Source organism: Solanum lycopersicum, chromosome 5 (genome assembly GCF_036512215.1).
Source record: "Solanum lycopersicum chromosome 5, SLM_r2.1".
In the NCBI taxonomy this organism is placed as follows: domain Eukaryota; kingdom Viridiplantae; phylum Streptophyta; class Magnoliopsida; order Solanales; family Solanaceae; genus Solanum; species Solanum lycopersicum.
Window position 1 is genome coordinate 3,406,048 of NC_090804.1, and position 138,989 is coordinate 3,545,036.

A 138,989-nucleotide genomic window follows, 5' to 3' on the forward strand; every position below is an offset into this window, starting at 1 on the left:
TTATAATCACCAACCAAAAAGACAAAAAAAAAAATTACTTTTAATACCTCTTGTTGTTGTGACATGTTGACACTTCTTGTATTTTTCTAAAGTTGAGGTCCAAGCCTTTCTATTGCCACACATATTATGTTTGACCAATTATTATTAAAATAATCAAGAATACCAACAAAATTACTCACATGTAAAAGAAAAAAAAAACTAAAAAGAAATGATGAAAAGATTTAGTGATGTCTTAGCTCAATTGAATAAAATTGTATAATCAAGAATATATATCGACTATTTGGTCGTTATTAGTTAGCGATGATCAGTAGTTGAGTGTGATAGAATGATCAAGTATATTGAAATCGAGGAACAACATGAACTTATGTTGGAGACAACAATGAAGTTTTTTTTTTAACGATAAATTTTTTATCTAAATAATACTATACAGAATTAAAGAACTTATATATTTTGAAGAAAATATAATAATCGTATGAAAAATAAGCATCAACTAATTTTATATAGGGTGCTAAGATAATGTTTTTAGCTATTTGATTCATAAAATAATTACAAGTGATTTGGGTGTTGATAGAAAATTTTGGACTAAGACATCCATTAAGTTTTGGTGAACCTAAACATTTAACGTTGTTAAAAAGATTTGTATTAGCACCAAATCTTTTTAATTAAAAAAATATAATTATAAGTTGTGTTATTTGACTTTTAAAATTTAAACTATACATTAGCCAAGTATATTTTATATATATATCTTTGTTGAACAAAAAATAAAAAATATTTTTTGGTATAAGTTCATAAATGCTTTGGAACTTTCAACATCTCCAATACGTTACGTTACAAAATTGATTTTCCAATTTCCCTATTAGTGTTTTTTTATATTTATAAAGACAATTATTTGATTTAAACACTAAAAGACGTATTAAAATAAAAGTTGTGAAGAGACTAAATGTAATCTTTCATTCTTAATTAGAGATTTTATATTCACGTTTTAAATATAAAATAAATCTTGATAGAGATCACTTAATTATCTCTTTAATTAGTGTTATACAATACGAATCTGAATTAATTATATTTTCGGTACAAAAAGAAATCCAACAATATTTTAATTTATTTATTCATTGCTACTTGTTTTGAAATTTTCTAAATTTATTTTTGCTTTTATCTTTTCTCAAACGTGTGTTGTCATAATAACATCAAAACATATGAAGCAATATCACTTCTTTATAAATCACCTTAGTTTTAGTTAAAATAAAAAAAGGTATAATTTAGTAATATAAATTATATCATTGAAATTTTCCTTAAATAAAAAACAAATCTCAAATCGAACAAATTAAATGAGACAAATAAAATACTTATAAAAGTAATATCAAATATCAGGAAAACCTAAGGAAAACAAGCTAATAGTTATCTTGCTAACACGTACAATAGTAATCGAATTAATTTATTTTGATCTCAATTATTTTATCAAATATTATTTAATCTTTCACTAATATTAATATATATATATAAAAAAAAAATAGGAGCTAATAATTTATTTTTTTTCAATTGTACCCCACACGAGGGGGTTGTTGGTAGTTGGAATTTATTTTATGTGGACAATATAAGAAGTTGAGAAAATTAATAAATTTATAAATCTTTATTTATTTATTTAATTCAATTATTTTCATTAATTTAATCAAATTATGGGGGTCACATCCTCTGATTCGACGCGGCGAAAGAGGACGGAAACGATGCGATTTCCTTGGCGACACGCAATACGAGGCGATTAAATATCGACAACCTTTTAAATTTGTCATGAATTTTGATATTTTTGATAATTAAGTCATTCGTAAGATTAGTTAAAACATCTCAACTCTCATACGTATTGATAACAATCGTAATAAAGTAATAAATACTAATTTATAAGATTTGATTAAATTTAAGTTCACGTATTGTAATGCTCATTCCTGGAGACAACACTTTTAACATAATGTTTCCATTCCAAAGAAATAACCTTTGAAATATATGATCGAAAAATAGAGAAATTTTAATCATCTTGCAAGAATCATGCTAGTCTTGCTAGTAACTTTAATTTAAATTGATATTTTTAAAATAAAAATAGAACAGACAATATTGGAGATTTTTTATTTATACACTTGTTGATAAATTGATTGTAAGCAGTGGGATAGTCGCATACTATTAATTGGACACCCTTCGTCGAAAAAAATTAATATAGGTACAAGTAAAATGATTACAAAACCTATTTTGAATACCCTTGACATAATAAGTTGTTAAATCTAGACACTCTTTAAGAAATTTCTGACTCCGCCACTAATCGTAAGAATATAACATGTGCCTGTTGTGTATTAATTTGTTACCACATATTTTAAAGTGCATTTTGTGATCCAAAGTTTTTATAAAATAATTGTCACATTCAAGTATGATTGTTATAGATAGGAATTATTTTAGCTCTTATCATAGCTTCAAACAGTACTTCAATACTATTTACCTGTCTTTGATATTTATTTCATTTATTAACTTTTAAATTTGTCAGAAAATATTATTCACTAATCAATAAACAGAGACTTTTCTCCCTTTAAAAATTTACTTATTTTCAAATTTGAAAAATAACTTTTGCTAAAGAATGCCCCATTTTAAAATACAATACACTAGTGAAATATGAAGTCAAAAAGTTTAGTCAACAATATGCAAACAAACTAATTAAAATGATACAATGTTAATTTTAGTTAACAAGGAGTTAATTGATTTGTTTTCTTTATAGAGAAAAATCAATTCAAATCGAAACGCATACGAAGAACGAAGAAGATGAGAGAACCAAATATTGGGCCAAAGCACTAATTGGGCTTTCTCTAAAATGTTGCTAAACTCAGCTCAATGTGGGCTTGCAGCCCAAATTACCAATTATTACTCTTAAGAAGGAACAAAATCCTAACATTTTAAACCTAATTCTAAACATTATTGGGCCAAAATATAAACTTACCTAGCAAAAATAATTGGCAACTTTCACATATAGTAAACATAAAATTTATATTTGTATGCTATAACAAAGTTTGTATAATTGCACTCCATAACAAACAAACATATATATATATATATATATATATATATATATGTATGCATGTATAATTCTCTCTATATATATACAATTGAAGCGAATTGTATAAAACGAGAAAGAGAAAGAGACTTGGGCAGAGAATTGTATAATTACAAGTGTATAGAACGACTATATACAATTTGAATTTGTATAAAACGAGAAAGAGAGAAAGGCAAAAGAGACTTGGGTAGAGAATATACAATTGAATCGAATTGTATAAAACGAGAAAGAGAGAAATTATATACAATTTGAATTTGTATAAAACGAGAAAGAGAGAAAGGCAACAGGAACTTGGCAGGGGAATATTTTTATTGTATAATTATAAGTGTATAGGACGAAAATATATGTATTTGCATGTGTATATACAATTTTCTCTCGCTTTATACAAACAGAAACACAATTTATACATTTCGTTTCTGTTTGTATAAGCTAGAGAGGCGAGGGTGGTGAGCAAGATCTGGGAGAGGGGAACAAAAATATATGCATTTATACAATTTCCTCTCACTTTATACAAATAGAAACGATTTTATACACATGTGTTTGTATAAAAGTCAGAGGAAGCGAGCGAGAGTTTGAGGGAGAGAGGTGACTGACAAACAGTTTGCTACGGGGCACAATTAAATTAAAGGGTGATTATAGCAATTAATTTGATTTATTAGTTTGCCATTATATACAAATTTTCCTAAAATAATTTATAATTTATCTTTTTATTTTGCTTTCTTAGCAAACATTAGAAAAATTGAGGGGAAAAAAATAATTAAGTGGAAATTCAACGTATTCTAATAAGTTGATTTAGATCAAAATCGTTTTGAAAATATATTTTTTTTCATTTAGTTAAAGGGTTTACATTATTAAAAATTATAAATGAAATTTAAATTACCGATTTAAAAGAAAATTATAACGCTTATTTATATCAGGTGTTTAATTAATTATACAAAATTAACGAGGTCAAATTAAATAACTAAAAGTTAAAATAAAATACATATCACTTACTCATAGTTATAAAATAAAACAAAATATATTATCTTTATTTATTTGATGTGAATAAATATTTATCAAAATAAAACAATTAATTTATTTGCGAAATGTCTCTAAATAAAACTATAGTGTATGTGGATATTTTTGAACCACTTCTCTAAAAAAGTGGAATTATGAAACTTTGACAATAGAATCCAATTGAGTGGCCATAAATGAAAGATCCAATATGTTCTATCAAGATATAAAAGGTGATGTTGCCACTTATTAGGGTTAATTGTCAATATAAATATATTTAAATTTTTGAGTTTTATTAAATTCGTAATTTTAGATATAGTTTTTGATTAATAGAATGAGTGTAATTTTTAAGATCATTATTCTGACTTCAATAAAAAAAATTAATTAACAATTTGCTTCTCATTGATGCAGAAATATCAAATACTTGAACTGATGTACAAAAGCGGATGAAAAGGTAATAGCTTGGCAATATGAATATATTTATTAGTTTTAACCCAAACTTTGTATTTATATTTTAAAATATTTTTTCATATTGTATGATTTATTTATTTAGAATACGATAATTCAGTTAAAGTAAAATTATAGGATCTATATAATTCAAATTTTGAATTAGTTTCTATTGATAAAAAATAACATGTACAGAATAAAACGATCGAAGTAAGCTCATGTTAATTCGACCATAAAATGACAAAATTGATTTTGACACACATATATACAGTATATCTCTCAATTCGTTTTTTTCTTAAGAAATATTTTATTTTAAATACTCGTTATACCGACCTCAGATGTTAAAAAAAACTTTGATTCAACATTAGTTGAAATTTTGGCATTTAAGTCTTGTCTTAATCCTTCATAATCACAATACATCCCCTTTGGCTCATTAATATCAAGTCTTTTCTATTTTGCATCACTAACTAATATTGCTTCATTATTTAGATACACATTAATTATGTGTGAAAAATCAACTTTTTTTTTTCATTTTATAAAAGTCAATTTCTAACACTTGTACTTTAACTTAATAGAAAATGACCTTTTTAATCAAACCAATACTTAATATAATTTCATTATCTTTTTGTATATAAGTACTCCTCCTATGAAATAAAGAAAAAGGTACTAAAACCAATTGAAATTCAAAAATTGAATTGTGACTCACCAAATATTATATAATAAATAAATATCACTCCTTTTAGGTTCACAAATCCTATTGGAGGGAGACAATTAAAAAAGGTGATTCGATGTAGCAATTTAGGTTCGTTTGCATTGTGCGTCGCTATTAAATTGGACATATGTTAGTTGTAGAATATATAATTCAATGGTCATTTTGATTCGCTCATTTAATATTTGCAAGGAATAAAAGAATCATATAACTTGTATTTTAATATTCGAGAGATTGATGAAAGAATATTTATTTTAGGAAAAAAGGACTTTCAAATATTAGGCAATTGCTTTAAATTTATTAAATTAAAAAAATTGTAATGATAATCATGTATCAAACACGTAATCGTCACAAATAATTTAAAAATAAAAAAATCAAATAAGGGAATATATTCTATTTTTGTTTTAAAAACTTAAAAGGATGTAACAATTTAATATGTTACATCATAGGAATATTAATGTGTACATCCCAAGCTTAAACTTCAATACATACAAAAATATGAAAGGTCAACAACAAGGAGGAGAAAAGTCAATATTTTAATCATGAATATTACTTACAAAAGAATCTAAGATCTTTGTTTAGGAGATTATTTATATAAAATAATTGACATATACTTCAATAAAAAAATAAATGAATATTATTCTTGAAAGAAAATGAAAAAAATTACGATTTAACTTTTGATTATAGTTGAAATTACCTTAGAATTGGAGCTTCTCAAGAAGTCAAATATAAAAAAAAATAAAAAAATATCTTTCGCAAATTAAATAATGCTAGATAAAAAATTCAAAAAGTTAATAGATTAAGCTTTCGTTTGGATATAAATTTTGACAATCAAACTTGAAAATTGAAAATTTGAGTTTCTGGTTCTTAAATTTTTATTTAAACATGTATTTTGCCATATTCTTTTTCTTTATAGTTTATGAGTTATGAATTTTCTTAAAAATTTTTATGAGTGGCGTAGGAGTAGGAGGGATAGCGAAGATCATATTTTTTAAACTCGAATTAAATTTTTATAGTAAAACCAATATTTAAACGTAAACTTTTAAGATTTGACTTAAAAAATTTATAATCAAATATTAGCTCAAATTTTACGACCAACTAATCATATAAGAAAATAAATTTTCAAAATTTAATCCAAAATTTATGGCGGCGAGCTAAAAATCCAATCTTTTTGCTATAGGAGTAGAGCTGCAAATTGCAGCAGACATATGAGCAAGAAACTCGTGTCCCTCTTTAATTGTACTATAATAATCCTCTGTGAATATGACTAATGACACTAAAAGCAGCCATTTTTATTGCAATTTGAAGCTTAATAATCATCAGTCAAAAAGTTTATTGGTCAATAAATGCAACTTTTTTTATTTTTTGGTTAAAAAATTATCTTGAAAATTCAATCTTTGTGTGATTGGAGGTAGATACATAGTCAACCCTTTTGTCAGAACCAGTTGTAGAGAATTTGTAAAGCAAAAAAATCCATATTTTTGCTTAAAAGTTCAATCTTTCTTCTAAAGGAAAAAACCCAAGAAACCCCTTTTCTCTTTTTAGTGTATTTTTCATTATCTACTTGTTTAGTTTGTATATTTTCAGGTGTTCTCAAGATTACAGATGAACCAAGAAAAAAGGTATTTCTTGATAGTATCATCAAACCTTTGTGTTTTATGCTTCATTTTGCAAATAGATAAATGTTCTGCTGTTGATCCACAGTTTGTAGTGTGTAATAAATCAGTAAATTGTAGATATGGTCCAAGAATAAGCTTTCCATTTTATATTGAAGATGTTCAAGAATCTTACTGTGGGTACCCTGGATTTGGGCTAAATTGTAGTGAACAAGGGTTTCCTGTTGTACATATTGCTGGAAATGAGTATGTAGTTGAAGATATTAGATATCAAGATCATACTTTTCAGCTTAAAAATTCAGTCTTTAACAGTAGTGTAAGGAATGCATGTGTTTCTGATATCAAGAATGTGTCACTCGATAATCGCCCTTTTAAGTTTATTAAGGAACCAGAATTTTACTTGTTGTCGAAGTGTAATGGTTCGATATACCAGAATCTTTCGAAGCACAGGATTGGTTTTGGTTGTGGTGGAGAAAATGTGAATGATTGGGGTCTTGCAATGTTTGCTAATGATGAGAGCTTTGACTCTGCATTACAAGTGTGTGAAAAACATGTAATGGTACCAGTAGAAATGCTTGGTGATGAGGGAAGTAATCGAGATGTTGACTATCGGGGGCTTTTGAGAAGGGGGTTTAGATTGAAATGGACTGCTAGTAACTGCAGTGAATGTGCAGCAAGTAGAGGACATTGCGGATTTGATGTTATCAACTATCAATTCAAATGTTACTGCACAGATAGACCTCATGCATTGAGTTGCAAACCTTCCGGTAAGCCCCTATAACCTTATTTACCAGTTAAGCTTTAAGATATTTTCGTGTTATAGCTTGATGATTTAGGCATTAAGATACAGCTGAATTAATCGAATGGATATAGCTGTGGATGATTAATAATGTGTTTACAACAAAGTGTAGCCAAGGAAATATCCTTATAGCTTCTAAGGATAAGTTAAATTTCCAGTATAAATTTGCAGCACCTTATCCTATGATTATGCTCCGTGCTTTAGGTTCTTTACGTGTGATTACAAGCACCCAAAAAATGTAACTTGATGATTTAGGCGACATGATAAGCTGATTAAATCCTTATTAGTAGTATAATTTAGTATCACGTATTTTCTTATTCTTTAATGAGAATCACTATCTAATGTTTCAATCGCTTTATATCTTGTTATTTTGCTGTCATATTTTTCTTGGAATCCTGCTATGAAAACGTTTCTTTGAGCTGAGGGTCTATTTGAAACAACCTCTTACCTCAAAAAGGTATGTTAAGGTCTGCGTACATCCCACCCACCCGTCCACTCGTGGGATTACACTGGGTATGTTGTTGTTGATTCAACTGAATTCATCGTATGGATGATTATAATGTGTTTATGACAAAATGTGTTTAGCCAAGAAAATATCGTTATAGCTGCTGAATGGTGTCTATTTTGATTAATCCAAGCATTTTGTGGCTTGATCTTTTGTCCTGTTAATGTTTTGGTTACACCGGTATTATTTTGTTAAGTATATGAGGTGCCAATTAAAGAGTTCTTTAATTCTATTCTCAATCTAATAGGCCACTTAATCTCCTTTTTTCTTAACCCATTCAACTTTACATTTTGAATACAAAATTATAGTCTCAAATGGCCTTTAAAGGAATACCGCTTGGGATCACCTCTGATTTGAGCTTTATCTATGATAATTCATGTCTAAGAAGCGATCTCTATGATACTTATGAAGGACTAGGTAAATAGTTTGACATGATCAAATAAAGTAGGCTAATATGAACTCAGCAACGGGGTCGTTAACAAACCACAGCTGTAATTAGTATGTTTACATTGGCTGCTCATATTGAGCAGTTGCTTGTTTGACGGAATCAGAACTTACATTATTGACTTTAATATAGGTAGGAAACTGCGACATGTAAAACCTAGTCAAACTTAAAATAAGAACAAGTAGAACATTTCAGAAGTATGTAATCAAGAGCTGATTTTTATCTTACTTTACTAACTTCAAATATAGGTATAAAATTGCAACAACAACTATGTTTTATACTTGGAATATGTTAAATATAATTTTACTTGAGCGGGAACAACCTCTCTACCTTCTCAAGGTAGGGGTAGGGTCTGCGTACACACCACCATCCCTAGACCCCACTTGTGGGATTACACTGGGTATGTTTTGGTTATTTACGCCATTGTACTAATCTTCCAGCAGTCACTACATTACCAAAATTATCTCCTATGGTACCCAATCATTTCGGTTTGTGAATGCTGACATAGTGAATTCTTCTTGCATAGCTCCTCGGAGGCTTATTGCTTTTGATCAATCTCCCTTCACATTTAGTTCAACTATATTATAGTAAATCTATAATTGTTTAATTAATCCTTTCCCAAAAAGTATGCTAAAAATCCAATTGCTTGTACTTCAAATGATGTGAATCATCCCTATCCTGTTTTAGACAAGGGGAAAAACCAAGTCGATTGTAGTGCAATGCCTTTAGAGTCATATGTTGCTGCACCTGTTGAAATAGGAAAAAGAAAAACAATATGAAATGCCGATACATAGGCCATTTAAGGTTGTCGGAAAATAATTAATACTACAATTGTCTGGAATAAGTTAGTGACTTTGAAAGGACAGCAACCATTGTGGGTCTGAAAATGGTGAACCTGTTTTGTTATCGCTCTGATCGGTCTTGCCAGAATCATTGTTGTGATGGTAACTACTATTACCATCTGCAACTTTTAGATTCTAGGCATAAGATACTGATTATTTGCAGAGTCATAAAAGCTAACAACTATCGGCGAGGCTTTCATGTGTATCACAAGCATCCAAAATTCTTCTCTTATGTATAACTCCCTGCGTCCCAATTTAAGAGTCTTAGTTTGATTAGACACAGAGTTCAATAAATAAAGATGTGTGTAGTCCTTTAAATCTTGTGGTCTTAATGTTGGAATTGGAAAGTTAACTAAATATAGAAAGAGACACTCTTTTTGGGATAGACCAAAAAGGAAAGTAATACATTTAAATTGAAACGGAGGACGTACTATAAACTGCATAATATGATTTGGAGAGGATTATATTCTTTTCCGTTCTTTTACTACCAGTTTGCATTGAGTATAGTTTGGTGATAGTGAGATTATAGGCTACCGTTCACTTATTCCACTGCCTTAATTCATGTCCATAGAGTGGTAACATGTCTGAGATTGACCTATGCATTTTTCTCATATGGTGATTTTCGATGCTGTTCTAAATGTGGCGTTAAAGAAAACCAATGTCTTACCGACAATCTCTGGACATTTTTAAAGTCGTATAGCACATCCAGAAGCAGTTGCCTACTGGTCCAAACCAATAACTATAAATGCATGTCCTGTATGTCCATTTTCATCCACTGAAACATTTTATAAGTTCTATTTTCTTCCTTGTCTGACGTTACTTCATTTTCAGGGAAAAATAATTTGCGGTTGATTCTTGGCTCAGGTAAACCAGTACTATATTATTATTATCCCTCAATTTGACATTTCAACATAGTTCCACATCTTGTTAACTTCATTTTGGTCCTTTTAGTTTTAGGTGGAGCTGTGTTAATAATCCTTGTGGTCACTTCCATTGTTTGTTGTTACAAGAAAGAACACAGAAGTTGTTTGTACTTCACCTCGAGAAAAAAATCTTGTGATCGTTCCTTAACACATGATTTTGATGGAAGTACTAGTTACCATGGAGTCTCGGTCTTCTCCTATGTCGAACTGGAAGAAGCTACAAGTAACTTCGATTCCTCCAATGAACTAGGAGATGGAGGTTTCGGTGCTGTTTACTATGGTAAGAATCTTGAAAGAAACTCAGATGTTCAAATGACACGAATAGATAGCTAAATTTGTACCACCTTTCTTACTAGGTAAACTTAAGGATGGGAGAGAAGTTGCAGTGAAGCGACTTTACGAGCACAATTGCAAGAGAATGGAACAGTTTAAAAATGAAATTGAAATTCTCTCTCGCCTACGGCATCGAAATCTTGTTACCCTTTATGGTTGCACATCAAAGCATAGCCGTGAACTCCTCCTTGTTTATGAATACATTCCCAATGGAACAGTGGCAGATCACCTGAATGGGGATAGAGCAAAGGACGGATTCCTCCCATGGCCTATCCGCATGAATATTGCTGTAGAAACTGCTTGTGCATTGGCTTACCTCCATGCTTCTGGCACAATACATCGCGATGTAAAGACTAGCAACATACTCCTCGACAGCAATTGTTGTGTCAAAGTTGCAGATTTTGGGCTTTCGAGACTTTTTCCAAATGATGCTACTCATGTCTCAACTGCTCCTCAAGGGACTGCTGGATATGTTGATCCAGAGTATCATGAATGTTACCAGCTCACTGATAAAAGTGATGTTTACAGTTTCGGTGTTGTCCTTGTTGAACTTATCTCATCAATGCCTGCTGTTGATATTACCAGGAGTCGACATGAAATCAATTTGGCCAACTTAGCAATAAACAGGATTCAGAGATGTGCATTTGATGAGCTGATTGATCCATCTCTGGGATTTAAATCAGATGCACAGGTTATGAGAATGACTACTTCAGTAGCAGAGCTAGCATTTCAATGCTTGCAGCTTGAAACAGACTTGAGACCAAAAATGGATGAAGTATTAGAGACACTTAAACATATACAAGGCACCTATACTGATCACATCAAAGATGAGAAGACGAATGACTCAATTGTCGATAACACAGAATGCAATGGTGAAAAAGTCCCTATTTCTCCTACATCAGATAAAGTAGTTCTGTTAAAGAAAATACATTTGCCACCTTCACCTATTTCTGTAACTGAGAGCTGGGTTAGTAGCTCTGGCAGTAGTAATATTAGCGGGTGAAAGTCTTACACTCTTTGCTTTCATTTCAATGTAAATGTTACAAATATGTACTCATTGATAAGCTGTAAAGGAATAAGATGGTGAAACCTTTATTTTTATCTTTATTAGTTTTTAGTTTTGTTCTTTGTTCGCCATTTTCTGAACACAGTGGAGTATAACTACTGAATATGGACATGCTTTCTGCACTAATGAACATGCATATTTTTCATGGTATCCTGGATTTGAGGTTACTGAAATGAATATTAGCCACTTTACTTGGATTTTGACCAGGTACTATGTGCAGTTCTTATGACCAAATAGTGCTGTGTGCATAATATTTCCTTTACAGAACATGGTGATGGCGGTTTTGGAACAGTTTGACATGGTGAGAAGCATATCGACTGGAGCTACACAATGCATCAGTTACAAAATTCAGGAAATCAGCAGGTATTTGGCAGATTTTTCTTTAAGATAATAGTACTGTTGTTGTTTAGTAACTCAATATATATACAGCTGCTAACAGTGCACATTCTTAGGTGAACTCAGCAATAGAAGAGACGTAGCAGTGAAACGCGCCTCTTTGGAGCTTCTCACACGGCCAGGACATCATATCTTGTTACTCTCTATCGTTGCACATAGAGACACAACACTGAAGTTTATGAATACATTCAGTGTAAAAGTTAGTTGCGCATCACTTTCAGGGTGAGAGAACGAAGAATTACCAAATTTGGTAACTGTAGACAAAATTTTTATGGGATTACGTCCATACACAATTTGGACTAAGTTTTCCAATGCCTCAGCTCTGGGAACAGGAAAGGAACTGAGTGCCCGAAAATGCTTATCCATTTCTTCACTATATTCCACGGATGATAGGTGGTTTAGTGGCTCTACCACAACCAACATTATCCGTCCAGCTTTACATATTCCCCCTTTACATTTTGATGTTTTACAAGTTTGTATATTTTATGCTCCATTTCTTCTCATTGTTTTGGTCTCTGATTGTATGTTGAGTAGTACATTGCCTAACCTATCAGGATGTACACTGTAAATGGATCTGCCTTCCATCTACCAGTGTGAGATACTCTGTGATTGTTCTCTTTTACGAAAGAAAAGAAATGCAGAATGGACCAGAGCCCATGTTATATCAAGAAAGCTTCACTATCTTTGATCATTTAGCTAATGGACAAAGCTCTTCAAACAGTTTCTGATATGGAGACTGGAATTTTATTGGTTAAGATCATCGAGTTGATTTCTTCAATGATCTGATCATTCAACTATTGGAAATAATGTGAACAAAGTTACTTTTCTGATACAAGAAAGTTACCTTTCTTTCTTTTGTATCAGAAAAGTCGTTAATCTGTTGCTATTTCACTCAAAAGGTCATTTTTCTTTCTCTCGTATCAGAAAAGTCTCTTATCTTTTGCTGTTTCACTCGAGAAGTCAGTCAAGCCGGAGTGTGATATATCAAGCTACTTTTTAAAGCACTTGGTTCACCTATTCCATCAAAAGTGACCCATAACCAAAATACTTACTGTTCTTACCAACTTCCCTTTATCTTAAGTAATTATGATGTGATCCAAAATACTTGCCTTCTGCTTAGGAAAGAAGGCACATACTTATTAAGACTATGCATGAGATTTTCTTAGAAACAGAAAAAAAAAAGCAGAAAACTCTTATCTTAAGAGTCAATGATTCAAGTCTTTACATAGTACTTAGTCAATGAGAATGGAGAGTGGAAAAGTCTTTAATTTTGACCCTCACTTGAAGTTTGTTTCATTTTTCCAAAGTCTTGGTAACAAAATTCCAAGTTCACATATAGAAAAATAAACCAGATAACAAGGTTAAATTCCAATTTCTTGCTGTGTGAGACCATATAGAGTAAACAATATGGCTTCTGTTTTCTTTTTTTTGTGTTGTGTAGTGATCTTTAGCCTACATCAAGTACTAGGTAATTCCAAATCCAACTGCACCGATGAGTTCGAGTGTGGAGGCCTTGGAGCTATGAAGTTTCCTTTCACAAATACCACCAACCCTGAGTGTGGATTATGCAGGTTTGATTGTCATACTAAACCATATCCTACAATTAAACTTGGTGGACACAAATATGATGCTGTAGTGAAGAGGGGTGATTTATTCCTTATTTCAGATCCTAAACTTCAAGAGTACTTAGAGCACAAAAGTTGCAAGTCTTTTGACAGAAACTTCTCATTTCCAAATTCCCCTTTGATTTCTTTCCAAATTGTTCCTAACTTAACCTTGTACAAATGCAAACATAGCCATAAAAACAACATCCAGAAGACAAATGATTCTTTTTTCAAAGATTTTGATCAATATACTGAGTGTGAAGGTTTTAATGTTTACTATCACCATCCCAAGAAAACAATATTGGGAAATACTAGTGCTAAGATAAGTGGCAAACTTCCAAAGCACTGTTCATTTGTACAATTGCCAATTCCATTGCCTACACCAGCAAAACCATATGCAGGTGGCTTGTTTGAATTGTTGACTTCTAATGCACTTCTAAACTGGGAGTTATCCAAAGATTGTCATCTGTGTCTTGACAAAGGAGGGAAATGCCAGCTGATCGATGAACACGAGTTTCATTGTTCCACTAAAGGTAGATATAGTATTTTCAAGAAATAAATCTTGTTCTAGTTGTTTCGTATTGTGGTTTATCTAAAAAGATTTATCTTTTTTCCTTTACTGCAGGACAAAATGAACAAAGTAATTCGAGAATGATTGTTATGGCCTCAGGTAATTATCTAGCCAATGACCACATTTTTATATTAGTAGGGGTTTTGGAGCGACGGTAAAGTTGTCTCGTGTTTTGAGCAGTGGAATCAACCACTGAAGCCTGCATCAGGGTAGGCTGTCTACATGACACCCCTTGCAGTGTGCCCCTTCCCCCAGCCAGGCTCCCTTTTTTTTTGTAGTACACTTTCAAAAGATTAGATTTTGATTATTGTATCTTATGTTTTCTAGTTTTAGGTGGAGTTGGTTTGATCCTACTATCTTCCACCGTTGCCTATTCTATCTGGTTTCGCAAGAGAAGGAAGCCTGGTTCGACTCAATTTCATCGGGATCTTGAGGTAGAGAGCAAATATTTTGGATTTCAGGTTCCAGTTTTCACCTATGCTGAACTTAAGGAAGCCACCAACAATTTTGATCCCTTGAATGAACTAGGAGATGGAGGTTTTGGAACTGTATATTATGGTAAGTTTTTCGTAAACCTAAGAAATATGTTAAAAATACAGCAATTTCCAAAAGTTGAAAAGTAGCTAGTGGTGGCGAAACCAAGAATTTCGTTGAGGGTGTATAAACACTTTAATTTGGCCTAAACTGGCAACTAAACACTCCAACTTTGAGTATGAACATCCAGGCACCTCAACCGTCTCCCTTGTGTGAGTTGAATACTCCAACTTACAAAATGATCATCTAACCACCTCCAAAATTTATGTGTCACGCCAACGTTGGCTGTCTACGAGACACAGTGGGGACGAGTTGGAATGTTTAGTTGCCAATCGACTCTAAGTTGAGGTATCTAGATGTGCACTCTCACAATTGGAGTGCTTACTTGCCGTCGGAGTCCAAGTTTGAGTGTCTGTTTATGTCTTATGCCTTTAATAAATATGTATAAAATGTAACTTTTGACCTTTATACTTGCTATATACACGGTATAATTTTGACGAAGGGTGTTCAACTGATCACTTTTCACCATGTGTTGGAAAACTTAGTATCTCATTGTTCTTGCACGTTATGAATTAGGGAAACTGTATGATGGAAGAGAAGTTGCAGTAAAATGCCTCTATGAGCACAACTGCAAGAGAATGCAGCAGTTCACAACTGAAATCGAGATTCTTACTCGTTTGAGGCACCAAAATCTTGTGTCTCTTTATGGCTGCACTTCAAGACGCAGCCGTGAACTTCTCCTTGTTTACGAATACATTCCACATGGAACAGTTGCTGATCATCTCCATGGCGAAAGAGCAGCAGAGGGATCTCTCACATGGCCCATCCGTATGAACATTGCAGTTGAAACAGCCAGTGCATTGGCTTACCTCCATGCTTCTGATGTGATACATCGCGATGTCAAGACTAACAACATCCTTCTCGACAACAACTTTCGTGTCAAAGTAGCAGATTTTGGACTCTCGAGACTTTTCCCCAACAACGTTACTCACATATCAACAGCTCCTCAAGGAACACTCGGGTACGTTGATCCTGAGTATCACGAGTGTTATCAGCTTACCGACAAAAGTGATGTTTACAGTTTCGGGGTTGTCCTAATCGAGCTTGTATCATCAATGCCAGCTGTTGACTTGAACAGGCAAAAGAACGAGGTCAATTTGGCTAACTTGGCGATAAACAGGATACAAAGATGTGCATTTGATGAACTGATCGATCCATCACTCGGGCTAAACTCAGATACGCTTGCTAAGAAAATGACAATCTCTGTCGCGGAGCTAGCTTTTCGATGCTTGCAACTTGATAAGGATATCAGGCCAACAATGGATGAAGTATTGGACATTTTAAGAAAGATCCAAGGTGGAGAGTTTCATCAAAATGAGAAGACATTTGACAATTTATTCAAGTCTAAGAGTGTTGATATCCCTCCATTTTCCTCTGAATCAGATGAAGTTGCACTGTTAAAGAAAGTTAAGTTCATAAGTTCGTCAGATACTAATAGTGAGGTATGGATTAGTGGCTCTACCACAACAAGCACTAGTGAGTGAGTGAGTGACTATCTATGTTGCTCGGAAACTCAAAAAATATTGCTGCACTCGTGACAAATCCTTGTAAAATGTGTGGCTTTTGAAGGATCTGACGATATTTTTGAAGAGTTCGAGAGGTGAATATCTTAGCTAATGTAGTTTTCAGACTTCAGAATCTACTAACTCTTAGCTAAAGCATTTGAGCTTATAGGAATTTTACATATAATAAATTATGTTCATGATGTTATGCTTCTTTTGCTTTTTTAATTGTCAATTTTCATTAAATGACTTCTTTTTATGATTTTTTTCTGGTCTTAATCTATGTTGCTCGGACTTTCTATTACAATGTTGCTATGCACCCGTATCAGATCCTTAAAAAGTGCATATTTTGAGGATTTAACACACATCGAATGATATTTCTTAAGAGTAAGCACCACAAGTCCCGAGTACAATGATGGTAAGCAACATGTTATATTCAGGATTGAACATTTGAAACATGAATCATATCATATATTATTATAAACATGAAACTCTAAAGTGTAAAGTTGAATTACTATTTTGCCCCTATACTAAATTAAAAAATAATAAAATATCTAATTAATTAAATATTAAATATGCTTAAATTGCTAATTAACTTAATTCACTTGTTGTTAAAATAAAGTAGGAGAATGAATAGTTGTAACAATAATTAATTATAAAGTTATTACAAAAAGGTATTAGAGAAACTTTTCATTTCTCTATCTAATCAGTTTTAGGTGTAATTTTGTCATAATGTGTATTAATACCACACCTCCACTATCTCATCATTAATATTCACACCTTCATAATCTTTCCACACTCAAGAAGTTGATGTCATAATTATGAGACCTTTTGATTTTACTCAATGATATCCTATAAATTGTGGTATTTGACACAATAATCTATACACTTTGAAGATATTTAGGTACAGTTTGGAAGAAATTAAAAAAAAAATGTCTATATTTGTATTGTTTTTATCCTTTAGTATATAGTTAAATCACTTTTAGCTTCCGTTCATAACACTGATTACTAATTCTTCTTATCTTCATTTGTTGTTTACAGAAAGGAAATATGTACAAATTGTTAGATCCTCTAACGGAGTTTACAACGAGAGAAGGAATATTTAAGTCTTCCCGGAGGTTCAAATCAATTTTATTTTCCATATTATATTCATGCTTTAGATAAGTTGTTTTTTTTTTTAATGTATAATTAACTTATTTAAAAAAATTCATTGTTATCATATTAAATTTTTTTTTTCCTGTTGTTTTTAACATGTCATGAGATCAAAAGAGAATTATTAAGAAATTGCAATCAAAGTTTTTAATTGAAGATGTTTTGATCTAATATATATATAGGCAACAGTTAACACAATATACAGCTAGGAGTGTAAATCACATCTAACTAACCGTTTGATGCAATGTTAATTAATTTGTTTAGCTTTGGTTGCATGTTATATTATTTTGTTTAAAAATTTTCATTTTAAAGAAAATTATAGCTTGTAGATTGTATAATGTGTTTTAGTTTCTATTTGAGAAATCAATTATTAAATAGGCTATGAGAAATCGTCTTTCGTGATTTAAATAGTAAGCTCGTATTCATGATTTAGAAAGAATTTTTTCAAGTGCAATTTGAAATTTTCTATTATTCTTAAATCTCATTATAAAGAATTTTTTAGTTATTTTATTTGATTAAATATAGTTCTTACAAAATCTAACACGATAATCATGTTTCAATTTTAACATCTATTAGTAGTTCAATACAAACTTTATAAAATAGAAATATAATTAAAAATTAAATTAGTTTAACAATTTCTTAAAATTCATCCTTTAACTATGATTCTCCAAATTAACAAATCTGCAACCTGAGATGAGAGTTTTAAATAACTTTTACCGCTTTCAAGTGTTGGATCATTATGACATCATAAAATATTGAATGAGTGTCACTCATTAACGATTTAATTTTGTGAAGTGAAGAAGGGGATTACAATTTAAAATGAGGAATTATCTTATATTTGAGTATACGAGAAATCACATTTCAGATATCGAACCACTTATAAATTTGCTATAGATAAGAAGAGTTTATTCTTATATGCACATGTATTTATATCATTCTTTAATATCAAATTTATAGCAATCCATCATCATATTGAGGGCCTTCAAAAGCAATAATCATTTTATTACATACTAATATTATAATTTTGTGAAAGACAAATTAAATATAATCATAATCGTAATAAATATTATATCAACTATATATTATAATATTTGTTGCATCTATACCACATATTTATTCTTTAAAATACAAACAGTAGACTCTCTAAATATTGTGCAAGCCTAACTTAACTTGTTAAATTTTTTTAGGTTTATATATATATATATATATATATATGTATATATATATATATATATATATATATATATATTCAAATGAGTCAACATGGACTAACACGAGACACACGTGTACAGGACTAGTATTATTATAAGCATGAGGCTCTAAAGTGTAAAGTTGAATTACTACTTTACCCCTATACTAAATTAAAAAGTAATAAAATACTTTACCCAAATATAAATTAAATATCTAATTAAATAGTAATATTGAATTACATAATAGAGGAGCAAAATGAAAAGTTCAACAGTCTATTCAATTATTATGTATGGAACAACCAAATAGGATGAACACTAATAAAGTTTCAATTAATATATAAGTTGAAACGTATTTTGCTAATTATGAGAAGTTGAAAGAGATCAAATTAAGTAATTGAGGAATATCAAAGAGTTTTTATCAACAAATCTTCAAGACTACACTATATAAACATACTCAATATTAGTCATTCAACACAAGCTTCCATTGTTAAGTGGGTACAAAAATGTCTTCTAATTTTCAGGTACAATCTTATTAAGTCTAGATTTTTTCCGTTTGATTTGCTAACTTCATTTGAATGATAACTTTCTAATTTTTTTAATAGGTAAAATAAATAGTTTGAAAGGTATAATCACACATATCAAAAATTAAATATTGTTGTACACATGTGGTTTGATGCTGAATGATGATCAACTCTCTTTGAGACTCTCTACGCATAGCTTCCCACAGAAAAGAAACCATGTTTAAACTTTTAAACTATTAAGAATAAATTGAAATTGCAGTTGTTTGCTAGCAAAATATATCACATTTTCTTCAACAAATGTAGTAACTCCAAGTCTTCTGATGGATATTAGTTGTAAGCCTGTAAATGTAAGTCTGGGTACATCTGAAAGTTTTTAAGGAAGTAGTTACATTTGTAACGACACACATTAAGGATACAAGATGACTTTAAGTAACGACGCATTTTCCCTTTTTAATTCTTTAGCTTGATGTGTCTTTCTTGGAAATTTTACTTGTTGATGACTGTCTGTATATTTAGTTGCTTATAAATGGGTAAGTTTTGGAGACTTATCTAATGTGCAGTAGATCGAAAATATCGAGAGAACACTCGAAAAAAACATCATAATTCTCCTAATAGTTTATTATATACTTTTTCATTTATTTTTTTTATTGATTTTTATTTGGAATACACGTGCAACGTACGTGCCCGGAGACTAGTTCTATAATATATAGGTCAACTTTACATAGGATAAATCAACAACAAAGATCGAGCTAATACCTTGTTGAATAAAATGGGCGTTAGAGCTAACTTAGTCCCAAAAATTAATTGTCGAGATGAGGACTATCCAAGATCATAACACAACAATCCATTCCGCCAATCAATATGTGACACTTAACACAATTTCATTTGTGTATTGTCCATAAGTTGTGGACAGAAAAACTGATGGGACAAGTTTTATCTAGCATTCAAGTTCACTAGGAACTTGAAAGTGATGAGACATTTTGAGGTATATTATGCTTCACACAAATATTTTTGTTTCAATTTTGTGATGTAATTTGACTCAAAACATAATTTAAGAAAGAAAAAAAAATATTTTTGACACTTGTGATCTTGAATATATCATAACAGTTATCTGGACTCTAATTATAAGACTTTAAAACTTATGATCTTAAACATATCAAGACATTTATGTGACTATAAAAGCTTTTTACTGAGAGCAAAATACAATGTTTAAAGTTTAATCGTTTCAATATAAAAACAATTCATTCTCTTTGAAAAGAACTAATAAGAAAATAATGCCATATAAATTGAAATAGAAAGAGTAATAAATAATCTCCGTATCCACAAATTCTATAGAAAAAATTATTAACAAGCCACATAAAAATGAATGGTTATCAATTGAATATCCTTTATCAAAAAATTATTCTGTGTGCATATATAAAAGATATACTGAATATATAAATAAAAAAAAATTACTTTTTATTACATACATATTAAATCTTGAACATTTTTCACCAAATTCCTGACAACCAATATTGTATCACAACATATAATTTCAAAATAAAAACATAGAATGAGCTAAATGGAAACCTCAATTCAAAGATAAAAATAGACATGTGTTGTTTTCACATGAAGAAAAACAATGAGAAATTACTATATACTTTATACTATATTCTATAAGACCAAGTCAATTATATAATATGTGACAAATTTGTCCAATTTCTTAGTCTTGATGGTCCCTTTTTCTTTTTTGTCTGTTTATTAAAGACTTGCTAACATGTCCCAAAGTCTAGTTGTTTGATAGATCAATTATTTTCTTCGAATACAAGTTGGGTCGAAGCTAAAATTTTAATCAGAAAAGTCGAAATATATATAAAATAATACAAAAAAAGCTAAGAAGATTCAATATAAGAAGCGTTTTTCTCTTAAACAAGACTTATAAAAGCGTGAATCTAACTTAGTCGGTCCAGTGAATCATAAATTATATATAATTATAAAAAAAATAGAAAAATCACTAACCTTATGATTTAAGCTAAATTATTATAGGCAGAGTATTCACATATTTAAGTTTAACAAACTCATAATTGACCATTTGCTTACTATTCACAATTTTCATATCCTTCGCTAAATTTCTAGCTGTGTCACTAATCGTTAGAAACTTTCTTTTTACATCATCATACTATCTTTTAAGGTGTGAGTTGTGACTATAACTATTTCGTTTTTCGTTTTCATGTGTCCGATGTATCTGCATACCATTTAAATTTTAGAAAACTGAAATGAGTGAAGTTGTTGTTAGTATACAGAGTCATGAAGTCAAGTCTATCTACTTGTTTCAATGTGAAAGCTTCAATTTTTTTTTTCTTTTTCCTAATAAGTGTAGCCGTTCTTATACGTTTGGTTCCACATGGTGTTTCTTTTTGACAAGTTTTTCAGTTAAACTAAAGACTATTTAATATATCTAGGTAGAGTTAATACTGTATAACGAAACAAACTTCAGCTAGTTTTCCTCTTTCTTGTAGTATGGCTTTTGCTTCTTCTTTGTTTTGCTTACTTCTATCTTTTTTTCTGATGTTAGTTCAGGCAATGGGCAGAAATGATTCAACTTGTCCAAAGTCATTTTCATGTGGAAATCTTACTGATCTGAGCTTTCCTTTCTCTCTTTCCACACAACCTGACTGTGGAATAATGTTATTATCTGGTTGTAATGCTAAACCATATCCGAGAATCCAACTGCTTCCTCGAGGAGATTCGTACTATGCTTTAAGAAATCCGTATCATTATACAGTTTGGCTCGAGAACCCCATGTTTCATGCCAAGTTGAGGCAACACAAGTGCCAGGCTTTTAACGAAAAGTTTTCCTTACCAGGCTCTCCTTCTATTTCTTTTGAAATCGTCTCAGCTTTTCTCGACTTTATCAAATGCAACAGCACTAGTAGTAGCACCCCAAACATTACCAATAAGATGAAAGATCATTTTGCTGGTTATAGAATGTACAATGGCTGTAAAGGCTTTAGCATATACTACAAGCTTCCTGGAGGTGATGGTAAACACGTTCGAGCAGGCAATCTTCCTGCCAACTGTTCACTTATCACATTGCCGATACGCCCGCCATCAGATGATGGTGGTTTGTTCAATATGTTAATTGCTGGTTTTCTAGTAGAATGGAAACTGTCTGAGGACTGTTACAAATGTCACTATCGCGGAGGTCAATGCCAGACTAATATAACCAACAGATTTCATTGTGCATATCCAAATAAGCCACATGATCAAGGTCATCAAGAGAATAATCAACATGAACAAGGTTCAGTCACTTAGTGCATATTTCTTAGTGTCCTTTCTTGTCTTCATATAACATATCAATCATATTTTTCCTATTTTTTTCTTTAGATGTAAAAACGGCTAGAAGAAAGTTCAGACTGACTCTGGGAGCAGGTAGTTAAATATACATTAACTGCAGTTTCCTTTTGTTCTATTCTATGCATATCGTTTGAATCTCTTCTTAATTGTTTTAAAATCTCAAAACATTTTCTTAATGATAAAACGATGATAAGCGAGGTAATTACTTTAGCTTACACAAAATGAATAGTGGAGTTGAGAGGACACTTTTTTTTTCCTTGTGATGTTTTCTTTTGTCTGAAAACCTTTGATTACTGATATTTTTTTCCCCCAGTTTTTGGTGTATTAGGATTGGTGATAATTTGTATAGCTGTCTATTTTATCTGGTGTTGCAAGTGGAGGAAATTTAATCCACCCCACTTCCTCTCAACAAGGAAATTGTCATATATATCTAAAAATGATGTTGAGGGAGGCAGTATATACTTTGGCATCCCAGTGTTCTCTTATTCGGAACTTGAAGACGCCACAAATGATTTCAATTCCTCTCGAGTCCTTGGAGATGGAGGTTTCGGAACTGTTTACTATGGTGAGAGACTTCCTAATCCAACTGAGCTATGCTTCAATTCTTTCTTCATGTGTGTGCCTAATACTTGTTCATTAATGACTAGGAAAACTTAAGGATGGACGAGAGGTTGCTGTGAAGCGCCTGTACGAGCACAACTGCAAACGAATGCAGCAGTTTGTAAATAAAATTGAGATCCTTACTAGGCTAAGGCACAACAATCTTGTTACCCTCTATGGTTGCACTTCAAGGCGTAGCCGTGAACTACTCCTTGTCTATGAATACATTCCTAATGGAACTCTAGCTGATCACCTCCACGGTGATAGAGCGAAGAACAGATCACTCACCTGGCCCGTCCGCTTGGAAATTGCCATAGAAACTGCTGGTGCATTGGCTTACCTTCATGCTTCTGACATAATACACTGTGATGTCAAGACTAATAACATACTCCTTGATCAGAATTTCAGTGTCAAAGTTGCAGATTTCGGGATATCACGTCTCTTCCCAAATGATGTCTCTTATATCTCAACTGCACCCCGGGGTACCCCTGGCTATATCGATCCAAAGTATCACGAATGTTACCAGCTGACCATAAAAAGTGATGTTTATAGCTTCGGGGTAGTCCTTGTCGAGCTCATTTCATCAATGCCAGCTGTAGATTTGACTAGGCATAGCCAAGAGATTAATTTGGCTAACTTTGCAATAAACAAGATTGTAAAACGTGCATTTAACGAGTTGATTGATCCATCCCTGGGGTTCGACTCAGATACCGAGATTTTGGAAACGACCACTTCAGTGGCAGAGTTGGCTTTTCTATGCTTACAGACAGATAGGGACATGAGACCTACTATGGTTGAAGTTTTGGATACTCTAAAGGAGATTCAGATTAGTGAATTTGACAATGAGAAGAGAGCTGACTCTAATCTCAATGGAGATGAAGCTAAAATTGTTACAGCATCCCCTTTCGCTGAATCAGAAGATAAGTTTATGCTGAAACAAGTTAAATCATTACCTTATCCAAATTCTGCTACTAATAAATGGGTTACTTGCTCTGATATAACTACTACAAAGTAGTTGAAAGTTCTATACTCCCTTTCTTTGTTATTGATGTGAATTTTGAGAGATTACGAATGTATAACTGTAAGAAAGAAGTTTCTTGAGCTATGTACCTATGAGTCAAAGTGATTCAATATTTGATTTCATTACATAAGAGCTGTGACATATACTGGCAGGTCCTTCAGAGCAGTGGCTCCGTCCAAAGACCCTCTCTTATTGTTGCATATACTAGTGAGCCATGCAAGGTTGTAAATTTGTTTTTTCATACTATCTTTACGTGCCTTTTAGGGTGTGACTAGAACCATTTCCATTGTTGTTTTCACCTTTGGATCCATCACTGAAATGAATATTGCTTCTATTTCGACAGTTCAAGTCATCCATTTCCAAAGACTTAGAAGTTGCTGTCCTTTTTTTATTTTTGCAGACTTAAGAAGTCAAGTCTTACCCCTGGTGTCAATGGCTAAAGGCCAATGTAAGAATTTCCTTTTCTCTTCAGCTTTTTTTCCCCCAAAAAGTCTGACCCATCGTATACGTTTGGTTCCACATAGTGTTTATTTTTGACAAATTTTACCAGTGAGAAAGACTTGTAATAGTTACGGTGTTGAAAGTTACGAAACTTGATCTTTTAAGAGAGTTCAGGTGAGCTAGCTAGAATTACGATTCACAAACCGTCTAGTCTTTCCTCTTCTTGCAGTGTAGATTCAATATGGCTTTGGCTTATTCTTTTATTTGCTTATGTGGGGATCTTACTGACTTGAGCTTTCCTTTCTCTCTTTCCTCACGATCTGATTGCGGACTAATGATCATGTCTGGTTGTGGTACTAAAACAAATCCAAGAACCCAACTGTTTCCTGGAGGGGATTGCTACAATCTTACGGAAAAAACCACATAATTTTACAGTTTGGCTCTTGGACCCGAAGCTTCATACCATGTTGAGGCAGCACGAGTGCTAGACTTTTAGCAAAAGTTTCTCCCTTCAAAACTCTCCTTTTATTTCTTTCACTACCCCTACGCTTCTGTTGTGCGAAATTTGAGATAATACGAGAAAATATATAAACGCGAAAAACAAGACAACAGATTTACGTGGTTCACCAATAAATTGGCTACGTCCACGGGAAGAGAGGGAGCAGTTTTATTATGGAGAGGCAAAAACAGAATTACAAAATAGGGTTTGCCATAGCGTCTATATATATATAGTGCTAAGCTACGCCCTAACCTTTCTGTTTGTAACGGGTCCGATTCAAGGCATTCAACAAATCTCCACCTTGACTTGAATTCTCCGAACAGATTCTTCAGACGCACTATGATAGTGCCAGGCCACCCCCTCTTCCTCAGAGTTGCCTCGCAGGGCAATTAACAGCTTCTGATGTTGAGCAAGTCCAAACAGTGTTGAAACTTGCTCTGTGGAACCGGCTTTGTGAACATATCAGCAGGATTATCAGCAGTTCCTACTTTCTTCACCTTGATTCTCTTCTCACTTCTCAGAAAATGATACCTTACGTCAATATGCTTGGTTCTCTCATGATGGACTTGATCCTTGGCTAGACAAATTGCGCTCAAACTGTCACAATACACCGTAGCCTGATCATGATGTAGACCAAGATCACTAACCAGCCCTTTCAACCAAATCCCTTCTTTTGCAGCCTCTGTCAAGGCCATGTACTCCGCTTCCGTAGTAGACAAAGTCACTGTAGGTTGCAAAGTTGCCTTCCAACTGATGACAGATCCTCCAAGGGTAAACACATAGCCAGTCATCGATCTTCTTGTGTCAACATCTCCAGCATAGTCTGAATCAGAATAGCCAGTAACCAAGCACTGAGTATCACCTCCATAAATGAGACCAACGTCAGATGTACCTCTAAGGTACCGGAAAATTCTCTTCACAGCCTGCCAATGTTCTCTCCCTGGTTGTCCCATGAATCTGCTCACTACACTGACTGCATGTGCTAAATCTGGCCTTGTACAGACCATAGCATACATCAAACATACAATTAACATATCACATAATCATATTCACGCTTATCTTATCAAGATTTGGGATTCAATATTTTCATCATGCTTATCTTATCACAATCACATAATCATATTCACGCAAACATACAATTAAGCATATAGTAGGGTTTACAATACTACCAATACATATCATTCTCTATTAAGAGTTTACTATGAAAGCATGAAAACCATAACCTACCTCCACCGAAGAATTGGAATCAACAAGCAATCTCCCAGGCTTTGATATTCTTCTTCCTCGTTCGACTCTTTCTCTCTCAATCGATCAATCTATCTCTCACTTTTCTTTTCTCTTTTCTTATTCAAAACCCTCTTTCTTTTACCCCAAATTAACATATAATTAAGAATAAAAGATGGCAATAATACCCCACTAATTAACTTAGGGTTACCTCTTTTAACCCCCAAGAATTTGAGTTATTAATATAAACCCACGAAATCTATAATTAAGGAAAGAATAGTCCCAAACGTCCCTTAAAACGTGTAAGGAAATCCGATTCTGCCTGGGATTTGCGCAACCTGTGACGGGCCGTCGTGCCTGCGACGGTCCGTCCTGCAGGTCGTCGCAGAGTTCAGAGACCCAAATTTCCACCAAGGGTCTGTGACGGTCCGTCACACCTGTGACGGTCCGTCCTGCCATTCCGTCACAAAGTTCAGAGAGTCGATTTTTAGTACCCAATTTCAGATTTTCTAAGTGTTTTGAAACGAGACCCTGCGACGGTCCGTCGTGGGGTCCGTCGCTTCTGCCAGTTTTTCCAGAAATAAAGTCTGCTGCTCAAAACGACTAAACGGGTCGTTACAAAAAATGTTCAAATTAAATTAATATTTATACATTTCAAGAAGATAAAATATTTGACTTTAATTAGTAAAAGATGAAATTCTCCTTCTCATTAAGTAGAATGCAATTAAGTAATTAAAATTTATAAGTAAAAAACTTATTTGAAGGAAATAACTAAGATTTAAAGTGCAATGATTGGTATTTAAATTATGTAATTATACAAATAAAATATTAATATTTAATTAAATAAATCAGATTTTAATTTAATGGAGAGTCAAAATGACAATATTGGTATTCTTACAATTAAAAGTTTGTTAAAATATATTTTACATTTTTTTGTTAAAAAATTAATAGGAGCAATATTTGGTCAAAGGATAAAAGATTTTCTAACTTCTTAAGCATTTTGGTGTATCATTTTTTTGACTTTGGGATTTGGATCTCATAATTTTAATGAAAATTGTCGAAAAACTATAGATTTTATCCACAAGCACATGTAAGAATGATTCTTTACAAATATTTAAAATTTAAAATGCAAAAATATAATTATTAATAATTTGAAATTAGAATATCTTGTAAGCATTAATTGTTCTGCATGTCTTATACACTATTTTTGTGATTGTATTTGTCTCATTTTCTAAAGCAAAAAATATACCCTTCAATCAAATATATTCTTAAAACAACATTACAAATACAAAGAAAAAGTATCATATATAGGAGCAAGTTTAGCATAACGCAACCAACGAAAAATAGAAAAATGCTAAGACAATGTTTTTTCTGTTTTTTCTTGATAATGCAAATAGAAACAAAGTTATAGTAATAAACATTCAACTTTTGACCATAAAAAATTAAAATATTTGGAAGACAAGTTAATGGAAGTGATATTCTACTACATAAATGGAGTGGTCTTACCATAATTCTGATCTCGACAAATAAGTAAAAAAAATACATCAAGCTTCGATATTTTAGTAATTAACATTCATTCCTATAATCACATTATGCCTTGTAATCTTGACACAAATCCTCTTGCCTTGAAATTTTCTTCACTTAATTAAAACTTCTCTAGTCTTTCACACACAAAAATTGTATCACATGTAAATCTTTCTATAAAAATAATATTAAAAGATTGTATTTATAGGGGAAAAAAATAGCTTTGGAATATGAAGATTCACTTACAAAGTTGAAAGGTCAAGTCTTACAAAAGTTAAAGACAAATATTTATTAAGAACATAAATTAATTTAGAAGATAAACCATATACATGTATCTATTTAAAGGGTAAATATTTCAAGAAAATAAAATAAATTAGATATTTTAATTAAGAATTAATTTAAAGAAGTGCAAAAGTCATTAACATTTCTATTAAAATAAATAACTTAATATTTAAATTAAATAATTAAATATTTTTATAACATTTTAATTTATAATAAGGGTAAAATTGTAATTCAACTTTTAGCTTTTTTGGTTCCCTCTTATAATAATACTAGTTTCTGAGGACGTGCTTCGCACGTGTGATTCATGTGAATTTTTATAGATACGTTAGAATGACTAAAATCTCATGGAAATATATATGTAAATTGTAATGAATAATAAAATGTATCAATTACAAAATTCAAAGACTTACGGCAATAAAACATTCATAGAAAACTAAATTAAGAAATCTAAAAGAGTGAAAAAAAGACAAAGAAACAAAATATTTAAGAAAAAATACAATATAGACATTATTCTCATAAGATTGATGTATATATAGATGAAAATATAAGTACAAAATTAGTACATAACTCTCTGAGTTTTTATCGACTCCTTTCATATCCTATCAAAATTCAAGAGTTTCATCATCTGTTTTTACTATAGAATAAAAATAATAGCCTAATAATCTTGATAAGGGTTTCATGAGATAAAGAAGTTGAATTTATATAAATAGAATAGGAGGAATATCAAAAGATATCTTAAAATTTTAGTTTTAAATATTTGGAGGTTATGAATATGAAAAGATGAGAGTTATGAATATTAAGAGTATAAAAGTTAAATAAGTAATTAGAAAATAATAATAAATAAATAAAGAATATGGAAAAAAATTAAAGTTAGCAAACCATGTAAAAAGAAAAACTAAAATTCTTTTCATGTAATTAAGCATTAATGAATTTAAATTTTTTGAAGCTAGAGTCATTCTTTAATAATAATCAAGAGAACATTATCAATGTGCGTATCCATTTTGTAGATTTGCACCCTTTAAATTATTAAATTTCGTTATTTATGATAAAGGATAATACTTTATCCACATCAATTATATTATTCATGCGAGGGGTTAAGGAAAAAGTTATAAGAAGAGGAAAAAGAAAAAAAAATTTAGGTAAAGATTTTTGTAAAAAAAATTATAACTATTATATACATATAGATTATAGATGATAATTATTAATAAATTAGATATTTATACAATCAAATATTTAAATATTTTATAATAATTTAATTTATAGAAAGGGTAAAACCGTAATTCAACTTTCAACTTTTTTGTTCATGCTAACTTTTTTGTTCATGCTAAATCATGAGTCGTTTTAGCCGTCAGGGCCAACTGACGTTCACGAAAATTTTTGTCCAAAATAACATCGGAATTCTGAATCACCAAAAAAAGATGGTGAACAATAGCACACGAAATTCAGCAAAATAGGGTACAAACTCTCAATGCCAATGCAGCTAAAAATAATATCAGCTTCTCCTTTCCCTGAATCAGCAGTTATGTTATTGTTGAAACAAGTTAAATCACTGCCTTCTCCAAATTCTGCCGCCGATAAATGGATTACTTGCTTCTGATATAACTAGAACAAAGAAGTTAAAAGTCCTATACCCCATTTCTTTGTTATTGATGTACATTTTGTGACTACAAATGTACTGAGTTTCTTGAGCTGGAAGTCATTCAGTTTGCAGTTTCATTATGTAAGAGTTATCGTTATATACCTTGCAGTGTAAAAGTTTTTATTCTATTTGTGTAATGTTGCAGTATCAGCTTTGTAATTCTCTAGTCGTTGTAGCAGGTTTTGCTACTTTATTTTCAAGCATATCATACATATCTGTTTCAAACAGTTACATTGCAGTTAACTTAACGCAATGGCACAAGAATATTATACACTTTCAGAACACAGAAGAGGTTGTTGAATCCTCGCAGGTCGGAGAATGTAAAGGGGATCACCATAGTGACAATGGCTCCTCCGTAGAAAGGCCCCCGCGTTGTTTCAGGTTCAAAACTGGTGATACAGAAAATGAATGGGAGAAGGTTAATAGTATAGCTTCAATTTCTACAGGTCAAGTCATCAATATTTGGTGGACCTGAAAATGATGAAAAGTTGCTGTTATATTACTGAGTCAAGAAGTCAAGTCTTTCTACTGGAGTCAATTGCTAGAAAAGCTAATGTGAACATTTCCTTTTTTTTTCTTCACCTTTGTTTACTTAATACACATCTGAACCTTCTTATACGTTTGTGTTACACATTTTTCTTTTTTAACAAACATTATCGATAAACTTAAGGCTAGTAATCGAGAAACTGTTCAGGTCTTATAAGATATAGACTTCTAGAGTCACAATTCACAAAGCTTCAGTTAGCGCGTTTTCTTCTTAATTGCAGTTAGATTCAATATGGATCTTGCTTCTTCTTTATTTTGCTTCCTTCTATCTGTTTTTATGATGTTAGTTCAGGCAAATGGAAGAAATGATTCGACTTGTCCAAAGTCGTTTTCATGTGGAAATTTTACTGACCTGAGATTTCCTCTCTCTCTTTCCACACAACCTGAATGTGGAATAATGTTCTTATCTGGTTGTGATGCTAAACCGTATCCGAGAATCCGACTTCTTCCTGAGGGAGATTGGTACTATGCTTTAGAGATGCATAATTCATCAGTTTGGCTTGGGGACACGAAGCTTCAAACAACGTTGACGAAACACAAGTGCCAGGCTTTTAACAAAAATTTCTCCCTTCCATACTCTCCTTTTATGTCTTTCCATATGATTAATATAATAAGCTTCTACAAATGCATCAGTACCAGTAATAATACCCGTAACATTACGCAGAAGGAGAACGATCATTTTTCTGGTTATAATATGTACAATGGCTGTGAAGGCTTTAGCATATACTACAACCTTTCCCGACATGATGATGAATACATAGGAGCAGACAATCTTCCTACCAACTGTTCACTTATCAGATTGCCAATTCAGGCAACTCATGGTGATTTGTTCGACGTGTTGGGTCCTGAAATTCTAGTAGAATGGAAGTTATCCGAGGAATGTAACAAATGTCATTATGGTGGAGGTGAATGCCAGGCTAATAAAACCAACAAATTTTCTTGTCACAAAGGTAGACATCTCCAAAATAATCTATATTTTCTAGGTCAAGTTCATGCTTCTGTTTCAAGCCGTGTAAATGATATATTTCGAATTATTGCCTCCTCCTGTAGATGCAAAAACACCTACAGGTAGTATCGATCAAAGAAAAGAAACAACCGAAAGAAATGGAAGAAATATGGTGGGGCCGATTCTGGGAACAGGTAGTAAAATATGTTTAATTGCTGTAATGTATTCTTATTACAGAATATTCATGCATATCATTTAAAATTTCGTCATTTTGGATAAACTGAAATCCTTTCTCTAGCAATAAAGAAACACAAAATGTACGAATGTGGAGTTAAGGGAGAATTCCTCGTATGTAGGAGGAGCTACTGCCTTCCTTCTAATCGGTTCGAAGAGAAAAGGAAACGATGCTATTTCTTTTTGCTTTTCCAAAGACATTGACTTACTAGCTTCTCTTCCAGTCTTTGGCGGAGTAGGATCGGTGATGATAACTTCTTCAGCTGTATACTTTATCTGGCGTTACAAGAAGAGGAGATTTAGTTCATCCCGCTTCTTCTCAACAAGGAAATTATCAGATATCTTTAACCATGATGTTGAGGGAGGCAGTATATACTTTGGTATCCCAGTTTTCTCTTATTCAGAACTTGAAGAGGCCACCGATGATTTCAATTCCTCTAGAGTACTTGGAGATGGAGGTTTTGGAACTGTTTACTATGGTGAGAAACTTCTGAATATGGATATGCATCAACTGTTTCTTCTTGTGGCTAATACTTTTTCATTGATGAACAGGAAAACTTAAAGATGAACGGGAGATTGCTGTAAAGCGCCTCTACGAGCACAACTGCAAGCGAATGGAGCAGTTTGTAAACGAAGTTGATATCCTTACTAGACTAAGGCACAACAATCTTGTCACCCTCTATGGATGCACTTCAAGGCGAAGCCGTGAACTACTCCTTGTCTATGAATATATTCCTAATGGCACTCTTGCTGATCACCTTCATGGTAACAGAGCGAAGGGCGGATTACTTACCTGGCCAATCCGCATGAACATTGCCATAGAAACTGCTGGTGCATTGGCTTACCTGCATGCTTCTGATGTAATACACTGTGATGTCAAGACTAATAACATACTCCTTGACCACAACTTTAGTGTTAAAGTTGCAGATTTTGGGATTTCAAGGCTCTTCCCAAACGACGTCTCTCATATTTCAACCACACCCCGGGGTACCCCTGGCTATATTGATCCAAAGTATCATGAATGTTACCAGCTGACTAGTAAAAGCGATGTCTATAGCTTCGGGGTGGTCCTTGTTGAACTCATTTCATCAATGCCGGCTGTGGATATGAACAGACATAGCCAAGAGATCAATTTGGCTAACTATGCAATAAACAAGATTGTAAAATCTGCTGTTAACAAGCTGATTGATCCATCCCTGGGGTACGATTCAGATACCAAAACTCGGGAAATGACTACTTCAGTAGCAGAGCTGGCTTTTCTGTGCTTGCAGACAGATAGGAACGTGAGGCCTACTATGGTTGAAGTTTTGGATACTCTAAAGGAGATTCAGACTAATCTCAATGCCAATGAAGCTAAAATAGTAGTTGCTCCTCCTTTCCCTGAATCAAAAGATATTGTTTTGTTGAAGAAAGTTAAATCACTGCCTTCTTCAAATTCTGTGACTGATGAATGGAATACTTGCTCTGATAGAACTTGTACACAGTAGTTAAGATTTCTGTAATCCGTTTCTTTGTCACTTTTATGTATATTTTGGGAGACTGCAAAATGTACTACTGTGAGAAGTTTCTTGAGCTATGTACTATGAGTGTAAGTGATGCAATTTTTAATTTCTATAAAAGTTTAAGTTGTATACACTGCCAGTTTTAAGAAATTTTTAATCGAGAACTTATGGAGTTATTAATGAGGACCGTATTAGAAATCTGTGTAAGTACAAGTGCACTATTCACCATACATTTGATGTATCTGCAAACCATTTAACTTTCAGACAACTGTGCTTTTTATTCTACAGTTGAAGTCTTCATTTCCGGAGATGTTGGTCCTGATAAATGACGAGAAATCTCCGTTAGTACTCAGAGTCAACAAGTTAAAGTCTTTCTACTGGTGTTGATGGCTAGAAAAGGTAATGTGAAGATTTCCTATTCTTCTTCACTTATCTTTTTCCCAATAAGTCTGACCCCTCTTATACGTTAGGTTGTTTACGAGAAGGTACTATGGAAATTTCCTTTTTACTTTGCCTTTCTTTTTCTCAATAAGTCTGACACTTCGTATACGTTTGGTTGTACATAGAGTTTCTTTTTTACAAATATATATGAATAAGATAACGACTAGTAATGGAACTTGATCCTATAAGATAGTCTGTTTAGCTAGAGTTGCAATTCACAAATCTTCAGCTCTTTACCTCTTCTTGCAGTATCGATTCAATATGTCTTTAGCTTCTTCTTTTGTTTGCTTTATTCTATCTCTTCTCCTGATTTTAGTTCAGGCAAAGGGGAGAAATGATTCAACTTGTCCAAAGTTCTTTTCATGTGGAAATCTTACTAACTTGAGTGTTATTTGTAGTTTTGATGATTTGACAAACCTGGAGACCTTGTAAAGGTACTAGTTTCTTAATTGTCTGTTGCAGGGTTCTTGCTTGAGTATTGTAGATGAAACAAACTCAGGGACCTAGTAGAGGTACCGGACTCTCATGATGAGGAGCCAGTTGATTGCCAGCTGGAGACGGTACAGAAAGTAGGTGCACACTTCCCGATGGCGTCAGAAAGTGTGACTTTTCCAGCCAATGGCAAAGAAGTTTAGGAAAGTGACTTGCTCATATAAAACACACTTTCCTAAACATTTTTGTTTAGTTTTTGCAACTTGATAAAAACTTTTCAAGAACTCTTGCAAAGGCTACTACAAAGCAAAGGCAGAATTATTCCAAGAACAACAGCAATATCTGGAGCTTTTCGTCTAGTTGTTTGGGAATATATTCTCTTGTTCTTAAACTGTAAACCATTCCTGAATCTATAAAGGAATTGGTGTGTTGTGTTAAAAGTCTAGGTTGTCCAGGTGGGATAGCTTAGTGGGTAGATTGTTTTCTACTTAGGCTTGTTAAGCAATAGAGGACTATTGCTTAACTGTAAGATTGATAACTCTTTCTTACGTTTGGTGTAATCGTGTTTTACTTTTGCTTTTGAAGATTAGTGAAAACGATTGAAAATCCTGTGAGACAGGTCGTGGTTTTACTCTCTTAAGCAAGGAGATTTCCACGTAAAATCATTGTGTTGATTTTACTGCATTTAACTTTCTGGTATTTTTCTGGAGTGTAGTAAGGGACCTGGTCCATTACTTGTTAAGTGAAGGCATATATTCTATCATTGAGCTTTCCTTTCACTCTTCTAACACGACCTGACTGTGGAATAATGTCCATTTCTGGTTGTGATGTTAAACAATATCCAAGAATCCAGTTGCTTCCTGGAGGAGATTGGTATGATGCTATAAGCGTGCCGTTTAATTATACAGTTTTGATCGTGGACCTGAAGCTTCAAACTATATTGAGGAAAAACAAGTGCCAGGCTTTTAACGAAAATATCTTCCTTCCAGATTCTCTTTCTATATCTTTCAATATTCTCCAAATCTTTATGAGTCATTTTTACAGATGCAACAGTGCTAGTAGTACCCGGAAGAACAACGAGCATTTTTCTGGTTATAAAATGTACAATGGTTGTAAAGGCTTTAACATGTACTACAATCTTCCGGGAGATGATGATGAAGTCCTTCCAGCAGGCAATCTTACTATCAACTGTTCACTTCTCCAATTGCCAATACACCCAACAGAAGATGACAGCTTTTTTACTTCCGGAATTCTAGTAGAATGGAAACTCTCTGATGACTGTAACAAATGTCACTATGATAACTTGTTTAGCTGTCTCCTTTATCTGGTGTTACAAGGAGAGGAAATATAGTCCATTCCGCTACCTCTCAGCAAAGAAATTCTCGGGTTATATTTAAACATGATGTTGAAGGAGGGAGCATATACTCTGGTGTCCTAGTCTTCTCTTATTCAGAGCTTGAAAAAGCCACAAATGATTTCAGTTCCTCTAGAGTACTTGGACATGGAGGTTTTGGAACTGTTTACTATGGTGAGGAACTTCCTAATACTACTGAGCTATGCTTCAACTGCTTCTTCACGTACCTAATTCTTGTTCATCAATGATCAGGAAAGCTTAAGGATGGAGGAGAGGTTGCTGTGAAGCGTCTTTACGAGCACAACTGCAAACGAATGCAACAGTTTGTAAATGAAATTGATATCCTTACTAGGCTAAGGCACAACAATCTTGTCACCCTCTATGGTTTCACTTCAAGGCGAAGCCGTGAACTACTCCTTGTCTATGAATACATTCCTAATGGAACTCTTGCTGATCACCTTCATGGTGACAGAGTGAAGGACGGATCACTTACCTGGCCGGTCCGCTTGAAAATTGCCATAGAAACTGCTGGTGCATTGGCTTACCTTCATGCTTCTGACATAATACACTGTGATGTCAAGACTAATAACATACTCCTTGATCAGAATTTCAGTGTTAAAGTTGCAGATTTTGGGATATCACAGCTCTTCTCAAATGATGTTTCTCATATTTCAACTGCAGCTCGGGGGACCCCTGGTTATATCGATCCAAAGTATCAAGAATGTTACCAGCTGACTAGTAAAAGTGATGTCTATAGCTTCGGGGTGGTCCTTGTTGAGCTCATTTCATCAATGCCATCTGTGGATATGAACAGGCATAGCCAAGAAATTAATTTGGCTAACTTTGCTATAAACAAGATCGCAACATGTGCATTTCACGAGTTGATCGATCCATCCCTGGGGTTCAATTCAGATACCAAGATTAGGGAAATGACAACCTCAGTAGCAGAGCTGGCTTTCCTGTGCTTGCAGACTGATAGGGACATAAGGCCTACTATGGTTAAAGTTTTGGATACTCTAAAGGAGATTCAGACAATTTGACAATGAGACGAAACTATCTCCTTTCCTAAAAACAGAAGATCAGTTATTTCTGAAACAAGTCAAATCACTACCTTCACCAAATTCTGCGACTGGTAAATGGATTACTTGCTCTAGTATTACTAGTACAAAGTAGTTTCACCCCCTTCCTTTGTTATTGATGTAGATATTGAGAGAATGTGAATGTACTACTCTGAGATGTTTCTTGAGCAATGTATCTACGAGTGAAAGTGATTCAATTTTTAGTTTCATTATATAAGAGCTGTTATATACACTGGAAGGTTGGAAAATATAAAGCAGTGGCTCCGTCCAAAGACACATTTTCTTTTCTTTTTGGGATCAAAAGCTGGTGTAACAGAAAATGATGGGAGAAGTTTGACAAAAAAGAATAAGGATTGAGGGGACAGCGTTAGAAATTTATGCAAGTACGAGTGTCAATTTGAGTATTTAGTCATAGTGATATGCACTATCGTTTCAATGTTAGTCATGGAATAGAGGGGCCAGTGTTCCATATTCTAGGATATCGATTTCTGATTTGTTTCTTTTTCAAAATTATGAAGATGATGGCTTGGAGCATCGCAAGTATATCTATCTTACACCATATATACTCTGCTATACTTGAAAAAATTTCTTGGTAATTGCTAGTGAGAAAATGAGCAAATGGAAGACTGGATTTGTAAACCATAACGAGGAGATGTAAAAAGCTATCTGATAAGTATGCGGTGTTCTTTTTACATTATCAAACTATCTATAGTTGTGTTTTGGGGTGTGACTAGAATCTTTTCCTTTTCATATTTCTACAGGTTAGGTCAACCATTTTTGAAGACTTCAGTCCTGAAACTGATAAGAAGTTGCCTGGTATATTGCAGAGTCAAGAAGTCAAGTCTTTACTGATGTGAAAGTTTTCATTTTTTCTAAGCCTTGTCTTTATTTCCTCAATAAGTCTGATTATGTTTGGTTCCACCTAGTATGTATTTTTGACAAGTTTTACCCGTAAGATGAAGACTTAATATAGAGAGAGTGTTAAGAAGTTATGGCACTTCATCTTATAAGATACAAAGTCTGGTGAGCTAGAGAGTTGCAATTCTCAGAACTTTCAGATAGCTTTGATCTTTCTTGTAGTAGGATACGCAGTATGTCTTTGGCTTCTTCGTCTATTGGCGTTATTCTATCTCTTCTTCTGATGTTAGTTCAGGCAAAGGGGAGAAATGATTCAACTTGTCCAAAGTCCTTTTCATGTGGAGAGCTTACTGACCTGAGCTTTCCTTTCTCTCTATCCACACAACCCGACTGCGGAATAGTTCCCATCTCTCATTGTGATGCTAAACCATATCCAAGAATCCAACTGGTTCCTGGAGGACAATGGTACTATGCTATGGGAAAGGAGTATACTTATACTATTTTACTTGTGGACCTGAGGCTTCGAACCACATTGACGCAACACAAGTGCCAGGCTTTTAATGAAAATATCTCCCTTTCAGGCTCTCCTTCTATTTCTTACACTGCAGTTGACCTTCAGAACTTCTACAAATGCAACAGGCCTAGTAGTAACAACAAAGATCATTTTGATGGTTATCACTCGTACAATGGCTGTGATGGATTCACCATATACTACAAGTTCGATGGAGTTGATGCCGAAGACATTCTAGCAGGCAATCATACTGCCAACTGTTCACTTATCAGATTGCCATATTACCAAATAGAACCTGGTGATGATAATTTGGTCAACTTCTTAAGTTCTGTATTTCTAGTAGAATGGAAATTGTCTGATGACTGTAACGAATGTTACTATGGTGGAGGTCGATGCCAGACTGATAAGAAGAACAATTTTCTTTGTTACAAAGGTAGACATCTCAAAATGATCTACATGTTCAAGGTTAAATCCTTTTTTATTTCATGTCACATCTGATAATTTTCCCTCTTGTTTATTGATGCAAAAGCTAACAGAAGCAAGTTGGGACTGATTCTTGGAACAGGTAGTTAAATACTTAAATATCCACAATGTCAAACTAGTATTGAGAGATTGCGATGTTTAGCTGTTTTCTTTCATTTGATAACCTTCGATTTTTTATTTCTCTCCAGTTTTTGGTGGAGTATTGGTGATGATAACTTGTTTAGCTGTCTACTTAATCTGGTGTTACAAGAGGAGGAAATCTAATCCACCCCACTTCCTCTCAACAAGAAAATTGTCCTATGTATTTAAAAATGATGTTGAGGGAGGCAGTATATACTTTGGCATCCCAGTCTTTTCTTATTCCGAACTTGAAGAAGCCACGAATGATTTCAAATCCTCTCGAGTCCTTGGAGATGGAGGTTTCGGAACTGTTTACTATGGTGAGAGACTTCCTAATCCAACTGAGCTATCTTTAAATCTTTCTTCATGTGCCTAATTCTTGTTCATTAATGACTAGGAAAACTTAAGGATGGACGAGAGGTTGCTGTGAAGCGCCTTTACGAGCACAACTGCAAACAAATGCAGCAGTTTGTAAATGAAATTGAGATCCTTACTAGGCTAAGGCACAACAATCTTGTTACCCTCTATGGTTGCACTTCAAGGCGTAGCTGTGAACTACTCCTTGTCTATGAATACATTCCTAATGGAACTCTAGCTGATCACCTTCACGGTGATAGAGCGAAGAACAGATCACTCACCTGGCCAGTCCGCTTGAACATTGCCATAGAAACTGCTGGCGCATTGGCTTACCTTCATGCTTCTGACATAATACACTGTGATGTCAAGACTAATAACATACTCCTTGATCAGAATTTCAATGTCAAAGTTGCAGATTTCGGGATATCACGTCTCTTCCCAAATGATGTCTCTTATATCTCAACTGCACCCCGGGGTACCCCTGGCTATATCGATCCAAAGTATCACGAATGTTACCAGCTGACCATAAAAAGTGATGTTTATAGCTTCGGGGTAGTCCTTGTTGAACTCATTTCATCAATGCCAGCTGTGGACATGAAGAGGCATAGTCAAGAGATTAATTTAGCTAACTTTGCTATAAACAAGATTGTGGAATGTTCATTCAACGAGTTGATCGATCCATCCCTGGGGTTCGATTCAGATACCAATATTTGGGAAATGACTAGTTCAGTAGCAGAGTTGGCTTTTCTATGCTTACAGACAGATAGGGACATGAGGCCTACTATGGTTGAAGTTTTGGATACTCTAAAAGAGATTCAGACTAGTGAATTTGATAATGAGAAGAGAGCTAAGTTATTGCTGAATCAAGTTAAATCACAACCTTCACCAAATTCTGATAAATGGATTACTTGCTCTAGTACTACAGCTAATACCAAGTAGTAGCAATGTTGTTGCTACTGTGACAAGTTTCTTGCTATATTGTAGCTCCGACTCTTCGAAAATATTCTCTCGTGTATTGGATACTCCAAAAGTACTGAATTTTGAAGAATCCAACATAGATGCGACAACAGTTTTGAAGAGTCCGAGCGTGATAAGTTTCATGAACTATGTATCTTAGTAAATCTACAGTTACTCTTTTACCCCCTCTCCCCCCCCCCCCCCACCCCCACACACACACCTTTTTTAAAAAAAATTATGATGGTTTTTATATCTATGAGTGGAAGTGATTCAATTACACTTTCGGTCCATTCATTTTTTATCGTTAGCAAATCGTCTCATGTTTGTCCTTCCACCGTAAAATAAGTGGACTTCACGTGTTTAAATTCTTTGAGAAAAAGCTCAAGTTATAGCTCCATTAGGATTAAGGGTAAAATTGACTTTTCCTTAACTCCAACTTTAAATGGATGGACCTCTATATTCCATGTTCTAGTTCTAGCCAATAGTTGACCTGCCAAATAAAAAAGGCAAAAACAAAAAAAAGAAAAAGAATATTCCATTTCAATATTAATTTATTTTATCAAAATTAAACAAATATATCTTGCCTTTGCTTTTATTTAAGGGAAAAGGATCTAATATACCCATCAACTTTGTCATTTGGTGCTGATATACCCCTCGTTATAAAAGTGGCTCATATATGCCCTTACCGTTATACAAACGGCTCACATATACCTCTGCCGTTACAAAATGACTCACATATACCCTTCATTTAACGTATTTTAAAAAATTAATTTTAAATTTATATTTATTACTTCTAATTTTTCTAAAAAAATTATTTAGGGGTATATATGATTCTTCTATCAAAGTTCAAGGTATATTTTAATTTTTTTGATACATAAATTATTTTTTGACTTCTTTTATTATAATTAGAATAAAAAATTAAACTATTTTTTTGTGTGTGTATTGTAATTTAATTTCGTATTCGAAGAAAAATTTTGATCATCTACAATAAGTTTTACAAGAATATTAGTGAAACATAAATAAATTTGATTATCAAAATAATAATTATAAATTAGTCATTGAAACAAAAAAAAGTCAAAAAAAATATGTTTGACGAGGATTAAATTTACTCATATGGGATTATATTTTTTAGAAAAAAATAATAAAAATTTAGATTAAAATTATTTTTTTTTTCATTTCCGTTGAGAAAAAAGGTATATGTGAACCATTTGTTTACAAGTAGGGGTATATATGAACCACTTTCATAACAAGGGATATATCAGCTCTAAATGACAAAGTTGAGAAGTATCAGACCCTTTTCCCTTTATTTAATTGTTTAGTCTTGAGAGATCACATTCAAAGAAGTTTGCTCTCAATTTACGTTATATATTTTTTCTATTAATCTATCTAAAAAATATCGTCTTAGTATAATCGTACATAACTCAAATTTAAAATTACCTTTCCACCCTTAATAAAATGAGTATAAAGCTTGTTTTAAGCCACAAATTATAAAACTTCACTTTTTTGATTTTCCTCAAGTTTTACGTTGAGTCAAACTACGTCAAATAAATTAGTCCGACTTAATATTTTTAAGCAAAATGCATTTTAATATAATTAGCTGTCACCACTTGTTGTCAGAAAAGTACAATGGAGTAGAAACCCAGGCATAGACTAATTCAAATGCATTTTTTTTCTAAATTAATTATTAAATATATGATTGTTGTTTTAATAGTCAAATTATATTGTAAGTCTTTTAATTCGGCTAAAGTCACAGTCAATGAAAAGTTGGTAAGCAAAATTACTAAAAAAAAATTCATTTCATATTTCCACTTGCAAATTTAATGGTCCCTAATTTTTGCTTTTTTATAATCTTTAGTGCTTGTTAATTGAATTATTCGTAAAAGATAAGATAACAAAGTCTTGAAAATAACAATAATAGTCCCTTATGTTTAAAAGTAGGTTCAAAATAGTCCCTTAATTTTTGTCTTTTTAAATCTTCCTAAAAACAAGCACCTTTTAGTTTCGTTCAAATGTTTAACAAACTCTATATGTTCGGTTGTATAAGAGTTGTTAAACAAGAACTCAGATTATCAGTGCAACAGTTTTTGAGATTCGATGGGATTTTTCCGATATTTCCGGTTAAATCTTTCTTTTTTCTCATGGTTTTCGTTACATCTAACTAGTAGAGTTTGCTAAATATTTAGTGGAGTACTAAACACGTATAGCTAAATGTCTGGCGGAGGACTAAAAGTGTCTAATTTGACAAACTTAAAGGACTAAAAGTTTCTTAGAAGATACTTAAGGGACCAAATTGAAGATACCCCTAAACATAAGGGACCATTTTTGTAATTTTTTAAAGAAAGTCCAAACTATAGTATAAAATGGGATTGAGGGTGAACTAGTGTACAATTTTTTTTTGGTAATACTAATAATTTGTCTTATAATAACTTTTTCTACTTATGTATTGTTATATACTTAGTTGAAGTTTTTTTTAGAGTTAAGACTTATGGCTTTAGCCCTTTTTTTTGCTATGTTCTTTATGTTTCATGTTGTTATAGTTGAAGTTGAGAGTAAATCATCATGTCCAAAAGAGTTCAATTGTGGAAGACTTGGTATCATGAGTTATCCTTTTTCAGAATTCAATAAACCATATTGTGGATTATCAAAGATTGATTGTAACAACACATTTCAATATCCAAAAGTTGAGATTGAAAGTGTGACATACAATGCTTACAAGAAGTGGCTATGGGTGAATGGTATCGATCTTTCGGACTCGATTCTTGAAGGTTATTTAGCTAATAGAAGTTGTAAATCCTTTGAAAGGAACTTATCTTTTCCTAATACACCTTCTGTTTCATTTGGTGTATTCAACAATATCACTTTGTTCAAATGTATGAATGGTAGTAGTAGTAGTAATGAGGAGGTAGATGGCTATTTTCGACGTTATGAAAAGTACTTGAACTGTGATGGATTTAACTTGTACTATCATAAACCAAGAACAGATCATAGAAACTATAGTATGGAAGTTGATGAAGATGATCTTCCTGTAAACTGCTCGATTATTCGATTACCTTTGAAGTATATTTCACCTTCAGTACCTGTTCCTTCTGATTTGTTTGAGTTGTTGAGTTCTAATTTCACATTGGATTGGGAAGTGTCTAAAGATTGTTCCAAGTGTTCTTATAGAGAAGGACAATGCCAAAATGACAGCAAAAATAACTTCTTTTGCTCTAAAGGTATTTGTTGCTATCTTTACTATTGTTAATGTGGATGAATGTGCATTTATTTCAGTCTTATTGTGACTGATTTGAACTGTCATTTGTGTGTATTGCAGCAGCTAAAAAGAATTTGGGATTGATACTAGGCTCAGGTACTTTACTATAGTATACAATCAATAACTTTTGGCATAATACATAAATAATCAACCGACAAGTAAACATTCCAACTTTGAGTATATATATGCACATCTAGACATCTAAACTTGTCTTGGTTGTGTTAGTTGAACACTCCAACTCACAAAATGATCATCAGAACACCTCCAAAATGTATTCACATTGGCTGTCCATGAGACATAGTAAGGATGAGTTTGGAGTGTTTTAGTTGTAAGTTAAGCCCACGCTGAGGTGTCTAGATGTGCACTAATACTATGCCATAACTTTTATTTGTAACTCTGTGTTGCTCGAACTCTTCAAAAATGTTATCAGGTTCATGGTGACACGTGTACGAGAGCATTTTGGGTGAGTCTGAACTAACCTGTTTAATGTCTTATCTGATCTGCAGTGCTTGGTGGATTGTTTATAATAGCAATCATCATAGTGATCAATATAATCTGCTGTTGCAAGAAGAGTCATAGAAGTTTTACTAATGTTCTTCCAAGAAGCACCCCTTCAGACCCCTCAACACAAAGCTATGAATTAGACAGCGGGTTCTCTGGGGTTCCCGTCTTCTCTTATGCTGAACTTCAACAAGCTACCATGAATTTCGATTCATCCAGAGAACTCGGGGATGGAGGATATGGAACAGTTTACTATGGTAAGAAACTTTTGACAATGCAGATGTGTCTAGCCATCACTCTCTTCATTTTCGTTGATTCTAGTTCTTGTATGCTACAAACTAGGGAAACTTCAGGATGGAAGAGAAGTTGCAGTAAAACGCCTCTACGACCACAATGCTAGGAGAAAGGAACAGTTTGCAACTGAGATTGAAATTCTAACAAGGTTAAGACACAAAAATCTTGTCACTCTTTATGGTTGCACGTCTAAACTCAGCGATCAACTCTTACTTGTATATGAGTACGTCCCAAATGGAACGATTGCTGATCACTTGCACGGTCATAAGATGAAGGACGGCTCACTCACGTGGCCTATACGCATGAAAATTGCTGTTGAAGCTGCCACTGCTCTGGCATATCTCCATGCTTCTGATATAATCCACCGCGATGTGAAGAGTAACAACATACTACTTGATCAAAACTTCTGTGTCAAAGTTGGAGATTTTGGACTTTCAAGACTTCATCCAACGGATATTTCTCACATATCAACTGCACCTCAAGGTACCCCTGGTTACGTCGATCCAAAGTACCACGAATGTTACCAGCTTACTGATAAAAGTGATGTTTATAGCTTTGGGGTTGTCCTTGTTGAGCTGTTATCATCCATGCCTGCAGTAGACTTCAGTAGACATAACGAAGAGATCAACTTATCTAACTATGCAATAAACAGGATTTTAAGGTGTGCATTTGATGAGTTGATAGACCCATCCCTCGGTTTTCAGTCTGATGGAGAAGTTAGGAGGATGACTATTTCAGTAGCCGAGATATCGTTTAGATGCTTGCAACATGACAAGGACATGAGACCTAGTATGGTTGAAGTACTAGAAACATTGCAAGAAATTCAGCATGGTGAGTATATACATGATAAGAAAATCGATTGTGACGGAAACACGAAAGAGAGTGTACAAGTCCCTCTTTCACCTGAATCAGAAGTAGATGTATTATTGAAGAAACTCAACAACAAGTTTCCAACTTCACCAATTTCAGTAACTCAAGTGTGGATTAGTGACTCTAGCACAAGTATCACAAGTACATAATATTCATCTTTTTTTGGTTTCACAGTTCATGTAGATAAACAAAAATACACAGAAAACTGAGCCAAGTCATAACATTAACTGAATATTATTGGGTACTTGTTTCATGCTCGATTCGTTCTAGAAGTCGCCTCCAAGTCTCCTGCTCTTATTAAGACCGCCCGCAGTAGAAGCTACTAGTGGCACTGAGTGTACAGTCTATCCGCTCTCAAGTGGTATTACTAACCATTCTAGAGGAGCAGTCGATTTAGCTATTTCAATTCTAGTCTTCATCAAGCCAGTGTTTCCATCCATTTTAGGTTGGGCCGGGAAATTCAGAAGTTTTACTGAATCTGTAAGTCGAACTGTAGCTCCGCCTCTGTCTAGAATAACTATGCATAGATCACCTCTATTTATATGGTCCATTCTAAAGACAGCATTCGACATATGTCAAAACATTTCCTGTTCTGAAGTAGCTCATTCAAAAAGCACCATAGAGTCCATTTCTTTATGAATAGCAATAGATAGGTCTTATACAGTTTTTGAAAATGAGGCACACCAAACACAATTTTAGAGTATGGAGTTTGCACTAAATTAAGTAGCGGAATCAAGATACGCGGGGTATAAAGAAGTAAACACATGAAGAAGTCAAGGAAATTCAACATCTACTATAACCTATCCGTAAAAGGATAGTATTAACCTCGTAAATATTGTGTCATTTCCAAAGGCGATGGAGGATTAGTATTAACCTCGTAAATATTGTGTCATTTCCAAAGGTGATGGAGGATTCAGATGAACCCCTTGCGTCCCTAGCTCCGTCGCGATACAAAGTATGGAGGCTACATTTTCTCCTTAATTGACTGCAATACAAAAATTATACTGACCAAAGACCAACAACAGAAATAATAATGAGAGTTAGAAAGATAACTATATAATTATGATGTTTAAGAATTCCACAATTCTACATTTAGACTGGTCTTAAGAATTCCATCTCATTAATTGACTCAATTAATTACCACATTATAGAAGTAATTTGAATAGACAAAAATAATTTTAAAAAATTCAAACTAAAAAAGCAAGTTTAATATAACTGAAGTAGCAGTAAACCACATTAAACAGAATCTTTTAGTTAGAAAAAAAAAATTCTGAAAAAAAACTACAAGAACTTGTGGTCATATAAGGGAATATTGAGTATATTATTTGATTTTCTTAAATTTTGTCCAATAAGGCAGGCTTTCATCCAAAGAGACTGACAAAAGACAACTAAAAAAATTATTTTTTTTATACCAAGAAGAGTCAAAAGTGAAGACTTATTATGCAGTGTCCTTTTCAACTTTTAATAGAGGGTACTCATTTTTCCTAACTACTTTTTGGGGTCATCTTATATGTGGAGGGAATGATTTGACATGTCCCATTAATAAGAAAGAGTCATATTTTAAAACTAGGATGGTTTATAACCGTCTATCTTTAATCAGATTTTCGAGTTTGAGTCTTGAAAAAAGAAAAACTTCTTGAATAGTAATGGTTTTGCCTTTTTTACCGGACTTAGACATGAATTTGGACATTATATGACTCGTTGAACCATTCATAAGTCCAAACCAGATATCTCATGTTCGAGTCTTGAGAAAAGAAACTCGTGACAAGGCAGATGACGTGAATCTAAATTAGTCTCTTTGAACCACTAATACATGGAAGGAAGGTAATAGAAAATTACTCACTTTGTAAAAAAGAGTGGGGTATGATAGTTGAGGACTGTATATTCTTAATTGGAGGTCTGAAGCTCGAATCTTGAAAAAAGAGAACTTCTTGATAAGGAACAGTTTACCTTACTTAACGAGCTTACTTGACATGAATCTGAATTAGTCGGATCAATAAGTTTCGTATGATCGAAGAAAAGTTGTCTTTGAACCATAAATGAAGGGAAGGAAGGTGAATTGAAAATTCCTCATGTTGTTAAAGTCACAAAGGTCCCATACCCCATTTGGCCAATCTTCCATCAAATTGTCTTTCTTCAAAGTCTTGTTTCCACATGTTTGAGTCAACTTAACGTGTCTAAAAGATAAACAACATTAATGCAATCCTATTGCTAAGCAAATCCAATATTACAATAAAACAAACTCTGCAGAATTCAGTTTTTTTTTCTTAACCAACATTCTTTTGCTTATTCTTGTTGTTTTTTTAAATCCAAAAGGGTTCATCATGGATATGTTTTCTTGTTTTTTCGTCTTCGTATTGTTTCAGTTTTGGTACTTTGATTCAGCTCAAGGACAGAACACATCATACTCAAACTGCACTAATGAATTCCAGTGTGGAAACTTAAGAAATTTGAGTTTTCCTTTCTACAAATCCACTGAACTTGATTGTGGATTGTCGAAAGTTTATTGTGATGATACTGAAAATCCCATGATTGAATTGGATGGGGTGAAATATCAAGCTATCGAAAAAAGTGATGTTTTTATCAAACTTAAGGACTCTAGTCTTGGAGAACTTTTGAAGAAGAACAGTTGTCAGACTTTTGATAAAAATTTCTCAATCGTTATTTCTCCTTCAATAACATATAGATTTGATCCATTACTCACTTTGTTCAAATGCAACAAAAGCCAAAAGAGTAGAAATGAAGAATTTTTCAGCTCCAGCAGTTATCAAAGTTACAATGTCTGTGATAGTTTCGTATTATACTATAACATCTCCATCCATTATTATGAAGTACCTATTCCTAGTAGCTGTTCATTTATTCAGTTGCCTTTGACATCAAATACAGAAGCAAAAGAAAATGGAAGTGGCTTATTTCATCTGTTAACTGATGAAGTTATACTAGGATGGACTGTGTCTGATGAGTGTAATCAGTGTTATTATACAGGAGGAAAGTGTCAAACAGATAACACTACTAACAACTTTTTTTGTTCTAAAACCAACAAAGGTAAAGAGATTTTATCATGTTTCACATTAATGATTTTGGTTCTTTTCTTTTCTTGGTTCATCTTACATTTTCATTTTTACTGTACTTTGCAGATCGTCATCTTAGATATGCGAAAGTGATTGTTGCAGGTACCTATCTTTTGACATTTTGTCTGCAATTTTGTTGTTGTACATTACAAGATTTTAGACTTTAAAGGTTTATTTCTACAATGACAATTATATAGCTAGAGCCTAGAAGTAGTTATTTCCACCGCTTGAGCCTGTGATCTCTTGGTCACATCATGGTGGAAACTCTTATTCTTGAATCAAGGCTCCCCTTATCAATAACAAAGATACGAAGAATCTAAAATATTTCACTTTAGTCCATGTTTTATGTTCGTTGATCGGTTGTTTTTGTTTTTTGTTTCAGTTTCAGCATTAATCGGTTCTCTCGTTGGACTCTGTGCAATTGCCTGTGGTCTATGGTTTTACATGAGGAGGAGAAATGATTTTTCACTATTTATTTCAAGAAATACATCTGGTGTTTCAATGATTCATCACGAGCTCGAGGAACGTTGTGAGTACCTAGGGATTCCTGTATTCTCCTATGAAGAACTTGAAGAAGCCACCAACAAATTCAGTTCTTCTAGAGAACTTGGTGATGGAGGTTATGGAACTGTGTACTATGGTAAGAAAGATCTTTTTGCATAGAAGTTATTCCCTCCGTTTCAATTTGTTTATCTAGTTTTGACTAGGCACGGAGTTTAGAAAGTAAAAAAAGACTTTCGAATCTCGTGGTGTTAGAATGTACCAAATGTTCTTTGATCTTGTGGTCTTAAACATATCATGTGAAACGGACTAAAAAGGGAAAGATGCATTCTTTCTGAAACGGACTAAAAAGGGAAGTAAGTCGAACAAATTGAAACGAGGGAGTAATAATCTAAAGACAATCCACAAAAGTCTGTTCTGTTTGTTTTGATTTTCGAGGGGAAATTTACGTAGTAAGCATCTTGATCTAACAGCTATTTCTGTATGTTCTAAAATCAGGAAAACTTAAAGATGGAAAAGAAGTTGCAGTTAAGAGTCTTTATGAGAACAATCACAGGCAAATGCAGCAGTTTATCAACGAAATTGAAATTCTCACTCGCCTTAGGCATCCGAATCTTGTAACCCTTTATGGATGTACATCAAGACGTAGCCGTGAACTCTTCCTTGTTTATGAGTACATTCCTAATGGAACAATTGCTGATCACCTGTACGGACATAGAGCGAAGGATAAGTTACTAACATGGTCTATAAGGCTCAAAATCGCCATTGAAACTGCTAGCGCTTTGGCTTACCTTCATGCTTCTGACATCATACACCGTGATGTCAAAACAAATAACATTCTCCTGGACAATAAGTTTTGTGTCAAAGTAGCAGATTTCGGGCTGTCAAAATCCTTCCCTAACGATGTCACTCATATCTCAACCGCACCTCAGGGGACCCCGGGATATGTTGATCCTCAGTATCACGAATGTTACCAGCTTACTGATAAGAGTGATGTTTATAGCTTTGGGGTTGTCCTTGTTGAGCTCCTATCATCAAAGCGAGCTGTAGATATGAACAGACATATGCACGAGATTAATTTGGCAAACTACGCGATGAACAGGATACTAAAATCTGCATTTGATGAGGTGATTGATCCATCACTTGGATTCGAGACAGATGCTGAAGTCAGGAGGATGACAATATCAGTAGCAGAACTAGCTTTCCAGTGCTTGCAAGTTGTCAAGGACATGAGACCTACAATGGAAGAAGTACACGAAACGTTGAAGCTTATCAAATACAGTGAATGGAAAAATTATCAGAAAAAGGATATCAATAGCTGCAATACCAAGACAACAACTGTAAAAGTTCATCGTTATCCTTCTGAAACGGATGATGCTGTGTTATTGAAGAAAAACACTCCAGCTTCACCTGATACTGTGATTGATACATGGGCTAGCAGTTCCACTACAACTAGTACTGGAGGGTGATGTTTCATAAACTCATTTTCCCCCTTCATTTTAAATACATATCATGATGTCATTTTTATAGAGTTTTTTCAGCTTGTTTCAGCCTGTTCAGGAATATAGTAAATGAAGCTTTCTTAAAGTGTTAGTTATAGTCACATATGTATATGATTCCCCTTTAGACTATGTTGCTCGGATTCCCCTAAAGTGTTGCTGCACGTGTGTCTGATCCTCCAAAAATGCACTACTTTTGGAGGATCCGTACACACCTGTGAGCATTTTTGAAAATTTTCTCTATGGGTTATCCTGGCTTCAAGAATGCCTTTGCTACTTCTGGTGAATAATATACAAGCAATTTTGCACCATTTCTCTCTCTTTGAAGTCAAAACCAATACATGTAGCTAGCATCAAACGATGTAGCCTAATGGTTAATGAAGTGAAAATCACGAAAATCCACATTTAAATAAATTTCAGTAGAGACAAAAAACGCTAGGTGATTTCTTCCATAATTGTTGATTAACATAGTTACTAGATACCTATACTGGTAGGAGGTAGCGTGTATTGCGGAGAACTTTTCGAGTTCATTATCTCATTAATGAGTTGGAATATTATGGCTGTCAAGAAAGTTCATAAGATGGGATTTGGAACTATGACTAATTCTTGTTCCACCAAGCCTGTAATTAATTGTCTACAGACAAATCATTTATTTAGAAATTGCAATTCAAGAATGGGTCAATAATCAAGAATTAGCCAATCATTTTCCAAGGTGAAAAAAAGGAAGAAGAACAACATATCCAACGTAATCCCACTCAGTAGAACAAATAATCAAAGATGATGAAGAATTCAGACTCAGAGGGAAACTATCCGCGCCCTTCTTTATTAGATCGAAATATAAAACTTTCTTCACCCAAAATAGTAAGATACAAAATAAAAAAAATTGTGCAACAGCAAACACTTGTTGCAAATTGCTTCCACGACAAAAAAAAAAAAAAAGAAAAAGAGAAACATCTCTAATCAATGTCTAGCAGTTAGATTATCAGAGTTACTCAATGGAATTAAAGGAGTTCTCTTATTTGATGTGCTTTCTGATTGTTGTAATTTTTCATCATTGTCTCCATGTTCTTCGGCTACCTTATGGGATTTACGTCTAGGATTTGGTTCTGAATCCTTTTCTGGAAGTATAGCTCGTTGAAGTATTTTGTGGATCATTTCATAACTGGTAAATGTAATAACAGCAGAGGGTGTGGTCCTTAGAAGATTGGTTCCACAACCCCGGTAGAATGCAGTCAGACGTTCCTGTTTGAACATCTTTTTTACACAATCGACAACCCCATTATATGCTTTCTCTGAGTTTCTTACTTGCCCTTGTTCTTGAAGTTTAGAACGAACGACCTGGTCAAGAACGATAGATAAATAAGTAGGACTGTGTTTCCAGGAAAGAACAAAGATGGTCTTGGTCCATTTCCTGCTTACCTCATGTGGATAAGTCATTACAGAGGCAAGTATTTTTGCCATCGAAGAGGCAATTGCTACTTCACCAGAGTTTAGTTCATTGGTATGCTTATTGGCTGGCAGTTCAAGAAAGACATCACGTGATCAATCAGATAAGAGATAAATGAGAAACAAACTTCCGCAACTGATAAAAGAGAAAAGCTTCTCACCCCTTTTTGCCAAGTACGATTTCAGCTTTTCATATGCTGGAAATTGGATAGCAACATGACTAATCCCAGCCAATGACGGCAAGAGGCCACTGCAACCCAAAGCAAACGGAGATATCAAACCCAAAATAACTAACTAGAGTCAACATCAGGTGATGAAAATGGATATTGTTTTTTCTTTTTTTTGGACGAGTAATTGCTTATTATCCTATGAAGATGTTTTCCATCTTCGCATAGTTGGTTAAGAGGGTATGGAACTGAAGCGTCTCTACAAAGGATGAAACACACATACGTAAAAAGTTTGTATATAACTATCTTCGCTATATAACTAACCTGTACAATCCGCGGATCCCTTCTTCATGTGTTATTCGTATTAAAGCAGACAATATACCTTTATAAGGAACTACACCCTCCCTCATTCCCTGTGTCTAAAGAATGAGGAAAAGAAAATATCAGGAACACGCTACGTAAGCAAATGCAAGTTATTATTCCAATAGTAATTAAGGACACCCTAACAATAAACTCTAATGGTATTAGAAACTTGTGCTTTCGCCTATGTTACGTGAACTTAACACGCTTATGTTGCACTAGGACGACAACTGTATTGGCACCATCTGCAGATGCTTACAACAATGGGTACTACAATTATGCCTCAATTCCGAACAAATTGGGATCAGCTATGAGAATCCTTACAAAATAGATTCTCTGGCAGCAAATTATCAACATATTTTCCCGGAATATAAATCTCTTAGAAGACAAAGACTCTTAGCAAATATTGAATCTAAAGAAAACGTGAACATGACTAAATTGATACACGTAAGTTTAGATTCTGATTCATTTTAGTGAAGAAGCATCTCCAATTATACTAATTAGAACTATTTACTGTTGTTACACCAATTTCAGTTGCTGGAAATACGGCAAGCTGCAGTTGCACCAGACACCAATTATCCAACAAGAACATTTTTTTGATAAGTTGAAGCGTTTCATTGATAATTCACCTACATGTTGTAGCTATCCAGGTATGGATCTATATCAAATGTTCACAAACTCAAATCAACTATCCACAAGATGTGTATATCCTTTTCTGAAAGAAGGTAACTATTATATATATAGCACGAAATGTGCTAGAAATAATTAAAAAAGGAATACAACAAGATGATATATCCTTTACTACAACAAAGGTATATCTGAAACACAAGGGAACTCTTGCCCCAATGTTTTGATTCAACAACAAAAGAACCACAACACAGGATGCGTAATTGGGTAACAAGATTGAACCTGCGAAGAACTAAAGCCTAACATATAAGTGAGAGGAGGAGGAGGGTAGAGGGGGGCAGGCCCATGCTTCCTCGAGTTTCAGACCAGGGCCTCAACTGGACTGGATCAACTAACTCACAAGAGACTTCTCCCTTTAGAAGAGAAAAAAAAAAGCATGGGAATTCTGAAAATGTCCATGACATGTTTACCTACCCTCATAAAATTTTAGAATTTCTCTCCCCTATGCTTGCTTATTGCATGTGATTCCAGTCAAATGCCCCAAGTCAACTTTTCTACTATCCATGCTTCGGTTGGAGGGGTTAATGCATATCTCAGGATTTCTAAACTGTGTGGAATCTGCATTCTTCTCTCTATTAAGAAATCATGATAGAAAAGTGAACATGCTGAATATGCACATGAGAAACTCCTTTTTGATAAGGGGGAGGACAGAAAAATCAGAGGAATTTTTCTTTCACTAGCTATAGAGCAGCATAATCCTAACTATATCAACAGGCTTACATACAGACAGCTAGTCTTGGTTTCAATTTTCCAGATGTATCACTCTAATACTCCAATACCAACAGAGGAAAGAAAGACTAGGTGATCTCTTTTCATCTGTCTAGGTGACTAGGCCTACTGGCCTAGTTGGCAGAGCTACATGATACCTGTGCTGGTGGGAGATAGCATGTACCCGGTAAAACAGTCGAGTTACACACAAGCTAACTCGGATGCCACCAACATAAAAGAAACTTTTGATACTCCACATTTAAGCCCTCACGAGGTAAAGGATTGCATTTCACCTATTCCCATTCTTCTCTCGGATCATAGTTGATGAAGGAAAGCATACATGGATACGTAATAGAACAGTGATAAAGACTGCAGAAACTAGAGCAGGGCAAGGAAATATATAGAAAAATGGAAGTGCATGGATCATGGCTCCCTACCAACAACACCAATTACCCAAATTGAAGGAAGCCAACTTAATCAAATTGGTATTCTATTAAATTTCTGAGCATTTATGCATTTTAAGGTACAATAAAGTGCGCACAGAAGAATAAATCTACGCTAACTATATGAGAGAGACCTACCATGAGCCGGGTCTTAACAACCCACAATGGATTTGTTGTAATGGATGTTGCAGCCCCCGCCCCCGCAGCTGCAAGCATGTTTGCACCAATCGTAAGCTGCCCACTGCTATCCACTGCATTTAACGCGCAAGAAAATTCTTTTGGTAAAGCTAAGTGCTAAGTTTCCTATTGTCTTCATCACAACTTCCAATAGTAAAGGATTAAAAAATATGATGGCATTCAAACAAACATTTAAAAAAGAAGTGATGGAAGCTATTAGTCCAGAAAACTAATAGAGTAAAAGTTTACCATGTGAATGCAACGAATCCTTGAGATGTTCATAAACTGTGAAGTACACCTGCAGAAGATGTGAATGTTTTTTTCTCAAAACAGTTACTTATGTGGAAATTCAGAAGAAAAAAGGGTGGGTGGATTCAGCATTCAGCATGCACAGAAAATATATGCCAACATGGAGTCAGTTGTAAACAAAGCCGATAAGATTACAGCTAACACTGGTAAATCAACTTTTAATTTCCATTAAATGATTAAAAAGCTATCCAGGAGTTCAATACAGCAACACCTGCCCCCGCCCAAAAGGAAAGCCTTATTCATTTTTATTCTTCATCAGCAATAAGAACATGTTTGTGGTGGTGTGCAAGGTAACCCTAATCATTGCATTATTCAATAAGAAAGGATGCAGTTCCATAAGAGACCATATCTGAATATTTATCTCATTCAATTTTGATGATTCATTTCATGAAGGAAGTTCAACTAATTGCAATCCACAGAAATAGAAATTGAACAAGACAATGCTTACCGCCCAGTTCGGAAGAAGAGCTGTCAATGTTGGTGAAAGGCCTCGATAAAGTCCCCTGAAACCTTCTGTTCTTAGTATATTCTGTAAGCTTGTGACAATGACACTACCTGTTGCCCAAATAATTCAAGGAAAAATAAGTGTGGCAGTAATATGGATTCGGACTTCTTTTTTGTCTTTGCCTCTTTTTCTATGGTTACCATCTAAATAGGTTCAACAGAAGACCAAAAAAAAGTATATTCATCCAAAGAAGGAACAAGATGAAAGCCCAATTATCAGCTCCTCAAATTAACACTTGTTCAAATAAGAAGAAAATATAACTAGCCCTAGAGACCTTCATGAAAAAGTCGACAGCAACTCTGCTCTAAATCACCAAATTATACTCACTGCCAAAGGAAATTTCCCACAAAGATGCGATGAGCTTAGAGTGCACAATGTACAGAATGTGGAAGTCCATTTAGAAAATGACTACATCAAATATGGAAAGCAGAAATACAAGGAAAAGCACCAAAAGCAACATGTTGGACATCCTACACTGGAGAAAATGGAAATTGGAGGAAACAGAAGCCCTATGGGCAGCCTATCTGAGTGAAAGCTGAAGGAACATGAAGACAGAAAAAATACAACAAAATAGCTCTTCATGCACTAAGGTACAGCTTTGTGTGAAATAATTAAGCATCCAAGACAAGAAAATTCCTAAATCCAGAATGCATATTCTTTTGTTGCTATGTTGGAGCTCAAAAAAGATCCAACCTGGGTATATTGGTTGGATATATGTTTTCGTAGTCACATATTTGTTTGGATAAGGTAATGTATAATGCAACTGTACAGCACCCCTATTTTTATGCTAACAAATACCTTACTTAAGAATCTAGAAGAACACAAAGATAAGTAAAAATTATAAGGGGCAGTCAATAAAAGCTAATACTTCTACTTTGCCTGAGAAGATTGGTAAGAATTCAAAGCAACAGCCGGACTTCTTTTACCAGAGATATGCTATAACTGGAAAAACATAGAATCCATTGTTCTGTTGTAAAATCAGGGTAAAAGTTATCGCTAGATTTTGACAATCTGTCTTAAATCCAAGTCAACTAGTAGTGAGGAGCAGGACCTGAAATGAATTATCGTTGAAAATGAGGAAAACTCAGGTCTGTCATTTATGCTTCGTTTGATCGGATAAGCATTAATGATTCGCAGTCCATTTTTTAGATATGTTGATCTGAGTGGTGTTTTGTTCACACAAAAGGCAAATAGAAATTCTCATGGTTGTTAAGTTGTGAACAAGAAGTGTTCTTATCTGTTATATATAGGACACCATCGACGTGTTATAAGGGATCTACAGATCATTACTAGAGCTATGAAATAATTCAATTAGAAGATCACATTAATCTTAATATATCATTTTTGCATTTGTTCAATCGGAAGGAAGCAATTCGACTTAAGGTAGCAGTTCTTATCATTTCTAATATAAGAGACAACGACGAGCACAAACCTTGACGAGCAGATTGAGAAACCTGAGGCAGACCATGTACTTGCAGTCTTGTCTTAATAACATCCAATGGACACATAAATGTAGCAGCAATGGCACCTTAAGAACATCAAAAGATACAAAAGCTTAGATTTTTACAACCCCCAATCAACTCAATTCACATTCAAATAGCTCAAAAACCTCAAAGATCCAATTTACACACAAATACAGCAGCAATAGCACCTAAAAAATCTCCGATTAACTCAAATTCACATTCAAACAGCTCAAAGAAAACTAAAAGATCCAATGTATACATAAATGTAGCAGCAGTAGCACCTAAAAAAACGCACCCCCCAATTAACTCAAATTCACATTCAAACAGCTGAAAAAAACTAAAAGATCCAATGTATACATAAATGTAGCAGCAGTAGCACCTAAAAAAACTACCCAAATATACAAAAGCAATGATTTTTACAACCCCCAATTAACTAAAAATCACATTCAAATAGCTCAAAAAACTCAAAGATCAAAAAACAAAACCATTTACCTTCTCTAACATTAAAACCCCAGATAACAACAATTGACAAATTAAATTCAAAAGGAAAAAAAAGGAGTCCAGTACATACCTGCAGAAGCACCAGCACCAACTTCACATATGATACCTCTAACACTCTTAAGGTCGCCGGCGCCGGCGGTGGTCATTCTTGCCGGAAAACTTTACCTCAACAACCCAAACAACAGCAAAAATATTGAAAAAAAACTGAAAAAATCACTCTTTTTTCAAGAATTTAAAGAACCCTTTGAAGATTTAGCAAAAACCCAGGTGGGGTTTCATCATATACAAATACCCTTTTGGGTTTTCAAGAAGAATGACCGGTCCACTGACGTCTTGGACGAGTTAGGGGTTTGTGACACAGATGATGATTCCTTATTGCTTTTTGAATTGAATTTGAAGAAGAAAAAAAAGTTTAAAGAATTTTGATATGGTCAAAAATATTTTCTTAGTTATTTATTCTAAATTCAAAATATTCCGAATGTATTAGTAATGGTGAGATTAGAAACTCTACTTCTAACATGATACTTCAATAACGAGAATTAGTAAATCTTAATATGATAACGAGTCATTATCATACGATAAATTGTTGATTCGTAATAATGAAATGATGAGAATTAGTGAATTATAATAAAATGACAAGTCATTATCATACGTCATACGGTAAAACTATTGAGTCAGCAATGATAAACTTTTACGTCACACTTTTTGGTTAAAAAAATAATTTTTTTTGCTAAAATGAAAATATTTTATTTTAGTAATGTTATTTTCTTTTATCAGAATTTCAACTTAATTTTGTATATGATCAAACGTGTTTTTTAACAATCGCTCTAATTTAGAAACGTAAGGATACGTTAATATTGACGAGATTGAAAATTCAGATATAATAGACAAAAGGTGTTTAAATTATATGTCAAGTTATTATATCAACTTTCGATTTAGAAAAAATTAAGAAAAAAAAGAATTGAATAGAATTTAATTTATGTTTAATTTAGTAGAAGAGCAAATTTAGTAAGTTAAAATCGACTTTTATTTTGATTTGGACAATTCTACTTATTATTAAGAAAGAGTCAAAACAATCTAATGAAGCCAACAAAATAGTTCATCTATTATAATCTTATTTCCTACAGGATAAAATATAAATTTCAATTAATTGAGTATGAAAATGTACAAATTAAATATATGAACACTAATATGTATATTTCTTTTTTTAATAAATCATATACTTTGAACCAAAAGTACTTTAAGATGTTTAATTATCTGTCACTATCAAGCAAAAAAAAATAGAAGTATTTATATGAGTTTTATATAGTTATGATTGAGATTATACTATGTATAATGCACATATATATACTCCTTTTTTTTTTTTCGAATTATGGAAGGAATCAATTCTCCATGGTCTTTTCACCTATCAATAAGGGCAAAATTCCCTCCTAGCTCTTTTTTTTAGTTTCTTTTTAAGTTTCTCATTGTTCGATATCAATATTGAGATGATAAATACAGATGTCTATCGCATATGACATATTAAAAGAAAAAGTATTTCATAATAAAAATTTTATATGTTCAAAATTTGAATTCAAAGTTTCTGATTAAAAGTGAAATAATATTATTTATCTCATCACAACATTGGTGATTCTCCTCGTCATCAAAACAAAATAATACTTATTATATCTTTTATATGCACCTTTATTATTAATCATGATTAATTAATAGGAGTGTATACATCATCTTAATATTCACTTAACTATAATATGATTAAATTAATGTGTCAACTTGGGATAAAATATAAAATCTCAAAGATACTGAACTTATATGTTTGGTTGAGATGTAAAGAGAGGAATGAAAAGGACTTAGAATAAAATCCTTGCTCGGACTCTTCAAAAAATATAATCGCACTCAATGAAGTTACAGAAATGATCATTATAGGAAATGTGGTCAAAGATAGAGACAATGTAGCAACCACAACAACATCTGGTTACAATTGTTCCATTCCAGTTTTCCCAAGGTGCAAAAATGCTTATTTTCATTGCTTTTTCCATGTTACAACAAAATAAAAAGGACAGCCCGATGCACAGAGCATTTCGTGTTCACATAGGGTCTAAGGAGAAGTAGAGTAGACAGTCTATCCTAATGCAAGCAACACCAGTTGATTCCATAACTTGAACTCGTTAAAACAACTTTACTGTTGCTCCAAGGTTCACTTCATGTTACAACAGGATAATGTCTCAAAAACATCAGAGAAAAGAATCGAGACGTTTAGGCTACGATACAACACTCAGCAATTTTGAATCCTTCAAACAGTTGCATAAATGGCAAATTATATACTGACTGCAAATGCATCTGCCAAAATGATCATTTGTTGAGGTCTCAATGAAGCCTCCTCTTAAGAAAATTAAACAGCAGCAGGAGTTTTGCTGTCGATAGACTTGAGCACTTCTTCACCCATTTCCTTGCATCCGACCAATTTCTGAAAGCAAGCAATTGAGCAGTTGTATATGATAATGGTAGCTTCTAAATAATTTCAGCATTCAAATTGATCCAAACTATGCATAGGGGTCTAGAATAATCTAATTTTTCTCGTTTGTAGGCCGCATGGCCAAATGTCATTCAAGTGCAAGAGAATTAGAGATCAGCTATATACCAAGGAGAAGCATATTGGCAATTTAGTAATAGAGTTGTCTACTATAAGATAAAACTCACATGTCCTGCTGAGTGAATGTCACCAGTACGGAATCCTCGATTTAAGGTGTCTAAAACAGCTGCTTCAATTCTCTGAGCAGCCTTCTCCTCACCTAGGCCATACTTCAGAAGCATAGCAGCACTGAGCATTGTTGCCAAAGGGTTTGCTTTATCCTGTATGTTCAAAAGTTAGTGCTTAAGCATGTGAACATATGCGAATTTCCGGATGGGAGGTTGGAGGTTGGCGGGCTGTCCGTACTTAAAGGAGAAGGGGGAAAAGAAAAAGAGAGAGAATGAAATACTAGAGCCAACCTGCCCAGCAATATCAGGAGCAGAACCATGTATAGGTTCAAATAATCCAGGTCCCTAGAGGCAACATGTGTCCAAAAGTAAAAGGAGATTAAAGAATTTGTAGTGAGTTAGAAAAAGAACCAATATTTCCAAGGAAAAGAGATAATCCAGAAATACCGCTGCACCAAGACTGGCAGATGGAAGCATCCCGATACTTCCTGTAATCATTGATGCTTCATCGGACAGGATGTCACCAAATATGTTGTTTGTCACAATTGTATCAAACTGCATTATGATTGTTTCGAGGATCAACTCCATAGACGAGTGTGTCATCATGTGCTAAGACCAAACTTGAGAAACAAAAAATTGTAAAACCAAAGGTAAATGAAACCTGTTTTGGGTTGCGAACAAGTTGCATGGCTGCATTATCAACATACATGTGAGAGAGCTCTACATCAGGATACTCTGAGGCTAACGCTGTAACTATCTTCCTCCAAAGCATAGAGGCCTGGCAAATATCTCAAAATCACGAACTATAGAACAAGAAATTACCCTTAATGAACTCAATCTCAATGCTATCTTTATGGTCTCCCAGTTGCAGTTTTAAGTAGCGGCAAATTAGAGTGAACAAAGAAAAATTTAGTCTTTAGTACAACTCTTTTAAAACGTCAACTGCTGAAGGGATAAACAAGAAACTTGCTTAAAGTAGAGCAGATTTTGTTAATTAATTGATCTTACACTTGCACACGAGTTACGACTCGTGGATTTTTGTTTTTCCCTTATTTGTGTTGTATTTCTCATTAACAATTCAGCAGCAAACACCCTTGGCTAGCATGAGATTGGTGAAGATTCATGATTGAAGAAGAGTAGCGTGAGAATGACTCAACTATGGCTTTTGCTGGATGATTTGCAAAGAAAGATTACATAAACCAATTGAAGGATATTCTTGGAGAATAACGAGCTCCTTTCTAATTCTAGTCTACTTCTGGTATATAGAATAGATAATTTTTTGGCTAGATAGTTGGGTAGTTGACTAGATTCTTTTTTTCCCCAGAAGGTTAAAGAGAAATCATATGTGTGGTGAAGACTATCGAGGCACCACGTTGATGCAACTATTAATAGATTTACTTGTTTTATAAAAGAAACAGAATTAGACAAGAAAGTTGAAGGCAGATACTGAGGAGAAGAAAAGAAGGGTTGAGGAACAGGGAGAGAAAAATTAGCTTTTACCTCCAATACATTTGCTTTATCCACGCTACATAGTTTTCCTCTTCGCTTCCTTGCAGTTTCAAATGCAATACGAGCAATTCTTTCGATCTGAAAAGAAATTAAGCTGAGTACTACTAATGTAAAGGTTGAACAAATTTCAGGTAAAAAGTTTGATCTCAATCTGTCCTACTTTTCCTAATAATTGTAAGACATTACTCCTTGTTTCAACAGTGATTGAATGACAACAAAAGAATTAAGTTAGATAAGCAAAGCTAATACAAAATGACACTTGACTATAGTTCTAAGATAATAAATTCCTAAATGGATGTCTGCCCAGAGAAAGTTTTCAGAAACTGCACATGTTATAGCTAGCAGTTAATCATACTAAATATATAAAAGAAAACAGTACCAAACTCTCGAATGGAACAAAATCAATTACATATCAGCTTCAAGCCAAGCAAACAGAAATGACACAACTGAAATACTCTTCCAATCAAAACAAGAAATAAACAGAAAACTACATCGAATTTTCCAATGTGATCTCGAGACATTCACTTGCAGCTTCATGCAAAAGATTTAAAAAAAAAGAAAAAGGAGGAGGGGGGGGGGGTACCTTTTACTGGATAACATAATTGAAAGTTTGTCATGTTTAGCAAGCACAGCAGGAAGCAATTTTTTTAAGCAGATTACCTCATATGCTGCATACACTTCAGTGTTGAAACCTATTTCCTGACCATTTTTATCAGTGCTGAATCCTCTTGGTTTGCCAAAATAAATACCTAATTAACATGAGGAGGAAAACAGTTAGCCATCTTGAAAAAGGAGAAGTCAAGAAACAACTTCAAGATGATGGAAGTTGATTTGAATATTATTGACCGTAACAATTCCAAACTAACCTCCAGTAAGTTCCCTAACAACCATTAGGTCTACACCTTCAGCAACTTCTTTCTTCAAAGTTGAAGCATCTACTAACTGCATTAGGTGAGGAATATGAATATGTTGGAACCGGCAGAAACTCAGAGTGTAACTTATGCGTGCAATGATTTGAAAGACAAGTCATGAAGAGTATGTATCCTGTTTGGTAATAAATGATAGTGAATGATGGCTTTGTAGAAGAAAGACTAAATTTTAAAAAAACTGCAGAGGTAAAAGATGCTTGCAGGTTGTAGCAGTAACAAAAAAGGCTCATGTCTTCAAGAGCACATGCAGATCAAAGAAAAGACAAATAATAGTGAAGGATGAAAAAAAGTTGAACTCATGAACAGGCAGCTTACAAGTATCCAATACATGTTAATAGACAATCCACTTCTAGCATATTTTGCCATGTTTAACTCATAATGGTCTCAACTAAGACATTTTATCCGACTTTTAAAGCCAACTAACCAAAAGAAAAAGTCTTGAGTTGAAGAAGGAATGAGGGAGGAAGCTGGACAAAGATAGAGAGACGGACAGTCGTACAGGACAAGACTTCTGGATGCCATCATGAAATCCTCACAGATGATACTCTCCTCCTCTCTGGTTGATCATATTACAAAGGATATATCCACCATTGACAAGTCACCAGCTTTTAAATGGGTATACACTGTATTTCTGCTGATTATGCGACAAAGCACCTTACAACGGTTGGAAACATACCACTGATCTTTCTCATATTCCTAAAAAAAAAATCTTTGAACAAGGAACATTACTGATCCTTGTAACACAAATTAAAAATAGGTGTAAAAAGAGAGAGGTAGAGGCAGTTTAATATTGGACCAACTTTAACGTATTAAGAGAAGTGCACTGGGACAATAGACAACATACCTAGGAAAACACCCACTTGGCCCTTTTTATCAGTCCCATTCTAAGTACTTATGAACGTCCACTCCCCCAAAAAGCAAAAAGAAAAAAAGCTCTCTACTGCATTGCGCTCTCTCTCTCTCTGTACCACTCAATGACAAACCAATCCTATCAGCTCTATTATGCTCCAAACCCTATCCACACTAACAACCAATGTTGTAAGGAAAGTTGAAACTCATCAGGACTCACCTTGAGACGAGACAACCTCTAAACGCCTGAGGCAACCATTGAGTTCTTAAGTCATGTAGGATACGCTTGGATAAGAGGGGCATTCACATGCACAGTTTACTTTAACCTTGTGTTGTTAACTTGATATGCTCCATGGATGCCTAGTAAAATACTTCCATGTCTTGAATCGTCCACTCAATACACGTCAAATACTTCAGTTTTAATCTTTGTTTTAAGTATTTGATCATAACTAATATGTTATTCTATAATTAGCATTTAGGTAACTTACAATTCTATAAACAAACAAAAAAGAACTTTAAATTCTTCAAATTATTATGCGCACACAACAAATTAACGTTGTGCATTTCTTTCTGAAGAATTTTACGAAATTTTAAAAATATATTCTACAGATTTTTATCTTTTAATCATTTTTTTAATGTCCAAACATCTGTTGGGCTCACTCCCCTGGAAGAATTATTGGGCTTATGCCTCTTCCTTAGCTCTCACCCACTTACTCCATTCCACATTATACATTACACGCTTATCTTGTGCCTCCGCATTTTAAAACACATCTTCCAACACCAAAATTCATTAACTTGCTTCCACACCCACAAGACTGCTCATACCCATTACCACTAGAACCCTCTACTCACACAAATCCTGCAATGCTTTAACTTTTTAATTAACATATATAAAAAAGTGGTGGTACGAGTCTTGTTTCAGAGATCATGTTAGCTTGCTGAAGGAGTACCAGCGGTTAATTTGTGCTGTAGGAGGTTACTCGTGCCAAAAGGTGTAGGGAGATGTATATGCCCTCAATGTGAACCTCATTTTTGTTTACATGAGTCCATATCTCTCATTACTCATTAAGCTCATGCAAAAACTTTATTTTAAAACCCAAATAGGTGTGTCAAAAGAATTTTAAAACCAGAATTAAATTAGACAATTTCCCTTCTTATGCTATCTTTGAGATCATTAGTTGCAATTTTCATATGACAAAACTTGTAACCTGTAAGTCAAAAACATACCGCGTTTGCAGTTGAAAAATACTCTCAAAATGATATGACAGATTTTATTTTTTGTGATTAGCAGTCTTAAGCATCTGAAAACAAAAATTACCTGTGGTAAAACAGTGGCTGGTCTCAAGTTAGCAAAGACCTGCAAACCTTCTCGAAGTTGAAGCAATCCAGTCTCGGGCTTCAAATGTTTTTCATTTTTGTCCCATTTATATCTTTAAATTTAGATGCAAGAAAAATCCAGCACGAGAAACAAGAAATATCAGATTCAGTAAGAAAAATCCATGAAATATAACAAAATGTCAGAAGAAGATCCCATCATGTAATTACCCTCCAATTGCTCCAAGAAGAGTAGCATCAGATTTCTTTGCAGAATTAAGAGTCTCATCAGGCAATGGTACCCCTACAGCATCCAATGCAGCCCCTCCCATTGGCATCTCCTCGAATGCAACTTCAAATCCTGTTACGTTTCTAAGAGTTATATCCTTAACCATTGGACATACTTTTGCTTTAATTTGCAAATATTTTTGTTGTACCTTCCCGGTGCTTTTTATTAATATAACTACCAATACTCAAATGGAATACTTAACCCAAAAACTTCAAATGAAGAGTGAAAATCACCACATAATAATTACTCCTTTGCCCCAAAAGAAATAAAATGGAACCATAAACCAGGGTCAACAAATCTAACTTCCAGTATGAACGACACCAACAGTGTCTGGGCCACCTTGGGTGCTAAAAGGTGGCAGAGCCATACCCAAGGAAGGCTATTCCATTTTTTCTCCCTCTTTGGGAAATCATACTGCGCAAATAGGACAAAAACAATTCCTACCCATATATATTAACTCTGAATCCCAGGAAGTTCTCATTGTAATGCTAAGGTAGTTCACAAATTGCTTCCCGTCACAATTTCAAATCTTTTGAATTCCCTAGTTAAAATTCTTGGCTATGCCATTAAACTAAACAGTATGAACTTGGACATCAAGTTGAACGTTTTATACTCGTTAAAAGATTATTCTTAAAATCAATAAAATATATAACTCCAAAAGAATAATAGTGCCACAACAAATTCAAATCAAGATGACAGTAACCACATATGAGTCACTCCCATCCCAAAAACATTTTGAAACATCCATTTCTTAACATTTTCCAAAACAATTTAAGTTATACACTGACAGATTTACTTACCACTGCTTCAATTTCACTTTAGAGTTCATTAAAAAAAAGTCTGTATCCTTTCCTCTTAACTCTTTACTTCTAACTTCCAGTATGACATATTTACGACCACAAGATTAAAGAATATTTTAGTACATTCTACATAACTTTAATGTAAGACCACAATATCCGAAAACCGTCTTTTACTTTCATTAACTTAGTGCAAAGTCAAAATGATACAAACAAATTGAACCAGAGGGAGTAACCGATAATAGCAAGTTACTTCTTAATTTTTACCAAATTACTAATTAATTATTATCAATACATTTACCATAACTCATGATTGTGTAAACATTGTTACACCATCAGCAGAAAAATTAAACCCGTTTCAAGCTGATTTATCATATGGTCAATCAATCAATAGTTATTATCTCAAAAAGTCGCTTTCTTTGTCAAGTGATTTACCATAACTCATGATTGTGTAAACATTGTTACACCATCAGCAGAAAAATTAAACCCGTTTCAAGCTGATTTATCATATGGTTAATCAACTAATAGTTATTATAGCAGAAAATCACATTCTTTGTGAAGCGATTTACCATAAATCATGATCGTGTAAACATTGTTTATGCTAGTCACCATAAAAATTAAACTCGCTTCAAGATAAAATGGAGTTGACGTCTCATATGATCACACAACCAATAGTTATTATCTCAAAAGGTCACTTTTTTTGTCAAGTGATTTACCATAACTCCTGGATCGTGTAAACATTGTTGATGCTAGTCACCATAAAAATTAAACTCGCTTCAATATAAAATGGAGTTGACTTCTCATATGGTCGCTCAACCAATAGTTATTATCTCAAAAAGTCGCTTTCTTTGTCAAGCGATTTACCATAACTCCTGATCGGTTTAACATTGTTGATGCAAGTCACTATAAAAATTAAACTCGTTTCAAGATAAAATGGAGTTGACTTCTCATATAATCACGCAACTAACAGTTATTATCTCAGAAAGTCACTTTCTTTGTCAAGCGATTAACCATAACTCCTAATAGGTTTAACATTGTTGATGCAAGTCACTACAAAAATTAAACTTGTTTCAAGATAAAACGGAGTTGACTTTTCATGTGGTCACTCAACCAATAGTTATTATCTCAAAAAGTCGCTTTCTTTGTTGAAAAACAATGGAATCAATACCAGGATTGACTTTATGATATAATAATTATTTGACAAATCAACCCCATAAAATGCACATATTTCAACAACACATATAAAATCAAAGTAACAAACTTTTAAACAAATATTTACCTTCAATGGAGGAGACAAGTTGGAGGGCATTTTTGGCAACAGAAATTACTTCAGGTCCAATACCATCGCCGGGAAGAAGAGTAATGTTGTAGCTTTTGCTGGGTGAAGAAGCGGAACAGCGAATAGTACCCCATTTAGTGGCGTGTTTGGGTACTTTTTTGGAATGAAATTGGTTAAAAGGAGTTGCAGTGAATTGTAAAGAAGAAGAAGAAGCCGCCATTGATGAAGAATGTGAGCTGAAGCAAACTGAATTTGGGGAATTATCGAATCTAATCGATTTATTATACGGGTTTAGGCCCAATGGGTCCAATCTTTAATTAGACTATTTAAGTTGTATACACAAAGTTAGGCAATATTGTAATTTGTACGGCTCGGCATAAATATCAGAAAATCGAATCGAATAGAAAATTTTTAATTTTTTGGTGTTGGTTCTTCGGTGTTTGATTAAATGTTGTTTTTTTTCGAAACTTCGATTCTTCAGTGTAAGGGTTCCGAAATTACGGTGCGCAGAAGAATCGTATTAAATAAATTTTAAAATATCTATTATATTACTTAATTTTAAACTTTACTTGGCTCATTTCAATTTTTATAATTTAAGCCTAAACTTAAGTAACAAAATAGTAAACCCTAACGACATAAAGTCTAAACTAAACAAAATTCAATTTAATTCACGTTTGACAACTCGGTGTTTCTACTTTCTACTTTGTGATTTTATTATTTTATGTTATTACTTTGAAGTGTGAACAACAAATTGATGTTCTTACCTTTTATTGTTAGACCGTTAGTTGTTATTTTAAAGTTTGAAGTGTGAGTGAACAACAATTGTTACTTTATCATATTTTCTCTTTATTTTTATTCACACCGAAGATCGATTTAAAAACGCCGAACTAAACTGCACCGAAGCGAATCGATCTAGTTTGATTTGAAATATGGTGCACACTTTTTTAAAATCGAATACCGAAGAACCAAATTGAAATTTGATCGAACCGAACGCTCACCCCTACAATATTGAGTAAATTTATTTATTTTTCTTCTTTTTTTTTGACAAAAAATCTATCATACTAATTCTTTCTACGGTTTAAAATAATTAGATATTTTTTGGTAATTAATACGTTCAATTCATACTAGATTTGAAGTTAGATACATTGTTTCTTCAGATTTTAAGGCAAATACATGTATTAAAGATATTAGATATATACATGTATCTTTGATATCGATACGTTCTGAAATGCAAATTCATAAGGAGAGAGGCGAGTAAGAGAGACAATGTATATCATATACATGTGAATCACACTTGAATATAACGTATCTCGAATAAAATTACGCCTAATCTGACCTCGCATGTATCTTAGTGTGCCATATATAAATGTGATTTCAAAAACTAACGAAAAGATACGTAATTAGACTATAAACTAGTACGATTTATATTGAATTTTTTATCAAGATTAATTATTCTTTTTATCTCAATTTTGCGATAGTCAAACTTTTAAATTTGTTTGTGCATTTCAACACGAAAGTTTGCATATCTTTTTTAAAGTAAAATTACATTTTTGAAAATTATGTAAAAAAAAAAAAACTTATAAATCATAATAATTAACATAAAATTAGTTATAAGGCATATAAAAAAGTGGTCGCTTAAAAATTCGTTTGACTTTAAAATTAAATAAAAAAGTAGATATTGCATAAATTTGATATGAAATTAATGATCGCGATATATTTAGATTAACAAAACTTGTATTATCTCCATTCTCTGTATGACTTGTTACATTCTTCACAAGTTTTGCATGTATGTTGTTCTAATTTAATTTATTTTCTTTTAGAATAATGTATCCACATAAAAATAAAAGTGTAACACAAACCAATAAGTTCATCATATTCATGCCAAGTGAAAATGTATTTCATAAAAATGTTACATATACATATGATCACCAACATACATTGGTTATAAAAATTTATATGACATGAAATCAAAAATAAAAATAAAAATGTGCCTCCATATAATCGCGATCAAAATATAACCTCTTTTTAACTCCTCAAAAATAGCTCGAATAACATTTGATTGAGCGAGCGTAGCTTAGGTTATTCTCGATACGTTGAAATTGAAATTAAACTTATAGTTGAGGAGGAGGAGGACTAAAAGTTGGGAATGCAAATTTACCATGGTTATGGCACATATCATAGCATTCTTGTTCAGCATATAATGGACTTCCTTCACCACCAAATATACCTTTATAACAATTTTCATAACATTGTTCATGTCCTTGTTCCATTTTAAATTTTCTTCCTGAAAATTCAAATACTGGCCCCTCAGGACCTTGGGGGTGGGGGTGGGGGTGGGGGTCGGGGTGAGGCGAGCAAGGTTGGGGGTGGGGGTGGGGGTGGGGTATTTCCTCATGTGCATATGCAAGTTTGCTTGAAATAAAGATAGTAACAATGGCAATTAAAAAGATACTAGTAATATTTTTGTTAATAGCCATTATTTCTTTTAATTCCCTCTATACTTTCCTATTTTTTTCTATGAGAAAAGTTAAAAAGAGGGAATAAAAAAGATAATATGAGAGTGATAGAGGGAAAAGGTGTTTTTTATAGGTGAAAAAATGATAATATTTTTGCTAAAAATTAGGTTTTGGTATAGAGTATTTAGTGGATTGTCCATTAAAAATTCTAAATGTAAGAGAAGGGATGTCCACCCAAAAGTCTATTGTGGTAAAGAGAGAAATAAGGAAGGAAAAAGAAAAAGGGAAATTATGAATTTTTTTACGAGTTTAAGTTACAAGTTCACATGGTACTTGCGCTTTTGCACTCAATGATGAAGTAGCCCAAGAGACAAATTGTGTGAAGTCTGTTGAGCAATGTTATTGGCTTGGACCATGTCAAAGGTTGCGACATGCGGAATACAAACCTAATGTGCTTCAACTTTTTTCTGACTATAGCAGAAACTTAGTACATCGAACTATCCCGTATATCTTGGCCCCCTTTTTTTGTTTTTTGACATAAAATGAAATGATATGTGGATGCAATTGAAGTTTGAAACTGCATTTTCTTCAGTAACAACTTATATTCGTAACACATTTTCCTTTACTATCTTAATTGATAATTAAGTCTATTATTGTGCACATTTGATGTCACTTAAAATATCAAAAACAACAACTATTTAGCTGAAATTTCATAACAAAGTGAGGCTATACAATAATACAAATGATAGCTTACATATCAGCAAATAAAGGCTAGGCCAGTTCTACTACTAATGAATTTACCTCTGATCTTGAGGGAGAAAATAGATAAGGCTTGGGAGGCATTTGCAAAGAGTCTAGTTTCCCTTCTAACATTTCAACAACCTTGCTCATCGATGGCCGATTTGAGGGATCAGTCTGTATGCACCATAAACTCGCTATCACCATCTTTCTTGCACATTCGTTCTCCTCTTCATTCATTATCCCGATTAGTTGAAGCTCTTCTTCTAGTTCAAGTCGTTGATAAAGCCAATGTGGAAAGTAGATTTCACTAGTGCGATCAACTCCTACATCAACATTTTTTCTTCCTCCAACCATCTCTAGGACCATCATTCCATAGCTATAGACGTCAGACTTGTGAGAGACACCTCCCAAGTTTCTGCAAACAATTTCCGGAGCAATATAGCCTATAGTACCTCGTGGACCTAACATTGACACGACACTCTCCTTTTTTATGCATAGTTTGGCAAGGCCAAAGTCAGAGATCTTTGGACAAAAATCCTCATCAAGTAAGATATTATGAGGCTTTATATCAAAATGCAAAATCCGAGTGTTACAACCACGGTGCAAGTACTCCAATCCTCGAGCAATGCCTAGTGCGATTTTGTATAATATTGGCCAACTTAATTGGCGAACATTGTCGGATCTTTTTTCATAGATAAACTTTTCAAGAGATCCATTAGGCATGAACTCATATACAAGAGCTCTTTTCTGTCCCTCAAAACAGAATCCCACAAGGCTCACAATGTTAACATGTGATGTTCTGCTAATACTTGCCACTTCGTTAACGAAATCTTCACCACTGCCTTTTAGTTCATTCAGGACCTTCACTGCCACTTCACTCCCATCACGCAAACTTCCTCTGTATACATTACCAAATCCTCCATGGCCTAGTTTGTTTCTGAAGCGACCGGTGATTCTTTTGATGTCTGTATAATTGTATCTGTTTGGAGCATATGATCCATAGTTCTTTAAGAATTCTTCAACTTTTTGATGATCCTCAGCATTAGATTCCCAACACCTGAGGTATTTGTACCACAAAATCTTTTTTCTGAAGCAGAAGAGTAAAATCAACAGTCCAACAGTAAACAAACTTGCACCTGTGTGAAAAAGATGAAGTCATGCCCCATCAGAGACTACAACAACAACAACATAATAGCCAATGTAATCCCACAAAGTAGGGTCTGGGTAGGGTAGGTGTAAGTAGACCTTACTCTACACCATGGACCTTCGGCACGAGAAAAAAAAAACAGTTGGGAAAAGGAAATAACAGAAAATGAAGAGACCATGGCAAAACACTACAGAAAGCATGATCAAACATTCTAAACAATAGCTACAACATAAAATATGACAATCGAAGCACAACAGTAACAGAAATCTAGCAACTAGATACAGGATTATTGCTATGCTACTAATAGGAAAGGATAATCGAGAACATCTGCAAACCAATACCTGTGGCCACCATGAACCAGATTATCCGAAGGTAACCCCTTTTTGATGTTCCAGCTGTTACAGTGCTAACATTTGCAATACCAATACTTTTAATAACATCTGCAACACCAAAGCTTGTGTGAGTTTCAGATTATAAAACTTTTCTCCGATTAAGCGAAAAAGTCTGATAATGATAGAAGGAGAAAAAGATTTTAATTTGGAACGGAGGCAAGTTTTCCCCCACATGGCTCCGCCCCTGGCCCTAACCCCAGTTTTGCTCCCACATGGCTCTTCCCCTGCCTTACCCCAAGTTCTAAAACAGTGGATAAGTACATATATGGAGATGTCTACCTTTGTGACAAGAAAATTTGTTGGTTTTATTAGTCTGGCATTGACCTCCACCATAATGACATTTGTTACATTCCTCAGATAATTTCCATTCTACTAGAATTGCAGGACCTAACATGTCGAACAAATCACCATGAGTTGCCTGAATTGGCAATCTGATAAGTGAACAGTTGGTAGGAAGATTGTCTGCTGCTATGTATTCATCATCATGTCGGGAAAGGTTGTAGTATATGCTAAAGCCTTCACAGCCGGTGTACATATTATAACCAGCAAAATGATCGTTCTTCTTCTGCGTAATGTTACGGGTATTATTACTGGTACTGATGCATTTGTAGAAGCTTATTATATTAATCATATGGAAAGACATAAAAGAAGAGTATGGAAGGGAGAAATTTTTGTTAAAAGCCTGGCACTTGTGTTGCGTCAACGTTGTTTGAAGCTTCGTGTCCCCAAGCCAAACTGATAAATTATGCATCTCTAAAGCATAGTACTAATATCCCTCAGGAAGCAGTCGGATTCTCGGATATGGTTTAGCATCACAACCAGATAAGAACATTATTCCACATTCAGGTTGTGTAGAAAGAGAGAAAGGAAAGCTTAGGTCAGTAAAATTTCCACATGAAAATGACTTTGGACAAGTTGAATCATTTCTGCCCTTTGCCTGAACTAAGATCAGGAGAAGTGATAGGAGATAGCTTACATATGAAGTGATAGCCATATTAAATATCTCGAGAAGAGGAAGACTAGATTATGAACTCATTTGTTCACTACAACTTAACATTTAAAAGCATAGTTGATTTGGAAAATTTGTGAGAAACGTGTATCATGGTGTAAAGACTTGAAGTCTTGCATCATTATTTAGACTTAGTCGTCAAGCCTAGTGAAGAGACAACTATCACTTTTTTTTACTGAGTTTTATAGCCATTGTTCCTTTTACCTACCTAAACTATATATATCACTCTCTTTGTATTAAAACACACCATGATGCAGAGTTCGCAAAACAGGCCAATTCAACATCGAAGGTATGTTTTAGTACAGATGGAGTGATAGTTTAGATAGGTAAAAGTGAACAATGGATAGTTGAGATATGAAACTCGCGAAAAGGTGATAAGAGTTAATGGGAAAAAACACACCTATATCAAAGTCTATTCTAACATTACTGGGAGTGGAAAAGTCTCAGAATTATCAATAGATACTTCCAACATCTAAAGGACTTTTCTCCTCTACTTATGCATCCTATCCTTTTCTCTTTTTTCTTCGTTTAGTCACAATCATTTTCCAAGTAGGACAGTACATACAATTCTATTCTAACATTTTTAGACATAAAATGCTAGAGAGACAAGAATTGAACTTAGAGACTTAATTTTCTTCACTATACACTGAAATTCCAAGAACATTTTGCTTCATAGTCTTTATATACAAAATAAGTTATCTGAGGAACAAATTTTATTTGACAGAACCTACATAGTGTGCTTCTGATGCCAATGTTCAATAGAACATTTAACTAAGAAATGAACCTACATAAGTGTTGACATTCTTGGGAATGATGTACTAGTTAATCGTTTTCGTTCCATCGCATACTCGATTAAAGGAGTTTTTTTTTCAAGAAGAGAGATCTCAAACTTAAAGGACTGAGAACTCTTCTTCCTCAAGAAATTTTGAAGAATAGGGAATTCAAGTCTTTTTAATATTTAACTTCCATGTAGTAATATACATCCTTGACAACTAATGAAAATCACAAAATGAAATTGAAAGCTATGGTTGAACACTTGAACTAAACCTTTCTTCTCTTTGCTAGTTAAGTACCAACAAGTACTTAGTTAACTAAACTGTCTTGCATTTCTTTCAAACCATTTTCTGCAAAACGATTTTCTTGAGCTTAGGGTCTATCAGGAACAACCTCTCTACTCCACAAAGGTGATGCAAGTTTTGCATACACCCTACTCTTCTCACACCCCACTTGCGGGACTATACTGGATATGTTGTTGTTGTTGTTGTTGTTGCCAGTTCTATTGTTGATGAATCTACCTCTGATCTTGAGGGAGAATATAGGTAAGGCTTGGGAGGCATTTGCAAAGAGTCTAGTTTCCCTTCTAACATTTCCACAACCTTGCTCATCGATGGTCGATTTGCCGGATCAGTCTGTATACACCATAAACTTGCTATCACCATCTTTCTTGCACATTCGTTCTCCTCTTCATTCATTATCCCCATTAGTTGAAACTCTTCGTCTAGTTCAATTCGTCGATAGATCCAATGTGGAAAGTAGACTTCACTCGTGCGATCAACTCCAACATCAACATTTTTTCTTCCTCCAACCATCTCTAGGACCATCATTCCATAGCTATAGACATCAGACTTGTGAGAGACACCTCCCAAGTTTCTGCAAACAATTTCTGGAGCAATATAACCTATAGTACCTCGTGGACCTAACATTGACACAATACTCTCCTTTTTTATGCATAGTTTGGCAAGACCAAAGTCGGAGATCTTTGGACAAAAGTCCAGGATATTGTGAGGCTTTATATCAAAATGCAGAATCCGAGTATTACAGCCACGGTGCAAGTATTCCAATCCTCGAGCAATGCCTAGTGAGATTTCATATAATAATGGCCAGCCTAATTGGCGAACTCCGTCAGATCTTTCCTCATAGATAAACTTTTCAAGAGATCCATTTGGCATGAATTCATAAATAAGAGCTCTTTTGTGACACTCAAAACAAAATCCCACAAGGCTCACAATGTTAACATGTGATGTCCTGCTAATACTTGCTACCTCATTAATGAAATCTTCACTATTACCTTTTAGTTCATTCAGGACCTTCACTGCCACTTGACTCCCGTTAGGCAAACTTCCTCTGTATACATTACCAAATCCTCCTTGGCCTAGTTTGTTTTTGAAGTAACTGGTGATTCCTTTGATGTCTGTATAGCTGTATCTTTTTGGAGCATATGACCCAGAGTTCTTCAGAAATGCTTCAATATTTCTGTGATCCTCAGCTATAGATTCCCAAAACCTGAGATTTCTGTGCCAGAAAATCTTTTTTCTCAAGCAGAAGAGCAAAATCACAACTCCGATGCAAGAGAAAACTGCAAATGTGGGGGGAAAATGGAAAGTCATGCACCGGAAAGAGCCTGGTTTTGAGGCAGCACAGCGATTACAACATTTGCAAAACATATATTAAAATAATTCTAAGTTAGATCAAGGCATTACGAGATTTTTGTGCAAGTCTAATTACAGATATTAGACATGTACCTGTGCCTAGAATCAGTCCCAAGTTTCTTTTTGCTTCTGCAAATACACAGAAATGAAAGAGTAATAAGTCACAATAAGAGTGAAAGCAATTCACTTCCGTTCACGTTGAATTATTAAACATCTTGGAATGAACCAACCAACACACATCTAAATCCATACCAAAAATGAAACCAGACATACACAAGCAACTGACAAACTTCTTATATCCAATACCTTTGCAGCAAAAAAAGTTGTTTTCGATGTCACTCTGGTATCGCCTTCTTTATGAGATAGTTAGAATAGTTTAAAGACAATTCCCAATCTAATGTGAAACTAGGAGTCAATAGATCAAACAAATCAGAAGAATTTTGTTCTGAAGGTGAATGATGAATTTGCAGGAAGATTGCTAGCTAGAATACTACGTCTTTGATCAGTTCGTGGTTTATGACACTATATGCTAAAGGCATCACGACTCAAGTAGTTCTTATAACTTTGAAATAACTATCAATCCGCTTACTGTTATTTGAATGTACAAAGTAATATGTTGTTGACTTAAAATAGAACACGAGGTGGGAAAAGATAACTTATGGTTCCAATTCTTCGACAACGAACTCTGAAGTTTCACCTTGTTGGTGTTCGATTCCTCATCTTTTAATACCCTCTCCCATTTCCCCTTCGCCTACCACCAATTTTTTTATTTATCTTTTCTTTTAAAAAAAAAAAGTTGGCTGCTCAAAATTTTGCGGTTAACACATAATCCAAATCCTTAATGCAGCTATATCTTGATGCCTAGATCATCAAACGATACTTTTTTGTGCACTTGGTAATCACAAGAAAAGAACCTGAAGCACGGCACCTAATCATAAGATAAGGTTCTTCATAATTATACTCGAAAATTAACTGCTAGATAGGGGCTTACTGGTAGGTTGGCAACTCGAAGCATGAGGCCTGTCAGTGCAGAAACATTTGAATTGATAATTGATGACATCAAATCCGCAACGTCCCCCACTTTCTGTACACTCACTGCAGTCACTTGATATCCAGCTCAATCTAAACCCCCTTCTCAGTAAGACTTGATAGTCAATAACTCGATTACTCCCCTCATTTCCAAGCAGTTCTACTGGTATTATTACATGATCTTTACACGCTTGTAATGCAGACTCAAAGCCTTCATCATCATCAAACATTGCAAGAAACCAATCATTCACATTTTCTCCACCACAACCAAAACCAACCCTGTGCTTCAAAAGATCCTCGGATATCGATCCATTACACTTTGACAACAAGTGAATTCCTGATTCCTTAACAAACTCAAAAGGGAGATCATCGAGTGACACGTTCTTGATATCAGAAACACATCCATTCTTTACACTACTGTTAAAGATTGAATTTTTAAGCTGAAAAGTATCATCTTGATATCTAATATCTTCAACTATATACTCATTTTCAGTAATACGTACAACAGGAAACCCTTGTTCACTACAATTTAGCCCAAATCCAGGGTATCCACAGTAAGATTCTTGAACATCTTCAATATAAAATGGGAAGCTTATTCTTGGACCATATCTACAATTTACTGGTTTATTACATACTACAAACTGTGGATCAACAACAGCACAACATTTATCTATTTGCAAAATGAAACAGAAAACACAAAGGTTTAACAATGCTATCAAGATAGACCTTTTTTCTTGGTTCATCTTTAAGCTTAAACAACTGAAAAATATACTACTACACAAGTAGATAATGAAAAATATACCAAAGAGAGGAGGGGTTTCTTGGATTTTACCTTCTTGTTAGCAATAAGTTGACTTCATTTTGTCTACATATTCCATACAACTCTGTATCTACCAAAATTGAATTTTCAAGATTAAACTTTACTGGGGTCAAGCTTCTTTTTTTTTTACAAGCATAGCGCTAATTTCACACAATATTTGGCATCTCCTATTAGCAACAAGTACAAAATAACTCTAATGGGTCAAGTTTTTAATGAAGAAGTTGCAATTATTGACCAATAATCTATTTGACTAAGCTTAAAAATGTATGCTTTTGAGACATAGTCCATATTCACACACGATAAAGAAAAAACACAATACATAAATATAAATAGGATCCTTAACTTGACGTCAATTGACAATTATGACCTTTGACTTTAGATGTACACAAGTAGACACTTAAACTTGTATAAAATTGAGCAAATGAACACGATCGTCTTACGTGGCACCCTACATGACAATTTTGTATCTTACATGGCATCGCATCCTATGTGTATTATGCCATGTAGGACAGTTGTGTCTACTTGTTCAATTTTATAATAATTTAAGTGTCTACATATTCAAAGTTAGAAGACATAGTTATTCGTTGACGTCAACTTAAAGGTCATATTTATGAATTATGCCAAAAGAAAATATACAAGATAACACCAAGGGAGGAAGGTGTTGTTCTTTTATTTTTTTTCCTCCCTTTTCCATTCTTTTGGACTACAAAAATAATTATTTGTCTAATATTAATATGACTTCACTTGTATTCACATTCTATTGACTTTCTGAGTTAATTTCTCAAATGATCACTCAAAAAGTTAGTTATATCCCACAACAAGGGGTGGAAGCCCGGAGCTAGAAAGCTACTTTACCTATAAGTTTGGTTAAACTCAATAATTTTAGTCTAGACTGTCGCATGACACCCTCCTGAGATGTCTTGGAAGGGTGACATGAGGCAAAGTAACCCGACTTGGGTGTGATTACTTTCTGTCAACGTCAACGACAACGTCAAAAACATAATATATTAATTCAGAATCAAATGAAAATTTGCTTGTAGTAGAGAGAAACAATTGCAAGAAAACCAACATTGTGCTGAGGGAGAGGAAACACCAATGCATTGCTTGCTGAAATTCTTGATTCCACTTCGTTGTCGTAAAAACTCAGAATTCATAAAGTTCAAATCATGATATCACTTTTTTTTTTATAAATGAATTTGTCTCGAGTTTTACATACGAATTCAAATTAGTCTGACTAATGAATTTCGGTGCTCAATGGTTACATAACAACTTTATAATATATATCATTGCAAGTGGACTGTATCATTTATTTAGATAATGGACTTGTGGAACAAGCAGGCCCAGACATATAGGGCCCAAATCTACATCTTTAACAGCCTGTTAAGAGTTAATGGAATCAACAATAGGCAGAAGTGGAAAATATGTCATAGTGCTAATAGTAATGAAAAAAAAGATTTTTTTTTTTATAAATGTTAAGAAAAATCAATTTTATCCCAAGATTTTGAACTATGCGATCATCTCTGATACGATATCTCATCTAAAAACTTAAGCTGTTAGAAAAAAATGTAATTTTATTAGTTAATTATATTCTCGATAAAAAGATCCATACTACTATATATCTGATATTACAATAGAAGACGTTATCGCCTGATTATATTTGTGCATTACAAATATGTTTGAACAGATCCAGTGATAATGGTATATTACTCAGCTCCTTCCTTTTGGTAAAATATAACACATGAAGTCTTCAATTTGAAAGATCGTTTTCTTCCATTTAAGTTGTGAATAATTATTAAAGATCGTTTTCTCGATAATGCATGGTACAAACATCATATATTGCTAAATAATGGACTATAATTTAAGGGCATAGAAACTAGGTAGATGTCAATTTTGTTATATAAATGTTTTTATGTAGTGAAGCACTTGAAATCACACAAATCACCAAGTTGAGTAACAACATCAATTGTCTAGCCAAAGTCATCTCAAGTCATTTTCAATAAAATAAAACTTATTATATTTTTTTCCAACTAAAATCCACTCACCTGTTTTTTTTTTCCCTCTTCCATTAATGCATTGAAAAGTAAATGCTTGTTACATCAAGTTAATTTTGTGACTTGACATCTTAGAATTCTTGTTCTATTTCAAACTACTTACATAATTTTTGAAAAAGTTAATTATAATATTTGAACATGAAAGTAAAACGCTCCTTATCAAAAACGATTATGTTCTCACGACTTGAACGAGAAACTTATAATTAAGCAAAACGCTTCGTTTTGTTTTTTGTATTTGTTATTTTGATGTATGATATTCATTTTTGAAGTCTGATTAATTTAAATTTATACCACGAAATTAAGATCTATTAAAGCGAAAAAAAACCCTATAACATGATAATTATAGGGAAAAAAACTACTAGAACTTTAATGTTGAAAAAGTTTTAGCCAAAGTCCTTCCATTTGAAGAAAATAGACTATACTTTAAAAAGTATTTACATGTATTATTATGCAATGATTAACTTATAAATTCCTACAATGAGTGGCAAATAATAGGTTTCAATTTTCAATTGGTTAATACCAATTGGAAGCCATAATTATTTCATTATTAGTCTTGTAAAGTAAACTTCCTTTTAGGTATTAAAATATACTCGATATTTGCCACCATCAACAATTATTGTGAAATGAATATATACTATTTTTTTTTACAATTGTTCAATTCAAATCCTAGAAAATATTTCTTTATATTATGCGAATTTAAATTAGTCAAATCAAAAACTTTTTCGTATGTTTGTAAATAAAAAATAAAAAAAAATCTAATTTGATATTTAATATTTGTATTAAAGCTTGATAAAATTTGAATTCGTACAATGAACTCTCACATTAAAAGGTAAAACTTTCTCTATCATAAAAACTTAAACTCGAAATATCTGATTTAACGACGAATCAATACTTGAATGTCCACTTGCTTTTTAAGTCTTATTCCTTAGAAATTTAACATTATAATCTTCTAACATTCCTTTGGCCCCATGACATTGACTTTGTAATATCCTACTTGCTTTTTAAAGGCTTCAAACTACAACCACACAATTTAAAGAAATTCTACTTTGTCTATGTCAAAAAGTTAATCACTTTTTAACTTATTTCACGTCCAATAAAACTTATAATATAAATATAAATATTTAAGTTACTAAGTTGAAGTAGTCACTTGGTCTTAATAGAGGTTCGATTCTCGTTAGACCCATATCAAGAAGTTTACGCACTACATATTGTTATTTGTGTAATTTACTAAAATACCTTATTTATTCGATGTTTCTTAAGAATTGAACGTTTTATAGTTCTAAAACAATACAATGGTATAGTTACAAACAATTATTATCTCTTATCTTAAATTAATCAATTTTAGGAAAAAAAATTTCCTTGCTAAAGGATAAAGGAGTTTTTTTTTTAAAAAAAAAGATTATATTTCAGAAAATATTTTTAATCGTACAAATAACCACAATTATATTTCCATTCTTTTCTAAACTTATTTTATTTTATATAAAATAAAATAAAATAAAATCTGATTTCTTTAGGAAGCACATGGCAAAGGTGTCAAAATCCTTCTGCTCGTGCTGATTTTCATATCACATGCCTTTTACCAATAGTTTACCTTATTTCTTTTTTTTGAAAAAAGACAAATATATCTGAACTATCGTAAATGATATGCAAATACCCTTGATCATATTTTTGAGACATTGGTGTCCATGTCATCCAAAGGTTAGAGAACATATACCCTTTATACTATCGGACATACACGGTGTCATAATCTTATCCACTGATCCGATATTTATCGACGGATAAGATCGTGACATATGTCCCTATTTAGTCCACCGTTAAAGTGAACATGCATATAAGCTCTAGTTTTTGAACGGCATGGACACCAATATCTCAGAAATATGACGAAGGATATCTATATATCATTTACGATAGTTCAAAAATATATTTATCTTTTTGTCTTTATTTTTTAATAATTTAATATTCCATACTCATTTTGAATCAAGGATATATATAAATAACTAATACTTTTCATTATGAAATTGAAAAATAATCATCTATTACATAATTTCTAAGACATTTAAATAAGGCTTCACATGTAAAAAGTGCCTACCCCATACTATTACTATATATATTATTAAATCACTTTATGAAAATTATATTACAACTCGATTGGAGAAATTTCAAAATATAACATAAAATTTCACTCGTAAAAAGTGGTTAATCCGTACTATTACTATTATTAATAACATTAATGTACCAAGGACGATTCGATTTTAAGGTTCAATTTGCTAGCTTTTGCCATTGCTTTCGGCCTTTCAGATTCGATTAGTCTATAAATATATCCTAAAGTTTTGTTTTTTTTTTATGAAAAATAATCAAATATATTGTTGAATTCTTCAAAATGAATTTATTTTACCCTCTATTACATCTTTTTTTTGGTTAAAAAATAACTTTTCATTACTAAAATAGTTGAAAAATACATCGTATTATATAGTTTAAATTTTGAATTTGTCTCGTTAAATATATAAAGCTTATATCTGTACTAGAAAGTCGGTAAAACAACAGAAAATACATACACAAAAAAAGTTCATAGTACCTCAGAGTGTCAGCTCTTTCACTTTCCATTGTCAACAAGAAAAAGGTTCAATTTTTTTTAAAAAGATTACATTTTTATGTAATTTATTTGTTAATTACTCATAAAAGATTATATCTTTGTTTAATTTGGTAGCATTTGTTTATTCATGTGAGATTTATGTGTATAATATTCAAAGAATGTTTGTTTATTTTGAGGGAAAAAAAATACTTTTTTAAGTAATGGGTATTTGATGATTGATTTATTACAGTTCATATCTTGTCAGCAATCCGCGTTTTTTTTTTTTTGTATTAAATTTGTTAACTTGGAGTGAAATTCTTTGTCTCTGCAGTCACTATCAGATCTGAATTTTGGTTTTGTTTGTGGGGGAAAACATAGCAAGTTAAAAAAGGCATTGTCTTTACAAGGTAATATCCAAGTGTATTGGGGTGTGTGTGTGTGGTGGAATTTGGGATATTTTAAAACAGGTGTCAAATGGAATGAAATTTTTAGGAGATTCTTGAAGCTTTGGTGTTGTTGATGTGTTTGTTTTGGTGTTGATGGGGTTTGGGGATCAAGTTTTGAGCTTTAGGAGAGTGTTTATTTGGGAATGATATTGTTAAGGGGTTCTTTAAGTTTTATGTTGTTTATATGTTTGTTTTGGTGTTTTTGTGTTGTGTGTGATTGGATTTGGGGATAAAGTTTGAAACTTTGGAGGTTCTTGAAGTTTTATGTTGCTTATGTATTTGTTGTAGGTGTTTTTGTGGTTGAATTCGGGGATCGAGTTTGAAACTTTGGGAGAGTTCTTGGGAGTGAAAGTGTTAGGAGCTTCGTGAAGTTTTTCATGTTGTTTATGTATTTGTTTCTAGTTGTTTTTGTGGTTTAAGTGCGGGATCAAGTTTGAAACTTTGGGAGAGTTCTTTATAGGGAATGAAATTGTTTGGAAGTTCTTGAAGTTTCATGTTGTTTATATGTTTGATCTGATGGCTTTGTTGTGTGTGTGATTGGATTTGGGGATCAAGTTTGAAACTTTCGGAGAGTTATTTGGGAATGGAGTTTGGAGGTTCTTGAAGTTTCATGTTGTTTATGTACTTGTTTGTGTTTTTGTGGTTGAATTTGGGGATCAAGTTTGAAACTTCGGGAATGAATTTGGAAGTTTCGTGTTGATTATGTGGTGTATGACTGTATTTGGGGTTCAAGTTTGAAGCTTTGGGAGGTTGTCAGGGAGTAAATGTTTGTTGGATCGAATAGACTGATTAAGGATTCTATTATTGACTATTGTGGAGCTCTTCTGATGAGCTGAGATGTGAAAAAATAGAAGTGATCTCAGGATTAAAAGAAAAGAAGAACGTGGGAGGTTCATATTCTCTGGATTCGACTATAACAAGGTATAAGTTTCAACGTCGTGTTGGAATTTGGGAGATTTAACTTGGAATAGTTTGTAGGTCGAAAATGGGGTCAAGACAAGAGAGGCATAGATCTGATCATGATCTTGTGCCATTAGCAGCACTGATAAGCAGAGAATTGCGGAATGAAAAAATGGAGAAGCCAACTGTAAGATACGGATGTGCAGCTCAGTCTAAGAAAGGTGAGGATTATTATCTGATGACGACAGATTGCCAGAGAATTCATGGCAATCCTTCATCCGCCTTCTCTGTGTTTGCGGTATGTATTTCTCCATCTTTTTCCCCATCAAACTCCATCTTTTACCACATTAAGTGGGGTCGATGTGAATTTTTGTATCAATTTCACTTAGTTTCAGGTTTATTGCACCCTGATACATTTATCCATTTCTCCATCTTCTACTAGACAAACTTGTCGTCTTAATCAATCGATTACATGTAAAATTTCCAGTCTTTCTTGCATTGGTTCCATACACCTATTAATCCAGTTTGATGTCACCCATTCTATCTATAGGCCATTTAAAATCATTATTTGGATTTATTCAGTAGAATTGTTTTTTAAAATTGGACTAGATACTGAAGGTTGACGGTCCTGTCACTGTATTTGCTTTGTATGTTCCATAGTCTTTCCATTTTATTCAAGGTTGTTAAGTATTGATATGGTTCAATATTACTTTTGGGACTGAAATTGTGTGCTGGTCGAATTTTGTTTGAGGTTCAGGTAATATGATGGTCCTTGCAGCTGGATTCTTCAGTTCATTAATTTTCCATGTAATTCTTCTTTCCGTCAGATCTTTGATGGACATAATGGAACAGCAGCCGCAGTGTACTCAAGGGATCATCTACTAAATCATGTTTTGGGTGCCATTCCTTGTGGACTGGGGAGGGATGAGTGGCTTCAAGCTTTGCCTCGTGCACTAGTTGTAGGGTTTGTGAAAACTGACAAGGAGTTTCAGAAGAAAGGCATGAAATTTGTGCTGCATTTCACTTTATAGCTATTTTATTTTGATTTCATGGTTCAATAGTGCTAATGTATATAACTTTCATTTGTCACTGCAGGACTAACATCTGGAACTACAGCTACATTTGTGATTGTTGATAGATGGACCGTGACAGTTGCGTCTGTTGGAGATTCACGCTGCATTTTGGATACTCAGGGTGGTGCTGTTTCAGAATTAACTGTAGATCACAGGCTTGAAGAAAATGCAGAGGAGTAAGTGTCCATCTTCTAAATCATTCCATCTGGTGTGTTGATCAGAAAATGTTCATCATCTCTTAATTAATTGCAGAAGGGAGCGTGTCACAGCAAGTGGAGGCGAAGTAGGAAGACTTTGTATTTTTGGTGGTACTGAGGTGTGTTGTAAATTTGCATCTCCGATATCATATCACGGATGTGATAGAAAACTTCCATTTTGCATCTGCAGATTGGTCCTCTTCGCTGTTGGCCAGGAGGTTTATGCCTTTCAAGATCAATCGGAGATATGGATGTAGGAGAATTCATTGTTCCAATACCATATGTCAAACAAGTGAAAGTAATACCTTGCTTTGCTTTGCTTTTCTTACTCTCTTTTAGACCATCTTAAGATTTACCTTCCTACCAAATCCCGATGTACTATTTTCTGTTCTATATCTGATGTCTCAGGTAGAGACGAGTAAATTCATGAATGGCTCAGGCCCTAACCTTTTCAAAACATTTTGAAGCTATCAACTGTAGGTGGAAGGCTAATTATTGCATCTGATGGAGTTTGGGATGCCATATCATCAGACATGGCTGCCAAGTCTTGTCATGGCTTGCCTGCTGAGCTTGCTGCTAGACAAGTTGTGAAGGTAGTGGAACTCACGCATCTTTGCATCGATAACAAGTACTTAGAATGATATCTTTAACTCATTTACGTCGTTGATTGTCTAGGAAGCTTTGAGGACACGAGGGTTGAAGGATGACACAACATGCATAGTAGTTGACATAATACCTCCCGATAACACTGTACAGCCTGCAACTCCGCCCAAGAAGTATAACAAGCTTCGATCTCTTTTTTTCAGAAGAAACTCGCAAAAATCTGCTGGTAAACTATCGAAAAAGCTGTCAGCTGTAGGCATTGTAGAAGAACTGTTTGAAGAAGGCTCAGCAATGCTTGCTGAAAGGTCAGAATTCTCTGGAACTTTGAAACCTTATTAATACTTCATGAAGCTTTCTGTTTCTGTTGATTTTGAATTGAATAAATTAGACAAGATTGATTGTTAAATACCATAACTATTCAACCATGTTAATAAGCGTTGAGATTTAGCCTAAATGTGGTCTCGTTACATAGATACGAGGTGGTTGGCATGTTTCCCTCGGATCTCAGTATTCTTGACTTCTTTTTTCTCAATTTTCTATGAATGTTTTCAAGAAGAAGAGTTTGATCGTTGTGTTATTATGTGGATTGCAGATTGGGGAGTGAGGATTCAAATGGTCCATCAATGTCCGGTCTCTTCATTTGTGCTGTTTGCCAGGTCGACCTTGCTGCAAGTGAAGGCATATCAGTACATGCTGGTTCAATTTTCTCGACAAGCTCAAAGCCTTGGCAAGGTCCATTTCTATGTGCTGACTGTTGCAATAAGAAGGATGCCATGGAAGGAAAACGACCAAGTGGTGTTAAAGTCACTTAACTCGTGCATCGTTGCCAAGTTGTGTCTACAATTTTGTTACAGTAATTCTTTCTGATATCTGCCTCATATCTTAGTTAAATTCAAAGGTGATTTATTGAACATTGGCATCAGAGCATAATACTATATGTCAGCCAATAATGTAAATAGGTTCTATCAAACGAAGAAGTGTGATAATAGTTATGAGATTAATCTAAAAGATGTATTTTCTTCTTGTTGTTCCTTGCTTGTTGCTACATCATCTTTTTTCATCTGTGTTTGAGCGGAGTGTCTATGTAAAACAACCTCTCCACCTTCTCAAGGTCTGGTTACACACTTGACGTTACCCTTCTAGACTCCACTCGTGAGATTACACTGAGTTTATTGTGAGTTTATTGTTTGTTGTTGTAATAATGACAAAGAGGAATTTAACTTAACAATTAAGTTAATATCTACTCTTCCTTCTCTTGAGGTATTATCTTTTTCTTTTAGCACGAGAGAATTCCGAATGTCTTGGTCTTTTTTTCTTTTGTTTGCTTCTTCATGTCTTGAATTATTCAAATGCAACATTAGTGTCGGTCGGTATCCAAAATAGTATAATAAGATCAATTATTGGGAGGAGTTCATATGCACTCGATATTTAAACCAAATCAATAGATGCACATCATGTATCTGTTTGGACATAAATTTTCCATAACTGAATAGATACAAGATTTTAACTACATCTAATTGTGACCAAAAAGGACCCCAAAACCTAGTTTGAGTGGCTAAAGTTGGAGGATGTGTAGCTTAGGTCGCAGGTTTAAGCTCCACACAATACAAAGTGAAGTCTGATATTTAAGTGGTGAAGGGTAAAGGAGCGGATCCATTATGTACCGAGTTTAAAAGGTTGTGATTGATTCAAAGGGTGGATCACAGACGAATTTCTCCATTATCAAAAAAAAAAAATGTGTGACCAAAAGAAGAAAGGAAAAGTCAGTTTAAATAATACAAAGAAAGAAGAAGAAAAATTCTTAGATTCTGATCAATTCAAAATTAATGCATAGACTTTTCCAATCCCAAGTCTTTGCAGTACAGTTCTTAGAGTAATGTTTGGATTGGCTTAAAACAATAGGTTGATTGTTCATATATTTTAAATTGTAATTTTTTGTCAAATAATTTGTGATATTTACTATCGTGTAATTTTCTTAATATACCGTACATAATGTTTTCAAGTTACTCACGTGAGAAGCACGTGTCCAGGATTCGTATTATGATGAATTTAAAGCTCCAAAATAAAAAGTTGAATTATCATTTTGCCCCTCTGCTAAAGTAAAATTTGATTGAATATAAATATTTTGATCACTTAATTGTAGAATTTGAAGTTCTTAAACCCTTCAATAATTAAATTATCATTTTCTTGATAAATGAGTACATTGATATTGCTTTTAATCTTAATCATAAAAATCTCATAATGAAGGAATTTGAAAAATTATGATATTAAAAGTTATTCATCACTTTAATGTAGAAAACAATTTCAGAATTAAAATTAAAATTTAAAGGATCATTTCTTACTTCTATTTAAGAACCAAATTATAAAGACGCAATCTCAAATAGAAAATCGAATTATGGAAATTGCACAATTTAACATGAGAAAATAAGAGAGTTAGAAGTTGCAAAATTTAACATCGAGCATGAAGACTTCCTTTGCGATATCCTCTAACTTTTCGTTCTTGCTTAATTTCTCCATTATAAAAATTTTCTTCAATGAAGCATTTAGAATTGTATGGGTGTTGGACTTGAAGGAGGTCATCTTTTTTAAACAGACTAAAAAAAAAAGGAGGTCATTCTTTTTTAAACGGAGGAAATAATATTATAATCATTTAATTAATCATTAAATAATAAAACACATCGTATTACAAGTGGAAAGACCTTAAATGAAAAGTTACATTATAATCAATCATAATATAATACTTACTGCCCTAATGACTTAATGAAATGTCCAGATCATAAATGTTGAAGTAATTTTCTAGCAATATCTTTAAGAGAAAAGACCAAATAACCACTTAATAGCACAGATAATACTAATTCAATTGGTTATTTAAATACAATTAGGAGTTTTTTTTCTTTTGCATTATCTTTTTTCAGGTAAATACATCTCAAATCTAATATAAAATTTGTGTGTAATGTTCTATAAAGAAAACATTTTGAAGAAATATTGTTTTCTTTTACATCATGGAGAAACATGTATGCATGTTTAATATAAAGTAACTATTATATAAATAGTATCAAAACTACCCATATTTTAACTTTACAAATATTAAATCATTTTTGAATGTAAGAGTAAGGAGATTAAAATATAAGATTAATATATATTATGCTTTGAAATTTGTATTTTTCAATATACTTTAATATCTAAAAGACAATGGTGAAGATTTCATTAACGAGGTGGCAAGTATTAGCAGAACATTTAACATCGTGAGCCTTGTGGGATTTTGTTTTGAGGGTCACAAAATCTCTTGTATATTACTTCATGTCAAATGGATCTTTTGAAAAAATTATCTATGAGGGAAGATCCGATAGTGTTTGTCAATTAGATTGGCCAATACTGCACAAAATTGCACTAGGCATTGCTCGAGGATTGGAGTACTTAAATTGTGGTTGTACCACTCTGATATTGCTTGAGGAATATTTTTGTTCGAAAATATATGATCTTGTCAAATTGTGCATAAAATAGGAGAGTATTGTGTCAATGTTAGGTCCACAAGGGACTATCGGCAACTAATCGGAAAAATGAACTGGACGAAGAGATTCAACTAATCGGAAAAATGAATGAAGAGATAAAGAATGTGCAAGAAAGATAGTGATGGTGAGTTTATGGCGTATGCAGACTGATCTCACAAATCATCATCGATGAGGAAGATTGTGGAAATGTTAGAAAGGAAAGAAACTCTCCGCAAATGCCTCCCAAGACTTACCTATATTCTCCCACAAGAACAGAAGTCGATTTTTCAGTACTAGTCGATTTTTCAGTACTAGAGTTGCCTAGTCTTAATGTGTTCATATCAGTATAGTAGATCAAATATTAAGACAACTAAAGAAGTTTGGTTCAACCAATATAGTTGTAATTATCTGTCTAAACCTTCAAAGAAATATATATATAACGAAGATTTAAATTTTTGTTATTGTAATTATCTTTAGTCAAAATGCAAAGTTTCCCAGATTTTCATGACAAAGAAAGAAAATCTAAGTTCAAAGAGAACTCTCATATTCTTAATCCTGAGAACTTTCCTAATCCACTAAGTTGACTGGAAAATAACAATAAAAAAATTTTCCACTGAACAATTAACATAATATCTAGTATTCCTTTTCTTGAGGTAGGAATCATTTTGTTCGAGTATAGGATAATTCCATATGACTTTTAGTCTTCCTCTTTTGTTTGCTTCCTCAATTATGAGTATTTTTCCATGATTTATTCACGTTCGATATGTCTTTTTAGATCAACTTAGAGATGCTTTTCCTAGTAGAGCTGAGCAGTAACGGAGTCAGAAATTTCACAAAGGGTGTCCAGAAATAGCACAGTAAAAACTCTTCTAAAAAAGTAGAACTGGTGAGATTCAAACACACGAGCACTACCCCATTCCAAAGAGGTGAAACCACTAGGCTACAATAGCTTATTGTGTTAAAGTTGTCCAAAATATGTTATTTAATCATTTCGTGGATCATTTTACTTATATATACGATATTTTTCGACGAAGGGTGTCCAATTACCATCTGGCTACGCCACTGGAGTTGAGGGTCTATCAGAAACAACCCATGTAACTTCCAATGTAGGGGTAAGCTAAGGTCTACGTACACTATACCCTCCCCAGCTGGACTCTCCAAAAATGAAGTCTCACCCGTGTCGGATACTCAAAAAATGCATTACTTTTGGAGGATCCGACACACACCCTGTGGCTTTTTTGAAGAGTCCGAGTAACATAGCTCCCCAGACCCCACTTGTTGTTGTTATTCTTTTGTTTGTTTCCATGTTTCGTGTAATCTTTGGTTTTGGATATCTGATTTCATTTGTGGTTCACTATGTTTAGGTGACCTCACCTTATTGTTGTTATTACGGTTCCTTGCATATTAGTAACAATTTTACTATTCACACATTGGCATAAATATAGTACCTGATAGCCTTCAATCAAAATGATTTGTTCTATATTCAATTTTTATGCAGCAGCAAAGACGAAAGTTAACTCAAACTAGTGTGGAATCGAAACATACTTGATTGATATATATACACTCGCTACAATTAGTTGTTGTCATGCTTTTAGAAGAAAGTGAAACAAAACTCAATACTCATTCCACCCAATTTATGTCCAAGTCCTTGAGTTTCATGAGCCATTTCTTTGCATCTTGTGCAACAAAAGGTTTAGACGATGTCGTTTCACAATTTACATCATTAGCTAATAATTCAACTTTCTTCTCTTTGGCAAAGCTTGCTTGTCTGTTAGGATGCCTTACCTTAAGTGACAGAAGACGCGAAACTTCATGAAGGCCGCCCCATTTTTCTAACGCACGAGCAATATCATATCGGCCTGTAGGAGATAACTAGTACAAATCAGAAGTATTCGTGAGGTGAAGAACTAGAGCAACTCTAGGCCTGGGAAACATTACGTCGTTTGCATTGTAATCTAGTTCCATACCTGCACGTTCGAAGGATTTTCTACTAGGCATATACGATAGATCCATTCCCCAGTTCTTCTGGAATCGACTGATCTGAGAAATTGCAGATCATTTCCAAGCTCAATCAAAATAATCAAGAAAATATGAAATGCAACTAGGTTGGTTAAATCTCCTAAAAGTGAAACTCGATTTTTTCCTGCATTGATCAGTATCTTATGCTGTTTTTTGTTTTTTTTTGCATGTATTCACAGTTTTTGCATGAAATGAGAAGTTGATAATACGTACGAAGAACTGTTAACTAACCTCCTCTTGTAAATTTTCTAAGCTATCCCAATAACCTTTTGGTTTGCGGTGTTTGTAAGCAAGAGATAGATTCATCAATGAAGAAATTCTTCTAAAACCTCCCATACGTGTAATCGCCTTTTCAATATCAACTCTTCCATGTTTTCTGAGTTGCTTTCTCATAGGCATAAATCCTTCTTGTCCATGTTCGGAAATAAAATCCAAGAGCTCAGCTTTAAGAACTTCAATATCCCTCTGCAACCCTGGAACTTTCGGCCTTTGTCTAGGTGAATGTAAACTACTACTATCTGAATTCTGCCCAGCTTGCCTATCATAATGAACAGATGAATCCTTCATTGATGAACTAACCGATGCCTCTCGGAATTCATCATGGTTAAATTTTTCAAGAGGTTTCTCTGTCTCTCGTTCCTCAATGTAATCTCGGATTGCACATAAGTTTGATGGAAGGTCCTCGTATATGACCTAATAATGACAGAGTAAAAGCAGAAGAAAGCACATAAGGCATTCTAATTTGTAAAATTTTCTGCAGATTTATTGATGCAAGTTAGGCTCAAGATCCACTTAACATAAATTTCAATGTTAAGTGGATGATGATTAGAGTAGACATGAATACAAACCTCTTCCATAATTGCTTCGGAAAGAAACGAATTCTTGTGCATTTTTGACTCCACACTATACTTCAACAGAGTATGATGACTGCCTAATTGCTCTAAGATCCATTTTCCTTCAAAAGAATCGAAATCTCCTTCCACCTGCTCAAAGCTAATTTCTTGTTCTATGAGTTCAGATAAGTCTAGAACGACACGTGCATGGAGAACCATGTATAGAAGACCCTTGCATCCTTCCTGGAAATGGACAAGTAGAAGCATCACCTAATATTCGAGAAACATATCTCATTGCAATACACAACGTATTATTCACTCTGTCATTTACCTGAAGAATGCGAACTTTGTTGTTGTCTCGTGATAAGATCTTACTGATTGCTAAATTCGGAACTATCCTGCAACAGTTTGGGATGAATTACCGTTAGTATGATGAAAAAGCCAGAAATTATATTAGAAGAAAGTCCTGAAAACTTACTCGGGAAGACTTTCATAAGCAGTCAAAACATTCCATACTTCGCGAACTGGAGCTTTTACTGTAATACTAGCAACAACGCAACGATGAACACCTCCATTTTCCTTCACTTCCAAAATCAATTTATCAAAGGGACTACCAAAACAATACAGCTTCACAGGAAAAGGTAAGTCACAGTATACAGTCTATTTAATTACCAGTAGACCATCAAATCTTCGGAGATGGACTTCATCCACCACACATGGCTTGTCAAGTCTGCAAGTTTTCCCAAATATTCCCCAATTATTAGTCACGTCACTTGTAACTGGTGTCGACGGGCCAAAAGTGGCTTTGACAAACTTTTCCTTCAAGTGTTCACCCGAAGATTTATTTTCGTGGGATATGACATGATCAATAAGGTAAGAACCAGGTTCCTCTTTGGTAACATTCTGATAACCTTGATAACTGTTTTCAGCTCTACAGGACAACGCTTGAAGATTTACGGGGAGGTCTGACCTGATAATCCTCTCCAAGAAAATGGCTGGAAAGTTGAACCTCGGTATGACACTAACTTCATAACTTAGTATAGCCGTTGAAGACCTGAAAAGAAAAGGCATTTGCAGGTCGATCTCTGCATTATTCTTGAAGACAACATAAAAGGAAAATTAGGAACAACAAAGTTCTGTCTGCTTCGATAAAGATCATACCTTGTTCCAACTCTCACTGACCATTTGCCTTCAAACTTCTTGAAGTCACCGTCAACCATAGAGAAATGGAGCTCGCGAACATTATCCTAAATTTATACAAGAGTAATGTAAAACACAGCTCTTGGTTTAGACACCCAACTCAGATGAACTATCATACACAGAGATTTCATAAGCTTACGGATTTAATGAATTCTTGGAGATCCAATACAACGCGAGCTTCTATGTGCCAATAGAGAGATCGTTGGATACCTCTTTGCTCCAACCAAATACGCCCAGGACGTGGACAAGGGATTCTCCTACTGTGATTAACAAGTGATTCATGCATCAGTGTGTAGTGCAAAGTATATCCCAAAAAATCATCAGAACCATGACGATATGACAAACAGAGAACTTCAAGATAATATGAATGTCAGCAAAGACTCTAGAGACGCCCGTAACAGATATCCATCTCTACTGTTTGTACCGAATATGTTTATTCCGAATTGTACCAGAAGAATAAAGGCCAAAGACAGCCTCTCATTGCAGTAAGTTGTAGGCATGTCTCAAGTTGTACCAAAGTACGAACTTCACGAAAAACAAAATGAGGTGTTTGAGCTAGCTTGCCCGCACCTGACTATTCCTCTAGGTACCTGTTAGCTCCTCACTAATATAGATATCCAAGTAACTCTATCTATCAATGCTATAGGAAGAAACCACATAGCATTTTTTGTGCCTCTGTATTAATTTAAGCATAAGACCTCACGGTTCTCCACTCACTTCATTGATCACTAGTTCACACCCCTTGGTAACAAGATCGAATGTAGAGTGTAGGATGTTGATTTTGCCAAAAACATTAGTTTTGATTCAAATCCTATATTTGTTTTAAGAATACATTCAATATGTAAAGAAGTCATAATACGTAAACACACACTCAAACTTGTCCTCAACTCACACATAAAGCACTATAACTTTGAGAGTGCACATCTAAACATCTCAACCAATGGCGGAGCCAGAATTTTCACTGAAATAGGTTCGAAATATGAATAAATAAACACACAAAGAAGCCGAAAGAAAGTTCAACGTCTACTATATATATACATATAAAAAAAATCAACCATGTATAAATAGTGTAATTTTTCGACGAAGGGTATTTAGATGAACCTCTCGACCCTATCTAGCTTCACCCCTAAGCTCAACTTAGTCTCAACTAGCAACTAACCACTCCAACTCCCCCCCTAAAATCCCAAACTCATAAGCTTCAAATCCTCGCTCCGATTTACAACACAAACATCATTTATTAGCAAAAAGGAGATACATTGCATCTATTACCTGCTAACAAGATTCGGGACGAAATCAGCAAGCCTTTCATAATCAGTAAGAGCATTCCATACAGAATCAACATCAGCATTCACCAAAATCTCAGCTTTAATCTTTCGTTCTCTCCACGAAACAACTTCCACTTCACATCCAACATTTTTCTCTACTCCCATTGCATCTCCTCCTAAAAAATCCCCTTTTCTATAATAGTAAATTCTAAAATTCTCATTCTTCGAATCAAATTTAACATAGTCCGAAGATGAAAAACTCGATTTCCATGAACAAATTGATGATAATTTGTTATTGATTTCATAGTTTTTTGGTTTGATTGTGAAATGGAAATGCAGAGAATACATAGAGTGAAGTGAAAGTGAAAAACTTTGTGTTAAAATTGAAAATTTTATTAACAGAAGTGGTTATTTCTGTTATATATATTGTTATTTGATTGACAGTTAATTATTGACCACATATATGTTTTGGATAGAAGGGACCATAAATGAGTGGTCACAACTCACAAGCTTATGAATTTCTTTTACTTTTTTTGTTTTGTTTCGAAATTATAATGTTATTTTTAATTCAAATCGATGGTGAGATAATTACTCTCGAAAAAACTTGTTTTTGAGGGGTCGTTTCATAGATGGTTTAGATGTGAGTGATGGAAGTATTAAATTCTGCATAAGTAAAAACTATGTTTGGTAGCTGATTAAGAGGTAAATTATTCGTGTATAAAATTAATATTGTGATTGGTTTGGAATTTAAAACAAACATGAATAAAATTATTTTATGCGGGAAAGAAGATGGAATGACTAATACATGAATAAATTAATCTCCGCATAACTTATAACTAATATTAATTTGTGTAGTACAGTACATAGATTCACTTATAATTAATCATGTCCTACTAATATTTATATACCTCTAACCAGCTATCAAACGACGTTTAAGTGCTACCAATTGAATTTTAAATGTAACGTGTATATTATTTACTAAACTTTTAAATATATACTTATTCAATTTCAACTTCTCATATGACATATTTAAGACCACGGTATTGAAAGATGTTTTAGTACATTCTATGTATCTTTAATTCAAAGCAGCAAAACTCAAAAATCTTTCTTCTTTTTTTCTCTCTCTTAAATTTTGTGTTCAAATCAAAATTATACAAAACAAATTGAAACGAGCATAGTAATAATAATTTCTAGATGATTTCTTTTTTTTTCTTTAGCTATTTTTGACGTATATGAGCTATCTATGAAAAGTCTTTTGAAAAACACCACTTATGTCATTTTCATAACTTTCAATCAACCAAAAAAAATCACAAATCACAGAATATGTGTAACAATATTATACTCCAAAGTCCAAATATCTAGAAAAAAACTATTCAAACCTCCAAGTTTCCATCAAAATCAATCTCAAATCACCAAACAATTAACATATTTTACACTAAAATATCTAATAAGAAAAAATATTACAAAAAGTTGCAACAATTACAAACATACTCCCAAATAGTAAAGTTTGTCCAAGTGTATACGTAGATCTTAACTATGCCTTAGAGATGAGGTCATTATTAGTTTCTACCATAAAGGAAAGACTCCGAACTATATAACGCATACCTTTCAACCCCACAACGGGATCAGGTAGGGGTAAGATCTGCATATATCCTGCCTTCTCCAGGAACACACTTGTAGAATTACAAAGGCGTTAAATGAAGCTTTGACAATATTTCCCCCTTATTGTTAGTCCTGAACACTAAGAATGGTTATCTAAAACGCGTGTTGATTCCACTCTTGAAGTGACTAAACATCAACTCTGAATACAGGCCTAGATCGTTTGCACAGTTCCTTTTCCTCAAATCAACTAAGTTGATTCTTCCGCGCAAAAGTTGGTCAATACCTACCAAAGACCCTTAATTCACAAAGGCGTTAAATGAAGCTCGAGTAGATTACCTATACAACAAGTTGTAGTAAGAAACTTCCAAGTCAAACTAACAACATTGAAGTTTAACATATGCCAAATAGGAATTCTAGTGAACAATGCAAGTCTATAAAAGTTACCTATATTTCAAGTTAGAGACTATCCAATGAAAGAAATGAAAATGACTCATTAGAAAACATGAGGAGAATAGTCCTTAGTTGGTTTAGTCACCACAGAAGATCGAGTAAGGAATTCTGTTTACTCTTTCAAACTCCAAAGTTATATATTCAAATGATACTAAGCACATATTATATGATATGTTGCTTCTCATGTTGTTGTTTTTCTTCTTTTAAACATAAGGGGTACTGGTTAGTCGTTTATCGTCATGGATTTAGCTTCTTGGCTTTTCGTCTTCGTTCTGTTTCATCATACATGTTTTGATTCTGTTCAAGGACAGAACACACCTTATTCAAACTGTCCTCAAGAATTCCAATGTGGAAGTTCAGAAATTCTGAGTTTTCCTTTCTACAAACCCGATCAACCAGATTGCGGATTGTGTAAAGTTGATTGTGATACTTATCCCAATCCGGTGATCGAATTGGAAGGAGTTAACTATCAAGTTGTTGAAAAACAGAATCCTTTTGTCAAAATTAAGGATCCTGTTCTTGAAAATCTCTTAAAGGAAAAGAGTTGTCGATCTTTCGAGAGAAATCTATCTCTACCAATATCTCCTATAATCACTTATACTGTCTACCCTTTCCTCGCCTTGTTTAAATGCAATACTAGTAATGATATCTCGTACGAGGGCTTTCAAAGCTACAATGGTTGCGAAAGTTTCACTTTGTACTATAACCATTCATCCGTTTCTTCTGTTGGATCTACTCTTCCTACTCAATGTTCAATGATTCATTTGCCTATGGTGTCCGATTATAAATCAAAATCGAACAATAGTAACCTGTTCGATATGTTGGCTGCTGATGTTTCTCTTGGATGGTCTGTATCTAGGACATGTAATCAGTGTTACTCGAGTGGAGGACGATGTCAAGTTGATAGTAACAACAAATTTGTTTGTTCTGTTAGTGATCAAGGCAAAGGTATTCAAGAAGTAAAATATGCCTAATTCATTCATCTTAGTACTCTTTATTTATTCGTTTTTCGTATTGCAGGAAAGCACCATCTTCGTAGACCATGGATCGTTGTTTTAGCCACAGGTAACTAAACTCTTTTGTAAAACTGTACTAGTTGCATTGTCCCGAATAGACACTCTTCACCGGAGTATGACTTCATTTTCCTCCGTATAGTTGCAGTTCTCGGTTGCATTGGAATCTTGATTTTGCTGTTCTGCTTCAGAAAAAAGATTTTCTGGCATAAGTACCTTAGGTTTTGGGAATCGAAAGCTGAGGATCATCAAAATATTGAAGCATTTTTGAAGAACTACGGGCCATATGCTCCGATGAGATATAGTTATTCAGACATCAAAAGGATGACCAGTAGCTTCAAAAACAAACTAGGCCAAGGAGGATATGGTTATGTATACAAAGGAAGTCTACATAATGGAAATCCTGTTGCTGTGAAGGTTCTGAATGGATTAAAAGGCAGTGGTGAAGAGTTCATAAACGAGGTATCGAGTATTAGCAGGACATCACATGTTAATATCGTGAGCCTCGTGGGATTCTGTTTTGAGGGACGAAAAAGAGCTCTAGTTTATGAATTCATGCCAAATGGATCACTTGAAAAGTTTATCTATCAGGAAAGATCAGACACAGACAGAGTTCGTCAACTAGATTGGCAAGTACTGTACAAAATTGCATTAGGCATTGCTCGTGGATTGGAGTATTTGCATCGTGGTTGTAACACTCGGATTCTACATTTTGATATCAAGCCTCATAACATACTTCTTGATGAAGACTTCTGTCCTAAGATATCTGACTTTGGCCTTGCTAAACTCTGCGTAAAAAAGGAAAGTATAGTGTCAATGTTAGGTGCACGAGGGACTATCGGTTATATTGCTCCTGAAATTGTTTGTAGAAACTTGGGAGGTGTCTCACACAAGTCTGATGTTTATAGCTATGGAATGATGGTGTTAGAGATGGTTGGAGGAAGGAAAAATGTTGTTGATCGAACGAGTGAAGTCTACTTTCCAGATTTGCTTTATCAACGAATTGAACTAGACGAAGAACTTCAACTAATCGGGATAATGAATGAAGAAGAGAAAGAATGTGCGCGAAAGATGGTGATAGTGAGTCTATGGTGCATCCAAACTGGTCCTGCAAATAGACCATCTATGACTAAAGTTGTCGAAATGTTAGAAGGGGACTTAAACTCTTTGCAAATTCCTCCAACACCTTACCTATATTCTTCCTCAAGTTCAGAAGTAAAATTGATCTCATCAGTAGAAGAATCGAGTTCCCGATCAACTCTCACTATCTCCACCAGATAGGGATAAAGTGATTTGTGTACGTATATTCGTTCCCTTCAAACCTTATTTGTGGAATTACACAAAAGTATAATGTTGTTAGTTGTACAAAATTTCTTCATAGTGCTTTGAATGGTTGTTTATTTATTCTTTGCTTTGTTAGAAATATGTGTAAGATTGACTGGAAAATAATGATCACAAAAAGCAAGACTAAATAAAATATGGCTTAGTCTTTTTTTTTTTTTTTTTTTTGAGGTGGGAATTTTTTTGAAAAAATGATCATTATTTGAAAAAAAATTACTTACACTTAGTACAATAACATATTCAGTATAATTTTAAAAAAATTAATTTTGAAAAGCATAGAATATACGTTGATTTTACTCTTGTCTTTATAGATAAGAGAGATATTTTTTCTGAAAGACACTCGATTCTTTTTTCTCATGCATGAAATTATATCATAAAGTCATATCAATTTGTTATGATTTGTATGTTTTAAAATGTATTTTCTTAAACCTTTATTTGTAGCTCTAAAATCATGACGATAACTACATTAAATATATCATATGAAGTCATATATATTTTTTCTCTCTTCTTTCTCTTTTGTGTTTGTAGTTATGAAATCCTGACAAGCCGATGTAGTTTAGTAATCTGGCTCGTAAGATATCTAGGTTAAATATTGCATAAAGTTATATCGATCTATCAAGACTTATAAGCTATAGTTTCCGATTTCGCTTCTTCTTGCCAGCTCACTTGATCATCTTTGTTGTTCAATTTAGAAGTATTTTGATACGTAAATTTTTCACTCAAACTTAAAAGGCTATTTTTGCACAAATATCAGAACCTGGCATAACATTTAAATAGCAATACAAAAGTTCACTTTTGTGCAAACCACTCCAATTTACAAGACCTCAAGCCCAAAGAAAAATCCCAAGTGGGCTAACTTAGGCCCATTATGAAGTAAATTCATTTTTTCTTTTTTGTTTTTTCGCCAGGCGTCCGGTTAACATATTGGAGCCCGGCTAAATCTGACTTCGCATCGGAAAAGTTTCACATTGGAGGTAAAGCACTTTCTAACAAAGACGAATTCGAACTCGAGACCTCTGATTGTGGTTGAAGGAGTATCGTAAATCTTTTTAGTAAATATATCAAAATCTTAAAAAACAACTAATAAAGGTAGGATGACAAACAGTACGGTGTGTTGCAGAGAAAACTCGTGCAAAAAAAAAATATATATTGAACTACTTCAAAAAGTAAGAAAAAAATCATTAAATTATTTTATAATCATATTTTAATAGTAATCTCGTATCTGCACCTGCATAACTCTATATACTCGTTTTGTACAAATTCAAACTCGCACCATTCTATTGTCTATCCCTAATTGCATAATTGCTTTTGCCGCTCCATCCTTTTAACTTTATGGCGCTATTTTCTTAAACAACTAAATTAGAATCTTTTTTTTTACAAAAAAAGAAAAAGTTTAGTCAAAGAAAAAAAAAAGTATAGTATATAAAAAAAAATTAAAAAAAGGTTTATACATGGGAAATGTTGCATGAAATCAAGTAAATTATAGCATTTGATTTTGGTCCCACGTTGGAGACAAGAAGAGAAACAGAAGGTAATAATTTTATTTTATTATTCATAATAAAGTGTAAAAGACAAATTATTAAACAAATCATATTTCTAATCAAAATTCCTAAATTTTGCTTTTTGTCGTTAGACCAAATGATTAATCTCCTCACTTTAAACATAAACTTGCACTCTTTACCTTTTTCTTTTTTTTTTTGCTTTATTGTACTTCTCTCTTCTTTTTTTTGTCATTATAGTTGGTAACTATTGTCATTTTAGGTATTTTATTACAACTTATTAATAAGGAAAAAGGTTAAAATATATCATTAAACTTTCAGAAAATGTTTATTTATGTCATCCGTTAAAAGCTTACCTCATTTATATCATTACTGTTCAAGAAAAAACTCATTTATGTCATTATTTTTAACAGTGATTTTGCAAAATCATTTTTGACACGTCGCCAATCGTAACTAGGCCACGTCATCAATTTTTTTAATAAAAAAAATCATAATTCTGAAGAAGTAAATTGGATTAAATTTTTTTATTTAAAAAATTGATGACATGGCCGAGTTTTAATTAGTCACATATCAAAAATAGTTTTACAAAATTATTGTTAAAAAATAATGGCATAAGTGAGCCTTCACTTTAACGGTAATGACACAAATGAGTCAAACTTTTAACTGATGACATAAATAAGTCTGATCTGAAAGTTCAATGGCATATTTGAGCATTTTCCCTCTTAATAATGATAATTGAAATTTTAAAAGTATATGTTAAATTTATTTATTTATTTTGTCATTTTAGGTATTTTTACAACTTCATAATAATGATATTTGAATTTACCCGAAATACAAGGAAATTGTTTTCGATAAAATATTTTTTCAACATTGAACACACATAAAATATACGAACTTTCATTTTTTTTTTTTAAATTGTGACAAGTCAATCAAAAAGGCTTTATTGTGCATAGTTTAGTGTATTATAGAAGTGACAAATGATGTTACATGGCATTAAATTAAATCTAAGTTTTAATTTAATTTAATTTAAAAGATTTATTGGTTTTGTACCCAAAAGCAAAAGTGAAAATTTTGAGTAGTTCAAGAGAATGACTAAAAGAACGTTGCTTTGTTTCTTTATTCAGCCGTAAGGCAAAGCCTTTATGAACCTTTAAACCCTAGCACTCCCTAAAAAAAAATTAGAAAAGATAATTGCGGTGTTTGAATCAGATTATTTGTATTTAGATATATTTTGTGAAATAACAACTATGTACCTTCAATTTGTATATATATGTAGATTAATTTCACGTGATGTATGTTATCTTTTGTCAATATAAATATTAGACAGGTTTTCATAAAAAAAATTCTCATTTTTGTTAATTTGCATGTATGTTGATTAATTTCATGTGATGTATATTATCGTATATCAATACGAGTATCATATATAAATATTTACGAAGCTTTTTTTTTCTTGTTCTTGTTAATTTACATATAGGTCGATTTCATGTGATAGTGTATTATTTTCTGGGAAATTTATATATAATAGCAAACTAATAACCTAAAATAAATGGAGTAGCTAGAGTTTGATTTAATTGTGCTCCATAGCAAACGTTAGCTAAAGTTTGTCAGGCATCTCTCTCCCAAAAATCTCGCTCGCTACTCTCCATTCTCGCTCGCCTCTCTCGCTTTATACACAAAAGTGTATAAATTCTGTTTCTGTTTTGTATAAAGCGAGAGAAAATTGTATATACACATGCAAAAATATATATCTTCGTGTTATACATTTAATTATACAATTTACAAACATTTTACTTCAAATATTGCAGAGAAAAAGGCCAACGAATTATACAATTGCGAATTATACAATTGCAGTGAAATACAATTTTCTCTAGCTTTATATAACAAAAGTGTATATATTTTGTTTCTGTTTTTGTATAAAGCGAGAGAAAAACATATATGTTCTTGCTATACACTTATAATTATGCAATATACATATATTTTAATTCGATTCAACTGTATGCAAAGCAAATTTTATAAAAATATTGCAGCGAAATAGGCAGCGAATTATACAATTGTGCATTATACAATCGCAGTGAAATAGGATAGCGAATTATACAATTGTATATCTATAGCGAATTATACAGTTTTATGTTTGCTATGGAGCGCAATTATGTAAACTTTACTATAGCATACAAATATAAATTTTTTATTTGCTATACGTGAAAGTTGCCCTATTTTCTATCTATATAAGTACTGAATAAGTATTATGAGGCTTCAACTCCTTAAATATTGTTCTTTTTTTTAATAATTATGATAAGAAAATCATTTTTATGCACAACTTAATTAATTCCATCGGAAAAAAAAAGGCTATTAATTCTGACTAACTTATTAGTATTTTAACTAGTTTTATAAAGTATTTGTTAATTTTAATTTGCATTCATTTAAATTAAGTTTATGAAATATTAGTTATCTCCGATCAACATGTGTATATCAACATCTATTAATATAAATACTTACCAATTATCTTCCTTTAATATAGATATCAATTAATTCTATTTATCATGATTTAAACAAATAAAAAGAAAATCACTCGATATACCTTGGGTCTTCCGTGTATCATTTTCCTTTTTTTCCTTTTTTTGGTTCATATTAACTAGTGCCTCGTTTGTTTACACTTAATGGAGGTCTGAATCTTAATCATTTAGATTCAGCCTATTAAGTACGTTTGGTTTTTAAGTCTTATTCAGATTCAGTCCATTAAGATCATTTGTTTTATTTTTTGAAAAACCTCTTAATGGGTCTGAAGAGGTTTGAATGAATCAGATCTGTAATAACATTCAGACTTATTTAATGAGTTATCAAATAATAAATCACTGCTTCTGCTTTAAGCGTGTCTTTTATCTCATAACTAAAAACTTTCTGTCTTCTCTTTTCTCATTCAAACACCATTTTCCCAATAAGTTTTCATAAATCCTTTCAAATTTTTTTATATTAATAATTTTCTTGTATTGACTGATTCAAGAACACTGTTGATATATTGGAATCTATTAAGGTTTTTGAATGAAAAAAATTGTACTTCCAAATCATAATTATTAAAACTTTTAAAACTTCTTTTTTTATCAAAAGCGATATATATTTTGTTGAAATGATTTTTTTTATGATATTTTATTAATTTAATGTTAATTTCACATGCACATTCGAATATTGAAAACAAATCGTATTAATTATTTAGTGTTCAGATTTAGAGACCACATCTTAATATTCAGATGTATATTAAGATAAAAAAACACAAATCTTAATATAAAACTCAATATTCAGATATGTATTCAAAGGCTTAAATCACCCTAGTTTAAACATATTTTTTGTGTTTTGAAAAATCAAGAAAGACATTAATTTTTCTTTTAACTCCACCCTTACTTCAATAATAAATGATCAAAAAGGATAAAGGAAACATAAAGGGTCTCAATCCCTTCCAAATAAACCTTATAGTAGTATTAAAAATATATATAAAAAATATCATTTCTTTGTCAAAATGAATAAATCATTAGGGATATTTTTTTTTAAAAAAAAATAAATAATTAAGAACAGAGAAAATATAATTTACTTCTCAAAATCAATAGAGTTTCATCATTTCTATCGTACACTATCTTTATTATTAAATAACTACATAAAGTAACTATAATCAAATTTTAAAATTTTTAAATATCATAAATAAATTAGTTTAGTAACATACTACATTCTTAATTAAAACTTTTTTAAAGAATCTATCAAGTCAACAAAATGAGTCAAATTTAAATTCAAACCATTTCTAATAAGGTTTAGATTAATAAAATACACTCTTAATCAAAATTTTTCTTAATAATAATGTTAAATCAACACAAATCAAGTAATATGCAACGAACAAAGTAACATTCAAATTTAGACTTAAAAATTACTACTCCTTCTATCTAATGATATTTATCCACTATCGACAAACTATAAATAAAAGGATAATTTTACTATATCATTCTTTGAATATAATAAACACAATGTCTTGAAGAATGTACTTATAAAAATATTCTATAATTAATGATAAGAACAAATTAAAAACTAAATACAAAATTATTCAATAATTTCGTAAAATGAACAGAATGTTGTTGAACATTCCAAAATAGTATAGTTCGATAAAATTAAAATTTTCAAAGCAATACTAAACAAAGAGACTTATAATTAATTAATTAAATTAAAGGAGTATTTAGGTTGAAATATAAAGTGGAAATAGTATCCAAATACTATATACTAAAATATAAACTTGCATTAATTGCCCCACTATTGTCACATTATTTTCAACATTTAATTACACCACCTTTCCCTCTTACCTTATTACTCTGTTTTCTCCTTCACTCTGTTTCTTTTTTCTTCTTCACTCTTCAATGGCTACTTCACTCCATTACACTTTTCTCTCATTCTTCTTCCTCTTCACCCTTCTTGAATCTACCCCAAACCCAGATATTGCGCCATTGCTAGCTTTCAAATCAGCTTCAGATGAAACAAACTCACTTTACAACTGGAACTCATCAACTGACCCCTGTTCTTGGACTGGTGTATCTTGTCTTAACAATAGGGTGTCAAGACTTGTTCTTGAAGGTCTTAATCTAAAAGGGTCTTTTCAGAATCTGGTGTTTCTCAAAGAGTTGAGAGTATTGAGCTTGAAATATAATAATTTTTCTGGTTCTGTTCCGAATCTTTCGAACCTTACTGCTTTGAAGCTGTTGTTTCTTTCACATAATGAGCTTTCTGGGGAGTTCTCTGAGTCGTTAACCTCGCTTTTTAAGCTTTATAGACTTGATCTGTCGTATAATAAGTTTTCCGGGGAGATTCCGGCTAAGGTCAATCATTTGACACATTTGCTTACTCTTCGTCTTGAAGGAAATGGGTTTTCCGGTGAGATTTCTGGGGTTAATCTACCTAATCTTCAAGAGTTTAACGTTTCCGGTAACAAACTCGTCGGAGAAATACCCCTTTCTCTATCTCGTTTCCCGGTATCTGCATTTTCGAAGAACCGGGTTCTCTGTGGTTCTCCGTTGCCTAACTGTACGGCGGAGGTTCCTCGTGAACCGTCGCCGTCGACAGGAGCAATAGCTTCTCCGGTTAGTCCTAAAACTACCGTTGCATCTTCTCCGAGCTCATTGCCGGTGACATCTGCAACTTTGAGTCCCAAAAATACCCATCATAGTAGTGGTAAAATGAGCTCATTAGCAATAATCGCTATCATACTAGGTGATGTGTTGGTTCTGTGTGTTGTGTGTATTTTTCTCTACTGTTTCTTCTGCATTAGGAAAGTTTCTTCACAGAAGAATGGGTCACACATTCTTGAAGGTGAGAAGATTGTATACTCGTCTAGCCCGTATCCTAATACGGGCCAGACGAGTGGGTTCGAGAGAGGAAAAATGGTGTTTTTCGAAGGGGCGAAGAGGTTTGAGCTTGAGGATTTGTTGAGAGCTTCAGCTGAGATGTTGGGAAAAGGAGGATTTGGGACTGCTTATAAGGCTGTGTTGGATGATGGAAATGTTGTGGCTGTGAAAAGATTGAAAGAATTGAATGTTTGTGGGAAAAGAGAATTTGAGCAACAAATGGAAGTTTTAGGAAGACTTAGACACCCAAATTTGGTTAGTTTGAAAGCATATTACTTTGCTAGAGATGAGAAGTTGTTGGTGTATGAGTTCATGACTAATGGCAACTTGTTTTGGCTTCTTCATGGTAAGTTTTTGTTCTTCAAGAAATTCAATAGTACTAACATATATTTACATTGAGTATGTTGTTTTTGTTGTTGATATGTGTTCTTTAGGATTGTGTTGTTGATTTGTAAAAGAAAAATGTGATCTTTAGGATTATGTTGTTGAGATTGATTGATTTGGGTGATAAAGTTTGGCAACTAGTAGCAAAAGTTACATGGGGTTGGTTTGTGTCTTGTTTTTTTTTTTGGTTTTTAGTTGCTTTTTTTGGCTGCACCTGTTAACAAGGACTGGTCTATAATGCATAAAAGAAATGAAACCCAAATTTGGTAAGCTTGAAAGCATATTACTTGTTTCTTGAAGAAAAATGTGATCTTTAGCATTGTCTTGTTGAAAAGAATATTGACTTATCAACAAGGATTATAGTGGAGTTGTAAGTACTTTGTCATCTTCAATTAGAGGTTTTTTCAAGTTCGAGCCTTGAATATGGACTCGCCCTTGTTAGGTAGCTTTCTGTCCCTATATGAAACTTCCTAGCTTGAATCTGTATCCGGCTCCAATGCGGTTGTCGGACACTGGACGGGAAAAATGGAGAAGATTGAAGATTGATTTGGGTGGTAAAGTTTGGCAAGTAGTAGCATAATCACATGGGGTTTGAGTCTGCCTTTTTGTCTTTAATTGCTTTTGGTCTGCTACTGTTAACCAGGACTAGCATTATGATGAAATAGGAGTAAAGATGGGATACCTCAATGTTAAACAGTATTTGCTTTAGTTAATGTTTCGATTTACATAATTGAAACTAGCCATGTGGGGATGCTGAAAATCTATGTTGCTCGGACTCTTAAAAAATGTCAATCCGGCATTTTTGAAAGTGCAGCAACATGGGGAAGTGTTAAGTAGTTTTTTCAAGCTAAAACTATAGAATATTGGAGTTCCTAGTCAAGGTATGTTAGTTATTTACATTCTCTGTCACATAAGCTATTCTTGATTTTCAAATGTAGGGAATTTAAATTATTTAACAATCTTTATCATCATATTCTTGAAAAAGTTTTTAAAGGAGTCTAATTTACTCATGATGGTCCTAAAGTGACAGAAGATTAGAGCAAAGGACTTGTTGTACTAGATGAATACAATCATGTGTTCCCTCTGATTTTTGGGCCAAAGCAAAATAAAGAAATTCACACTTTTTAGGCAAGAGATGCCCTACTGTCCTATTGTGGCTCTACAGCTTTTTGCTTGTCTTTTTGACCTCACTTAGTATTCATATCTTGCATCTGTTTTGGTAGGTAGATAGTGAAATAAAACCTTTTGTTTTTTTCTGGTTCAAATGGTTAAGAATCAACTTCTAGTTGAATTGTATCTGTCATTCATGTAACAGGAGACAGCTGCTTCATATGTTAAATTTACTCATTTTAGAAATATGAATAATTATGTATTACTATTCCTACCATCAAAGTCTGTTGTGTCAACTTCATACTCCTTGTCCTATCTGCCCATGTTTTTGTTCTTTTTTCCCCTCCGTTTCAATTTGTTTGTCTGGTTTTGACTTGATACAGAGTTTAAGAAAAGTGAAGAACACTTATGAATCTTGTGGTCTTAAAGAGTTCCTATACATTCATGTTGAACATTGAAATTAAACAGTGTCCAAAAACGGGAAAAAGAGTCGAAATAAATAAAAATATTCTACTGATCCATTTTATAGTAGTTTGAGTAAATGTTTTGATGGGCATGAATCTTCTTTCTACAGGTAACAGAGGGCCTGGAAGAACACCTTTAGACTGGACAACAAGGTTAAAGATTGCAGCCGGAGCGGCTCGAGGGCTAGCCTTCATCCACAACTCATGCAAGTCCCTCAAACTCACTCATGGCAACATCAAATCAACTAACATCCTCATCGACAAGAGCGGCAATGCACGTGTCTCCGACTTCGGTCTAGCCATCTTCGCCACACCATCTTCCGTCCCAAAAACCAACGGCTACCGAGCACCTGAAGTCGCATTGGATGGTCGTAAAATAACTCAAAAGTCCGACATCTACTCATTCGGGGTCCTATTACTCGAACTGCTAACCGGTAAATGCCCTTCAGTCGTGGACAACGGTAGTGGCCTCGCAACCAGCTACGGAGGGGTCTTGGACTTACCAAGATGGGTGCAATCCGTGGTGAGGGAAGAATGGACCGCGGAAGTGTTCGATCTGGAGTTGATGAGGTATAAGGACATCGAGGAAGAAATGGTAGGGCTATTGCAGATAGCTATGGCATGCACTTCAACATCACCAGATCAAAGGCCTAAAATAAATTATGTTGTGAAAATGATTGAAGAGTTGAGAGGTGTTGAAGTTTCACCTTCTCATGACACTGCTACTGATTCTGTTTCTGACTCTCCTGCTGTTTCTGAAGATAATACCTGTGGTGCAGCTAGTCAGTAGTGACAATTTTTTTTTACTAGTTTGTTATTCTGAGTTATGTAAATTAACCTCTTATTTTTAATCTATAAGAGAGAATTTAGGAGTAAGTTTTCATAAAAACTGAAATTCTTACAATTGCTTTAAAAAAAAAATCTAAATAATTCTAACTAATGGTTGAATTGCATAATCTTTGGTGCAAACATCAAGAGTCTACTCAAGGCATGTGGAGTGAATTTCCTTGCAAACAAGTGACAAATACTTGTCTTCTTACCATTATACTTGCAACTACTTTCATTCCTCAACTTGTTCAACAACTCTGTAGTTATATCTAGTCTATTAAATCGGGCCGGGTGGGGCCCGCCTTTCGACCAGTCAACCCAAGTCAAGGTCCGGCCCGAATTCCCGTTCTTGAATTTCATGTTCACGAACGTCGGTAGGTAGTGTTCATCGGCGTAGCACGGGCGCATGCAGTGTTTCTGAAAAACCGAGAAATATTTCTTGTCTGAGACAACCTCCAAGGCGAGATCCCTATCAATTTGAAACCATTGAGACCCTTTCCTCCATTGAGGATGTGTGATCGTCGGGCTCATCTGCGAGCGGTACCTACCCCGGCCCGTTGGGCCGGGCAGGTCATACGTCTCAACGAAATTTTGGTTGGAGTTTATTAGGTGAGTGTAGATAGTAGAGAAATTGAATAAGGGAATGCATGCCTCGGAGAGAAGAACAAATCTTTGGTTAGAGATATCGAGAAGAGCATTAGCTAGTAATCTTTTTTCAGCCTCAACCATATTAACTTTGCCCCAATCAACTTCTTTACTTGGAATTCTTCTTCCATGAAAAATATTACTTTCATCAATATTTGAATTATTATAAGAAGGATGGGAATGAACATAAATTGAATAAAATCCTTCATGTCCTTTAAAAAAATAGCTCCCAAAGTGGTGACAACAAAACTGGCCCTTTTGTTAAGAACATGAAAGCCACTTTTGGCTGTATTTTAAATGGTAACTCTTTAACTTTTGGCACCATTGAACTTCTCCATAACAACTCTTCATCACTCATATCATGTTCAACATTAATTGGCTTAATATACTCTTTCAACCCTAATCGAGGAATTACCGATCGCGGTGATGGTAATGATTGTGGTAATAATAGTACTGATCGTGGTAATGGTGGTGGTGATAATGGTTGTGGATTTAAAGAAGAACAATTTAAAAATTGGCCATTTATAACTTGGAATAAGTTGACATTATAGTTATTGAAATAATGATTGAAAGTAATACCACAAATTATACCACAAGCAAAAAAGAATAAAAAAGTAAGAAGATATATCATATTTATTGGGATAGTGAATAAATTTCTGAATTTTTGGTTTTTATTCTTCATGATTATATTATGTTAAAAGAGAAAAAATAATTTGAATGAAGGAAAAAAAATTGATCGTCTTAATATATAGAGGTTTAGTTATCATTAACCGTATTAAATTAGGATTATATTAATATTATTACCTAGAAACTATAGTAATCATAATCAGTATTATATTAATATAATTACCTAGAACTATAATAATCATAATCAGTATAAAATTAGGATTATATTAGTATTATTACCTAGAAACTATAGTAATCGTAATCAGTATAAAATTAGGATTATATTGATATTATTATTACCTAGAACACTAATTTACATCATAATCCGTACAAAATCAGATTTGTTACTAATCTATTTATAGAAAAAACAATTAATAAATAAAGTCAATAAAAAATAAAACAAGAAAATTCAAAATATATATTACAGCGGTGTTTTAACCGGAAAAATATATATTAGATATTTATCATTGTTAATTTTCTTGTTCATACCTATCACGTTTTGCTTCTCGAGAATTAATTTAACTGATTTTTTAGAGCTATATTAAATTAGATTGATTTAATAAGTTTTAGATTTTAAATTTAGATATTGAAAAAAATATTATACGTTACAATTTCTCTTCGATTAATATGATTTAAAAAAAATAACATCTTAAAATGTTTATTAAAGTCTAAAATAACTTACTCAACACCTTCGAGCCAAACAAATGAATACAAGATCTAGATTAAAAAAAAACCTTTAAATTCTAGCTAAAATCTATATTTTGTAATCTTGCGCTTTTTTTATTGTATTTTTATATCATAAATGATACAAATTATACGAAAACAAATGATACAATATATATATATATATAGAAAAGATGAAAATACATGATATAACCTAAATACACGTATAAATATTATCGCATGACACTTCTCATCATTTTCTCTATTACACAAAAAAAAATGAAATTCTTACCTATCTCACATTTGCTTTTTTACAAGAGTAAAAAATAAGAAAGGAAAAAATCAAAATCAAAGACTGAATTAATAAATGAACACATTGATCATTTGATCAAGTACAAAGAATTGATTTTTTTTTTTCCCCATGTACATCAATTTGTGTTAATTAATCCTAAATTAATGGTTAAATTGCATCACCTTTGGTGCAAAAATCAATAATCTACTCAAAGCATGTGGTGTAAATTTCCTTGCAAACAAATGACAAATACTTGTCTTCTCACCATTGTACTCACAACTACTCTCACTCCTAAGTTTTTTCAAAAACTCCACACTTATATCCGACCTATAAAAACGGGTCGGGTGGGGCCCGCCCTTGGACCAATCGACCCAAGTCAAAGTTCGACCCGTATTCCTCTTTTCGAATTTCATGCTTACGAAAGTTGGTAAAAAATGTTCATCAGCATAGCACGAGCCCTTACAGTGTTTCTTGAAAACCGAGAAATACGTCTGGTCCGAAACAACCTCTAAAGCGAGATCTCTGTCCATTTCGAACCACTGAGAACCTTTTCTCCATTGCGCAAGTTTGATCGTCGGGCTCATCCGTGGATGGTACCGACCCCGGCCCACTGGGCCAGGCAGATCATAAGTCTCGACGAAATTTTTCGTCGAGTTCATTAGGTGAGTGTAGATAGTGGAGAAATTGAACAAGGGAATACATGCCTCAGAGAGAAGAACAAATCTTTGATTAGAGATATCGACAAGGGCATTTGCCAGTAATCTTTTTTCAGCCTCAACCATATTTATTTTGCCCCATTCAACTTCCTGCATTTCATCAATTAATTTTATTTTAATGGTATTGGTCTGTTAATTATAAATGTATACTTCAAGCAATTGATGAAATAATTATCAAACCAATAAAAACTTTTTTTTTTTTTGGGTAGTTAGAAGCATTTATAAGTTTTTTTCCACCAGAAAAAGTTTGAGTGTAGGTCCAATTTCATTTCATATATGGCTAAAAATAAAATAAACTGGTGGTGGTACTATTTTTGTCTTAGAATTCAGATCAAACGGATCTTAAACAGATAACAGATAATGCTGATAAATTATATACTAAAAGAGTAATTAAGATTTCGTATTCAAATTCTACACATGGATTAAGACGCATTAGGTAGGAAACATTTAATTTTTAAAATAAACTTTTTTAACGTAATTTATATTAGTTAGATCTCAAAACGAATACGGAATATTTGGTGGGATAACCAAAAAATCTAACAAGGAGCATGAGTAGTTTGCTTCTCATTAAAGGACACATGGTTTTACAGTTCCCATTTAATATTATAAACAACTATGTATCCAAACAAAGAGGCCATAAAATCAATGATTTGTCAGAGAAAATCTGACATAAATGGAAAAAAATATTGAAATAGTAATTTAAAAAAAAAGAGTAAATTAGGCTTTCTTAAATAATTTAGGGAACTTGATAAAAAGGAATAATTTAGAAAAGAATTATTGAAATATACGTTTTATTTTTTCTTTAATGAAACGTATGTTGTTTTTTAAAAATACTAAAACATTGTTCAAAAGTCTTATTATCTATCATTTAAGTTCTATATATTGAATATATAAAATAATAATCACTTCTAAAATAATTACACTAAATATTGATTGATAACCTAGTTAAAATACAAAATAAATAATATGATATAACAGGTTAAATTACGCTAACATTATATATACCCTTTAATTCTTAATAAAATTATATGACAAATCGCATATGCGAAAATATTAAATATAAAGTAAAGTACATGAATTTGCATAGAAAAACTTAATTATTTTAAAGTTAAATTATTCTAATTGTGAACTCGAAATATCTTGATTAAAATAGGATTTATTGTTTGGCCAATAAATAAAAACACTAGGTTTCTAAGAAATTCACCTACTTTATTGTGATCTTTTTAATAATTATTTATCATTTATTATTTAATTTCCTTTTTTTTTATTGACTAGTTTATTTTTTTTTTTGGAATAGTAAAAAAAATTCATTATTCTAGAATCTACTAGATTTATTCTTGAATTTTCATAAAGAAAAGAATATAGCCTTGTAGACTACTTCAATACTCTATTCTTTTCTTTACAATTAAATATACTTCAATTTAATTAATTATTTTTCTAGTTATATAAATATATTCCATTTATGTTTTGTCAGAGTCCTACAAAAACTTTACTATTACTATTAAAATGATTCATCAATTTCAATGTACTACAATAAAGTGACAAATATTATAAACCAAAGTAGAGTTTTATAACCTCAAATAAATTCCAGCAGCCTCATTATTTTATATAGAAAAAAATAATACAATTATTCATATTATTATTTTTATAATCGTGGTGTTCGGAGGATTAACTAATACTAAATTTCACATAGTACATGCTATTTCTAATCCAACTAATAGATTTATCAGATAGTTTTATTCGTCAAAATTTGAACAAATGAAACAAGGATTTTTGTCTTCATATCAAAATACATTTCATAACTTTAAGAAATATTCATCTAAACGATCATTTTATCTCTCTAATCAAGTGTTTTTTTGCTTTATTAATGTGCACAATATTTTTCGAGGATTAGTGATGCATTTGGTTCGAACCTATCTCCTCGATCTCTTAAGTACTTTTTACTTATCAAAGATCGTGATAGAGTAGTAACTATCTGATAAATTTAATTTGAGTCAATTCTAATGTAAATCAAAAATTCTCGTATACAATCTATCATTCTCAGCTTAAATATTAAATCCAAAATATTAAAGAGAAAAAAAGTAAGTTATATGATTTATATGAAACTAACCTTGCTAGGGATTCTCCTTCCATGAAAAATAGAACTTTCATCAACTTGTGATTGATTATAAGAAGGATTAGAATGTATATAAATTGAATAAAATCCTTCATTTCCTTTAAAAAATAGCTCCCAAAGTGGTGATAACAAAATTGGCCCTCTTGTTAAAAACATGAAAGCCACTTTTGGTTGTATTTTAAATGGAAAATCTTTAACTTTTGGCACCATTGAACTTCTCCATAACAACTCTTCATCACTCATATCATGTTCAACATTAATTGGCTTGATATACTCATTCAACCCTAATCGAGGAATTATCGATCGCGATGATGATGATGCTGGTGGTGGTGGTGGTGATAACGATTGTGAATTAAAAGAAGAAAAGTTTAAAATTTGACCATTGATGACTTGTAAGTTAACACTAAAGTTTTTGAAATAAAAAGTGAAAATAATACCACATGTTATACCACAAGCAAATAAGAAAAAAGAAGAAAAGAGATTTATAATATTTATTGGAGTGTTGAATGATTTAATAGCCATTGCTATGGAGTTTTGATTTTGTTTCTTCATGTTAAGAAGAGAGAAGAAAAATAAGAAAATAATTTGAATGGAGGAAAATAAATCTTATTATATAGAGAGAGTTATAATACGTACCAAACTAGCTAGGGGGATCTATTATTAATATATTTATATATTAAATAATAATAAAATTCATATTTTGGTTATTACAACTTTGAAATATAAGTCAACACAGGCACATTTTAAAAAGAATTATTGAAGGCGGCGTTTAAAAGAACACCCTATGATATAATTATTATCGGATTATACTTTCTCGATCTCAATTTATATGATATAATTTGACTTGTTATATTGATTACAAAATAAATAATTTTTTTTAAGTTTGTGATTTAAAATAAATTGTAGATATATGTATGACTCTAATTATTTTTGTGAGATTATATTAAAATTAAGTTGTTACTGAATAAGTAAATATAAAAATTTGTCATTCCTTTTTGAACTGATTAAAAAAAAAACTAAGTCACATAAATTAAATCAGAATTGTCAATTTCAATGGACGTTCTCCAATCAAAATATAACTCATCGATAAAAGATTTTTGATAGATAATTCATTTAAAAAGTTGTCAACAAGATAATTTTTAGCAACTTTTATTAATAATTTTATCGTGTTATGTTTCGAGTTTAACCTCTATACATTGATTGGATATAAAATCATGAGGTGGGCCATGGATCTATTGTTTTTTACTATGATTTCAATAAAATCCAATAATATAGGTTAAAATTTTGTATAATATTAATATTAGACTTAATATATAATAATGATTATTGAGTAATGAAGTAAATTGCTTTTCTAAAAAATTTAAAATTCGTAAATTCAAAATATTTTAATTTTGTCTCTTGTCATATAAAAATTACTTTATGATAATTATAATTTTAGATAAATAAATTACAACATTTGTGTATAGATTCATTTAATATTTTTCATACATATAAACCTAAAATCAACACGTATATTAGCAGCCAAACTGACTCTAGATCGTTCAAATGCGGTGGATTTTTATTTTAGAAAAATATTATTGAAAAAGTCAATGTTTTTTTTAATTTCTTTTTCAATATTAGAAGGAAAAAGAAAGGAAATTGCATGTGCAAAAAGAAAAAGAGGAAAGTGAAATTAACATATTTTGGGGAATTTGAGACCCATACTTCTCTATAGAAGTTTCTAAATATATATGAGTTTATTTTTATTTATTCACTTTAAATTTATATATTAATTGATATAATATTTTAAGTATTGGGAGATAAATAAAAAAGAAAATAATTATTTCTTCTTAATAGATTAAGGAGTAAAATTCAACTGAAAAAAATAGTAAAGGTTCCTTACATGTGCCTTTTATAATGGATAATTAAAATTAAATCAATGGGACAATTTTTGCCAATAGAAATTGAAAAAAAAATGTGCTTATTAATTATGTATAGTTATTTGAGAAATTTTGTAGAAATTAAATTATTTACATTGTCATTAGATATTTGGTGTCTGAAATTTAGAAGAAATTAAATTATTTTGATAAATTTGAGATAAAAATTCTCGAATTTAAAGTAAAATAGCTAAGGTCATGAAAAAAAAGAGTGAACTTCACTCATATACATATTTGAAGTCTAGATGTAAATATTTGAATTTCAAAAATTATATATTCGAAATTATCTCAAAATATATACACAAAAAAATTTAACTTGAGATATAACTTATATAACAGTACCACAATCATGTGTTTGTGCACTTTTCTTAATAATAAAATTATCTCTATATAATTTATTATTAGTTATGAATAATCATAATATTAATCACTAATATTAATTAAAACTTATATAAATACGAAATATTTTATAAATTAGACTATCTTTTTTTTTCTTGTGTGAAGGGTCAAATAGAAAAGAGTGTCATTTTCCCAATATTTGCCCCTTTAATTAATTAATTACTTCTCACCCAAAAAATAAAAAATAAAAACTTTTTAAGGTCATGGATAAGACTATATATATCGAAATAAAATTTAAGATTTCATATTTAGCTTAAATATTAATTAATTTTTGAAATTATTCAATCACATTATTAATTAAAATAGTGAGATTATCTTCTCATATATATAAAAATAAAATAATATAAAATATCTGAACTTAATAAATTATTTTTTTTTTCATATAACGCTAGCACATACCTTGTCTTCATCCAACAATAAAATTTCAATTTTAGGTTCAAACGAATAGTATAAACCCCAAACAAAAAAGTAAAACAAAATAAAAATAAAAAACAAATAAATAAATAAAAAATTTGACTTATTTCAAAGCATATTCAAATTACAAATTTGTGTAGTTTCAAAAGATACCTACCTTCCTCTAATTGATTTTTTCTTAATTGTATTTTTTAGTTGGCAACTAGTTTTCATTTTATTTAAAATAAAATTGAAGCTTTTATAATAATTTTAATGTGTTAAAATAATAACAAAAAAAGCAATAATTATAAATATAGTTAGTTAGTCAAAGGGCCCTCAAATTTTGGGTCCAATTTTCTGTTGGAATTAGCTGCCATTGAAGAAGACTTGTCAAAAAAGTTTCCCAAAACACATGCCATCACCATTGACCTCTACATATACATTACTTTTTAGGGACGTTTATATCAACTCAATAAATACGTAATATCTTTATAACATGTCTTAAAAAAAATGAATGCAATATGCCTATATTATAATGTCACTGAATTCATCTGAACTCCTATTTATACAAGAAACATAAATTATTGACTAACAATTTTTGTTGTTGAATATTGCTAGTTATATTTGACGATAAAATAACGATATCAGGTTAGCTAGAACTTATTTATCAATGTATTAAAGATGAATTTTGTAGCTTTTTCTTTATTTGAACAGTGTCAATACTTTTAATGCGATCGCATAAATTCATGTGTAAAAATTCACTAAAACTTGATTACATAATTAATAGGTCTGAAGTCTGAACTCATAACTATAAAACTACGAGTTCAACGCTCCGAAAATCTATGAAATTTAAGTTCCTAATATAATTTGCTTATGTGTTTATATACTCATATATTGTTATTTAGTAGCTTTTTAAAAATAATTTGCTTATACATGCATATATTGTTATTTAGTAGCAAAGCTATGTATAGGCTAAAAGAGATCAATTGATTATTCTATGTCAGAAAATTATATTGTATAACATAGATGTAAATATTAAATTTTTAATTTATAAAATTCTTAGCTTCGCAATTAATTTTGTTACTAAATATTCTAGATTATATATTGTTATAATTAATTAATATACACGATGTTTATTTCTTTTCTTTTGAAGTTGACTAAACAAGATTGCTAGATGTTCAAAATGGATTAATCAACCAAATAAAATATGTTTTAGACTTAAAACGAAAAATAATAATCAAAACATTGGTAATGTTTTTAATTATATGTTATGAGATTGAGAAAAAAGAAAAAAAAACTTTAGCAAGACCTTACTTTAATTAATTAATTAATCTTCCCCAAGTTTAATTAAAATTAAAATTAATATAATTCATATGCCTAAATTAATTCTTACAATAATCTTCATATGTAGTAACTCCTTTTTTATATACATAATTGATATGGATTATGATTAATACCTCTATATATACATAAACACAATTTATTTTCTCTTCATTCAAATTATTTTTTCTTATTTAACATAATCAAGGCTATCAAATTAATCATTTTAAATTCACTTTTTATTTTTCACGATCTTTAGTGTTAATTTACAAATTATCAATAGCTAAATTTTAAACCTAATCGATCTGATATTCTGAAATCTCATTATGATGTCAATGCATATAACATAAACTTTTTCACGAAATCATCTGAACCATGTTCCTCCTCACTAGGGGGTGGGTGGGGGTGGGGTGGGTGGTAAGTTGGGGGGGGGGGGGTCAACCAAAACCAAGCAACTTTGGTGCAATCCTAAGTAAAGGTTGCAAAGTACTAGGATGAAATTTCCTCCCAAAAAGAAAACAAATTGAACTCATTTTTCCATTATAACTACAATTCAACTCACTCCCAACACTTTTCAAAAACTCCTCTGTCACATCTTTCTTCAAAAATGTCATCGGGTGCGAACCACCAGCTGACCAATCAACCCACGTAACGCTCCGATTTGACGTTAATCCCGGACAAACTTTATTCACCAATGTAGGTAAATAATGTTCATCCATGTAACATGGTGGCACACAATGGTTCTTAAAAACAGGGTAATACAACACATCAGAGACTATTTTTACTGCAAGTTCGCGATGTATTTCAAACCATTGTGAACCTTTTCTCCAATCGAAAAGTGTTATGTTCGGGTACATACGTTTGTTGTACCTACCACGACCTATTTTCCTCGGATCATCAAATGATCCGAGGAAACTTTGGTCAGAATTTGTGAGGTAAGTGTAGATGGTTGTGAAATTAAACAGAGGAATGCATGATTCAGAGAGTAATATGAATCTTTCATTGGAAATGTCTAAAAGTGCATTTGCTAAGAGTCTTCTCTCTGCATCAATCATAGTTGATCTTCCCCATTGCACAGCCTGCGAAAAAAACATACGCACGATTCAGAAAGATTTAACTTATATACACTGAGAAATTACTGGTTTTACCTTGCATTTCTAGTATCTATAGATCAAAGCTTTTCAACTTTTATCACATACTATAGACCAATCAGTGGCGAAGCCAGAAATTTCATAAAGGGTGTCGAGAAATAGCAGTTTGTTATGTTAAGGGTGTCCAAAATATGTTATTTGATCATTTAGTGTATCATTTTACTTGTATACATGCTATTTTTTTTTCCGACAAAGGGGACACCCTTACCACTATGTGGCTACGCCACTGAGACCAATATCAGGTTCGAGCCCTACAAACGGAGAACTTATTGGTAGGAAACGCGTACTTGGCGCGAATCTAGTCTAGTTGGGCTAGTGGACTAAGAAAATGCCTAGGTTTATCAGAAACTACTTCTCTATCCCTCCTGAGATAGGGGTAATGTTGACTAATGTCTGCTTATACACTACCCTCTTCAGACCCTACTTGTGAACTTACACTCGGATATTTTATTATTTCTTAACATAACGAAATGCTTAAAAAAAAGGACTTGAACCTGGCTAGGGATCCTTCTTTTATAAAACACAGATGATGGAGGAGGTTCATAGTTGAAATCAGGTGAAGTATGAATGTATATTGAGAACAACCCTTTATGTCCTTTAAAGAACATCTCCCAAAGAGGTGCCAATGGCAATCTACCCCTTGTTAAGAACAAGAATGCCACTCTTGGGATTCGATTAAACGGGTACTTCTTGATTTGAGGTACCATTGAAGCTCTCCACATAAGTTCTTCATCGTTCATCGAGTGCCAAACATCATTCAACTCCTCCATGGTCCTATTAGAACTAGAATCAGACGAAGATGAGTTACAAACAAGATGTGTAGAGATGGAGAGATTGTAAATTGGTGATTGGTGAGGCAAGTAGAAATCTTCATAGACAACAATCTTGTTGAATTGATAATTGATGAACAAGCCTAATAGTAATGCAGAAAATGAGACAAATAATGTAAGAACTATGGTGGTACCAAGATGGAAACTCATTTCTCTAAAAAAAATAAAATATATGTATAAAGTGATAGTAAAAGGTCTCAATTTATGATATGTATAAAGTAAGTAAAAATGAGGAATACATGCAAAGGAGCATGGGAAGTGTTAGTATGGGGCAAGAAGAAAATGTGAAATGAAAAGAGGCAAGGTGTGGTTTTTGTTTTTATTGCAGTTAAAGTAAAAAGCTGCAATTATGAGCCTTGAAGAAAGTTTTTTTTCTGTCATGTTGTCTATAGTATCTATTTTGATGTTTTTTTTTCTCTGAGTCAAAGGGTCTATCGGAAACGGCTTCTTTACCTCCTTCTGCATAGACTCTACACTGCCCAGACCTCACTTGTGGCTTTACACCGAGTATGTTGTTGTTGTACACTATCTGATCGTGTTTATTATGAATGTATACAATGCACAAAACTTACACACGACCCTGCTCCAGGGCGGAGATAGAGGGGCAAAAGGGGTTCATCCGGACCTTCTTCCGCCAAAAATCACGTTGTATATATGGTAGATGATGAATCTCCTGATTGTAGCAAACCAAATCCATTGGCTCAATAATTGGCACTTCAAGTGAAAGATGCGCTCATGGATGAGAACAGGCACTGCTAATTAAACAAAAGATGATTTCTATGATAACTGTCTCAGAAGTTGTGTGATCCATTAACAATAATCTTGTCTTACACTTCTAATTGATCCAATCGGTTTCTTTAATCACAAAAAAATATCAGAAATGCAGAACAATGATGGCGAGTTATGCGCACAACACTATCAATGAGTATTTTACTACTAATGTAAACATCTTCATGCTTCTCCTAGAGCTTCTGGTACAATGAGAGAGAACATGACCTGGAGCCAGACGGTAAATTAACTTCCTTGACGAAATCTGCCTTCCGGAGCAAGAATTGTTTGCATCACCTAGAGAGGAGTTCATTTTTTCTGGAGAATGATACAGCCAAGCAACCAATGGCCAGAGCTCCAGTACCGACTAGTAAAGCCGCTCTGACTGTGTGATGCTTTATTGAGAATGCACTACTTGAGTATTCTAATATCCACCTAAAAAGGAAACGCAGCCCATAACTTGCCTGAAAACTTTGGATTGAAAAATCCTGCAAATCGATGATGGAAATGACTTCTAAGGCCCTTTGGAAATATAAAAACCAAGTGCACAAACAAATAGGTAGTCGTCCATAATTGTGATAGTGATCTACTTTCGAGACTGTATCTGATGAAATGTACGTAGGCAGTAGCAACTAGCTATTACAAGGAAAATAAGTAGTTATCCAACCTAAAGGAAGAAAGGTAACTGCAGGTCTTAGGGGGCTGCTTTCTGAAAGTTTCCTTATATTTTATGCACCATGCCAGCAAACTCAGCACAACTGCGATTGAAATTTTCTAAAGAGAAGTCCTGCACATGACACAGAAAAGTTTGGTATCCTAATCAATTAAGTTACTAAAGGCATATAAATATATGGCCCAACTATTGCACTTATGTCTACACTCAAGCCAGACATGGAGCAAATCAGGACATAAAAGTGTTGGCAAGCATGGAATCTCTCGTCAATTATTATCTACGGGGCTCAAATGGCTGAATCTAATTTTATGGATCACCACAAGTTTCCACATGACTAAAAGCAATTATATCAACTTCAAGGTTAAGTCATTCAGGAAACATAAGCATGCATATCATTTAATGTGAAAACTGGTACAAAAAAGTTTAAACTACTACATTCCATGGACCATAATTCTATGAAACAGACAGTTTTGACTGTAAAGAGAGGCTCTTTCAAAGCTGCTAAGACAGCCAAGCGTCACGGATTTCCAAAGAGGACTCCAGTTTTAGTAAGCTTATTATTGAACCTTAAATTTGACATCCAAAACAGGAGTGATCATAAATATAAGCTCTGACATATAATGAATTGATGTTAAATCACAAGGGAACAAAGAATACATACACTTGGTAATTTATTCTGGACTGCTAGATGATCCACGTGGAGTCTCACATTTGATGAGGCATAAAACCAGAGGCTTCGGTCAACATCGGCATAAGTGTAAGCAACTATGTCAAACAATGTTTTAGCACCATTCTCTATTGCCATTAAGATGGTTGATTCTCTGTTTCTCCGGTTTCTGACAATCCCAGATAATAATAAATTAGATGTGCGTCAATTTAATCTATCAGTGTATCTGTTTTATAAATTTTTTGAGAATGATAATTTGATTGACATCTATCTTAGACAACATCAATAAACATTGAACATAAAACTAACTGAACAAATTTCACAGCTAATGACATATATTAGCATAATGTTCAATAAAACAAGACTACAAGATTTACATGGTGGGAGAAAGCAACAAGGAAACAAGCAAGGTTTCTGCACAATTGTTAACCATATACTTCGGCAATGATTTTGCCGATAGCTGATAGACAGAAAAGGCACTCTGAGTGAAAGCATATATGGAATATGTCATAAGAGGTCTGAAGTTCATACTTGAGATACCCACAGAGCATGTGTTTTGGCCACATATTAGTTCTTCCGTGCATGGGAATCAACGCATGAGGAGAGAGCTCAATGAATTTGTATGTTGTCTGAAAGTAATCCTGTTTAAAAAAAAATTGAAGTTCCGATACTGAGAATTTCAAAAAGAAGAGAAAGACCAAGTCATAGTTGAACATGATAATAGAAACAGATATGAACACCTACAAGTTGCTCTAATCTTAATCTTTTTCTGTATATTCACTAGGGTTATTGAAAACAGCAAAAATCATTATCGGAAAATAAAAATAAAACTAGAAAGCAATTTAAGTTACAGAATTCACAAATGCACTTTTGTTGATTCCCCAACCCCCTACTTCCTTTAATCCATATCTTATTCAGTATTGTCACAAGGTATTATAAAATGAGCATTATTGTAAAAGGTAAATAAAACTATCAAAGTTAGATTTACAGAATTCAGCTAAAACACTCTTGCTGAACCCCTGTCCCTAGCAGAAAGAAATTCATTCACTTTTTTAGCGAGTTTTTAGTGATTTTTGAGTGAATGTTTTCAAATTTTAATAGGGGAACCTGAATGTAGATTAAAGAACCTGTGGAAGACAATATTAAAAACATAATAGTTTCACCATCTAAGTACCCTTAACAGACACAATACTAGATTTAGATTGCCATTCAATTGACTAAAACTGTTAAAAACTTTCATAGCTGATCTTTTTGATATGAATCAACAATCTAGAATTGGATATAAAATTTGAATATGAAAAATGTGGTGGTATAGTCTTAATTCTCACTGCTTTCAGTAGAGGTGCTAGTTCACATTTAAGTTTCAAAGGCTAAAGAGAGGAAAGGAAAAGGCTATTCAAGAAAGTTAATAGAATGCATGAGCAAGGCTTGCTCATTGACAAGAAAACAAGTAAACGAGTTTTATATGGGAAAAGAAAAGTATAGTGGGTTTTTTCTGGTTGAAGAGTCGGATCCTTTTATTTAAATCAAGTTTCAAAAGTTAAGACACCAACAACCAATCATCATCTTCTAATTAGCATTCCAAGTATGACAGAGTGACAAAAAGAAACATACAGATGCTATTGTTACTTACCTGCATATTTCCACCAGACGCGCTATCTAAGAGAGCACTTCCTTGGCTGAAACCAACGGGATACATCAAATTAGCAATTTTTAAGAAAGGAGAAGAAATTGAGAAGCTATCACAAACAAATGCAAAGTAGGCCAACACAATCACAGACTTGTTGAACAGATTGTTTTCCGTATCATCATAGAAAAGCTAAAAGAATTGTTCAAAAGGACTAGGAAACTGCATTTTTTTATTATTACTATTTCGGGGGAAGCTACATTTAAAATTGGTAATCATGTCCACAAATTATTTATCAAGTGAAAATATTCATTTGTTAAAGGATATGAAGTTTCTTGATCAAACATATCTTACCCCACACAATGATCCCCTACGATCAACGAGTTTGTACTAACATGAAGCAGTGCCATATGTCCATCTGTATGTCCCTGAATCACAATATTGTCACCAAAAGAACGTGTTAAAATTCCAGAAAAAATTGTACAAGAAAATTGGAATGTTTTGCATGGAGGGTTGAGTAAACACAGAAGTAAAACTAAGAGATTACTTGCATTACAAAGAAAATTCCATTTCAGAAACTAGGAGCTAACTTTTAAATTAATTCACTTCTTACAACTTCTAGTATTAAGTTCAAACACAAATTCACCATGCTCTAGTAAATATGTTTTAAAGGTAGCAGTACAATCACTCTCATTACTTAAAAACCTATCAATGTCATAAAATTCTATTGACAAGACTTTATAGATATGACAAGCTTTCTGCCCCGTGAGAATCTCGAATGGTTCATTTCTGAAGCAAAAGTCAAAATCTGAGCATAGATTACTCGTAATACCATGAATCTCTTCTATAAAGAAGCAAGTACCAGAAGAGAATCAACAAAAATGAATGTCAAAAACAGAATTTCATGGGGGTGCTGATTCTCATCAGAGGAAGCTAGGATATAAATGGAGATTACCGGTGCTAAGATAATTCTTAATTTCTGATTGCCAATGCAAATTTCCTCAGATCCAGAAACTGAAACATATGGGAGAGACCAATCATCTGCATCACATGGAAATTACTTTAAGTTATTAAATGCATTTACTTGATAAAGAATATTTCACTTCCACACATACTGTGAGATCAGTAAGCTGTAAATGGTGCACGAACATGCGTATATTTTATGCTCACTTGAATGTACACTAATAGAGTCATCATAGTCAACTAGAAACTATTCCTGTTAGCCAAAATGAGAAGTTATTGATCCCCCCACCCACCCACCCACCCACCCAAAAAAAAATTAAAAATTGCTACGAACATCAAAACAAGTCCATCATATGGCATGTCTCTTTGTAAGCCCATTATCACGGAAAATACATTCTTGCATGAAAAGCAATTGCCTTTTAACAACAAAGGACAAACATAAAAGTCATCCTTCATCATAATAGTTCCCCCTCTTCTTTTCATGACCAAAAAAGGGTATAGACCCGCAACCCTTGCTAGCTATTTAAACAATAACATGACGCCTCACTCCCAAATAGGTTACGGTTGGCTATATGAATCCTCATTGATCAAGTTCTCCATTTAAATTCATCTTAGGCCAATACCATATATAAAATAAAAATAATGATTATAATGACAATAAGTACTAGAAGTTCTTTAGGTTTTCTACTGACAAATAAATCTTCTAAAAAGCTAGATAAAACTTCTAGAAAAGCATAGAACGTAAAGTAAAAGCGTAGCTCTTTAAACAAAAAAGTGATTCAATTATGGCAAGATAGACACTATTCTACAGAATTGAAAATTTTCTGACCTTTTCTAATTCGACGAATCGTATTTTCATGAGCCAAAAGACGAGCATCGGGACTGTACTTCTGGACTACTGAAAGACCTGAGCATAGCAGGTAGCACAAGTTTATGTTCAGAAATTACTTACAAAAACTACAGATTAGTCTGGTGAAAAAAGTATGGAGAATAATACTTTAGATAACAAAATTAAAGAAACTATTCATCATTTAATAGATGTTTTCCAGCTTCTATTGAAATAGACATCCAATAAATACATGTTGCAGTTAATCAACCAACTGTTGCTGACAAGCCAGCCAAATGTCTATAAAGAAATTTTTTCGTAACTGCAAAAATAGCACTAATTTTTTCCAATACATAAAAAGGGCCGGATACAAAGAAACTGAAACTTGTAATAACTTTACATGAAACGTAGATCTTGTCCAGACGGCTCAAGAAAGATCATTTGAAATAAAACAAAAATACATAAAGATAACCCTTGATGAGTATGATGACATCAGTGTGAGAAAAATCAAATGTTGTGCATAGCATAAGGCTGTGACACTAAGCAGGGGAAAGTTTCCAAGCGTGGATGTGAAAGCTGCTTACCATCAACATGATCATTATGATGATGTGTCACAAAGACGACTAGTTTTCTCGGCAAAGCAGCAATGATTTCCTTGAGCTGGTAATCCAAGCATCAGAGCATCGAGATGTCACAACAGCATAAGAGGCAGAACCAATTACAAGAAAGGAAAAAAGATGAAAACAAACAGAAGAAGCATAAAAAGAGTTTCAACCACTCCTAAACAGATTACCAAGACAAATAGAAAAGAGAAACATGTGCAGGAACTCATTGCTGAGGTAAAGCTATTCAATCTACAAACACTAAAGTCTGAACAAATATTTTCGGCTTTACCTCCGCTACTGTATCTTTCTATTGAATGTGACAAAACGTAATTGACATTTTCTTTAACAAACCACATATACTATTTTCTTATCCAATATGTAAGCATCGCATAATCGGCAAGGAAGATCATAGGTTTTGAAAAGAAGGCTTTAGCCAGAAAGGTGAATCGTTAAGGCATATGGTAAGCAAACATACAGGAAGCTTGGAAACATGGAGATAAGAAGCATGTCAATTGCTCAGGAATTGTTAAAGACAGATTTTTGGATAGTGAAGGGTCTCTTTAATTATTTGTTATATACTGTCACCTAAAATTTGTAACGGCCAATATTCTTTAGCAGAAGCGAACATAGCTCCTACAACAATTGTTCAGAATTTACTCTCTCAGGTATCATACTATAATTTGCCTCCATTGCTTGTTTACGTGACCCTTATAAAGTTATAGTCAACCAATCTTCAGAGAATTCGCAAAGACACTGTTAGACCTCTGGAAGTCTCGCACTTCAATAGAAATGTATCAGCAAGTGTACAACAATTCAAGTGCATCTATCTTTAGTAAAGGAAATTGTTACACACTATCCACCTAAGACTAAAATATGTGAAAGTAGTTGCTTGAGTGGATTTTTCTTTGCATTTTATGGCTTCACTTCTAAGGCCGGGAAAATATCATTTGTTTGTTCCACATTATAAAAACAGTAACAAGTAGATTATGTACTAGCTCTAACCTGTTCATATGAAGATGACTTACATCCTGGGTCTACTATGAGTGCTTCCCCATGAGCGATAAAACCATCATCATGCTCATTAGCATTGCATTCAGGCAGGAAAACAATTAAGTTTGTTGTACGAAAAGGTTTAGCTGTTCTACTTTCCATAGGTATAATTTTAACACCAAGAGGGTACTCCTGCAACATGAGAAAAACATCAGCTCCTACTGGACAGTATTGTTGTCCTTAAGATAGTAAAAAAGAATCAAAGACACAAAATTTTCACATATACATGTTCAAACATTATGATATTCATTGCTTATCAGACTGAGGATTCTTTCTGGAGTTGCCATCTTACATATAGATTAAATTTCAACTGCTTGTGCAAATAAGAGAAACTTCAGGATAAAGATCTCAAATGAAGTTTAGTGATTACACTTCAACAAGCCTCAACAGCCACCAAAGTTGTGCAGAATGAACAATTTCTGGCTGACTTAATCGCTTTCAGAAACAAAGAACAATGAGAATGAATGACCATATCAGGGAGTTTCTGATAAGAGTGTCCCTTAAGTTCTTTCTTGACTTCAGGTTTTCAGAAAAATTCTAGTTACATCCCGTCCCGTTCTGTCCCATGAAATATCAGCGTCAATTTGGTATTTATGGAATATCATTAGTTGTCCATGTATTATTCATTTCTCATTTCTTAATGACAGAACTGACAGGTCAGCAAGCACAAGACATAATAACTAACCTGACATTTCAAGGTGGGAGGAATTTTCCATGTCCCAGATTTTGTTGAATCATTCAAAAGACCAACAACCACCATTGATCCTACACGGTCATTGCAAGGCTTCACTTCAGCAAGCATACTAATGCATCCTTCAGTGGTCATCCACTTGCAGAACTCAACATCTGTTCAGCATGAGTTACCATGTTACAACCTTGACAATCATCCCAAGAGGAAAAAAGGAGAGCTAGGGAGGTATAAAAAGATGGTAGTTTTGTCATTCATAACCCATTAGAAATAATGGATGCTATCTCATTTGGGAAAATACATAAGGAGGACAGTTGTCATTTCTCAGTCACTGAGGAGATACACAATAGACAATAAGTGGTAATGAAGCAGTTAAAATATGTATGATGGTTTCTAACCCCTAGAGTCTTATATACTGAATCCATTAAATTCGACTTGCAAATTTGGGATACGATAAGAGAGTGAAATTCCACCAAACTGAGTTTTGACACCACGTGCTTTCTCCTTTCGAAAAGTTGAAGCAAATGTGAACCGCAGATAAAGATTGCAGTCACTAATTGATTTCACAGATACTTTATCAGATTCAGTTAGGAATCAGTCTAATCAGACCATCTCTCGAGAAACTAATCTGTTATATTTGTAGAAGAACAATCATGCTTCTCCAACATTGGATCACACTTCTGAAATTAGTAACCTGCATTATATGTGAAATATGCTTTGGTAGTATACCTTGTTAGATTATTAACAACAACCGACCAATTAAGCCACACCATCTCAGCTTTATAGCCTTACTTTGGTTAGGCATAGACATGAATATTAGAGTTGACATGACATAGCCTTTCAGAAATATCTATCGCACCTAAAGCAGATTTAAGACTACTTCTTGACAAGTTTGCAATTCGATAAAGATAATTGATAAAAGGAGGGATGCTTTTAATTTTCATAGCAGAACAATATTCTAAAAGTATTGAAGAGTGACATCAGGTTTCTACTTAAGAAAAGGGGATACTTTTGGGAAAGACCAAGTAATAATTTGTTCTAATTTAGCTGGAAATTACAACTAACATAGTTCCAATGACATACGTTGCTCTTACAACTGGACTAAGAGCAAGCTCACATTGGGAGGCAATTGATCCTCCTTCCTAAGACTACAACATAAGACCCCGCTAAATCACAACAGCAGTATTCATACTAATACTTAAAAAAAAGATAAATATGAACTGAGTGAAGTTGGTCGAACCCTTTAATTTTCCATTTTTAGGACCCAAAGTTCCAATGATGTAGATCGTCTTTACTGGCAATCCTGGTCCAAATTCAGGCTCCTGTACATACTTCATGAATTTCCACTCAACTGGGGTATCCTCTAATTCCACTTGCTCTAGAACCTACAATGATCATCACCTACAAGCTTTAACAGCTTCATATTGCAAAACATGCATATGTATAGACTGCAGCATATGTAGACGAGTCTCCTTTAAACAATTATGATAGGCATAAGAAACAGTACCATACCTTTCATGAAGTCTACTTGCGATTTTACAACAATTACAACTATTATGATCATGATAACAATAGTTATGATAGGCATAAGAATAATGAAGGCATAATGATAGTTCAATAAGCCCCAACAGGGAGTACATATACTCATTGCGCCAAATAAACATGAAATTTCATAACTAATCATTTAAAAATGACAAATCCACCAAGATCCAGATACTGAAAGGATAAAATCTGCAACAGCAGTAAGCTGAAAGCAATTTAGTATTCATTTCACCAAGAAATCTACATTCTTTCCGTAAAAGGGCCTTCATACTATGAAATTTCCGGCAAATGTTTAAGTAGAGCTAGCATCCTTAATGTTCAATTCTTAGAAACATTGACCTGTAACATTTTTTCTGGAAAAAAAATGTATCTTCACACAAATAGCTGACAGGATTTACTGTTCAATACATTATGCACAGGTGATTACACCTACTAAATATCGATTATACATCTGTCAGCTATTTTTAGTTCAAGTGGTTGGTGAGCAGATTCTTCACAAAATACAGCAATCTCTCCGAATTCACGTCCAAAATTAAAAAAAACTTGACCCCTATGCTTAAAAGTCCATAATCTTAGATAAAAGGAGTAAACTGAGTAAACAAAGTAAGTTTCTTGCCTACCCCAATAACTAAGCAAATACAGATACAACCAGCTGCGGAACCAGAATTTCACTAAGGGGTTCAAAATATGAAAAACTAAAGACACGAAGAAACCAAAGGAAGTTCCATATATAAACCAGATATAAAGAGTGTAATTTTTTGCCGAAGGTTCAAATAAACCCCTTGATCCTACCTAACTCCGCGATACAACAACAACAATTATGCCTCTATCCCAAAAAAGTAAGGATTTTTTTTTAAAGAAATTAAGTAAGGGAAGGGGATTACAAGGTGTGAAATCGAACATAACTAATAAAGAGCGAAAGTTTACGAAACCAACCAACTGAGCTACTAAAATTTCTTTCGTTACCTTATGAATAGCTGAATTAAGATCAAATTTACTTAAATCAACCTCATCTGAGCAAGATTCAGGGACTTGTATAGAAAATTGATTATCTGAAGGAGAATCAAGAGGTAACAATGGTGAAGAAGGAAAATCCCATAAAGGGGAATCGGAAAAAGAATCATACTCAGGATCGTTGAATTTAGGAGGTGGGTTTTGCTTAACAAGTAGAAATTCATCTTCATTTGATGGATTCTTGATGATTAACGAAAGATTATACTGAGTCGCCATTGAAGTAAACTCACTGAAAGTTGAAATTTTGTGTAGTTTTTTTTGTTTTATAATATAATAGTAGGTTGTTGTTTAAAGATTTTTAAAGCTGTAATGTTAGTTGAAATTTATTGAGAAAAAATATAAACAATAGTACACAATCTTTGATTTATTAAGTTCGGAGGCGATTATCGAAAAAAGATATATTTGACTCACAAATTGCTAGCTCACAAGGATAGGTTTGTTCAAATCTATATAAGGATACTGAATTTTGATTTCTCTATCAATGTGGAGTTTCTTACCAATGCCCAAAAGTTGCTAGCTTATAAGGGGAGGTTTGTCCAAGTCCATATGAGTGTTCACGCTCCAATTAAGGTTTAGGCTTGCGAAAAGTGTTAAGAAGTCCCACATCCATAGAGGAATAAGAAATCGGTGTCCTAATTTAAACGAGAACAAACCTCCCATCATTAGTTAGCAGTTGTTGGGTTAAGTAAGACGAAGGTGTCATATTGTACTATTGAAGGGAAACTTACATAAATATAATATAATAAAAAAATATTTATCATAGCAATAACATTTTTTTTCACTTAACCATTTTTAGTTCACTTATAATACAAGTTTAATACATATTACAAAGATAATTTTATTATTCAAATATAATACAAGTTTAAATGATGGATAATACATTTATCACACATTTTAATACACTTATAATACAATGTGACAATTTTTTACCAAACAAACATGACGTATTTCAAAAACAATTAAAATTCAAATATATTGCATACATAATTCACTTTTAATACATAATACAAATTTATCACAATATTACTATAAATGGTAATAAATAAAAAGTATCATTAAAATCAGTAATTATTTTTAAAAATGTATTTATTCATGTAATTTTTCATTATTTGAAGGGAAAATTGTATATAATAGCAAACTAATAACCTAAATTAAATGGAGTAGCTAGGGTTTGATTTAATTGTGCTCCATAGCAAACATTTGCAAAAATTTGTCAGACGCCTCTCTCTCAAAAATATCTCGCTTGCCACTCTCCTCCAATTTCTCGCTCGCTTCCTCACTTTTTATACAAACACAAGTGTATAAAAATTGTTTCTAATTGTATAAAGCATAGAAAATTGTATAAATACACGTATTTTTGTTCCCCTCTTCCTGATCTCGCTCGCCACTCTCCCAAATCTCGCTCGCGACCCTCGCCTTTCTCACTAATAAAAAGAAAAGCGAAATGTATAAATTGTGTTTCTGTTTGTATAAAGCGTGAGAAAATTGTATATATACACATGCAAGTACATATATTTTCGTCCTATACACTTATTATTATACAATAAAAATACTCCCCTGCCAGTTTCTTTTGCCTTTCTCTCTTTCTCGTTTTATACAATATTCAAAGTGTATCTAATTTCTCTCTTTCTCGTTTTATACAATTTGATTCAATTATATATTTCTTGTCAAGACTCTTTTGTCTTTCTCTCATTCTCATTTTATACAAATTCAAATTGTATATAATCATTCTATACACTTATAATAATATAATTCATTTTATACATTTTATTTTTACACAATTTTCTGCCCAAGTGTCTTTCTCTTTCTTGTTTTATACATTTCGTATTATACAATTTGCTTCAATTGTATATGTATAGCGAATTATACAGTTTCTATGTTTGCTAAGGAGCGCAATTATGCAAACTTTGCTATAGCATATAAATATGAATTTTTTATTTGCTATATGTGAAAGTTGCCCATTATTGAATTCCAGCTAATCCGAATTCGGATAATATAAGTAGAGTAAATGGACCTCAAAGTTGTGCATGGGCCTTCAAAGCCCAATGGCCCTTAGTAGTCCATAATAAGCCCAAATAGCTCTTTGGTCCTTGTAGTTTTTGGATGTGTAGAGATTTATCCCAGCCCCACTATACTAGGCCCAAAGTTACCAAAATTTTTGAAAGATACATATTTTACCAAAATGAAATTCCAATAAACCCCAATTTTTGGTAGAAAAGAAAAAGAATCTTTGTAAGATAAGAAAGGTTTGGTCAGAATTGAAGTTACATTTTAAGACTGAAAAGTAATAAATAGTTACAAAATATCTTGCAAACTATATACCCCTAAGTCCTATGGGATATTTTGCAAGGTCATCATGGAATAGATAAGATTTTTTCATTTTTAATCAGAGGTTTTGAATTTAAATCATGAAATAGACAAAAACTTGAGAGTGTATATGAATTTAATAGGCCTTACGCAACGGGAATCCAAGTTAATTAAGATTCAAATACATGTACCAAATACTAATCGAAAACAAACAAAAAAATTAACACCTTTCACTCTCACTTTTTCTAGTGAAGAAAGAAATAAAAACATTTTACATGTTAAGATTAAAAACTAGATACAATAGTCTTCTTTCTCTTTTTGACTAGCCATTCTGTGTTAGGAATTACTAACCTGACTAATTCAAAATTTTATCGTAAAAAAAACATATTATAAGCAATTTTATAAGACTCTTCACGCTAAATTAAAGATTTTGAATTTAAACTCGAAAACGAATATATATACAGTCAAATTCCACTACAAGAACTAGAAAAGACTCTTCAATGGAAAGTTTATATTTGTGTATAGATGTCCTCTCTTATATTGGTCTACATTGTCCCAATAATTATGTTTCCTAAGTGGTGTGAAAAAGGTTATCTATATGTGTACACACTAACTTTCACCTTCTTTTGCTTGGATAATACTAGAAAATATTTTGACTCTATGATTTATATGAATAGAACAAGATAAAAGATTTACACTTTTATTGGTCTACATGATAATCCATTAAAAAAAAGTATAGTGGTTCATTTTTTGGATCAATTGAAAACAAAAAAAAGAAATTGATCATTTGAAGTTGAAAGTTAGCAATATTTTGTTGGTAAATTAATTGTCTTTTAGATAAACTTGTGTTTGAGTATAAGTCAAATCTCATATTATACTTGTACTTATCAATAAATTAATCGTGACAGAATAAATTAAATTCCTTCTCCGTAATCAATCTTAAACATACAATAATAAAATTGGAAGTTTATGCAAAGAAATTCAGAACACTAACTTTCGAACCCCTATTTACAATATAATTATCACTTTTTTTTCCTTATATCAGGAAACTCAACAATGTATTTATAATTATAAACTTTTCAGTTTACCCTATTTTACAAGGTTTTAATTTGGACATGGAGAAAATTTCTAAAAGAAAAATTATTTATTCTTTACTAGATCCTATATGATATAATTCGAAAATATCGAATTATATATTGTTATATACACTATTTAAATTAAATAAAGTTTCATTGATAATAATGCCTTTTTAGACTCTTATGAGTCTTACCTTTCTAGCTAGTTCCAATTTTTGTTTGACATTTAATATGAAATTCCATGTAAGATGAGTAGAAGATTATTTAACAAATAATAATATTAAAAAAATATATATTAGAAGCATAATCACGTGATTTTAAACTTATTTAATTTTAATATAAATATTAAATATCGACTAGATAAAAAATGAGACGCAATTCTCTTATAAACAATTATAATGTAGGTGTGGATACCATTTTCAAATGGTATATATAATTCCACAAATTAGTTGGTGGAGAGACAAACTTACTTATTATATTTATTTTATTTTATTTAAATAAAAGAGATTATCATTAAAAGGTTACAAGATTCTTATTTTCAACTAATAAATAATTTGACAAGAAAGCATGCTTTATATCACTACTTTATTAATTTCTTTTTGAACATTGAATTGTCCTCTTACTAATTGTCTGGGACATGTATTTATTTTACATCTAGATTTGACACTTTCAAATTTGAATTTGTTTGTATTCAATTTATTTATATCTCTATTTTCTTTTTCGTTTTTCAAAAAAAAATTAATAATAACACCTTTTTTTACTAAATATCTTCTATAAATGATCATGTCTGGATAATTATAATAAACTCATAAATATAAGTTGCAAAATATTATCATCTTTTTATTATTTTCCACAAAGTATTTCAATATCCATTATATATAAATTAATAAGTTGTCAAACTCATCTCTAGTCTATCACTTATATATATAAAAAAAAAAACCCATAGTTCACATGATTTTTGATAGGTAATTGTTAATCTATCGGTGGACATTGAAATTTTATAGGACTCTACGAGACGTATTTAATTCGAATTGAGACTTTAGTAGATGTGTTCAGTTTCAATTAAAATTCTTGGAGGCTGTTCAACTCTAAATACTAGTTCAGTACCCTTATATAAAGGTACTATATTCCTTTGAAAAGACATCTAAAAAAATTCATATAGATCTCGAAATATTCCACAAAAAGTTATGGAATATTCATATAGAAGTCAAATCTAAATCATCCTAATCGAGAAACACGCCACTAACGGCCCTCGAATCATGGATAAATTTTAGGAGAGAAGAATTAAAGGATCAACAGAATTCTACCAGCTATCTTAATTAATAAAATCATATTTATTTAGATTTTATTTGTATAGCTTATTTATTTTCCATATATTTAAAATTTGTTACAAACACTATCGTTAAATAGAATTAACAAATGAATTCCTTTTATTCAATAACAAAAGTTATTCATTGCTACTTTTTTTAATATAGTAAATAAATTAAATGAAATTGGACTGGATAAAATAAAAATAGGAAAAAGGATAATAGTGGTTTTATGAGATGTTAGTGCCACAATATATATGAATTTGTAGGAGAGAAAATTATTTAGCTTGCTTTTTTAAAATACATATTTAATTTAAAGAAGTGGGGTACATAACTTAATTAGTCTAATGGAAGTCATTTAACACCACTCAACTATAAAGTGACTTTGTATAAATGGTACAATTATATATTTAAATTAATGATTTAATTAGGCTAAAAATGTGAGTCTAAAGAGAATTTAAATGCAAATTGAAGGATTAAAGTATATATTAAACCTTATTCCTAGTATAAACAATTCTAGTGTAGATGTGGATAACAATTGCATTGAAGTGGTGGAAGTAAACATAGTTTTTTTTTTAAATTATAAAAAAAGAAAAGATTCTAAGAATCAAATTTATTAGAAATTAGAAAAGAGAGCATGTTTTATACCTTTTTTATATTTAAAAAGTTTAGTTATATATCATGTTTAGGGTTTGAGCTTAGAAGTTCATGAACATGAATTGGTACTCAAGTTCTTTGAATTCATATTATTTTTATATTAAACATGTTAACCTATGCTAAAAAGTCAAATCTTTTCCTATATGACCTAAAATATAATATATTTATATTCTCTTCTCATATTAATAAATAATAATTATTTCATAGATTCATTTTGTGGTGTAAAATTCATCATTTTAAGAAAAAAATGAATTGGTTAAGGTCATTTGAACTTGGCTCTGACCTAAGTGTGTTAGGTTTGTTTCTTTTGATTGATTTTTTTTTTTTAATTTGACATATCGATATATTTTTCGGTCGAATATATCAGTCACATGATCAAGCATTTAAAGTAACTGGCATGAAATTAAGAGTTAATGTATGTGCCTCAAAGCTATATTTGGTGTGGTAAAGATAGTGAACCAAATCGCACGCCAACACCCCGATTTCGATATTCACCTTGAATATTTTCTCAAGTTTTTATGAGCCAATTTATGAGATTCAAATGTGTGATCACTCATATCATCAAGCATTTAAAGTCATTGAATTTTAGCTAGATTCGGCGCACATACATCTCAAAACTATCTTTAGCATGTTAAAGATAGTAAAACGAATCGCACGCCAACACCCTGATCTCGATACTCACCTTGAATATTTTCTCAATTGTTTACGATCCAATTTTATGAGATTCATGTGTGTCACTCACATGATCAAGCATTTAAAGTCATTGAATTTTAGCTAGAGTCGGCTTCTTCTCGTGCACATACATCTTAAAGCTATCTTTAACATGTTAAAGATAATAAAACAAATCGCACGCCAACACCATGTTAAAGATAGTAAAACAAATCGCACGCCAACACGCTGATCTCGATACTTACCTCGAACATTTTCTCAATTGTTTAGAATCCAATTTTATGAGATTCATGTGTATCACTCACATGATCAAGCATTTGAAGTCACTTGAAATCTAGAGTTGGCTTCTTCTCGTGCGCATGCATCTTGTCGCTATCTTAAACGTGGTAAAGATAGTAAACCAAACATCACACCAACACCCTGGTCCTTGCAAATTTTCTTTAAATTTTTACGAGTTAATTCATGAGATTTACATGTGTTACTGATCACATGATCAAAGCATTTAAACTCACTGAAATCTAGAATCGTTTTCTTCTCGTGCGCCTGCGTCTCAAAGCTATACTTGACATGGTAAAGATAGTAAACCAAAACCCATGCCAACTACTCTGATCTTAATATTCACCTTGAAGCTAGTTTGGACATTTTAATCAAGTTTTCACTAGCCAGTTGCATGAGATTCATAAGTATCACTCACGTGACCTAGCATTTAAAGTCACCAAAATCTAGAATCAACTTTTTCTCGTACGCATGCTCTCAAAGCTAGCTATATTTGGCAAGGTAAAAATAGTAAACCGAGCCACACACCAACAATTTGCGTTCTCGATACTCAAATTAATCATTTTCTCAACTTTTTTTTAAAAAAAGGATTTAATTATATTTAAACACAATTTAGGTTCAAATGTCCGTCAAACATATATATTTGGAAAGGTGACATATATAATGAAAGCAACAATTTCTATTTTTTTAAAAGCCCTTTATTGGATAAAGTGAATTAATTTCAAATAAACTCAAATATGCTAGTGGGTGCAATTATCATCTTTAATCCTATTTTCCCAAAAAAAAAAGTGAATAAAATAAAAGAATGAACATTACAATAGTGGTATGAACGGTGACAAAATCAAAATTTCACTAATAAAGTTCAAAATATGAATATACAAATTAGTTGAATGGATCGAAATTGAATATTTATTGCATCCTGATAATATAAATTTTTTGTCAAATAAAATCGCATAAATTATCTACCGACTCCAAACTGGCTCCGCCTCTGGATATTAATGTAGGTTATTAATTATGCTCTATATGTGGGAAAATAATTTTATAATCCTTTCTTTTCTATTAAACCAAAAAAATAAAGTGGGTAAAGCTTAAGGTTACCACACGCTATCAATAATCAAATATTGTTTAGTGCTCACTTTGGTCATTGGTTAAGTCATTTGGCACCATTCAACTAATTAATTAAAGTGATCTATGTTAAAAAATTATTTGTTTAGTACAATTGATATTTGATTACATTTAAAAGAGATGAGTTTAAGGATTCTCTTGTGTGATTATAAAAAGAATGAATAAAAAGAAATTACTTATATATATATATCATTCTCTCAGATATAAGTATTCATTTAAATTATGATCAAATTTCTAATTATACACTTTTTTTTTAAAAGAATGTTTTATTCAATCAAAATTTTGTAGCACTAATAATATACTATTAGATGGTGTTGCTTTCACTTTAATCAACACATTTTAGTTATATGCACAAATATTATAGTTAATATAATTTATCACATAGAATGCGACTTTATTTTTTAAGTTATTTATAACATGTTTATTATGAAATTTTACTTATTCTTTTAATTAATTTAATAAATCAACTAGCTAATTAATTAACAGTATTAAAACATCACTATCCTTAATTGTTAACAAACTTTGTTGTCATGTATTATTTAGATAGAATGTAGTGATGTTGTGACAAGTATAATTTTTATTTTTTTTAGTTCGAAGTCTAAAGGTTATAAAATATTAACAAACATTTTAAAATGGTATATAAAATTTTATATTAACTAAAACGGTAAAATCACTAGAACAACAACGATTTCTTTTGCCAAAAAAAGCAAATCGCTAGTACTGCAGCGATTTTGCAAAATATGAGCGATTTTCTTTTAAAAAAAATTCATGAACACATCTTCATTTGAACTTTTTTTTTTAAAAAAAATGAAAATCGCTACCTAGGCAGTGATTTTCTTTATTTTTTTTAAAAAAATGAAAATCGCTACATAGCAGTGATTTTTTTTTAAAAAAAATCACATTTTACAAAATCGCTGCTATTAAAGCGATTTTGCTTTTTTCGGCAAAGGAAATCGCTATTGTTTCAGCAATTTTACCGTTTTGGTTAATATAAAATTTTATATATCGTTTTGAAATCTTTATTAATATTTTATGCCCTTTAGACTCCGAACTCCATTTTTTTGGTTAGCAATTCACAAATAAATTGAAAAAAAAAATGCAATGACTGATTAAAGTATTGAAAATCGTGGGTGCTTTTAATTTTTAAGAATAAAACCTAACATTCATCCTAATTAAAAATATGAAACTATAATATAGTACTTTATTTAACCGTCTTAATCAAATCTTGACTCTAATTAACCATATCTATGACGTGCAATTAGATAAAATTAAATAAGGTTTGGTGGTGGTGGTGGTGGTGGGGGGGGGGGTTGTCCTTTAAGTTGATTTTATTCAACAATTTAACAAGTGAATAATATTCTAAAATAATTATAAATAAATTTATCTCATAGATATATATTATTGAAGTAGTGCTTAATTGGTGTTGAAAACTATCTATTAAAGATTAATTCTTGCTGAAAATATATGATTCGTAGCTTAATATTTTGACTTTGCGTAATAAAAGTTTTAATATCGTCACTCTGGTTACCTAAAATAACTTGATATAGAGGTATATTATTGTTGTTCCATAATATCAACTAGTGTAGGTGTATTAGAGGGAGTTAATTATTTCAACTTAACTATAATATTAAGATTAAGTAAAAATAATAACTACTAATATTTTTTTAGATTTTAGATAAATTGTAGTGTTAGTGTGACATGTACCATCCATAATTAGTAATTTATTTACAAATTATTTTAATTAAAATACCTATCCCACTGCTGCTTTTGACTCAAAAGCCTAATATTTCCCCTAATACTTTGGACTTAAATTTAATTAGCTCATGTCTTAATCAAATATTATATTATGCCGCTAATAAGTGTTTCAAGTTTGGTTATACAATCAAACATCGTTATATTGATTATATTTGTCTGAAAAAGTCATTATTGAATCTCTTTATATTAATTATATATATTTATTGAAATATTTATGACTGTTATGGTGTGGCGTTATGTATAATATGTATGATTATAATAAGGGAAAATTATATATAATAGCAAAATAATAAATCAAATTAATTGCTATAACCATCCTTTGATTTAATTGTGTCCCGTAGCAAACTGTTTGTTAGTCACCTTTCTCTCTTAAACTCTCGCTCGCCACTCTCATCTCTCGCTCGCTTCTTCTCACTTTTTTACAAACACGTGTACAAAATCTGTTTCTATCTGTATAAAATGAGAGGAAATTGTATAAATACATATATTTTTGTTTCCCTCTCTCCCATCTCCCAGATGTCGCTCGCCACCCCTCGCCTCTCTCGCTTATACAAACAGAACAAAATGTATAAATTGCTTTATTGTTTGTATAAGCTAGAGAAACTTGTATATACACATGCAAATACATATATTTTCGTTCTATATATTTATGATTATACAATAAAAGTACTCCCCTGCCCAGTTTCTTTTGCCTTTCTCTCTTTCTCATTTTATACAAATTCAAATTGTATATAATTTCTCTCTTTCTCGTTTTATATAATTCGATTCAATTATTTCCTGCTCAAGTCTCCTTTGCCTTTCTCTCTTTCTCATTTTATACAAATTAAAATTGTATATAATTATTCTATACACTTATAATTACACAATTCTTTTTATACACTTCGTTTTATACAAATTCTCTACCCAAGTCTCTTTCTCTTTCTCGTTTTATACAATTCGCTTTGATTATATATGTATAGCGAATTATACATTGCTATCGAACTGTCATTTTTTACTAGCATCATGTGTAGTCTCTTCTCAACTAGGACTAGAAATTCATCAATAATTACAACTTAAGATATAATTTTAAGATAATTATTGTCTAAACAAGAACAACTCAAATCTAATATCAAATAAAACTTTAATCATCAACTTAATAATTCAATTCAAAGGAACTCATGATCAATAAGTGTAACTTGATATAATATAAGATAATTTAGTATCGAACAAATTTATACTAAAGATTTAGTAATTTAATTACAGGGAAATCCATCCATGATCTAAAGACTCAAAATATAGTGTCGAACAAAATTTTAATATTTTACAAAATTAAGTTGACATTACTTTTTTTTTTCTTTCAATTTCATCCTTATTTTAAAAAATCAAAACAAAAATTTTAATAAATCAAAGAAATCATTAAAGAGCTAGCAACTTTTTTTAAAAAAAAATTTAAATCACAGTTATAGTGTAAA

The 138,989-nt window shown here is 32.7% G+C and overlaps 19 protein-coding genes and 1 pseudogene across 36 annotated transcripts; 11 read left to right on the top strand and 9 right to left on the bottom strand.

The window, feature by feature from the left end:
• Positions 1-6,699: 6,699 nt before the first annotated feature.
• Positions 6,700-11,807, top strand: LOC101245944 (protein kinase superfamily protein). The gene is made up of 4 exons (NM_001346753.1): positions 6,700-7,620; positions 10,276-10,308; positions 10,396-10,647; positions 10,724-11,807. The coding sequence occupies exons 1-4, from the start codon at positions 6,843-6,845 to the stop codon at positions 11,701-11,703; spliced, it is 2,043 nt and encodes a 680-aa protein (NP_001333682.1). The 5' UTR covers positions 6,700-6,842; the 3' UTR covers positions 11,704-11,807.
• Positions 11,808-12,031: 224 nt separating this feature from the next.
• LOC101247016 (LEAF RUST 10 DISEASE-RESISTANCE LOCUS RECEPTOR-LIKE PROTEIN KINASE-like 1.1) lies at positions 12,032-16,636 on the top strand. 3 transcript variants are annotated; one of them, XM_069297777.1, is made up of 6 exons: positions 12,032-12,129; positions 12,229-14,299; positions 14,392-14,436; positions 14,665-14,895; positions 15,448-15,892; positions 15,994-16,636. In XM_069297777.1, exons 2-6 carry the CDS (start codon positions 13,570-13,572, stop codon positions 15,998-16,000), a joined length of 1,458 nt encoding a protein of 485 aa, XP_069153878.1. In that variant the 5' UTR covers positions 12,032-12,129; positions 12,229-13,569; the 3' UTR covers positions 16,001-16,636. The 3 variants fall into 3 exon arrangements, with proteins under 3 accessions (XP_069153878.1, XP_010320744.1, XP_004238903.1); XM_010322442.4 differs by lacking the exon at positions 12,032-12,129 and having other exon boundaries at positions 12,807-14,299; positions 14,671-14,895; positions 15,448-16,636; XM_004238855.5 differs by lacking the exon at positions 12,032-12,129 and having other exon boundaries at positions 13,277-14,299; positions 15,448-16,636.
• A 4,733-nt stretch (positions 16,637-21,369) lies between these two features.
• Positions 21,370-24,380, top strand: LOC101246245 (LEAF RUST 10 DISEASE-RESISTANCE LOCUS RECEPTOR-LIKE PROTEIN KINASE-like 1.1). Of its 5 annotated transcripts, none has more exons than XM_010322446.4 (5): positions 21,370-21,466; positions 21,856-22,576; positions 22,663-22,707; positions 22,946-23,197; positions 23,280-24,380. In XM_010322446.4, the coding sequence occupies exons 2-5, from the start codon at positions 21,859-21,861 to the stop codon at positions 24,245-24,247; spliced, it is 1,983 nt and encodes a 660-aa protein (XP_010320748.1). In that variant the 5' UTR covers positions 21,370-21,466; positions 21,856-21,858; the 3' UTR covers positions 24,248-24,380. The 5 variants fall into 5 exon arrangements, with proteins under 5 accessions (XP_010320748.1, XP_010320747.1, XP_004238901.1 ...); XM_010322445.4 differs by having other exon boundaries at positions 21,377-21,466; positions 21,851-22,576; XM_004238853.5 differs by lacking the exon at positions 21,370-21,466 and adding an exon at positions 21,471-21,737.
• Positions 24,381-30,485: 6,105 nt separating this feature from the next.
• LOC101246714 (LEAF RUST 10 DISEASE-RESISTANCE LOCUS RECEPTOR-LIKE PROTEIN KINASE-like 1.1) lies at positions 30,486-33,221 on the top strand. Its single transcript, XM_004238854.5, has 4 exons — positions 30,486-31,358; positions 31,459-31,548; positions 31,813-32,067; positions 32,141-33,221. Exons 1-4 carry the CDS (start codon positions 30,641-30,643, stop codon positions 33,073-33,075), a joined length of 1,998 nt encoding a protein of 665 aa, XP_004238902.1. The 5' UTR covers positions 30,486-30,640; the 3' UTR covers positions 33,076-33,221.
• Positions 33,222-33,708: 487 nt separating this feature from the next.
• Positions 33,709-36,593, top strand: LOC101267807 (LEAF RUST 10 DISEASE-RESISTANCE LOCUS RECEPTOR-LIKE PROTEIN KINASE-like 1.1). Its single transcript, XM_069297778.1, has one exon. The coding sequence runs from the start codon at positions 35,632-35,634 to the stop codon at positions 36,355-36,357; it is 726 nt and encodes a 241-aa protein (XP_069153879.1). The 5' UTR covers positions 33,709-35,631; the 3' UTR covers positions 36,358-36,593.
• A 585-nt stretch (positions 36,594-37,178) lies between these two features.
• On the top strand, positions 37,179-39,979 carry LOC101268104 (LEAF RUST 10 DISEASE-RESISTANCE LOCUS RECEPTOR-LIKE PROTEIN KINASE-like 1.1). The gene is made up of 4 exons (XM_004239361.5): positions 37,179-38,198; positions 38,295-38,330; positions 38,437-38,688; positions 38,766-39,979. The coding sequence occupies exons 1-4, from the start codon at positions 37,490-37,492 to the stop codon at positions 39,662-39,664; spliced, it is 1,896 nt and encodes a 631-aa protein (XP_004239409.1). The 5' UTR covers positions 37,179-37,489; the 3' UTR covers positions 39,665-39,979.
• A 2,089-nt stretch (positions 39,980-42,068) lies between these two features.
• On the top strand, positions 42,069-45,181 carry LOC101268396 (LEAF RUST 10 DISEASE-RESISTANCE LOCUS RECEPTOR-LIKE PROTEIN KINASE-like 1.1). Of its 2 annotated transcripts, none has more exons than XM_004239362.4 (4): positions 42,069-42,897; positions 42,996-43,031; positions 43,442-43,693; positions 43,779-45,181. In XM_004239362.4, the coding sequence occupies exons 1-4, from the start codon at positions 42,168-42,170 to the stop codon at positions 44,747-44,749; spliced, it is 1,989 nt and encodes a 662-aa protein (XP_004239410.1). In that variant the 5' UTR covers positions 42,069-42,167; the 3' UTR covers positions 44,750-45,181. The 2 variants fall into 2 exon arrangements, with proteins under 2 accessions (XP_004239410.1, XP_010320750.1); XM_010322448.3 differs by having other exon boundaries at positions 42,075-42,897; positions 42,999-43,031.
• A 1,450-nt stretch (positions 45,182-46,631) lies between these two features.
• LOC101247319 (LEAF RUST 10 DISEASE-RESISTANCE LOCUS RECEPTOR-LIKE PROTEIN KINASE-like 1.1) lies at positions 46,632-49,982 on the top strand. The gene is made up of 4 exons (XM_004238856.5): positions 46,632-47,645; positions 47,738-47,773; positions 48,054-48,311; positions 48,671-49,982. Exons 1-4 carry the CDS (start codon positions 46,925-46,927, stop codon positions 49,639-49,641), a joined length of 1,986 nt encoding a protein of 661 aa, XP_004238904.1. The 5' UTR covers positions 46,632-46,924; the 3' UTR covers positions 49,642-49,982.
• A 484-nt stretch (positions 49,983-50,466) lies between these two features.
• Positions 50,467-56,999, bottom strand: LOC101248482 (nicotinamide adenine dinucleotide transporter 1, chloroplastic). Its single transcript, XM_004238860.5, has 9 exons — positions 56,508-56,999; positions 55,906-56,001; positions 54,417-54,523; positions 53,909-53,957; positions 53,621-53,733; positions 51,609-51,703; positions 51,279-51,367; positions 51,091-51,185; positions 50,467-51,009 (listed from the first exon to the last, which is right to left on the bottom strand). Exons 1-9 carry the CDS (start codon positions 56,581-56,583, stop codon positions 50,632-50,634), a joined length of 1,098 nt encoding a protein of 365 aa, XP_004238908.1. The 5' UTR covers positions 56,584-56,999; the 3' UTR covers positions 50,467-50,631.
• Positions 57,000-58,429: 1,430 nt separating this feature from the next.
• On the bottom strand, positions 58,430-66,567 carry LOC101247914 (3-isopropylmalate dehydrogenase, chloroplastic). Its single transcript, XM_004238858.5, has 11 exons — positions 66,101-66,567; positions 63,967-64,096; positions 63,740-63,851; positions 61,510-61,585; positions 61,304-61,392; positions 60,635-60,721; positions 59,796-59,912; positions 59,582-59,689; positions 59,426-59,479; positions 59,135-59,287; positions 58,430-58,901 (listed from the first exon to the last, which is right to left on the bottom strand). Exons 1-11 carry the CDS (start codon positions 66,318-66,320, stop codon positions 58,827-58,829), a joined length of 1,221 nt encoding a protein of 406 aa, XP_004238906.1. The 5' UTR covers positions 66,321-66,567; the 3' UTR covers positions 58,430-58,826.
• Positions 66,568-69,235: 2,668 nt separating this feature from the next.
• LOC101268684 (rust resistance kinase Lr10-like) lies at positions 69,236-71,942 on the bottom strand. The gene is made up of 3 exons (XM_019214028.3): positions 71,116-71,942; positions 70,786-70,884; positions 69,236-70,433 (listed from the first exon to the last, which is right to left on the bottom strand). The coding sequence occupies exons 1-3, from the start codon at positions 71,585-71,587 to the stop codon at positions 69,328-69,330; spliced, it is 1,677 nt and encodes a 558-aa protein (XP_019069573.3). The 5' UTR covers positions 71,588-71,942; the 3' UTR covers positions 69,236-69,327.
• An 834-nt stretch (positions 71,943-72,776) lies between these two features.
• LOC138348488 (LEAF RUST 10 DISEASE-RESISTANCE LOCUS RECEPTOR-LIKE PROTEIN KINASE-like 2.1) lies at positions 72,777-76,129 on the bottom strand. 2 transcript variants are annotated; one of them, XM_069297780.1, is made up of 3 exons: positions 75,266-76,129; positions 74,368-74,403; positions 72,777-74,201 (listed from the first exon to the last, which is right to left on the bottom strand). In XM_069297780.1, the coding sequence occupies exons 1-3, from the start codon at positions 76,044-76,046 to the stop codon at positions 73,081-73,083; spliced, it is 1,938 nt and encodes a 645-aa protein (XP_069153881.1). In that variant the 5' UTR covers positions 76,047-76,129; the 3' UTR covers positions 72,777-73,080. The 2 variants fall into 2 exon arrangements, with proteins under 2 accessions (XP_069153881.1, XP_069153880.1); XM_069297779.1 differs by having other exon boundaries at positions 72,777-74,246.
• A 4,557-nt stretch (positions 76,130-80,686) lies between these two features.
• Positions 80,687-84,986, top strand: LOC101248196 (probable protein phosphatase 2C 15). Of its 4 annotated transcripts, none has more exons than XM_010322452.4 (9): positions 80,687-80,794; positions 81,481-82,390; positions 82,920-83,091; positions 83,188-83,341; positions 83,418-83,481; positions 83,553-83,660; positions 83,830-83,955; positions 84,038-84,270; positions 84,558-84,986. In XM_010322452.4, exons 2-9 carry the CDS (start codon positions 82,178-82,180, stop codon positions 84,775-84,777), a joined length of 1,290 nt encoding a protein of 429 aa, XP_010320754.1. In that variant the 5' UTR covers positions 80,687-80,794; positions 81,481-82,177; the 3' UTR covers positions 84,778-84,986. The 4 variants fall into 4 exon arrangements, with proteins under 4 accessions (XP_010320754.1, XP_019069576.1, XP_069153865.1 ...); XM_019214031.3 differs by having other exon boundaries at positions 80,715-80,794; positions 82,171-82,390; XM_069297764.1 differs by lacking the exon at positions 80,687-80,794 and adding an exon at positions 81,073-81,153.
• A 3,999-nt stretch (positions 84,987-88,985) lies between these two features.
• Positions 88,986-93,165, bottom strand: LOC101248774 (putative DNA-binding protein PPP1). Its single transcript, XM_069297781.1, has 11 exons — positions 92,778-93,165; positions 91,648-91,768; positions 91,470-91,555; positions 91,279-91,362; positions 90,981-91,038; positions 90,787-90,887; positions 90,640-90,706; positions 90,324-90,551; positions 89,707-90,168; positions 89,424-89,496; positions 88,986-89,315 (listed from the first exon to the last, which is right to left on the bottom strand). Exons 1-11 carry the CDS (start codon positions 93,119-93,121, stop codon positions 89,077-89,079), a joined length of 1,863 nt encoding a protein of 620 aa, XP_069153882.1. The 5' UTR covers positions 93,122-93,165; the 3' UTR covers positions 88,986-89,076.
• Positions 93,166-94,267: 1,102 nt separating this feature from the next.
• On the top strand, positions 94,268-97,315 carry LOC101243709 (LEAF RUST 10 DISEASE-RESISTANCE LOCUS RECEPTOR-LIKE PROTEIN KINASE-like 2.1). The gene is made up of 3 exons (XM_019213784.3): positions 94,268-95,773; positions 95,846-95,890; positions 95,981-97,315. Exons 1-3 carry the CDS (start codon positions 95,065-95,067, stop codon positions 97,117-97,119), a joined length of 1,893 nt encoding a protein of 630 aa, XP_019069329.1. The 5' UTR covers positions 94,268-95,064; the 3' UTR covers positions 97,120-97,315.
• Positions 97,316-102,937: 5,622 nt separating this feature from the next.
• On the top strand, positions 102,938-106,897 carry LOC109120363 (probable leucine-rich repeat receptor-like protein kinase). Its single transcript, XM_019214077.3, has 2 exons — positions 102,938-104,396; positions 106,119-106,897. Exons 1-2 carry the CDS (start codon positions 103,070-103,072, stop codon positions 106,796-106,798), a joined length of 2,007 nt encoding a protein of 668 aa, XP_019069622.1. The 5' UTR covers positions 102,938-103,069; the 3' UTR covers positions 106,799-106,897.
• On the bottom strand, positions 106,874-108,236 carry LOC101243995 (glycosyltransferase BC10-like; annotated as a pseudogene).
• A 913-nt stretch (positions 108,237-109,149) lies between these two features.
• Positions 109,150-112,692, bottom strand: LOC101249358 (glycosyltransferase BC10). Its single transcript, XM_004238863.5, has 2 exons — positions 111,929-112,692; positions 109,150-109,908 (listed from the first exon to the last, which is right to left on the bottom strand). The coding sequence occupies exons 1-2, from the start codon at positions 112,484-112,486 to the stop codon at positions 109,264-109,266; spliced, it is 1,203 nt and encodes a 400-aa protein (XP_004238911.1). The 5' UTR covers positions 112,487-112,692; the 3' UTR covers positions 109,150-109,263.
• Positions 112,693-116,291: 3,599 nt separating this feature from the next.
• On the bottom strand, positions 116,292-118,702 carry LOC101249916 (glycosyltransferase BC10-like). Of its 4 annotated transcripts, none has more exons than XM_069297766.1 (3): positions 118,569-118,702; positions 117,608-117,896; positions 116,292-117,041 (listed from the first exon to the last, which is right to left on the bottom strand). In XM_069297766.1, exons 2-3 carry the CDS (start codon positions 117,881-117,883, stop codon positions 116,400-116,402), a joined length of 918 nt encoding a protein of 305 aa, XP_069153867.1. In that variant the 5' UTR covers positions 117,884-117,896; positions 118,569-118,702; the 3' UTR covers positions 116,292-116,399. The 4 variants fall into 4 exon arrangements, with proteins under 4 accessions (XP_069153867.1, XP_004238913.2, XP_025886830.1 ...); XM_004238865.5 differs by having other exon boundaries at positions 118,516-118,649; XM_026031045.2 differs by lacking the exon at positions 118,569-118,702 and adding an exon at positions 118,397-118,528.
• Positions 118,703-118,717: 15 nt separating this feature from the next.
• Positions 118,718-128,861, bottom strand: LOC101249639 (uncharacterized). 4 transcript variants are annotated; one of them, XR_011221071.1, is made up of 13 exons: positions 128,319-128,861; positions 127,051-127,195; positions 125,808-125,968; positions 125,075-125,254; positions 124,052-124,127; positions 123,471-123,548; positions 122,634-122,719; positions 122,033-122,106; positions 121,685-121,730; positions 120,583-120,692; positions 120,046-120,220; positions 119,379-119,498; positions 118,718-119,146 (listed from the first exon to the last, which is right to left on the bottom strand). XR_011221071.1 is itself a non-coding variant. In XM_004238864.5 (12 exons), exons 1-12 carry the CDS (start codon positions 128,580-128,582, stop codon positions 119,005-119,007), a joined length of 1,590 nt encoding a protein of 529 aa, XP_004238912.1. In that variant the 5' UTR covers positions 128,583-128,849; the 3' UTR covers positions 118,718-119,004. The 4 variants fall into 4 exon arrangements, 2 of the variants coding, with proteins under 2 accessions (XP_004238912.1, XP_010320755.1); XR_741346.4 differs by having other exon boundaries at positions 118,718-119,199; XM_004238864.5 differs by lacking the exon at positions 119,379-119,498 and having other exon boundaries at positions 118,718-119,199; positions 128,319-128,849.
• Positions 128,862-138,989: the final 10,128 nt, after the last annotated feature.

Excerpts from the sequence above, each read along its gene's own strand:
- LOC101245944 (NM_001346753.1), top strand. The coding sequence starts at position 6,843 with ATGAACCAAGAAAAAAGGTATTTCTTGATAGTATCATCAAACCTTTGT. Across the intron at positions 7,621-10,275 it reads ATTGAGTTGCAAACCTTCCG|GGAAAAATAATTTGCGGTTG; the intron begins GTAAGCCCCTAT and ends CTTCATTTTCAG. Across the intron at positions 10,648-10,723 it reads TTTCGGTGCTGTTTACTATG|GTAAACTTAAGGATGGGAGA; the intron begins GTAAGAATCTTG and ends CTTTCTTACTAG.
- LOC101247016 (XM_004238855.5), top strand. The coding sequence starts at position 13,570 with ATGGCTTCTGTTTTCTTTTTTTTGTGTTGTGTAGTGATCTTTAGCCTA. Across the intron at positions 14,300-14,391 it reads GTTTCATTGTTCCACTAAAG|GACAAAATGAACAAAGTAAT; the intron begins GTAGATATAGTA and ends CCTTTACTGCAG. Across the intron at positions 14,896-15,447 it reads TTTTGGAACTGTATATTATG|GGAAACTGTATGATGGAAGA; the intron begins GTAAGTTTTTCG and ends GTTATGAATTAG.
- LOC101246245 (XM_019214027.3), top strand. The coding sequence starts at position 21,796 with ATGGCTTTTGCTTCTTCTTTGTTTTGCTTACTTCTATCTTTTTTTCTG. Across the intron at positions 22,577-22,662 it reads GAATAATCAACATGAACAAG|ATGTAAAAACGGCTAGAAGA; the intron begins GTTCAGTCACTT and ends TTTTTTCTTTAG. Across the intron at positions 23,198-23,279 it reads TTTCGGAACTGTTTACTATG|GAAAACTTAAGGATGGACGA; the intron begins GTGAGAGACTTC and ends ATTAATGACTAG.
- LOC101246714 (XM_004238854.5), top strand. The coding sequence starts at position 30,641 with ATGGATCTTGCTTCTTCTTTATTTTGCTTCCTTCTATCTGTTTTTATG. Across the intron at positions 31,359-31,458 it reads CAAATTTTCTTGTCACAAAG|ATGCAAAAACACCTACAGGT; the intron begins GTAGACATCTCC and ends CTCCTCCTGTAG. Across the intron at positions 32,068-32,140 it reads TTTTGGAACTGTTTACTATG|GAAAACTTAAAGATGAACGG; the intron begins GTGAGAAACTTC and ends ATTGATGAACAG.
- LOC101267807 (XM_069297778.1), top strand. The coding sequence starts at position 35,632 with ATGCAACAGTTTGTAAATGAAATTGATATCCTTACTAGGCTAAGGCAC.
- LOC101268104 (XM_004239361.5), top strand. The coding sequence starts at position 37,490 with ATGTCTTTGGCTTCTTCGTCTATTGGCGTTATTCTATCTCTTCTTCTG. Across the intron at positions 38,199-38,294 it reads CAATTTTCTTTGTTACAAAG|CTAACAGAAGCAAGTTGGGA; the intron begins GTAGACATCTCA and ends TTGATGCAAAAG. Across the intron at positions 38,331-38,436 it reads GGGACTGATTCTTGGAACAG|TTTTTGGTGGAGTATTGGTG; the intron begins GTAGTTAAATAC and ends ATTTCTCTCCAG.
- LOC101268396 (XM_004239362.4), top strand. The coding sequence starts at position 42,168 with ATGGCTTTAGCCCTTTTTTTTGCTATGTTCTTTATGTTTCATGTTGTT. Across the intron at positions 43,032-43,441 it reads GGGATTGATACTAGGCTCAG|TGCTTGGTGGATTGTTTATA; the intron begins GTACTTTACTAT and ends TCTGATCTGCAG. Across the intron at positions 43,694-43,778 it reads ATATGGAACAGTTTACTATG|GGAAACTTCAGGATGGAAGA; the intron begins GTAAGAAACTTT and ends GCTACAAACTAG.
- LOC101247319 (XM_004238856.5), top strand. The coding sequence starts at position 46,925 with ATGGATATGTTTTCTTGTTTTTTCGTCTTCGTATTGTTTCAGTTTTGG. Across the intron at positions 47,774-48,053 it reads TGCGAAAGTGATTGTTGCAG|TTTCAGCATTAATCGGTTCT; the intron begins GTACCTATCTTT and ends TTTTTGTTTCAG. Across the intron at positions 48,312-48,670 it reads TTATGGAACTGTGTACTATG|GAAAACTTAAAGATGGAAAA; the intron begins GTAAGAAAGATC and ends TTCTAAAATCAG.
- LOC101248482 (XM_004238860.5), bottom strand. The coding sequence starts at position 56,583 with ATGACCACCGCCGGCGCCGGCGACCTTAAGAGTGTTAGAGGTATCATA. Across the intron at positions 53,734-53,908 it reads GGATTCGTTGCATTCACATG|TGGATAGCAGTGGGCAGCTT; the intron begins GTAAACTTTTAC and ends CGTTAAATGCAG. Across the intron at positions 51,704-53,620 it reads TTGTTAAGACCCGGCTCATG|ACACAGGGAATGAGGGAGGG; the intron begins GTAGGTCTCTCT and ends CTCATTCTTTAG.
- LOC101247914 (XM_004238858.5), bottom strand. The coding sequence starts at position 66,320 with ATGGCGGCTTCTTCTTCTTCTTTACAATTCACTGCAACTCCTTTTAAC. Across the intron at positions 63,852-63,966 it reads CTTCTTGGAGCAATTGGAGG|ATATAAATGGGACAAAAATG; the intron begins GTAATTACATGA and ends CTAAATTTAAAG. Across the intron at positions 61,586-63,739 it reads CAGCCACTGTTTTACCACAG|TTAGTAGATGCTTCAACTTT; the intron begins GTAATTTTTGTT and ends CACCTAATGCAG.
- LOC101268684 (XM_019214028.3), bottom strand. The coding sequence starts at position 71,587 with ATGCATAATTTATCAGTTTGGCTTGGGGACACGAAGCTTCAAACAACG. Across the intron at positions 70,885-71,115 it reads CAAATTTTCTTGTCACAAAG|ATGTTATTAAAAGTATTGGT; the intron begins GTAGACATCTCC and ends TTGGTGTTGCAG. Across the intron at positions 70,434-70,785 it reads CTGGTTCATGGTGGCCACAG|GTGCAAGTTTGTTTACTGTT; the intron begins GTATTGGTTTGC and ends TTTTTCACACAG.
- LOC138348488 (XM_069297779.1), bottom strand. The coding sequence starts at position 76,046 with ATGAACCAAGAAAAAAGGTCTATCTTGATAGCATTGTTAAACCTTTGT. Across the intron at positions 74,404-75,265 it reads TTCGAGTTGCCAACCTACCA|AAGCAAAAAGAAACTTGGGA; the intron begins GTAAGCCCCTAT and ends GTGTATTTGCAG. Across the intron at positions 74,247-74,367 it reads GGGACTGATTCTAGGCACAG|GCTCTTTCCGGTGCATGACT; the intron begins GTACATGTCTAA and ends CCTCAAAACCAG.
- LOC101248196 (XM_010322452.4), top strand. The coding sequence starts at position 82,178 with ATGGGGTCAAGACAAGAGAGGCATAGATCTGATCATGATCTTGTGCCA. Across the intron at positions 83,342-83,417 it reads CTTGAAGAAAATGCAGAGGA|AAGGGAGCGTGTCACAGCAA; the intron begins GTAAGTGTCCAT and ends AATTAATTGCAG. Across the intron at positions 83,482-83,552 it reads GTATTTTTGGTGGTACTGAG|ATTGGTCCTCTTCGCTGTTG; the intron begins GTGTGTTGTAAA and ends TTGCATCTGCAG.
- LOC101248774 (XM_069297781.1), bottom strand. The coding sequence starts at position 93,121 with ATGTATTCTCTGCATTTCCATTTCACAATCAAACCAAAAAACTATGAA. Across the intron at positions 91,363-91,469 it reads TCAGTGAGAGTTGGAACAAG|GTCTTCAACGGCTATACTAA; the intron begins GTATGATCTTTA and ends TTTTCTTTTCAG. Across the intron at positions 90,888-90,980 it reads GAAGATTTGATGGTCTACTG|GAAAATGGAGGTGTTCATCG; the intron begins GTAATTAAATAG and ends TTGGAAGTGAAG.
- LOC101243709 (XM_019213784.3), top strand. The coding sequence starts at position 95,065 with ATGGATTTAGCTTCTTGGCTTTTCGTCTTCGTTCTGTTTCATCATACA. Across the intron at positions 95,774-95,845 it reads TGTTAGTGATCAAGGCAAAG|GAAAGCACCATCTTCGTAGA; the intron begins GTATTCAAGAAG and ends TTCGTATTGCAG. Across the intron at positions 95,891-95,980 it reads GATCGTTGTTTTAGCCACAG|TTGCAGTTCTCGGTTGCATT; the intron begins GTAACTAAACTC and ends TCCTCCGTATAG.
- LOC109120363 (XM_019214077.3), top strand. The coding sequence starts at position 103,070 with ATGGCTACTTCACTCCATTACACTTTTCTCTCATTCTTCTTCCTCTTC. Across the intron at positions 104,397-106,118 it reads CTTGTTTTGGCTTCTTCATG|GTAACAGAGGGCCTGGAAGA; the intron begins GTAAGTTTTTGT and ends TTCTTTCTACAG.
- LOC101249358 (XM_004238863.5), bottom strand. The coding sequence starts at position 112,486 with ATGAAGAAACAAAATCAAAACTCCATAGCAATGGCTATTAAATCATTC. Across the intron at positions 109,909-111,928 it reads GAAGGAGAATCCCTAGCAAG|GAAGTTGAATGGGGCAAAAT; the intron begins GTTAGTTTCATA and ends GATGAAATGCAG.
- LOC101249916 (XM_019214061.3), bottom strand. The coding sequence starts at position 118,093 with ATGAGTTTCCATCTTGGTACCACCATAGTTCTTACATTATTTGTCTCA. Across the intron at positions 117,042-117,607 it reads AAAGAAGGATCCCTAGCCAG|GCTGTGCAATGGGGAAGATC; the intron begins GTTCAAGTCCTT and ends TTTTTTTCGCAG.
- LOC101249639 (XM_004238864.5), bottom strand. The coding sequence starts at position 128,582 with ATGGCGACTCAGTATAATCTTTCGTTAATCATCAAGAATCCATCAAAT. Across the intron at positions 127,196-128,318 it reads TTAATTCAGCTATTCATAAG|GTTCTAGAGCAAGTGGAATT; the intron begins GTAACGAAAGAA and ends TGATCATTGTAG. Across the intron at positions 122,107-122,633 it reads TAAGAATTATCTTAGCACCG|GGACATACAGATGGACATAT; the intron begins GTAATCTCCATT and ends ATTGTGATTCAG.